This window comes from Leptodactylus fuscus, chromosome 11 (assembly GCF_031893055.1).
Source record: "Leptodactylus fuscus isolate aLepFus1 chromosome 11, aLepFus1.hap2, whole genome shotgun sequence".
NCBI classification, from domain to species: domain Eukaryota; kingdom Metazoa; phylum Chordata; class Amphibia; order Anura; family Leptodactylidae; genus Leptodactylus; species Leptodactylus fuscus.
The window spans coordinates 65,865,317-66,009,495 of record NC_134275.1 but is presented as its reverse complement, the minus strand read 5'-3'; the positions used below and the strand labels follow the sequence as shown (position 1 = coordinate 66,009,495).

At 45.7% G+C, this 144,179-nt stretch overlaps 1 protein-coding gene, 1 non-coding gene and 2 pseudogenes across 2 annotated transcripts; 3 read left to right on the top strand and 1 right to left on the bottom strand.

The window, feature by feature from the left end:
• The first annotated feature begins 50,111 nt into the window (after nt 1-50,111).
• DHX34 (DExH-box helicase 34) lies at nt 50,112-67,337 on the top strand. The gene is made up of 17 exons (XM_075258914.1): nt 50,112-50,122; nt 52,119-52,850; nt 52,932-53,243; nt 53,502-53,756; nt 55,228-55,330; nt 55,548-55,765; nt 55,845-56,019; nt 56,553-56,746; nt 59,222-59,323; nt 59,423-59,656; nt 60,238-60,411; nt 61,707-61,818; nt 62,240-62,349; nt 63,568-63,840; nt 64,592-64,768; nt 65,454-65,586; nt 66,884-67,337. Exons 2-17 carry the CDS (start codon nt 52,167-52,169, stop codon nt 67,018-67,020), a joined length of 3,393 nt encoding a protein of 1,130 aa, XP_075115015.1. The 5' UTR covers nt 50,112-50,122; nt 52,119-52,166; the 3' UTR covers nt 67,021-67,337.
• Nucleotides 67,216-67,614, top strand: LOC142185493 (syncollin pseudogene; annotated as a pseudogene).
• Nucleotides 67,615-70,943: 3,329 nt separating this feature from the next.
• On the top strand, nt 70,944-71,342 carry LOC142185492 (syncollin pseudogene; annotated as a pseudogene).
• Nucleotides 71,343-96,771: 25,429 nt separating this feature from the next.
• On the bottom strand, nt 96,772-96,876 carry LOC142185764 (U6 spliceosomal RNA). Its single transcript, XR_012711943.1, has one exon. It is a non-coding gene; the product is annotated as a U6 spliceosomal RNA (small nuclear RNA).
• Between the last annotated feature and the right edge of the window lie 47,303 nt (nt 96,877-144,179).

Sequence of the window (144,179 nt, the reverse complement as noted above, 5' to 3'; positions counted from 1 at the left end):
GCTCTGACCTCTCATACTGATTCTGGCTCTGACCTCTCAGACTGATTCTGGCTCTGACCTCTCAGACTGATTCTGGCTCTGACCTCTCAGTCTTATTCCGGCTCTGACCTCTTATACTGATTCCGGCTCTGACCTCTCAGTCTGATTCTGGCTCTGACCTCTCAGTATGATTCCGGCTCTTACCTCTCAGTCTGATTCCGGGCTCTGACCTCTCAGTCTGATTCCGGGCTCAGACCTCTCCTACTGATTCCGGCTCTGACCTCTCATACTGCTTCTGGCTCTGACCTCTCAGACTGATTCTGGCTCTGACCTCTCAGACTGATTCTCGCTCTGACCTCTCATACTGATTCTGGCTGTGACCTCTCAGACTGTTTCTGGCTCTGACCTCTCAGACTGATTCTCACTCTGACCTCTCATACTAAATCTGGCTCTGACCTCTCAGACTGATTCTGGCTCTGACATCTCATACCAATTCTGGCTCTGACCTTTCAGACTGATTCCGTCTCTGACTTCTCATACTGATTCTGGCTCTGATCTCTCATACTGATTCTGACTCTGATCTCTCATACTGCTTCTGGCTCTGACCTCTCATACTGCTTCTGGCTCTGACCTCTCATACCGATTCTGGCTCTGACCTCTCAGACTGATTCTGGCTCTGACCTCTCATACTAATTCTGGCTCTGACCTCTCAGTCTGATTCTGGCTCTTACCTCTCATACTGATTCTGGCTCTGACCACTCAGACTGATTCTGGCTCTGACCTCTCATACTAATTTTGGCTCTGACCTCTCATACTGATTCTGGCTCTGACCTCTCAGACTGATTCTGGCTCTGACCTCTCAGTCTGATTCTGGCTCTCACCTCGCATACTGATTCTGGCTCTGATCTCTCATACTGATTCTGGCTCTGACTTCTCATACTGATTCTGGCTCTGACCTCTCATACTGATTCTCAGACTGATTCTGGCTCTGACCTCTCAGTCTGATTCTGGCTCTCACCTCTCATACTGATTCTGGCTCTGACCTCTCAGTCTGATTCTGGCTCTTACCTCTCATACTGATTCTGGCTCTGACCACTCACACTGGTTCTGGCTCTGACCTCTCAGTCTGATTTTGGCTCTGACCTCTCAGACTGATTCAGGCTCTGACCTCTCATACTGATTCTGACTCTGACCTCTCATACTGATTCTGGCTCTGACCTCTCATACTGATTCTGGCTCTGACCTCTCAGACTGATTCTGGCTCTGACCTCTCAGAATGATTCTGGCTCTGACCTCTCAGTCTTATTCCAGCTCTGACCTCTCATACTGATTCCGGCTCTGAACTCTCAGTCTGATTCTGGCTCTGACCTCTCAGTCTGATTCCGGCTCTTACCTCTCAGTCTGATTCCGGGCTCTGACCTCTCAGTCTGATTCCGGGCTCAGACCTCTCCTACTGATTCCGGCTCTGACCTCTCATACTGCTTCTGGCTCTGACCTCTCAGACTGATTCTGGCTCTGACCTCTCAGACTGATTCTAGCTCTGACCTCTCAGACTGATTCTCGCTCTGACCTCTCATACTGATTCTGGCTCTGACCTCTCAGACTGATTCTGGCTCTGACCTCTCAGTCTGATTCTGGCTCTGACCTCTCATACTGATTCTGGCTCTGACCTCTCATACTGATTCTCAGACTGATTCTGGCTCTGACCTCTCAGTCTGATTCTGGCTCTCACCTCTCATACTGATTCTGGCTCTGACCTCTCAGTCTGATTCTGGCTCTTACCTCTCATACTGATTCTGGCTCTGACCACTCACACTGGTTCTGGCTCTGACCTCTCAGTCTGATTTTGGCTCTGACCTCTAAGACTGATTCAGGCTCTGACCTCTCATACTGATTCTGACTCTGACCTCTCATACTGATTCTGGCTCTGACCTCTCATACTGATTCTGGCTCTGACCTCTCAGACTGATTCTGGCTCTGACCTCTCAGAATGATTCTGGCTCTGACCTCTCAGTCTTATTCCGGCTCTGACCTCTCATACTGATTCCGGCTCTGAACTCTCAGTCTGATTCTGGCTCTGACCTCTCAGTCTGATTCCGGCTCTTACCTCTCAGTCTGATTCCGGGCTCTGACCTCTCAGTCTGATTCCGGGCTCAGACCTCTCCTACTGATTCCGGCTCTGACCTCTCATACTGCTTCTGGCTCTGACCTCTCAGACTGATTCTGGCTCTGACCTCTCAGACTGATTCTAGCTCTGACCTCTCAGACTGATTCTCGCTCTGACCTCTCATACTGATTCTGGCTCTGACCTCTCAGACTGATTCTGGCTCTGACCTCTCAGACTGATTCTCGCTCTGACCTCTCATACTAAATCTGGCTCTGACCTCTCAGACTGATTCTGGCTCTGACATATCATACCAATTCTGGCTCTGACCTTTCAGACTGATTCCGTCTCTGACTTCTCATACTAATTCTGGCTCTGATCTCTCATACTGATTCTGACTCTGATCTCTCATACTGCTTCTGGCTCTGACCTCTCATACTGCTTCTGGCTCTGACCTCTCATACTGATTCTGGCTCTGACCTCTTAGACTGATTCTGGCTCTGACCTCTCATACTAATTCTGGCTCTGACCTCTCAGTCTGATTCCGGGCTCAGACCTCTCCTACTGATTCCGGCTCTGACCTCTCATACTGCTTCTGGCTCTGACCTCTCAGACTAATTCTGGCTCTGACCTCTCAGTCTGATTCTGGCTCTGATATCTCATACTGATTCTGGCTCTGACCTCTCATACTGATTCTCAGACTGATTCTGGCTCTGACCTCTCAGTCTGATTCTGGCTCTCACCTCTCATACTGATTCTGGCTCTGACCTCTCAGTCTGATTCCGGCTCTTACCTCTCAGTCTGATTCCGGGCTCTGACCTCTCAGTCTGATTTCGGGCTCAGACCTCTCCTACTGATTCCGGCTCTGACCTCTCATACTGCTTCTGGCTCTGACCTCTCAGACTGATTCTGGCTCTAACCTCTCAGACTGATTCTAGCTCTGACCTCTCAGACTGATTCTCGCTCTGACCTCTCATACTGATTCTGGATCTGACCTCTCAGACTGATTCTGGCTCTGACCTCTCAGACTGATTCTCGCTCTGACCTCTCATACTAAATCTGGCTCTGACCTCTCAGACTGATTCTGGCTCTGACATCTCATACCAATTCTGGCGCTGACCTTTCAGACTGATTCCTTCTCTGACTTCTCATACTGATTCTGGCTCTGATCTCTCATACTGATTCTGACTCTGATCTCTCATACTGCTTCTGGCTCTGACCTCTCATACTGCTTCTGGCTCTGACCTCTCATACCGATTCTGGCTCTGACCTCTTAGACTGATTCTGGCTCTGACCTCTCATACTAATTTTGGCTCTGACCTCTCATACTGATTCTGGCTCTGACCTCTCAGACTGATTCTAGCTCTGACCTCTCAGTCTGATTCTGGCTCTAACCTCTCATACTGATTCTGGCTCTGATCTCTCATACTGATTCTGGCTCTGACTTCTCATACTGATTCTGGCTCTGATCTCTCATACTGATTCTGACTCTGATCTCTCATACTACTTCTGGCTCTGACCTCTCATACTGATTCTGGCTCTGACCTCTCAGACTGATTCTGGCTCTGACCTCTCAGACTGATTCTGGCTCTGACCTCTCAGTCTTATTCCGGCTCTGACCTCTCATACTGATTCCGGCTCTGACCTCTCAGTCTGATTCTGGCTCTGACCTCTCAGTCTGATTCCGGCTCTTACCTCTCAGTCTGATTCCGGGCTCTGACCTCTCGGTCTGATTCCGGGCTCTGACCTCTCCTACTGATTCCGGCTCTGACCTCTCGTACTGCTTCTGGCTCTGACCTCTCAGACTGATTCTGACTCTGACCTCTCAGACTGATTCTGTCTCTGACCTCTCAGACTGATTCTGGCTCTGACATCTCATACTAATTCTGGCTCTGACCTTTCAGACTGATTCCGGCTCTGACTTCTCATACTGATTCTGGCTCTGATCTCTCATACTGATTCTGACTCTGATCTCTCATACTGCTTCTGGCTCTGACCTCTCATACTGCTATTGGCTCTGACCTCTCATACCGATTCTGGCTCTGACCTCTCAGTCTGATTCTGGCTCTTACCTCTCATACTGATTCTGGCTCTGACCACTCAGACTGATTCTGGCTCTGACCTCTCATACTAATTTTGGCTCTGACCTCTCATACTGATTCTGGCTCTGACCTCTCAGTCTGATTCTGTCTCTCACCTCTCATACTGATTCTGGCTCTGATCTCTCATACTGATTCTGGCTCTGACCTCTCAGACTGATTCTGGCTCTGACCTCTCAGTCTGATTCTGGCTCTGACCTCTCATACTGATTCTGGCTCTGACCTCTCATACTGATTCTCAGACTGATTCTGGCTCTGACCTCTCATACTGATTTTGGCTCTGACCTCTCAGACTGATTATGGCTCTGACCTCTCATACTGATTCTGGCTCTGACCTCTCAGACTGATTCTGGCTCTGAATTCTCAGACTGATTCTGGCTCTGACCTCTCAGACTGATTCTGGCTCTGACCTCTCATACTGATTCTGGCACTGATCTCTCATACTGATTCCGGCTCTAACCTCTCATACTGATTCCGGCTCTGACCTTTCATACTGCTTCTGGTTCTGTCCTCTCATACTGATTCTGGCTCTGACCTTTCAGACTGATTCTGGCTCTGACCTCTCATAGTAATTCTGGCTCTGACCTCTCAGACTGATTCTGGCTCTGACATCTCATACTAATTCTGGCTCTGACCTCTCAGTCTGATTCCGGGCTCAGACCTCTCCTCCTGATTCCGGCTCTGACCTCTCATACTGCTTCTGGCTCTGACCTCTCAGACTGATTTTTGCTCTGACCTCTCAGTCTGATTCTGGCTCTGACCTCTCATACTGATTCTGGCTCTGACCTCTCATACTGATTCTCAGACTGATTCTGGCTCTGACCTCTCAGTCTGATTCTGGCTCTCACCTCTCATACTGATTCTGGCTCTGACCTCTCAGTCTGATTCCGGCTCTTACCTCTCAGTCTGATTCCGGGCTCTGACCTCTCAGTCTGATTCCGGGCTCAGACCTCTCCTACTGATTCCGGCTCTGACCTCTCATACTGCTTCTGGCTCTGACCTCTCAGACTGATTCTGGCTCTAACCTCTCAGACTGATTCTAGCTCTGACCTCTCAGACTGATTCTCGCTCTGACCTCTCATACTGATTCTGGATCTGACCTCTCAGACTGATTCTGGCTCTGACCTCTCAGACTGATTCTCGCTCTGACCTCTCATACTAAATCTGGCTCTGACCTCTCAGACTGATTCTGGCTCTGACCTCTTAGACTGATTCTGGCTCTGACCTCTCATACTAATTTTGGCTCTGACCTCTCATACTGATTCTGGCTCTGACCTCTCAGACTGATTCTAGCTCTGACCTCTCATACTGATTCTGGCTCTGATCTCTCATACTGATTCTGACTCTGATCTCTCATACTGCTTCTGGCTCTGACCTCTCATACTGCTTCTGGCTCTGACCTCTCATACCGATTCTGGCTCTGACCTCTTAGACTGATTCTGGCTCTGACCTCTCATACTAATTTTGGCTCTGACCTCTCATACTGATTCTGGCTCTGACCTCTCAGACTGATTCTGGCTCTGATCTCTCATGCTGATTCTGACTCTGATCTCTCATACTACTTCTGGCTCTGACCTCTCATACTGATTCTGGCTCTGACTTCTCATACTGATTCTGGCTCTGATCTCTCATGCTGATTCTGACTCTGATCTCTCATACTACTTCTGGCTCTGACCTCTCATACTGATTCTGGCTCTGACCTCTCAGTCTGATTCTGGCTCTCACCTCTCATACTGATTCTGGCTCTGACCTCTCAGACTGATTCTGGCTCTGACCTCTCAGACTGATTCTGGCTCTGACCTCTCAGTCTTATTCCGGCTCTGACCTCTCATACTGATTCCGGCTCTGACCTCTCAGTCTGATTCTGGCTCTGACCTCTCAGTCTGATTCCGGCTCTTACCTCTCAGTCTGATTCCGGGCTCTGACCTCTCGGTCTGGTTCTGGGCTCTGACCTCTCCTACTGATTCTGGCTCTGACCTCTCGTACTGCTTCTGGCTCTGACCTCTCAGACTGATTCTGACTCTGACCTCTCAGACTGATTCTGGCTCTGACCTCTCAGACTGATTCTGGCTCTGACATCTCATACTAATTCTGGCTCTGACCTTTCAGACTGATTCCGGCTCTGACTTCTCATACTGATTCTGGCTCTCATCTCTCATACTGATTCTGACTCTGATCTCTCATACTGCTTCTGGCTCTGACCTCTCATACTGCTATTGGCTCTGACCTCTCATACCGATTCTGGCTCTGACCTCTCAGACAGATTCTGGCTCTGACCTCTCATACTAATTCTGGCTCTGACCTCTCAGTCTGATTCTGGCTCTTACCTCTCATACTGATTCTGGCTCTGACCACTCAGACTGATTCTGGCTCTGACCTCTCATACTAATTTTGGCTCTGACCTCTCATACTGATTCTGGCTCTGACCTCTCAGACTGATTCTGCCTCTGACCTCTCAGTCTGATTCTGTCTCTCACCTCTCATACTGATTCTGGCTCTGATCTCTCATACTGATTCTGGCTCTGACTTCTCATACTGATTCTGGCTCTGACCTCTCAGACTGATTCTGGCTCTGACCTCTCAGTCTGATTCTGGCTCTGACCTCTCATACTGATTCTGGCTCTGACCTCTCATACTGATTCTCAGACTGATTCTGGCTCTGACCTCTCATACTGATTTTGGCTCTGACCTCTCAGACTGATTATGGCTCTGACCTCTCATACTGATTCTGGCTCTGACCTCTCAGACTGATTCTGGCTCTGAATTCTCAGACTGATTCTGGCTCTGACCTCTCAGACTGATTCTGGCTCTGACCTCTCAGACTGATTCTGGTTCTGACCTCTCATACTGATTCTGGCACTGATCTCTCATACTGATTCCGGCTGTAACCTCTCATACTGATTCCGGCTCTGACCTTTCATACTGCTTCTGGTTCTGTCCTCTCATACTGATTCTGGCTCTGACCTTTCAGACTGATTCTGGCTCTGACCTCTCATACTAATTCTGGCTCTGTCCTCTCAGACTGATTCTGGCTCTGACATCTCATACTAATTCTGGCTCTGACCTTTCAGACTGATTCCGGCTCTGACTTCTCATAATGATTCTGGCTCTGATCTCTCATACTGATTCTGACTCTGATCTCTCATACTGCTTCTGGCTCTGACCTCTCATACTGCTATTGGCTCTGACCTCTCATACCGATTCTGGCTCTGACCTCTCAGACAGATTCTGGCTCTGACCTCTCATACTAATTCTGGCTCTGACCTCTCAGTCTGATTCTGGCTCTTACCTCTCATACTGATTCTGGCTCTGACCACTCAGACTGATTCTGGCTCTGACCTCTCATACTAATTTTGGCTCTGACCTCTCATACTGATTCTGGCTCTGACCTCTCAGACTGATTCTGGCTCTGACCTCTCAGTCTGATTCTGGCTCTCACCTCTCATACTGATTCTGGCTCTGATCTCTCATACTGATTCTGGCTCTGACTTCTCATACTGATTCTGGCTCTGACCTCTCAGACTGATTCTGGCTCTGACCTCTCAGTCTGATTCTGGCTCTGACCTCTCATACTGATTCTGGCTCTGACCTCTCATACCGATTCTCAGACTGATTCTGGCTCTGACCTCTCATACTGATTTTGGCTCTGACCTCTCAGACTGATTATGGCTCTGACCTCTCATACTGATTCTGGCTCTGACCTCTCAGACTGATTCTGGCTCTGAATTCTCAGACTGATTCTGGCTCTGACCTCTCAGACTGATTCTGGCTCTGACCTCTCATACTGATTCTGGCTCTATCCTCTCATACTGATTCTGGCACTGATCTCTCATACTGATTCCGGCTCTAACCTCTCATACTGATTCCGGCTCTGACCTTTCATACTGCTTCTGGTTCTGTCCTCTCATACTGATTCTGGCTCTGACCTCTCAGACTGATTCTGGCTCTGACCTCTCATACTGATTCTGGCTCTGACCTCTCAGTCTATTTCTGGCTCTGACCTCTCAGTCTGATTCCGGCTCTGACCTCTCAGTCTGATTCCGGGCTCTGACCACTCAAACTGATTCTGGCTCTGACCTCTCATACTATTTCTGGCTCTGACCTCTCAGTCTGATTCTGGCTCTTACCTCTCATACTGATTCTGGCTCTGACCACTAACACTGGTTCTGGCTCTGACCTCTCAGTCTGATTCTGGCTCTGACCTCTCATACTGATTCTGGCTCTGACCTCTCATACTGATTCAGGCTCTGACCTCTCATACTGATTTTGGCTCTGACCTCTCAGATTGATTCTGGCTCTGACCTCTCAGACTGATTCTGGCTCTGACCTCTCAGTCTTATTCAGGCTCTGACCTCTCATACTGATTCCGGCTCTGACCTCTCAGTCTGATTCAGGCTCTGACCTCTCATACTATTTCTGGCTCTGACCTCTCAGTCTGATTCTGGCTCTTACCTCTCATACTGATTCTGGCTCTGACCACTAACACTGGTTCTGGCTCTGACCTCTCAGTCTGATTCTGGCTCTGACCTCTCATACTGATTCTGGCTCTGACCTCTCATACTGATTCAGGCTCTGACCTCTCATACTGATTTTGGCTCTGACCTCTCAGATTGATTCTGGCTCTGACCTCTAAGACTGATTCTGGCTCTGACCTCTCAGTCTTATTCAGGCTCTGACCTCTCATACTGATTCCGGCTCTGACCTCTCAGTCTGATTCTGGCTCTGACCTCTCAGTCTGATTCCGGCTCTTACCTCTCAGTCTGATTCCGGGCTCTGACCTCTCAGTCTGATTCCGGGCTCAGACCTCTCCTACTGATTCCGGCTCTGACCTCTCATACTGCTTCTGCCTCTGACCTCTCAGACTGATTCTGGCTCTGACCTCTCAGACTGATTCTCGCTCTGACCTCTCATACTGATTCTGGCTGTGACCTCTCAGACTGATTCTCGCTCTGACCTCTCAGACTGTTTCTGGCTCTGACCTCTCATACTAATTCTGTCTCTGACCTCTCATACTGATTCTGGCTCTGACCTCTCAGACTGATTCTGGCTCTGACCTCTCATACTGATTCTGGCTCTTTCCTCTCATACTGATTCTGGCTCTGACCTCTCAGTCTGATTCTGGCTCTGACCTCTCATACTAATTCTGGCTCTTACCTCTCATACTGATTCTGGCTCTGACCACTCAGACTGATTCTGGCTCTGACCTCTCAGTCTGATTCTGGCTCTGACCTCTCAGTCTGATTCTGGCTCTGACCTCTCATACTGATTCTGGCTCTGACCTCTCAGACTGATTCTGGCTCTGACCTCTCAGACTGATTCTGGCTCTGACCTCTCAGACTGATTCTGGCTCTGACCTTTCATACTGATTCCGGCTCTGACCTCTCTGTCTGATTCTGTCTCTGACCTCTCATACTGATTCTGGCTCTGACCTCTCAGACTGATTCTGGCTCTGACCTTTCATACTGATTCCGGCTCTGACCTCTCTATCTGATTCTGGCTCTGACCTCTCATACTGATTCTGGCTCTGACCTCTCAGACTGATTCTGGCTCTGACCTCTCAGTCTGATTCTGGCTCTGACCTCGCAGACTGATTCTCGCTCTGACCACTCAGACTGATTCCGGCTCTGACCTCTTAGTCTGATTCCGGGCTCTGACCTCTCATACTGATTCTGGCTCTGACCTCTCAGACTGATTCTGGCTCTGACCTCTCAGTCTGATTCTGGCTCTGACCTCTCATACTGATTCTGGCTCTGTCCTCTCATACTGATTCTGGCTCTGACCTCTCAGACTGATTCTGGCTCTGACCTCTCATACTAATTCTGGCTCTGACCTCTCAGTCTGATTCTGGCTCTGACCTCTCATACTGATTCTGGCTCTGACCACTCAGACTGATTCTGGCTCTGACCTCTCAGTCTGATTCTGGTTCTGACCTCTCATACTGATTCTGGCTCTGACCTCTCAGACTGATTCTCGCTCTGACCTCTCATACTGATTCCAGTTCTGACCTTTCATACTGCTTCTGGCTCTGATCTCTCATACCGATTCTGGCTGTGACCTCTCAGACTGATTCTGGCTCTGACCTCTCATACTAATTCTGGCTCTGACCTCTCAGTCTGATTCTGGCTCTGACCTCTCATACTGATTCTGGCTCTGACCTCTCATACTGATTCTGGCTCTGACCTCTCATACTGATTCTGGCTCTGACCTCTCCTACTGATTCTGGCTCTGACCTCTAATACTGATTCTGGCTCTGACCTCTCACACTGATTCTGGCTCTGACCTCTCACACTGATTCTGGCTCTGACCTCTCACACTGATTCTGGCTCTGACCTCTTACACTGATTCTTGCTCTGACCTCTCACACTGATTCTGGCTCTGACCTCTCAGTCTGATTCTGACTCTGACCTCTCATACTGATTCTGGCTCTGACCTCTTATACTGATTCTGCCTCTGACCTCTCACATTGATTCTGGCTCTCACCTCTCATACTGATTCTGGCTCTGACCTCTCATACTGATTCTGGCTCTGACCTCTCACACTGATTCTGGCTCTGGCTCTGACCTCTCATACTGATTCTGGCTCTGACCTCTCAGTCTGATTCTGGCTCTGACCTCTCATACTGATTCTGGCTCTGACCTCTCAGACTGATTCTGGCTCTGACCTCTCAGACTGATTCTGGCTCTGACCTCTCAGTCTGATTCCGGCTCTCCCCTCTCAGACTGATTCTGGCTCTGACCTCTCAGACTGATTCTGGCTCTCACCTCTCAGACTGATTCTGGCTCTGACCTCTCATACTAATTCTGGCTCTGACCTCTCAGTCTGATTCTGGCTCTGACCTCTCATACCAATTCTGTCTCTGACCTCTCATACTGATTCTGGCTCTGACCTCTCAGACTGATTCTGGCTCTGACCTCTCATACTGATTCTGGCTCTTTCCTCTCATACTGATTCTGGCTCTGACCTCTCAGTCTGATTCTGGCTCTGACCTCTCATACTAATTCTGGCTCTTACCTCTCATACTGATTCTGGCTCTGACCACTCAGACTGATTCTGGCTCTGACCTCTCAGTCTGATTCTGGCTCTGACCTCTCAGTCTGATTCTGGCTCTGACCTCTCATACTGATTCTGGCTCTGACCTCTCAGACTGATTCTGGCTCTGACCTCTCAGACTGATTCTGGCTCTGACCTCTCAGACTGATTCTGGCTCTGACCTTTCATACTGATTCCGGCTCTGACCTCTCTGTCTGATTCTTGCTCTGACCTCTCATACTGATTCTGGCTCTGACCTCTCAGACTGATTCTGGCTCTGACCTTTCATACTGATTCCGGCTCTGACCTCTCTGTCTGATTCTGGCTCTGACCTCTCATACTGATTCTGGCTCTGACCTCTCAGACTGATTCTGGCTCTGACCTCTCAGTCTGATTCTGGCTCTGACCTCGCAGACTGATTCTCGCTCTGACCACTCAGACTGATTCCGGCTCTGACCTCTCAGTCTGATTCCGGGCTCTGACCTCTCATACTGATTCTGGCTCTGACCTCTCAGACTGATTCTGGCTCTGACCTCTCAGTCTGATTCTGGCTCTGACCTCGCAGATTGATTCTCGCTCTGACCACTCAGACTGATTCTGGCTCTGACCTCTCAGACTGATTCCGGCTCTGACCTCTCAGTCTGATTCCGGCTCTGACCTCTCAGTCTGATTCCGGCTCTGACCTCTCAGACTGATTCTGGCTCTGACCTCTCATACTGATTCTGGCTCTGACCTCTCAGACTGATTCTGGCTCTGACCTCTCAGACTGATTCTGGCTCTGACCTCTCAGACTGATTCTCGCTCTGACCTCTCAGACTGATTCTGGCTCTGAGCTTTCAGACTGATTCTGGCTCTTACCTCTCATACTGATTCTGACTCTGACCACTCAGACTGATTCTGGCTCTGACCTCTCATACTAATTTTGGCTCTGACCTCTCATACTGATTCTGGCTCTGACCTCTCAGACTGATTCCGGCTCTGACCTCTCAGACTTATTCTGGCTCTTACCTCTCAGTCTGATTCTGGCTCTCACCTCTCATACTGATTCTGGCTCTGATCTCTCATACTGATTCTGGCTCTGACCTCTCATACTGATTCTGGCTCTGACCTCTCATACTGATTCCGGCTCTGACCTCTGAGTCTGATTCCGGACTCTGACCTCTCATACTGATTCCTGCTCTGACCTCTCATACTGATTCTGGCTCTGACCTCTCAGACTGATTCTGGCTCTGACCTCTCAGACTGATTCTGGCTCTGACCTCTCAGACTGATTCTCGCTCTGACCTCTCAGACTGATTCTGGCTCTGAGCTTTCAGACTGATTCTGGCTCTGACCTCTCATACTAATTCTGGCTCTGACCTCTCAGACTGATTCTGGCTCTGACGTCTCATACTAATTCTGGCTCTGACCTTTCAGACTGATTCCGGCTCTGACCTCTCATACTGATTCTGGCTCTGATCTCTCATACTGATTCTAACTCTGATCTCTCATACTGCTTCTGGCTCTGACCTCTCATACTGCATCTGGCTCTGACCTCTCATACTGATTCTGGCTCTCACCTCTCATACTGATTCTGGCTCTGACCTCTCAGACTGATTCTGGCTCTGACCTCTCATACTGATTCTGGCTCTGTCCTCTCATACTGATTCTGGCTCTGACCTCTCATACTGTTTCTGGCTCTGACCTCTCATACTAATTCTGTCTATGACCTCTCATACTGATTCTGGCTCTGACCTCTCAGACTGATTCTGGCTCTGACCTCTCATACTGATTCTGGCTCTGTCCTCTCATACTGATTCTGGCTCTGACCTCTCAGACTGATTCTGGCTCTGACCTCTCATACTAATTCTGGCTCTGACCTCTCAGTCTGATTCTGGCTCTGACCTCTCAGACTGATTCTGGCTCTGACTTCTCAGACTGATTCTGGCTCTGAACTCTCAGACCGATTCTGGCTCTGACCTCTCAGACTGATTCTGGCTCTGACCTCTCATAATGATTCTGGCTCTGACCTCTCATACTGTTTCTGGCTCTGTCCTCTCATACTGATACTGGCTCTGACCTCTCAGTCTGATTCTGGCTCTGACCTCTCATACTGATTCTGGCTCTGACCTCTCATACTGATTCTCAGACTGATTCTGGCTCTGACCTCTCAGTCTGATTCTGGCTCTGACCTCTCACACTGATTCTGGCTCTGACCTCTCAGACTGATTCTGGCTCTGACCTCTCATACTAATTCTGGCTCTGACCTCTCAGTCTGATTCTGGCTCTGACCTCTCAGACTGATTCTGGCTCTGACTTCTCAGACTGATTCTGGCTCTGAACTCTCAGACCGATTCTGGCTCTGACCTCTCAGACTGATTCTGGCTCTGACCTCTCATAATGATTCTGGCTCTGACCTCTCATACTGTTTCTGGCTCTGTCCTCTCATACTGATTCTGGCTCTGACCTCTCATACTGATTCTGGCTCTGACCTCTCAGACTGATTCTGGCTCTGACCTCTCAGTCTGATTCTGGCTCTGACCTCTCATACTGATTCTGGCTCTGACCTCTCATACTGATTCTCAGACTGATTCTGGCTCTGACCTCTCAGTCTGATTCTGGCTCTCACCTCTCATAATGATTCTGGTTCTGACCTCTCAGACTGATTCTGGCTCTGACCTCTCATAATAATTCTGGCTCTGACCTCTAAATCTGATTCTGGCTCTGACCTCTCATACTGATTCTGGCTCTGACTTCTCAGTCTGATTCTGGCTCTCACCTCTCATACTGATTCTGGCTCTGACCTTTCAGACTGATTCTGGCTCTGACCTCTCATACTGATTCTGGCTCTGTCCTCTCATACTGATTCTGGCTCTGACCTCGCAGACTGTTTCTGGCTCTGACCTCTCATACTAATTCTGTCTCTGACCTCTCATACTGATTCTGGCTCTGACCTCTCAGACTGATTCTGGCTCTGACCTCTCATACTAATTCTGGCTCTGACCTCTCAGTCTGATTCTGGCTCTTAACTCTCATACTGATTCTGGCTCTGACCACTCAGACTGATTCTGGCTCTGACCTCTCAGTCTGATTCTGGCTCTGACCTCTCAGACTGATTCTGGCTCTGACCTTTCATATTGATTCCGGCTCTGACCTCTCAGTCTGATTCTGGCTCTGACCTCTCATACTGATTCTGGCTCTGTCCTCTCATACTGATTCTGGCTCTGACCTCTCAGTCTGATTCTGGCTCTGACCTCTCATACTAATTCTGGCTCTGACTGCTCAGTCTGATTCTGGCTCTTACCTCTCATACTGATTCTGGCTCTGACCACTCAGACTGATTCTGGCTCTGACCTCTCATACTAATTTTGGCTCTGACCTCTCATACTGATTCTGGCTCTGACCTCTCAGACTGATTCCGGCTTTGACCTCTCAGACTGATTCTGGCTCTTACTTCTCAGTCTGATTCTGGCTCTCACCTCTCATACTGATTCTGGCTCTGATCTCTCATACTGATTCTGGCTCTGACCTCTCATACTGATTCTGGCTCTGACCTCTCATACTGATTCCGGCTCTGACCTCTCAGTCTGATTCTGGCTCTGACCTCTCAGTCTGATTCCGGCTCTTACCTCTCAGTCTGATTCCGGGCTCTGACCTCTCAGTCTGATTCCGGGCTCTGACCTCTTATACTGATTCCGGCTCTGACCTCTCATACTGCTTCTGGCTCTGACCTCTCAGACTGATTCTGGCTCTGACCTCTCAGACTGATTCTGGCTCTGATCTCTCATACTGATTCTGGCTCTGACCTCTCATACTGATTCTGGCTCTGACCTCTCATACTGATTCCGGCTCTGACCTCTCAGTCTCATTCTGGCTCTGACCTCTCAGTCTGATTCCGGCTCTTACCTCTCAGTCTGATTCCGGGCTCTGACCTCTCAGTCTGATTCCGGGCTCTGACCTCTTATACTGATTCTGGCTCTGACCTCTCATACTGCTTCTGGCTCTGACCTCTCAAACTGATTCTGGCTCTGAGCTCTCAGACTGATTCTGGCTCTGACCTCTCATTCTGATTCTCAGACTGATTCTGGCTCTGAGCTTTCAGACTGATTCTGGCTCTCACCTCTCATACTGATTCTGGCTCTGACCTCTCCGACTGATTCTGGCTCTGACCTCTCATACTAATTCTGGCGCTGACCTCTCATAATAATTCTGGCTCTGACCTCTCAATCTGATTCTGGCTCTGACCTCTCATACTGATTCTGGCTCTGACTTCTCAGTCTGATTCCGGCTCTCACCTCTCAGACTGATTCTGGCTCTGACCTCTCAGTCTGTTTCTGGCTCTCACCTCTCATACTGATTCAGGCTCTGACCTCTCAGACTGATTCTGGCTCTGACATCTCATACTGATTCTGGCTCTGTCCTCTCATACTGATTCTGGCTCTGACCTCTCAGACTGTTTCTGGCTCTGACCTCTCATACTAATTCTGTCTCTGACCTCTCACACTGATTCTGGCTCTGACCTCTCAGACTGATTCTGGCTCTGACCTCTCATACTGATTCTGGCTCTGACCTCTCAGTCTGATTCTGGCTCTTAACTCTCATACTGATTCTGGCTCTGACCACTCAGACTGATTCTGGCTCTGACCTCTCAGTCTGATTCTGGCTCTGACCTCTCATACTGATTCTGGCTCTGACCTCTCATACTGATTCTGGCTCTGACCTCTCAGACTGATTCTGGCTCTGACCTCTCAGACTGATTCTGGCTCTGACCTCTCAGACTGATTCCGGCTCTGACCTCTCATACTAATTCTGGCTCTGACCTCTCATACTGATGCTGGCTCTGTCCTCTCATACTGATTCTGGCTCTGACCTCTCAGTCTGATTCTGGCTCTGACCTCTCAGACTGATTCTGGCTCTGACCTTTCAAACTGATTCCGGCTCTGACCTCTCAGTCTGATTCTGGCTCTGACCTCTCATACTGACTCTGGCTCTGTCCTCTCATACTGATTCTGGCTCTGACCTCTCAGTCTGATTCTGGCTCTGACCTCTCATACTGATTCTGGCTCTGACCTCTCAGACTGATTCTGGCTCTGACCTCTCATACTGATTCTGGCTCTGACCTCTCAGACTGATTCTGGCTCTGACCTCTCATACTAATTCTGGCTCTGACCTCTCATACTGATTCTGGCTATGTCCTCTCATACTGATTCTGGCTCTGACCTCTCATACTGATTCTGGCTCTGACCTCTCAGACTGATTCTAGCTCTGACCTCTCAGTCTGATTCTGGCTCTGACCTCTCATACTGATTCCGGCTCTGACCTCTCATACTGATTCTCAGACTGATTCTGGCTCTGACCTCTCAGTCTGATTCTGGCTCTCACCTCTCATACTGATTCTGGCTCTGACCTCTCAGACTGATTCTGGCTCTGACCTCTCATAATAATTCTGGCTCTGACCTCTCAATCTGATTCCGGCTCTCACCTCTCAGACTGATTCTGGCTCTGACCTCTCAGTCTGATTCTGGCTCTCACCTCTCATACTGATTCTGGCTCTCACCTCTTATACTGATTCTGGCTCTGACCTCTCCGACTGATTCTGGCTCTGACCTCTCATACTGATTCTGGCTCTGTCCTCTCATACTGATTCTGGCTCTGACCTCTCAGACTGTTTCTGGCTCTGACCTCTCATACTAATTCTGTCTTTGACCTCTCATACTGATTCTGGCTCTGACCTCTCAGACTGATTCTGGCTCTGACCTCTCATACTGATTCTGGCTCTGTACTCTCATACTGATTCTGGCTCTGACCTCTCAGACTGATTCTGGCTCTGACCTCTCATACTAATTCTGGCTCTGACCTCTCAGTCTGATTCTGGCTCTTAACTCTCATACTGATTCTGGCTCTGACCTCTCAGTCTGATTCTGGCTCTGACCTCTCAGACTGATTCTGGCTCTGACCTTTCATACTGATTCCGGCTCTGACCTCTCAGTCTGAGTCTGGCTCTGACCTCTCATACTGATTCTGGCTCTGTCCTCTCATACTGATTCTGGCTCTGACCTCTCAGTCTGATTCTGGCTCTGACCTCTCATACTGATTCTGGCTCTGACCTCTCAGACTGATTCTGGCTCTGACCTCTCAGACTGATTCTGGCTCTGACCTCTCAGACTGATTCTCGCTCTGACCTCTCATACTGATTCCAGTTCTGACCTTTCATACTGCTTCTGGCTCTGATCTCTCATACCGATTCTGGCTGTGACCTCTCAGACTGATTCTGGCTCTGACCTCTCATACTGATTCTGGCTCTGACCTCTCATACTGATTCTGGCTCTGACCTCTCATACTGATTCTGGCTCTGACCTCTCCTACTGATTCTGGCTCTGACCTCTAATACTGATTCTGGCTCTTACCTCTCACACTGATTCTGGCTCTGACCTATCACACTGATTCTGGCTCTGACCTCTCACACTGATTCTGGCTCTGACCTCTCACACTGATTCTGGCTCTGACCTCTTACACTGATTCTTGCTCTGACCTCTCACACTGATTCTGGCTCTGACCTCTCAGTCTGATTCTGACTCTGACCTCTCATACTGATTCTGGCTCTGACCTCTCATACTGATTCTGGCTCTGACCTCTCACACTGATACTGGCTCTGGCTCTGACCTCTCATACTGATTCTGGCTCTGACCTCTCAGTCTGATTCTGGCTCTGACCTCTCATACTGATTCTGGCTCTGACCTCTCATACTGATTCTGGCTCTGACCTCTCATACTGATTCTGGCTCTGACCTCTCAGTCTGATTCCGGCTCTCTCCTCACAGACTGATTCTGGCTCTGACCTCTCAGACTGATTCTGGCTCTGATCTCTCAGTCTGATTATGGCTCTGACCTCTCATACTGATTCTGGCTCTGTCCTCTCATACTGATTCTGGCTCTGACCTCTCAGACTGATTCTGGCTCTGACCTCTCATACTAATTCTGGCTCTGACCTCTCAGTCTGATTCTGGCTGACCTCTCAGTCTGATTCTGGCTCTGACCTCTCATACTGATTCTGGCTCTGACCACTCAGACTGATTCTGGCTCTGACCTCTCAGTCTGATTCTGGTTCTGACCTCTCATACTGATTCTGGCTCTGACCTCTCAGACTGATTCTCGCTCTGACCTCTCATACTGATTCCAGTTCTGACCTTTCATACTGCTTCTGGCTCTGATCTCTCATACCGATTCTGGCTGTGACCTCTCAGACTGATTCTGGCTCTGACCTCTCATACTAATTCTGGCTCTGACCTCTCAGTCTGATTCTGGCTCTGACCTCTCATACTGATTCTGGCTCTGACCTCTCATACTGATTCTGGCTCTGACCTCTCATACTGATTCTGGCTCTGACCTCTTCTACTGATTCTGGCTCTGACCTCTAATACTGATTCTGGCTCTTACCTCTCACACTGATTCTGGCTCTGACCTCTCACACTGATTCTGGCTCTGACCTCTCACACTGATTCTGGCTCTGACCTCTCACACTGATTCTGGCTCTGACCTCTTACACTGATTCTTGCTCTGACCTCTCACACTGATTCTGGCTCTGACCTCTCAGTCTGATTCTGTCTCTGACCTCTCATACTGATTCTGGCTCTGACCTCTTATACTGATTCTGCCTCTGACCTCTCACACTGATTCTGGCTCTCACCTCTCATACTGATTCTGGCTCTGACCTCTCATACTGATTCTGGCTCTGACCTCTCACACTGATTCTGGCTCTGGCTCTGACCTCTCATACTGATTCTGGCTCTGACCTCTCAGTCTGATTCTGGCTCTGACCTCTCATACTGATTCTGGCTCTGACCTCTCAGACTGATTCTGGCTCTGACCTCTCAGAATGATTCTGGCTCTGACCTCTCAGTCTGATTCCGGCTCTCCCCTCTCAGAATGATTCTGGCTCTGACCTCTCAGACTGATTCTGGCTCTCACATCTCAGACTGATTCTGGCTCTGACCTCTCATACTAATTCTGGCTCTGACCTCTCAGTCTGATTCTGGCTCTTACCTCTCATACTGATTCTGGCTCTGACCTCTCAGACTGTTTCTGGCTCTGACCTCTCATACTAATTCTGTCTCTGACCTCTCATACTGATTCTGGCTCTGACCTCTCAGACTGATTCTGGCTCTGACCTCTCATACTGATTCTGGCTCTTTCCTCTCATACTGATTCTGGCTCTGACCTCTCAGTCTGATTCTGTCTCTGAACTCTCATACTAATTCTGGCTCTTACCTCTCATACTGATTCTGGCTCTGACCACTCAGACTGATTCTGGCTCTGACCTCTCAGTCTGATTCTGGCTCTGACCTCTCAGTCTGATTCTGGCTCTGACCTCTCATACTGATTCTGGCTCTGACCTCTCAGACTGATTCTGGCTCTGACCTCTCAGACTGATTCTGGCTCTGACCTCTCAGACTGATTCTGGCTCTGGCCTTTCATACTGATTCCGGCTCTGACCTCTCTGTCTGATTCTGTCTCTGACCTCTCATACTGATTCTGGCTCTGACCTCTCAGACTGATTCTGGCTCTGACCTTTCATACTGATTCCGGCTCTGACCTCTCTATCTGATTCTGGCTCTGACCTCTCATACTGATTCTGGCTCTGACCTCTCAGACTGATTCTGGCTCTGACCTCTCAGTCTGATTCTGGCTCTGACCTCGCAGACTGATTCTCGCTCTGACCTCTCATACTGATTCCAGTTCTGACCTTTCATACTGCTTCTGGCTCTGATCTCTCATACCGATTCTGGCTGTGACCTCTCAGACTGATTCTGGCTCTGACCTCTCATACTAATTCTGGCTCTGACCTCTCAGTCTGATTCTGGCTCTGACCTCTCATACTGATTCTGGCTCTGACCTCTCATACTGATTCTGGCTCTGACCTCTCATACTGATTCTGGCTCTGACCTCTCCTACTGATTCTGGCTCTGACCTCTAATACTGATTCTGGCTCTTACCTCTCACACTGATTCTGGCTCTGACCTCTCACACTGATTCTGGCTCTGACCTCTCACACTGATTCTGGCTCTGACCTCTCACACTGATTCTGGCTCTGACCTCTTACACTGATTCTTGCTCTGACCTCTCACACTGATTCTGGCTCTGACCTCTCAGTCTGATTCTGACTCTGACCTCTCATACTGATTCTGGCTCTGACCTCTTATACTGATTCTGCCTCTGACCTCTCACACTGATTCTGGCTCTCACCTCTCATACTGATTCTGGCTCTGACCTCTCATACTGATTCTGGCTCTGACCTCTCACACTGATTCTGGCTCTGGCTCTGACCTCTCATACTGATTCTGGCTCTGACCTCTCAGTCTGATTCTGGCTCTGACCTCTCATACTGATTCTGGCTCTGACCTCTCAGACTGATTCTGGCTCTGACCTCTCAGACTGATTCTGGCTCTGACCTCTCAGTCTGATTCCGGCTCTCCCCTCTCAGACTGATTCTGGCTCTGACCTCTCAGACTGATTCTGGCTCTCACCTCTCAGACTGATTCTGGCTCTGACCTCTCATACTAATTCTGGCTCTGACCTCTCAGTCTGATTCTGGCTCTGACCTCTCATACTAATTCTGTCTCTGACCTCTCATACTGATTCTGGCTCTGACCTCTCAGACTGATTCTGGCTCTGACCTCTCATACTGATTCTGGCTCTTTCCTCTCATACTGATTCTGGCTCTGACCTCTCAGTCTGATTCTGGCTCTGACCTCTCATACTAATTCTGGCTCTTACCTCTCATACTGATTCTGGCTCTGACCACTCAGACTGATTCTGGCTCTGACCTCTCAGTCTGATTCTGGCTCTGACCTCTCAGTCTGATTCTGGCTCTGACCTCTCATACTGATTCTGGCTCTGACCTCTCAGACTGATTCTGGCTCTGACCTCTCAGACTGATTCTGGCTCTGACCTCTCAGACTGATTCTGGCTCTGACCTTTCATACTGATTCCGGCTCTGACCTCTCTGTCTGATTCTGGCTCTGACCTCTCATACTGATTCTGGCTCTGACCTTTCATACTGATTCCGGCTCTGACCTCTCTGTCTGATTCTGGCTCTGACCTCTCATACTGATTCTGGCTCTGACCTCTCAGACTGATTCTGGCTCTGACCTCTCAGTCTGATTCTGGCTCTGACCTCGCAGACTGATTCTCGCTCTGACCACTCAGACTGATTCCGGCTCTGACCTCTCAGTCTGATTCCGGGCTCTGACCTCTCATACTGATTCTGGCTCTGACCTCTCAGACTGATTCTGGCTCTGACCTCTCAGTCTGATTCTGGCTCTGACCTCGCAGATTGATTCTCGCTCTGACCACTCAGACTGATTCTGGCTCTGACCTCTCAGACTGATTCCGGCTCTGACCTCTCAGTCTGATTCCGGCTCTGACCTCTCAGTCTGATTCCGGCTCTGACCTCTCAGACTGATTCTGGCTCTGACCTCTCATACTGATTCTGGCTCTGACCTCTCAGACTGATTCTGGCTCTGACCTCTCAGACTGATTCTGGCTCTGACCTCTCAGACTGATTCTCGCTCTGACCTCTCAGACTGATTCTGGCTCTGAGCTTTCAGACTGATTCTGGCTCTTACCTCTCATACTGATTCTGACTCTGACCACTCAGACTGATTCTGGCTCTGACCTCTCATACTAATTTTGGCTCTGACCTCTCATACTGATTCTGGCTCTGACCTCTCAGACTGATTCCGGCTCTGACCTCTCAGACTTATTCTGGCTCTTACCTCTCAGTCTGATTCTGGCTCTCACCTCTCATACTGATTCTGGCTCTGATCTCTCATACTGATTCTGGCTCTGACCTCTCATACTGATTCTGGCTCTGACCTCTCATACTGATTCCGGCTCTGACCTCTGAGTCTGATTCCGGACTCTGACCTCTCATACTGATTCCTGCTCTGACCTCTCATACTGATTCTGGCTCTGACCTCTCAGACTGATTCTGGCTCTGACCTCTCAGACTGATTCTGGCTCTGACCTCTCAGACTGATTCTCGCTCTGACCTCTCAGACTGATTCTGGCTCTGAGCTTTCAGACTGATTCTGGCTCTGACCTCTCATACTAATTCTGGCTCTGACCTCTCAGACTGATTCTGGCTCTGACGTCTCATACTAATTCTGGCTCTGACCTTTCAGACTGATTCCGGCTCTGACCTCTCATACTGATTCTGGCTCTGATCTCTCATACTGATTCTAACTCTGATCTCTCATACTGCTTCTGGCTCTGACCTCTCATACTGCATCTGGCTCTGACCTCTCATACTGATTCTGGCTCTCACCTCTCATACTGATTCTGGCTCTGACCTCTCAGACTGATTCTGGCTCTGACCTCTCATACTGATTCTGGCTATGTCCTCTCATACTGATTCTGGCTCTGACCTCTCAGACTGATTCTGGCTCTGACCTCTCATACTAATTCTGGCTCTGACCTCTCAGTCTGATTCTGGCTCTGACCTCTCAGACTGATTCTGGCTCTGACTTCTCAGACTGATTCTGGCTCTGAACTCTCAGACCGATTCTGGCTCTGACCTCTCAGACTGATTCTGGCTCTGACCTCTCATAATGATTCTGGCTCTGACCTCTCATACTGTTTCTGGCTCTGTCCTCTCATACTGATTCTGGCTCTGACCTCTCAGTCTGATTCTGGCTCTGACCTCTCATACTGATTCTGGCTCTGACCTCTCATACTGATTCTCAGACTGATTCTGGCTCTGACCTCTCAGTCTGATTCTGGCTCTGACCTCTCACACTGATTCTGGCTCTGACCTCTCAGACTGATTCTGGCTCTGACCTCTCATACTAATTCTGGCTCTGACCTCTCAGTCTGATTCTGGCTCTGACCTCTCAGACTGATTCTGGCTCTGACTTCTCAGACTGATTCTGGCTCTGAACTCTCAGACCGATTCTGGCTCTGACCTCTCAGACTGATTCTGGCTCTGACCTCTCATAATGATTCTGGCTCTGACCTCTCATACTGTTTCTGGCTCTGTCCTCTCATACTGATTCTGGCTCTGACCTCTCATACTGATTCTGGCTCTGACCTCTCAGACTGATTCTGGCTCTGACCTCTCAGTCTGATTCTGGCTCTGACCTCTCATACTGATTCTGGCTCTGACCTCTCATACTGATTCTCAGACTGATTCTTGCTCTGACCTCTCAGTCTGATTCTGGCTCTCACCTCTCATAATGATTCTGGCTCTGACCTCTCAGACTGATTCTGGCTCTGACCTCTCATAATAATTCTGGCTCTGACCTCTAAATCTGATTCTGGCTCTGACCTCTCATACTGATTCTGGCTCTGACTTCTCAGTCTGATTCTGGCTCTCACCTCTCATACTGATTCTGGCTCTGACCTTTCAGACTGATTCTGGCTCTGACCTCTCATACTGATTCTGGCTCTGTCCTCTCATACTGATTCTGGCTCTGACCTCTCAGACTGTTTCTGGCTCTGACCTCTCATACTTATTCTGTGTCTGACCTCTCATACTGATTCTGGCTCTGACCTCTCAGACTGATTCTGGCTCTGACCTCTCATACTAATTCTGGCTCTGACCTCTCAGTCTGATTCTGGCTCTTAACTCTCATACTGATTCTGGCTCTGACCACTCAGACTGATTCTGGCTCTGACCTCTCAGTCTGATTCTGGCTCTGATCTCTCATACTGATTCTGGCTCTGACCTCTCATACTGATTCTGGCTCTGTCCTCTCATACTGATTCTGGCTCTGACCTCTCAGTCTGATTCTGGCTCTGACCTCTCAGACTGATTCTGGCTCTGACCTTTCATACTGATTCCGGCTCTGACCTCTCAGTCTGATTCTGGCTCTGTCCTCTCATACTGATTCTGGCTCTGTCCTCTCATACTGATTCTGGCTCTGACCTCTCAGTCTGATTCTGGCTCTGACCTCTCATACTGATTCTGGCTCTGTCCTCTCATACTGATTCTGGCTCTGACCTCTCAGTCTGATTCTGGCTCTGACCTCTCATACTGATTCTGGCTCTGACCTCTCAGACTGATTCTGGCTCTGACCTCTCATACTGATTCTGGCTCTGACCTCTCATACTGATTCTGGCTCTGACCTCTCATACTGATTCTGGCTCTGACCTCTTCTACTGATTCTGGCTCTGACCTCTAATACTGATTCTGGCTCTTACCTCTCACACTGATTCTGGCTCTGACCTCTCACACTGATTCTGGCTCTGACCTCTCACACTGATTCTGGCTCTGACCTCTCACACTGATTCTGGCTCTGACCTCTTACACTGATTCTTGCTCTGACCTCTCACACTGATTCTGGCTCTGACCTCTCAGTCTGATTCTGACTCTGACCTCTCATACTGATTCTGGCTCTGACCTCTTATACTGATTCTGCCTCTGACCTCTCACACTGATTCTGGCTCTCACCTCTCATACTGATTCTGGCTCTGACCTCTCATACTGATTCTGGCTCTGACCTCTCACACTGATTCTGGCTCTGGCTCTGACCTCTCATACTGATTCTGGCTCTGACCTCTCAGTCTGATTCTGGCTCTGACCTCTCATACTGATTCTGGCTCTGACCTCTCAGACTGATTCTGGCTCTGACCTCTCAGAATGATTCTGGCTCTGACCTCTCAGTCTGATTCCGGCTCTCCCCTCTCAGAATGATTCTGGCTCTGACCTCTCAGACTGATTCTGGCTCTCACATCTCAGACTGATTCTGGCTCTGACCTCTCATACTAATTCTGGCTCTGACCTCTCACACTGATTCTGGCTCTGACCTCTCACACTGATTCTGGCTCTGACCTCTCACACTGATTCTGGCTCTGACCTCTTACACTGATTCTTGCTCTGACCTCTCACACTGATTCTGGCTCTGACCTCTCAGTCTGATTCTGACTCTGACCTCTCATACTGATTCTGGCTCTGACCTCTTATACTGATTCTGCCTCTGACCTCTCACACTGATTCTGGCTCTCACCTCTCATACTGATTCTGGCTCTGACCTCTCATACTGATTCTGGCTCTGACCTCTCACACTGATTCTGGCTCTGGCTCTGACCTCTCATACTGATTCTGGCTCTGACCTCTCAGTCTGATTCTGGCTCTGACCTCTCATACTGATTCTGGCTCTGACCTCTCAGACTGATTCTGGCTCTGACCTCTCAGAATGATTCTGGCTCTGACCTCTCAGTCTTATTCCGGCTCTCCCCTCTCAGAATGATTCTGGCTCTGACCTCTCAGACTGATTCTGGCTCTCACATCTCAGACTGATTCTGGCTCTGACCTCTCATACTAATTCTGGCTCTGACCTCTCAGTCTGATTCTGGCTCTTACCTCTCATACTGATTCTGGCTCTGACCTCTCAGACTGTTTCTGGCTCTGACCTCTCATACTAATTCTGTCTCTGACCTCTCATACTGATTCTGGCTCTGACCTCTCAGACTGATTCTGGCTCTGACCTCTCATACTGATTCTGGCTCTTTCCTCTCATACTGATTCTGGCTCTGACCTCTCAGTCTGATTCTGGCTCTAACCTCTCATACTAATTCTGGCTCTTACCTCTCATACTGATTCTGGCTCTGACCACTCAGACTGATTCTGGCTCTGACCTCTCAGTCTGATTCTGGCTCTGACCTCTCAGTCTGATTCTGGCTCTGACCTCTCATACTGATTCTGGCTCTGACCTCTCAGACTGATTCTGGCTCTGACCTCTCAGACTGATTCTGGCTCTGACCTCTCAGACTGATTCTGGCTCTGACCTTTCATACTGATTCCGGCTCTGACCTCTCTGTCTGATTCTGGCTCTGACCTCTCATACTGATTCTGGCTCTGACCTCTCAGACTGATTCTGGCTCTGACCTTTCATACTGATTCCGGCTCTGACCTCTCTATCTGATTCTGGCTCTGACCTCTCATACTGATTCTGGCTCTGACCTCTCAGACTGATTCTGGCTCTGACCTCTCAGTCTGATTCTGGCTCTGACCTCGCAGACTGATTCTCGCTCTGACCACTCAGACTGATTCCGGCTCTGACCTCTCAGTCTGATTCCGGGCTCTGACCTCTCATACTGATTCTGGCTCTGACCTCTCAGACTGATTCTGGCTCTGACCTCTCAGTCTGATTATGGCTCTGACCTCTCATACTGATTCTGGCTCTGTCCTCTCATACTGATTCTGGCTCTGACCTCTCAGACTGATTCTGGCTCTGACCTCTCATACTAATTCTGGCTCTGACCTCTCAGTCTGATTCTGGCTGACCTCTCAGTCTGATTCTGGCTCTGACCTCTCATACTGATTCTGGCTCTGACCACTCAGACTGATTCTGGCTCTGACCTCTCAGTCTGATTCTGGTTCTGACCTCTCATACTGGTTCTGGCTCTGACCTCTCAGACTGATTCTCGCTCTGACCTCTCATACTGATTCCAGTTCTGACCTTTCATACTGCTTCTGGCTCTGATCTCTCATACCGATTCTGGCTGTGACCTCTCAGACTGATTCTGGCTCTGACCTCTCATACTAATTCTGGCTCTGACCTCTCAGTCTGATTCTGGCTCTGACCTCTCATACTGATTCTGGCTCTGACCTCTCATACTGATTCTGGCTCTGACCTCTCATACTGATTCTGGCTCTGACCTCTCCTACTGATTCTGGCTCTGACCTCTAATACTGATTCTGGCTCTTACCTCTCACACTGATTCTGGCTCTGACCTCTCACACTGATTCTGGCTCTGACCTCTCAAACTGATTCTGGCTCTGACCTCTCACACTGATTCTGGCTCTGACCTCTTACACTGATTCTTACTCTGACCTCTCACACTGATTCTTGCTCTGACCTCTCAGTCTGATTCTGACTCTGACCTCTCATACTGATTCTGGCTCTGACCTCTTATACTGATTCTGCCTCTGACCTCTCACACTGATTCTGGCTCTCACCTCTCATACTGATTCTGGCTCTGACCTCTCATACTGATTCTGGCTCTGACCTCTCACACTGATTCTGGCTCTGGCTCTGACCTCTCATACTGATTCTGGCTCTGACCTCTCAGTCTGATTCTGGCTCTGACCTCTCATACTGATTCTGGCTCTGACCTCTCAGACTGATTCTGGCTCTGACCTCTCAGACTGATTCTGGCTCTGACCTCTCAGTCTGATTCCGGCTCTCCCCTCTCAGACTGATTCTGGCTCTGACCTCTCAGACTGATTCTGGCTCTCACCTCTCAGACTGATTCTGGCTCTGACCTCTCATACTGATTCTGGCTCTGACCTCTCAGACTGATTCTGGCTCTGACCTCTCAGTCTGATTCTGGCTCTGACCTCTCATACTAATTCTGTCTCTGACCTCTCATACTGATTCTGGCTCTGACCTCTCAGACTGATTCTGGCTCTGACCTCTCATACTGATTCTGGCTCTTTCCTCTCATACTGATTCTGGCTCTGACCTCTCAGTCTGATTCTGGCTCTGACCTCTCATACTAATTCTGGCTCTTACCTCTCATACTGATTCTGGCTCTGACCACTCAGACTGATTCTGGCTCTGACCTCTCAGTCTGATTCTGGCTCTGACCTCTCAGACTGATTCTGGCTCTGACCTCTCATACTGATTCTGGCTCTGACCTCTCAGACTGATTCTGGCTCTGACCTCTCAGACTGATTCTGGCTCTGACCTCTCAGACTGATTCTGGCTCTGACCTTTCATACTGATTCCGGCTCTGACCTCTCTGTCTGATTCTGGCTCTGACCTCTCATACTGATTCTGGCTCTGACCTCTCAGACTGATTCTGGCTCTGACCTTTCATACTGATTCCGGCTCTGACCTCTCTGTCTGATTCTGGCTCTGACCTCTCATACTGATTCTGGCTCTGACCTCTCAGACTGATTCTGGCTCTGACCTCTCAGTCTGATTCTGGCTCTGACCTCGCAGACTGATTCTCGCTCTGACCACTCAGACTGATTCCGGCTCTGACCTCTCAGTCCGATTCCGGGCTCTGACCTCTCATACTGATTCTGGCTCTGACCTCTCAGACTGATTCTGGCTCTGACCTCTCAGTCTGATTCTGGCTCTGACCTCGCAGATTGATTCTCGCTCTGACCACTCAGACTGATTCTGGCTCTGACCTCTGAGACTGATTCCGGCTCTGACCTCTCAGTCTGATTCCGGCTCTGACCTCTCAGTCTGATTCCGGCTCTGACCTCTCAGACTGATTCTGGCTCTGACCTCTCATACTGATTCTGGCTCTGACCTCTCAGACTGATTCTGGCTCTGACCTCTCAGACTGATTCTGGCTCTGACCTCTCAGACTGATTCTCGCTCTGACCTCTCAGACTGATTCTGGCTCTGAGCTTTCAGACTGATTCTGGCTCTTACCTCTCATACTGATTCTGACTCTGACCACTCAGACTGATTCTGGCTCTGACCTCTCATACTAATTTTGGCTCTGACCTCTCATACTGATTCTGGCTCTGACCTCTCAGACTGATTCCGGCTCTGACCTCTCAGACTTATTCTGGCTCTTACCTCTCAGTCTGATTCTGGCTCTCACCTCTCATACTGATTCTGGCTCTGATCTCTCATACTGATTCTGGCTCTGACCTCTCATACTGATTCTGGCTCTGACCTCTCATACTGATTCCGGCTCTGACCTCTGAGTCTGATTCCGGACTCTGACCTCTCATACTGATTCCTGCTCTGACCTCTCATACTGATTCTGGCTCTGACCTCTCAGACTGATTCTGGCTCTGACCTCTCAGACTGATTCTGGCTCTGACCTCTCAGACTGATTCTCGCTCTGACCTCTCAGACTGATTCTGGCTCTGAGCTTTCAGACTGATTCTGGCTCTGACCTCTCATACTAATTCTGGATCTGACCTCTCAGACTGATTCTGGCTCTGACGTCTCATACTAATTCTGGCTCTGACCTTTCAGACTGATTCCGGCTCTGACCTCTCATACTGATTCTGGCTCTAATCTCTCATACTGATTCTAACTCTGATCTCTCATACTGCTTCTGGCTCTGACCTCTCATACTGCATCTGGCTCTGACCTCTCATACTGATTCTGGCTCTCACCTCTCATACTGATTCTGGCTCTGACCTCTCAGACTGATTCTGGCTCTGACCTCTCATACTGATTCTGGCTCTGTCCTCTCATACTGATTCTGGCTCTGACCTCTCATACTGTTTCTGGCTCTGACCTCTCATACTAATTCTGTCTCTGACCTCTCATACTGATTCTGGCTCTGACCTCTCAGACTGATTCTGGCTCTGACCTCTCATACTGATTCTGGCTCTGTCCTCTCATACTGATTCTGGCTCTGACCTCTCAGTCTGATTCTGGCTCTGACCTCTCATACTGATTCTGGCTCTGACCTCTCATAATGATTCTGGCTCTGAACTCTCAGACCGATTCTGGCTCTGTCCTCTCATACTGATTCTGGCTCTGACCTCTCAGTCTGATTCTGGCTCTGACCTCTCATACTGATTCTGGCTCTGACCTCTCATACTGATTCTCAGACTGATTCTGGCTCTGACCTCTCAGTCTGATTCTGGCTCTGACCTCTCACACTGATTCTGGCTCTGACTTCTCAGACTGATTCTGGCTCTGAACTCTCAGACCGATTCTGGCTCTGACCTCTCATACTGATTCTGGCTCTGTCCTCTCATACTGATTCTGGCTCTGACCTCTCATACTGATTCTGGCTCTGACCTCTCAGACTGATTCTGGCTCTACCCTCTCAGTCTGATTCTGGCTCTGACCTCTCATACTGATTCTGGCTCTGACCTTTCATACTGATTCTCAGACTGATTCTGGCTCTGACCTCTCAGTCTGATTCTGGCTCTCACCTCTCATAATGATTCTGGCTCTGACCTCTCAGACTGATTCTGGCTCTGACCTCTCATAATAATTCTGGCTCTGACCTCTAAATCTGATTCTGGCTCTGACCTCTCATACTGATTCTGGCTCTGACTTCTCAGTCTGATTCTGGCTCTCACCTCTCATACTGATTCTGGCTCTGACCTTTCAGACTGATTCTGGCTCTGACCTCTCATACTGATTCTGGCTCTGTCCTCTCATACTGATTCTGGCTCTGACCTCTCAGACTGTTTCTGGCTCTGACCTCTCATACTAATTCTGTCTCTGACCTCTCATACTGATTCTGGCTCTGACCTCTCAGACTGATTCTGGCTCTGACCTCTCATACTAATTCTGGCTCTGACCTCTCAGTCTGATTCTGGCTCTGATCTCTCATACTGATTCTGGCTCTGACCTCTCATACTGATTCTGGCTCTGTCCTCTCATACTGATTCTGGCTCTGACCTCTCAGTCTGATTCTGGCTCTGACCTCTCAGACTGATTCTGGCTCTGACCTTTCATACTGATTCCGGCTTTGACCTCTCAGTCTGATTCTGGCTCTGTCCTCTCATACTGATTCTGGCTCTGTCCTCTCATACTGATTCTGGCTCTGACCTCTCAGTCTGATTCTGGCTCTGACCTCTCATACTGATTCTGGCTCTGTCCTCTCATACTGATTCTGGCTCTGACCTCTCAGTCTGATTCTGGCTCTGACCTCTCATACTGATTCTGGCTCTGACCTCTCAGACTGATTCTGGCTCTGACCTCTCATACTGATTCTGGCTCTGACCTCTCAGTCTGATTCTGGCTCTAAACTCTCATACTGATTCTGGCTCTGACCTCTCAGTCTGATTCTGGCTCTAACTTCTCATACTGATGCTCGCTCTGACCACTCAGACTGATTCTGGCTCTGACCTCTCAGTCTGATTCTGGCTCTGACCTCTCATACTGATTCTGGCTCTGACCTCTAAGTCTGATTCTGGCTCTAACCTCTCATACTGATTCTGGCTCTGACCTCTCAACCTGATTCTGGCTCTGACTTCTCAGACTGATTCTGGCTCTGAACTCTCAGACCGATTCTGGCTCTGACCTCTCAGTCTGATTCTGGCTCAAACCTCTCATACTGATTCTGGCTCTGACCTCTCAGACTGATTCTTGCTCTGTCCTCTCATACTGATTCTGGCTCTGACCTCAGTCTGATTCTGGCTCTGACCTCTCATACTGATTCTGGCTCTGACCTCTCAGTCTGATTCTGGCTCTGACCTCTCAGTCTGATTCTGGCTCTAAACTCTCATACTGATTCTGGCTCTGACGTCTCATACTGATTCTGGCTCTGACCACTCAGACTGATTCTGGCTCTGACCTCTCAGTCTGATTCTGGCTCTGACATCTCATACTGATTCTGGCTCTGACCTCTAAGTCTGATTCTGGCTCTAACCTCTCTTACTGATTCTGGCTCTGACCTCTCAACCTGATTCTGGCTCTGACTTCTCAGACTGATTCTGGCTCTGAACTCTCAGACCGATTCTGGCTCTGACCTCTCAGACTGTTTCTGGCACTGACCTCTCATACTAATTCTGGCTCTGACCTCTCAGTCTGATTCTGGCTCTTACCTCTCATACTGATTCTCGCTCTGACCTCTCATACTGATTCTGGCTCTGACCTCTCAGTCTGATTCTGGCTCTAACCTCTCATACTGATTCTGGCTCTGACCTCTCAGACTGATTCTTGCTCTGACTTCTCAGACTGATTCTGGCTCTGAACTCTCAGACCGATTCTGGCTCTGACCTCTCAGACTGTTTCTGGCACTGACCTCTCATACTAATTCTGGCTCTGACCTCTCAGTCTGATTATGGCTCTGACCTCTCATACTGATTCTGGCTCTGTCCTCTCATACTGATTCTGGCTCTGACCTCTCATACTAATTCTGGCTCTGACCTCTCAGTCTGATTCTGGCTGACCTCTCAGTCTGATTCTGGCTCTGACCTCTCATACTGATTCTGGCTCTGACCACTAAGACTGATTCTGGCTCTGACCTCTCATACTAATTCTGGCTCTGACCTCTCAGTCTGATTCTGGCTCTGACCTCTCATACTGATTCTGGCTCTGACCTCTCAGTCTGATTCTGGCTCTGACCTCTCATACTGATTCTGGCTCTGACCTCTCATACTGATTCTCAGACTGATTCTGGCTCTGACCTCTCAGTCTGATTCTGGCTCTCACCTCTCATACTAAATCTGGCTCTGACCTCTCAGACTGATTCTGGCTCTGACATCTCATACCAATTCTGGCTCTGACCTTTCAGACTGATTCCGTCTCTGACTTCTCATACTGATTCTGGCTCTGATCTCTCATACTGATTCTGACTCTGATCTCTCTCATACTGCTTCTGGCTCTGACCTCTCATACTGCTTTTGGCTCTGACCTGTCATACCGATTCTGGCTCTGACCTCTTAGGCTGCATTCACATGGAGTAAACGCTGGCGTTTTTTGTGTGTTTTTTGCACATAGCGCCGCGTTTACGCCGCGTAGCGTCGCGTTAACGCCGCGTATACGCCGCGTTAACGCCGCGCTATTTAGCGGTGGCGTTGCCCGGCGTTAACGCGGCGTATACGCGGCGTTAACGCGACGCTACGCGGCGTAAACGCGGCGCTATGTGCAAAAAACACACAAAAAACGCCAGCGTTTACTCCATGTGAATGCAGCCTAAGACTGATTCTGGCTCTGACCTCTCATACTAATTCTGGCTCTGACCTCTCTGTCTGATTCTGGTTCTTACCTCTCATACTGATTCTGGCTCTGACCACTCAGACTGATTCTGGCTCTGACCTCTCATACTAATTTTGGCTCTGACCTCTCATACTGATTCTGGATCTGACCTCTCAGACTAATTCTGGCTCTGACCTTTCAGACTGATTCTGGCTCTGACCTTTCAGACTGATTCCGGCTCTGACCTCTCATACTGATTCTGGCACTGATCTCGCATACTGATTCTGACTCTGATCTCTCATACTGCTTCTGGCTCTGACCTCTCATACTGCTTCTGGCTCTGACCTCTCATACTGATTCTGGCTCTGACCTCTCAGACTGATTCTGGCTCTGACCTCTCATAGTAATTCTGGCTCTGACTTCTCAGTCTGATTCTGGCTCTAACCTCTCATACTGATTCTGACTCTGACCACTCAGGCTGATTCTGGCTCTGACCTCTCATACTAATTTTGGCTCTGACCTCTCATACTGATTCTGGCTCTGACCTCTCAGACTGATTCCGGCTCTGACCTCTCAGACTGATTCTGGCTCTTACCTCTCAGTCTGATTCTGGCTCTCACCTCTCATACTGATTCTGGCTCTGATCTCTCATACTGATTCTGGCTCTGACCTCTCATACTGATTCTGGCTCTGACCTCTCATACTGATTCCGGCTCTGACCTCTCAGTCTGATTCTGGCTCTGACCTCTGAGTCTGATTCCGGGCTCTGACCTCTCATACTGATTCCGGCTCTGACCTCTCATACTGCTTCTGGCTCTGACCTCTCAGACTGATTCTGGCTCTGACCTCTCAGACTGATTCTGGCTCTGACCTCTCAGACTGATTCTCGCTCTGACCTCTCAGACTGATTCTGGCTCTGAGCTTTCAGACTGATTCTGGCTCTGACCTCTCATACTAATTCTGGCTCTGACCTCTCAGACTGATTCTGGCTCTGACGTTTCATACTAATTCTGGCTCTGACCTTTCAGACTGATTCCGGCTCTGACCTCTCATACTGATTCTGGCTCTGATCTCTCATACTGATTCTGACTCTGATCTCTCATACTGCTTCTGGCTCTGACCTCTCATACTGCTTCTGGCTCTGACCTCTCATACTGATTCTGGCTCTCACCTCTCATACTGATTCTGGCTCTGACCTCTCAGACTGATTCTGGCTCTGACCTCTCATACTGATTCTGGCTCTGTCCTCTCATACTGATTCTGGCTCTGACCTCTCAGACTGTTTCTGGCTCTGACCTCTCATACTAATTCTGTCTCTGACCTCTCATACTGATTCTGGCTCTGACCTCTCAGACTGATTCTGGCTCTGACCTCTCATACTGATTCTGGCTCTGTCCTCTCATACTGATTCTGGCTCTGACCTCTCAGACTGATTCTGGCTCTGACCTCTCATACTAATTCTGGCTCTGACCTCTCAGTCTGATTCTGGCTCTGACCTCTCAGACTGATTCTGGCTCTGACTTCTCAGACTGATTCTGGCTCTGAACTCTCATACTGATTCTGGCTCTGACCTCTCATACTGTTTCTGGCTCTGTCCTCTCATACTGATTCTGGCTCTGACCTCTCAGTCTGATTCTGGCTCTGACCTCTCATACTGATTCTGGCTCTGACCTCTCATACTGATTCTCAGACTGATTCTGGCTCTGACCTCTCAGTCTGATTCTGGCTCTGACCTCTCACACTGATTCTGGCTCTGACTTCTCAGACTGATTCTGGCTCTGTCCTCTCATACTGATTCTGGCTCTGACCTCTCATACTGATTCTGGCTCTGACCTCTCATACTGATTCTGGCTCTGACCTCTCATACTGATTCTGGCTCTGACCTCTCAGACTGATTCTGGCTCTGACCTCTCAGTCTGATTCTGGCTCTGACCTCTCATACTGATTCTGGCTCTGTCCTCTCATACTGATTCTGGCTCTGACCTCTCATACTGATTCTGGCTCTGACCTCTCAGACTGATTCTGGCTCTGACCTCTCAGTCTGATTCTGGCTCTGTCCTCTCATACTGATTCTGGCTCTGACCTCTCATACTGATTCTGGCTCTGACCTCTCAGACTGATTCTGGCTCTGACCTCTCAGACTGATTCTGGCTCTGAACTCTCAGTCTGATTCTGGCTCTGACCTCTCATACTGATTCTGGCTCTGACCTCTCATACTGATTCTCAGACTGATTCTGGCTCTGACCTCTCAGTCTGATTGTTGATTCTGGCTCTCACCTCTCATACTGATTCTGGCTCTGACCTCTCAGACTGATTCTGGCTCTGACCTCTCATATTAATTCTGGCTCTGACCTCTAAATCTGATTCTGGCTCTGACCTCTCATACTGATTCTGGCTCTGACTTCTCAGTCTGATTCTGGCTCTCACCTCTCATACTGATTCTGGCTCTGACCTTTCAGACTGATTCTGGCTCTGACCTCTCATACTGATTCTGGCTCTGTCCTCTCATACTGATTCTGGCTCTGACCTCTCAGACTGTTTCTGGCTCTGACCTCTCATACTAATTCTGTCTCTGACCTCTCATACTGATTCTGGCTCTGACCTCTCAGACTGATTCTGGCTCTGACCTCTCATACTGATTATGGCTCTGTCCTCTCATACTGATTCTGGCTCTGACCTCTCAGACTGATTCTGGCTCTGACCTCTCATACTAATTCTGGCTCTGACCTCTGAGTCTGATTCTGGCTCTTAACTCTCATACTGATTCTGGCTCTGACCACTCAGACTGATTCTGGATCTGACCTCTCAGTCTGATTCTGGCTCTGACCTCTCATACTGATTCTGGCTCTGACCTCTCATACTGATTCTGGCTCTGACCTCTCAGACTGATTCCGGCTCTGACCTCTCAGACTGATTCTGGCTCTGACATCTCAGACTGATTCTGGCTCTGACCTTTCATACTGATTCCGGCTCTGACCTCTCATACTAATTCTGGCTCTGACCTCTCATACTGATTCTGGCTCTGTCCTCTCATACTGATTCTGGCTCTGACCTCTCAGTCTGATTCTGGCTCTGACCTCTCAGACTGATTCTGGCTCTGACCTTTCATACTGATTCCGGCTCTGACCTCTCAGTCTGATTCTGGCTCTGTCCTCTCATACTGATTCTGGCTCTGTCCTCTCATACTGATTCTGGCTCTGACCTCTCAGTCTGATTCTGGCTCTGACCTCTCATACTGATTCTGGCTCTGTCCTCTCATACTGATTCTGGCTCTGACCTCTCAGTCTGATTCTGGCTCTGACCTCTCATACTGATTCTGGCTCTGACCTCTCAGACTGATTCTGGCTCTGACCTCTCATACTGATTCTGGCTCTGACCTCTCAGTCTGATTCTGGCTCTAAACTCTCATACTGATTCTGGCTCTGACCTCTCAGTCTGATTCTGGCTCTAACTTCTCATAATGATTCTCGCTCTGACCACTCAGACTGATTCTGGCTCTGACCTCTCAGTCTAATTCTGGCTCTGACCTCTCATACTGATTCTGGCTCTGACCTCTCAACCTGATTCTGGCTCTGACTTCTCAGACTGATTCTGGCTCTGAACTCTCAGACCGATTCTGGCTCTGACCTCTCAGACTGTTTCTGGCTCTGACCTCTCATACTAATTCTGGCTCTGACCTCTCAGTCTGATTCTGGCTCTTACCTCTCATACTGATTCTCGCTCTGACCTCTCATACTGATTCTGGCTCTGACCTCTCAGACTGATTCTTGCTCTGTCCTCTCATACTGATTCTGGCTCTGACCTCTCAGTCTGATTCTGGCTCTGACCTCTCATACTGATTCTGGCTCTGACCTCTCAGACTGATTCTGGCTCTAAACTCTCATACTGATTCTGGCTCTGACCTCTCAGTCTGATTCTGGCTCTAACTTCTCATACTGATTCTCGCTCTGACCACTCAGACTGATTCTGGCTCTGACCTCTCAGTCTGATTCTGGCTCTGACCTCTCATACTGATTCTGGCTCTGACCTCTAAGTCTGATTCTGGCTCTAACCTCTCATACTGATTCTGGCTCTGACCTCTCAACCTGATTCTGGCTCTGACTTCTCAGACTGATTCTAGCTCTGAACTCTCAGACCGATTCTGGCTCAGACCTCTCAGACTGTTTCTGGCTCTGACCTCTCATACTAATTCTGGCTCTGACCTCTCAGTCTGATTCTGGCTCTTACCTCTCATACTGAATCTCGCTCTGACCTCTCATACTGATTCTGGCTCTGACCTCTCAGTCTGATTCTGGCTCTAACCTCTCTTACTGATTCTGGCTCTGACCTCTCAGACTGATTCTTGCTCTGACTTCTCAGACTGATTCTGGCTCTGAACTCTCAGACCGATTCTGGCTCTGACCTCTCAGACTGATTCTTGCTCTGACCTCTCAGTCTGATTATGGCTCTGACCTCTCATACTGATTCTGGCTCTGTCCTCTCATACTGATTCTGGCTCTGACCACTCAGACTGATTCTGGCTCTGACCTCTCAGTCTGATTCTGGTTCTGACCTCTCATACTGATTCTGGCTCTGACCTCTCAGACTGATTCTCGCTCTGACCTCTCATACTGATTCCAGTTCTGAACTTTCATACTACTTCTGGCTCTGATCTCTTATACCGATTCTGGCTGTGACCTCTCAGACTGATTCTGGCTCTGACCTCTCATACTAATTCTGGCTCTGACCTCTCAGTCTGATTCTGGCTCTGACCTCTCATACTGATTCTGGCTCTGACCTCTCAGTCTGATTCTGGCTCTGACCTCTCATACTGATTCTGGCTCTGACCTCTCAGTCTGATTCTGGCTCTGACCTCTCATACTGATTCTGGATCTGACCTCTCATACTGATTCTCAGACTGATTCTGGCTCTGACCTCTCAGTCTGATTCTGGCTCTCAACTCTCATACTAAATCTGGCTCTGACCTCTCAGACTGATTCTGGCTCTGACATCTCATACCAATTCTGGCTCTGACCTTTCAGACTGATTCCGTCTCTGACTTCTCATACTGATTCTGGCTCTGATCTCTCATACTGATTCTGACTCTGATCTCTCTCATACTGCTTCTGGCTCTGACCTCTCATACTGCTTCTGGCTCTGACCTCTCATACCGATTCTGGCTCTGACCTCTTAGACTGATTCTGGCTCTGACCTCTCATACTAATTCTGGCTCTGACCTCTCTGTCTGATTCTGGTTCTTACCTCTCATACTGATTCTGGCTCTGACCACTCAGACTGATTCTGGCTCTGACCTCTCATACTAATTTTGGCTCTGACCTCTCATACTGATTCTGGCTCTGACCTCTCAGACTGATTCTGGCTCTGACCTCTCAGTCTGATTCTGGCTCTCACCTCTCATACTGATTCTGGCTCTGATCTCTCATACTGATTCTGGCTCTGACTTCTCAGACTGATTTTGGCTCTGACCTCTCAGACTGATTCTGGCTCTGACTTCTCATACTGATTCTGGCTCTGATCCCTCATACTGATTCTGACTCTGATCTCTCATACTGCTTCTGGCTCTGACCTCTCATACTGATTCTGGCTCTGACCTCTCATACTGATTCTGGCTCTGACCTCTCAGACTGATTCTGGCTCTGACCTCTCAGTCTTATTCCGGCTCTGACCTCTCATACTGATTCCGGCTCTGACCTCTCAGTCTGATTCTGGCTCTGACCTCTCAGTCTGATTCCGGCTCTTACCTCTCAGTCTGATTCCGGGCTCTGACCTCTCAGTCTGATTCCGGGCTCTGACCTCTCCTACTGATTCCGGCTCTGACCTCTCGTACTGCTTCTGGCTCTGACCTCTCAGACTGATTCTGGCTCTGACATCTCATACTAATTCTGGCTCTGACCTTTCAGACTGATTCCGGCTCTGACTTCTCATACTGATTCTGGCTCTGATCTCTCATACTGATTCTGACTCTGATCTCTCATACTGCTTCTGGCTCTGACCTCTCATACTGCTATTGGCTCTGACCTCTCATACCGATTCTGGCTCTGACCTCTCAGACAGATTCTGGCTCTGACCTCTCATACTAATTCTGGCTCTGACCTCTCAGTCTGATTCTGGCTCTTACCTCTCATACTGATTCTTGCTCTGACCACTCAGAATGATTCTGGCTCTGACCTCTCATACTAATTTTGGCTCTGACCTCTCATACTGATTCTAGCTCTGACCTCTCAGACTGATTCTGGCTCTGACCTCTCAGTCTGATTCTGGCTCTCACCTCTCATACTGATTCTGGCTGTGATATCTCATACTGATTCTGGCTCTGACTTCTCATACTGATTCTGGCTCTGACCTCTCAGACTGATTCTGGCTCTGACCTCTCAGTCTGATTCTGGCTCTGACCTCTCATACTGATTCTGGCTCTGACCTCTCATACTGATTCTCCGACTGATTCTGGCTCTGACCTCTCATACTGATTTTGGCTCTGACCTCTCAGACTGATTATGGCTCTGACCTCTCATACTGATTCTGGCTCTGACCTCTCAGACTGATTATGGCTCTGAATTCTCAGACTGACTCTGGCTCTGACCTCTCAGACTGATTCTGGCTCTGACCTCTCAGACTGATTCTGGCTCTGACCTCTCATACTGATTCTGGCACTGATCTCTCATACTGATTCCGGCTCTAACCTCTCATACTGATTCCGGCTCTGACCTTTCATACTGCTTCTGGTTCTGTCCTCTCATACTGATTCTGGCTCTGACCTCTCAGACTGATTCTGGCTCTGACCTCTCATACTGATTCTGGCTCTGACCTCTCATACTGATTCCGGCTCTGACCTCTCAGTCTATTTCTGGCTCTGACCTCTCAGTCTGATTCCGGGCTCTGACCACTCAAACTGATTCTGGCTCTGACCTCTCATACTATTTCTGGCTCTGACCTCTCAGTCTGATTCTGGCTCTTACCTCTCATACTGATTCTGGCTCTGACCACTAACACTGGTTCTGGCTCTGACCTCTCAGTCTGATTCTGGCTCTGACCTCTCATACTGATTCTGGCTCTGACCTCTCATACTGATTCTGGCTCTGACCTCTCATACTGATTCTGGCTCTGACCTCTCAGACTGATTCTGGCTCTGACCTCTCAGACTGATTCTGGCTCTGACCTCTCAGTCTTATTCCGGCTCTGACCTCTCATACTGATTCCGGCTCTGACCTCTCAGTCTGATTCTGGCTCTGACCTCTCAGTCTGATTCCGGCTCTTACCTCTCAGTCTGATTCCGGGCTCTGACCTCTCAGTCTGATTCCGGGCTCAGACCTCTCCTACTGATTCCGGCTCTGACCTCTCATACTGCTTCTGGCTCTGACATCTCAGACTGATTCTCGCTCTGACCTCTCATACTGATTCTGGCTGTGACCTCTCAGACTGATTCTGGCTCTGCCCTCTCAGACTGATTCTCGCTCTGACCTCTCATACTAAATCTGGCTCTGACCTCTCAGACTGATTCTGGCTCTGACATCTCATACCAATTCTGGCTCTGACCTTTCAGACTGATTCTGTCTCTGACTTCTCATACTAATTCTGGCTCTGATCTCTCATACTGATTCTGACTCTGATCTCTCATACTGCTTCTGGCTCTGACCTCTCATACTGCTTCTGGCTCTGACCTCTCATACTGATTCTGGCTCTGACCTCTCAGATTGATTCTGGCTCTGACCTCTCATACTAATTCTGGCTCTGACCTCTCAGTCTGATTCTGGCTCTTACCTCTCAGACTCATTCTGGCTCTGACCACTCAGACTGATTCTGGCTCTGACCTCTCATACTAATTTTGGCTCTGACCTCTCATACTGATTCTGGCTCTGACCTCTCAGACTGATTCTGGCTCTGACCTCTCAGTCTGATTCTGGCTCTCACCTCTCATACTGATTCTGGCTGTGATCTCTCATACTGATTCTGGCTCTGACTTCTCAGACTGATTTTGGTTCTGACCTCTCAGACTGATTCTGGCTCTGACCTCTCAGTCTGATTCTGGCTCTGACCTCTCATACTGATTCTGGCTCTGACCTCTCACACTGATTCTGGCTCTGACCTCTCAGACTGATTCTGGCTCTGACCTCTCAGACTGATTCTGGCTCTGACCTCTTAGACTGATTCTGGCTCTAACCTTTCATACTGATTCTGGCTCTGACCTCTCATACTGATTCTGGCTCTGTCCTCTCATACTGATTCTGGCTCTGACCTCTCAGTCTGATTCTGGCTCTGACCTCTCAGACTGATTCTGGCTCTGACCTTTCATACTGATTCCGGCTCTGACCTCTCAGTCTGATTCTGGCTCTGACCTCTCATACTGATTCTGGCTCTGTCCTCTCATACTGATTCTGGCTCTGACCTCTCAGTCTGATTCTGGCTCTAACCTCTCAGACTGATTCTGGCTCTGACCTCTCAGTCTTATTCTGGCTCTAACCTCTCATACTGATTCTCGCTCTGACCTCTCACACTGATTCTGGCTCTGACTTCTCAGACTGATTCTGGCTCTGAACTCTCAGACCGATTCTGGCTCTGACCTCTCAGACTGATTCTGGCTCTGACCTCTCATACTAATTCTGGCTCTGACCTCTCATACTGATTCTGGCTCTGACCTCTCACACTGATTCTGGCTCTGACCTCTCAGTCTGATTCTGGCTCTAACCTCTCATACTGATTCTGGCTCTGACCTCTCATACTGATTCTGGCTCTGACCTCTCAGTCTGATTCCGGCTCTCCCCTCTCAGACTGATTCTGGCTCTGATCTCTCAGACTGATTCTGGCTCTCACCTCTCAGACTGATTCTGGCTCTGACCTCTCATACTAATTCTGGCTCTGACCTCTCAGTCTGATTCTGGCTCTTTCCTCTCATACTGATTCTGGCTCTGACCTCTCAGACTGTTTCTGGCTCTGACCTCTCATACTAATTCTGTCTCTGACCTCTCATACTGATTCTGGCTCTGACCTCTCAGACTGATTCTGGCTCTGATCTCTCATACTGATTCTGGCTCTGACCTCTCAGTCTGATTCTGGCTCTGACCTCTCATACTAATTCTGGCTCTGACCTCTCAGTCTGATTCTGGCTCTTACCTCTCATACTGATTCTGGCTCTGACCACTCAGACTGATTCTGGCTCTGACCTCTCAGTCTGATTCTGGCTCTGACCTCTCATACTGATTCTGGCTCTGACCTCTCAGACTGATTCTGGCTCTGACCTTTCAGACTGATTCTGGCTCTGACCTCTCAGACTGTTTCTGGCTCTGACCTCTCATACTAATTCTGTCTCTGACCTCTCATACTGATTCTGGCTCTGACCTCTCAGACTGATTCTGGCTCTGACCTCTCATACTGATTCTGGCTCTGACCTCTCAGTCTGATTCTGGCTCTGACCTCTCATACTAATTCTGGCTCTGACCTCTCAGTCTGATTCTGGCTCTTACCTCTCATACTGATTCTGGCTCTGACCACTCAGACTGATTCTGGCTCTGACCTCTCAGTCTGATTCTGGCTCTGACCTCTCATACTGATTCTGGCTCTGACCTCTGATACTGATTCTGGCTCTGACCTCTCAGACTGATTCTGGCTCTGACCTCTCAGACTGATTCTGGCTCTGACCTCTTAGACTGATTCTGGCTCTGACCTTTCATACTGATTCCAGCTCTGACCTCTCTGTCTGATTCTGGCTCTGACCTCTCATACTGATTCTGGCTCTGTCCTCTCATACTGGTTCTGGCTCTGACCTCTCAGTCTGATTCTGGCTCTGACCTCTCAGACTGATTCTGGCTCTGACCTTTCATACTGATTCCGGCTCTGACCTCTCAGTCTGATTCTGGCTCTGACCTCTCATACTGATTCTGGCTCTATCCTCTCATACTGATTCTGGCTCTGACCTCTCAGTCTGATTCTGGCTCTGACCTCTCATACTGATTCTGGCTCTGACCTCTCAGACTGATTCTGGCTCTGACCTCTCAGTCTGATTCTGGCTCTAACCTCTCATACTGATTCTCGCTCTGACCACTCAGACTGATTCTGGCTCTGACCTCTCAGTCTGATTCTGGCTCTGACCACTCAGACTGATTCTGGCTCTGACCTCTCATACTGATTCTGGCTCTGACCTCTCATACTGATTCTGGCTCTGACCTCTCACACTGATTCTGGCTCTGAACTCTCACACTGATTCTGGCTCTGACCTCTCATACTGATTCTGGCTCTGACCTCTCACACTGATTCTGGCTCTGACCTCTCAGACTGATTCTGGCTCTGACTTCTCAGACTGATTCTGGCTCTGACCTCTCATACAGATTCTGGCTCTGACCTCTCATACAGATTCTGGCTCTGACCTCTCAGACTGATTCTGGCTCTGACCTCTCAGACTGATTCTGGCTCTGACTTCTCAGACTGATTCTGGCACTGATCTCTCATACTGCATCTGGCTCTGACCTCTCATACTGATTCTGGCTCTGACCTCTCAGACTGATTCTGGCTCTGACCTCTCATACCGATTCTGGCTCTGACCTCTCAGTCTGATTCTGGCTCTGACCTCTCAGTCTGATTCTGTCTCTGTCCTCTCATACTGATTCTGGCTCTGACCTCTCATACTGATTCTGGCTCTGACCTCTCATACAGATTCTGGCTCTGACCTCTCAGACTGATTCTGGCTCTGACCTCTCAGACTGATTCTGGCTCTGACCTCTCATACTGATTCTGGCACTGATCTCTCATACCAATTCTGGCTCTGACCTCTCATACCGATTCTGGCTCTGACCTCTCAGACTGATTCTGGCTCTGACCTCTCATACCAATTCTGGCTCTGACCTCTTAGTCTGATTCTGGCTCTGACCTCTCATACTGATTCTGGCTCTGACCTCTCATACTGATTCTGGCTCTGACCTCTCAGACTGATTCTGGCTCTGACCTCTCAGTCTGATTCTGGCTCTGACCTCTCATACTGATTCTGGCTCTGACCTCTCATACTGATTTTGGCTCTGACCTCTCATACTGATTCTGGCTCTGACCTCTCAGACTGATTCTGGCTCTGACCTCTCAGACTGATTCTCGCTCTGACCTCTCATACTGATTCCAGTTCTGACCTTTCATACTGCTTCTGGCTCTGATCTCTCATACCGATTCTGGCTCTGACCTCTCAGTCTGATTCTGGCTCTGACCTCTTACACTGATTCTGGCTCTGATCTCTCATACTGATTCTGGCTCTGACCTCTCAGACTGATTCTGGCTCTGACCTCTCAGACTGATTTTGGCTCTGACCTCTCATACAGATTCATTTGAATGGGTGAGAAAGCTGTCCGGCCGTGCGCGGCAGTGAGCGTTTTGCGCTCTCCGCCGCGAAACCGGGTTTTATAATCCGGACACAGAGTCGGACATGCAGTACTCTGTGTCCGGATTAAAAAATCCGGTTTCGCGGCGGAGAGCCTAAAACGCTCACCGCCGCTCACGGCCGGACCCGGTCTATGGTTTCCGTCTTCTGCCATGCAGAAGACGGAAACCATAGAACGGAGTCATGAACGCAGGTGTGAACCCAGCGTCAGACTGATTCTGGCTCTGACCTCTCATACTGATTCTGGCTCTGACCTCTCAGACTGATTCTGGCTCTGACCTCTCAGACTGATTCTCGCTCTGACCTCTCATACTGATTCCAGTTCTGACCTTTCATACTGCTTCTGGCTCTGATCTCTCATACCGATTCTGGCTCTGACCTCTCAGTCTGATTCTGGCTCTGACCTCTTACACTGATTCTGGCTCTGATCTCTCATACTGATTCTGGCTCTGACCTCTCAGACTGATTCTGGCTCTGACCTCTCAGACTGATTTTGGCTCTGACCTCTCATACAGATTCATTTGAATGGGTGAGAAAGCTGTCCGGCCGTGCGCGGCAGTGAGCGTTTTGCGCTCTCCGCCGCGAAACCGGGTTTTATAATCCGGACACAGAGTCGGACATGCAGTACTCTGTGTCCGGATTAAAAAATCCGGTTTCGCGGCGGAGAGCCTAAAACGCTCACCGCCGCTCACGGCCGGACCCGGTCTATGGTTTCCGTCTTCTGCCATGCAGAAGACGGAAACCATAGAACGGAGTCATGAACGCAGGTGTGAACCCAGCGTCAGACTGATTCTGGCTCTGACCTCTCAGACTGATTTTGGCTCTGACCTCTCAGACTGATTCTGGCTCTGACCTCTCAGACTGATTCTGGCTCTGACCTCTCAGACTGATTCTGGCTCTGACCTCTCATACTGATTCTGGCTCTGACCTCTCAGACTGATTCTGGCTCTGACCTCTCATACTGATTCTGGCTCTGACCTCTCAGACTGATTCTGGCTCTGACCTCTCATACTGATTCTGGCTCTGACCTCTCAGACTGATTCTGGCTCAGACCTCTCAGACTGATTCTTGCTCTGACCTCTCATCCTGATTCTGGCTCTGACATCGCATATATATGCGCTCATGCGGGTGTCCCATATATATATGTGCTCATGTATGTATGTATGTATATATATATATATATATATATATATATATACACAGGGTGCTCGCATATATATACTGGGTGTCCCAAAAAAATGCGCGCGCACATGTGCGCGGGTGTCGCATATATATGCGCTCGCATATATATACGCTCGCATATATATGCGTTCGCATATATATGCGAGCGCATATATATGCGAGCGCATATATATGGGACACCTGCACACATGTGCGCGCGCATTTTTTTGGGACACCCTCTATATATGTGCGTATATTTATATATATAAATATGCGCGGGTGTCCCATATATATGCGCCGGCATATATATGCGCCGGCATATATATGCGCCGGCGTATATATGCGCCGGCGTATATATGCGCCCGAGAGCATATATATGCGAGCGCATATATATGGGACACCCGCGCATATTTATATATATAAATATATGCATATATATATAGAGGGTGTATATGCGCTCGCATATATATGCGCTCGCACATGTGCGCGCGCATATATATGTGACACCCAGTATATATATGTGAGCACCCTGCATATATATATACACTCACCGGCCACTTTATTAGGTACACCTGTCCAACTGCTCGTTAACACTTAATTTCTAATCAGCCAATCACATGGCGGCAACTCAGTGCATTTAGGCATGTAGACATGGTCAAGACAATCTCCTGCAGTTCAAACCGAGCATCAGTATGGGGAAGAAAGGTGATGTGAGTGCCTTTGAACGTGGCATGGTTGTTGGTGCCAGAAGGGCTGGTCTGAGTATTTCAGAAACTGCTGATCTACTGGGATTTTCACGCACAACCATCTCTAGGGTTTACAGAGAATGGTCCGAAAAAGAAAAAACATCCAGTGAGCGGCAGTTCTGTGGGCGGAAATGCGTTGTTGATGCCAGAGGTCAGAGGAGAATGGCCAGACTGGTTCGAGCTGATAAAAAGGCAACAGTGACTCAAATAGCCACCCGTTACAACCAAGGTAGCCAGAAGAGCATCTCTGAACGCCGCACAGTACGTCGAACTTTGAGGCAGATGGGCTACAGCAGCAGAAGACCACACCGGGTGCCACTCCTTTCAGCTAAGAACAGGAAACTGAGGCTACAATTTGCACAAGCTCATCGAAATTGGACAATTGAAGATTGGAAAAACGTTGCCTGGTCTGATGAGTCTCGATTTCTGCTGCGACATTCGGATGGTAGGGTCAGAATTTGGCGTCAACAACATGAAAGCATGGATCCATCCTGCCTTGTATCAACGGTTCAGGCTGGTGGTGGTGGTGTCATGGTGTGGGGAATATTTTCTTGGCACTCTTTGGGCCCCTTGGTACCAATTGAGCATCGTTGCAACGCCAAAGCCTACCTGAGTATTGTTGCTGACCATGTCCATCCCTTTATGACCACAATGTACCCAACATCTGATGGCTACTTTCAGCAGGATAATGCGCCATGTCATAAAGCTGGAATCATCTCAGACTGGTTTCTTGAACATGACAATGAGTTCACTGTACTCCAATGGCCTCCACAGTCACCAGATCTCAATCCAATAGAGCATCTTTGGGATGTGGTGGAACGGGAGATTCGCATCATGGATGTGCAGCCGACAAATCTGCGACTGCAACTGTGTGATGCCATCATGTCAATATGGACCAAAATCTCTGAGGAATGCTTCCAGCACCTTGTTGAATCTATGCCACGAAGAATTGAGGCAGTTCTGAAGGCAAAAGGGGGTCCAACCCGTTACTAGCATGGTGTACCTAATAAAGTGGCCGGTGAGTGTATATATATATATATATATATATATATATATATATATATATATATATATATACATGCATACATACATATACACATATATACATTCATACATATACACGAGCACATATATATGGGACACCCGCGCGAGCGCATATATATGCGTTGTCAGAGCTCGGTGACCATCAAGCTTAACTGAACTTGAATTGTTTTGTAGAAAGAAATGGTCCAAAATACCTTCATCCAGGATCCAGGAACTGATTAAAAGCTACAGGACGCGACTAGAGGCTGTTATCTTTGCAAAAGGAGGATCTACTAAATATTAATGTCACTTTTCTGTTGAGGTGCCCATACTTTTGCACTGGTCAAATTTTGGTTTAATGCATATTGCACATTTTCTGTTAGTACAATAAACCTCATTTCAATCCTGAAATATTACTGTGTCCATCAGTTATTAGATATATCAAACTGAAATGGCTGCTGCAAACACCAAAATATTTAGAACTAAAAATGATTAAAATTAATAGGGGTGCCCAAACTTTTTCATAGGACTGTATGTGCGCGCATATATATGTGTGCACATATATATGTGCATAGATATGTGCGCGCACATCTATATATACACACACAAACACATATATATGCGCACACACACACACATATAGGCACGCACACATATATATGCACACACACACATATATATATATATATATATATATATATATATATATATATATATATATATATATATATATATATATACATACTAGCTGGTACCCGCGACTTCGTCTGCGGTGATTGTAGAACTGGGTAAATACAGGCGCGGGTAAGGTTTTAGTACTGTGTATAAGGTGTGGGATATAAAATGTAACTTTGTATCTTGTTTTTGCTGTAATTCTGAGAATACGTGAGACTTTTGTGTTGAATGTAATTTGTATTTCAGCTGCTATACGGTGTTCTGAGAAACTGTACATAGTGTGTTTGGGACAGAGGTATTTCAGGTTAATATACTTCGATATACGACATTGTATGATTTATTTTATTGTACTGTGTATTAGGTATGGGATATGGAATGTAACTTTGTATCTTGTTGTTGCTGTAATTCAGAGAATATGTGAGAGACTTTTGTGTTGAAGTTAATTTGTATTTGAGCTGCTATATATACGGTGTTGTGAGAAACTTTACATAGTGACTTTGGGACAGAAGTATTTGAAGTTAACCCTTTCCCGCCGATGGCATTTTTTGATTTTCGTTTTTGACTCCCCTCCTTCTAAACCCCATAACTTTTTCATTTCTCCGCTCCCAGAGCCATATGAGGTCTTAATTTTTTCTGGGACAAATTTTTCTTCATGATGCCACCATTATTTATTCTATATAATGTACTGGGAAGCAGGGAAAAAATTCTGAATGGGGTGGATTTGACGAAAAAATGCATTTCTGCGACTTTCTTACGGGCTTTGGTTTTACAGCGTTCACTGTGCAACCAAAATGACATGTCCCCTGTATTCTGTGTTTCGTTACGATTCCGGGGATACCAAATTTATATGGTTTTATTTACTTTTTGACCCTTTAAAAAAATCCAAAACTGTGTTAATGTTTTTTTTGAAAAGTCGCCATATTCCGACAGCCGTAACTTTTTTATACGTGCATGTACGGGGATGTATAGGGCGTCTTTTTTTGCGGGTCGGGTGTACTTTTTAGTTCTACCATTTTCAGGAAATGTTATTGCTTTGATCACTTTTTATTCAAATTTTTATCAGAATCAAAAGAGTGAAAAAATGGCGGTTTGGCACTTTTGACCATTTTTCCCGCTACGGCGTTTACCGAACAGGAAAAATATTTGTAAAGCTTTGTAGAGCGGGCGATTTCGGACGCGGGGATATCTAACATGTATGTGTTTCACAGTTTTTAACTACTTTTATATGTGTTCTAGGGAAAGGGGGGCGATTTGAATTTTTAATCCTTTTTATTTGTTTTTATATTTTTTTTTATATTTTTTTTGCATTTATTAGACCTCCTAGGGGTATTGACATGGGTGGGCGGTGTCGCGGATTGTCAGAGCGGTGGAGGTCGGCAAACATGGCTGCTCTGGAGCGTTAAAGAGAGCCTCCTGGAGTATCATTAAGGTGAGGGACAAAGTGGTAAAGTATATGTATATGAGATTGTGTGGGGTTAGGGGCGAGGCTGTAGAGGGCAATAGGAATTTTGTGGCTTGCTATGGTCCAAAGTGTGTGAGATTGCAGAGATGGTGGTGTGAGTTTGGGTTTTGTAAGGGTCCTGGCACAAACGTATGTGCGCTATTGTGACGAAAAGTAGCCTATTGCGCAATCGGGTGTATTAACTATGTTTGTGGAAACTTTCAGCCAAATCGGTCGAGCGGGTTTTGCGTGATTGAGGAACAAACATCCAAACACACAAACCCACAAACATCCAAACTCACAAACTTTCACAGGATGTATCTATGTCGAGGAATGTGTATTTCCTGTATTCTTATTGATAATCATATACATGTACAATGTCTCTCTTGGCCAGTTCTGGCTCCTTCCTATAGACACTCCACTCTACCGTAGCTGCTCCTGTAGTGAGGTGACTAGATTGGAGTTTCTGGCGGCAGCTCCTATTAGCAACTCCATTCTAGTCACTTCAGTACTGAACAGTCTGCATTGGAGTTGATTCTAGTAGTTCCTGCCTCCAGCGACTCCAATCTAGTCACCTCACTAGTGAATTGTCTAGATTGGAGTTGATTCTAGTAGGTCCTCCCTACAGTAACTCCATTCTAGCCCGTTCACTAGTGAGGTGACTAGATTGGAGTTGCTGAAGAGAGGTCCTTACCAGGAACAACTCCATTCTAGACGCAACCATTCTCAAACTGCTTTATTTAGGAAGGACTCTGATAACATCCTGCTCTGTACACTATCTACTACTACGAGGTTACGCCAGAAAGACGTGTCTAGGAAAGGAGCCGGAACTAGAGCTCACGTAACTGGTTCCCGGCCGGACTGTGATTGTGAACGCGGTCTCGTTAATGACGTCACTATTCAAGCCTCATTTTGGTAAAGTGAAGCTATGGAACGCAAACCCGGAAGTATGTAGGATTTTTGAGGATTGCATGTGCACAGGTAAATAATGTGATGCAGACAGTGGAGTTATTGCTTCTGCTCCTCTTAGTGGGGTGCTGGGCTGGAGGTGATGGTCTGGGGTGCAGTAATATTAGGAAGATCACTTTAGATGTAATTGTTGGAGCTCCACATGTATATGTTGTAGGAAAGACTGACCTACCGGTTCCATATATTTAATGCAAGTGATGAACACCGCCATTAGTGTCTGTTTGCAATGTTGCCGCTTATTTAGCACCGCATTGTGAGTTGGTTCTGCATGTGGTACTGAAATGCCTGTACAGGGGTTATATGGGTTTACAGCATCGTATACAGTATTATTCTGCAGTCTTTGCTGTGTGCATCCATGGTAGATGCTAGAATGGAGGGGATATAATCAGGTGTTGTGGATCATGCAGGTAGCGCTGTCTCCTGTGACCGCCCCCTGTTAAAAAGTTACATTAAAACATGCAGGTTGGTGTTGCATATAGGAGAGCCTCTACTTCGACATTGCAACACCCTAAAATGCTGAGGCTCCAGGTGTGTTACACGTGTGACACCGCTACTACTTCCAGAGCCAAGGCAGCGCCACCTACTAGATCCATGACACACCTCAAGTGTCTCCCTCTTGGCAGGGCAGTCCCTACTATGTCCTCCCTACTTCCTAAATGTCCTTAATTTTTATCTGGGGAATAGATGTACATGAATAAACTTACACTTGATTCACACTAGCATTTTTCTTTCTATTGGTCTGGTTCGCATGGGGACCCAAAAGACTGAGAGCCCGTCTGCTAAAAAACTGGTTACAGTGGTCCCTTGACTTTCGTGGGGGATGTGTTCCAAGGCCGCCTGCAATACTGTTCATATCCAAAATAGTCTACGTACAGTACAGTATATGAAATGATATGGGTACTCACCATTGAAGAAGATACACAAAACTTTTCTGATGATATTGATGAGCGGCCGTGGGAAAACCTGTGGGGTTCAAAAAAACAATGGAGTATCCTTCCATTACTATTAATATTAAAACCCGTAGTATAGCCCTTCCGCGAAGGTCGGACCCTCGAAAGTCAAGGGACCACTGTACCCAAGGACCCTATGGACTATAATAGGGTCCACTGAGTGTCCGTCAGGTTTCCTCCGGTTGAATACTGAAACCAGTATCAGAGAGAAAAGTCGTCCGTGCAGGCCTTTTCTCTTTGCTGATTTTAGACAGAATCTGCAGAGGTAAACCTAGCCTTACTACCTTAGTGTAAAAAATATCTGCCTGGTTCCTAAATGGTTTTTAGAGATCCAACCTGTATATTATTTCATCATTTGGTACATTCTGGATATTAACAGATTCTATAGTTAGATAATTTTTTGTGCTTATTTTTAAAGGGGTTGTCCTACAGAAAGTTTCTTGTATTCACCTTTGCTATTCATTTATGAAAAGTTGTATAGTCGGAGGTACGTTTCAGAACAGTAAGTTTTTCTGTATTAGTATGTGGCAATACACTTGAATGTTATGGTTTGTATCCTTATACCATTGTCATGTATCTTAGGGTGCATTCACACTACGTATACTGAAGCTTATTCTGAACGTAAAACACGTTCAGAATAAGCGGCGTATAAAGCAGCTCCATTCATTTCTATGGGAGCCGGCATACAAGCGCTCCCCATAGAAATGAATGGGCTGCTTCTTTCAGTACGAGCAGTCCCATTGAAGTGAATGGGAAGTGCCGGCGTGTACGGTAAGCTCTACTCATGCCGAGCCGTACACGCCGGCACTTCCCATTCACTTCAATGGGACTGCTCGCAGTGAAAGAAGCAGCCCATTCATTTCTGTGGGGAGCGCTCGTATGCCGGCTCCCATAGAAATGAATTGGAAGTGTCCGACAGCCCTGCTGTAACGCCGGCGTGTACGGCTGTGATACACGCTGGCGTTACGTAGTGTGAATTTTTTTTATATAGATATTTTCCTTTTTTTTTCCCTTTTTTTTACAGCTTGGCTTAATTCATCATTTCTTAACTTAGATGAGATGAATTGGTGACATGGAGCGTGACGGATCAAGTGATCACTGGGACTGGAATAGCCCACGTACTCGCACACTTCTTGAAGATCTATTCTTTGATTCTCATGGATACATCAAAGCCAATTCAGAAGAAAGCAAAGAGTTTTGGGCCTTTTTTGAACGTTTCCAAAGATTTCAAAGTCTTCAAAAACGAAACCCTAAAACAAATGAGAGTGATCGTGAAAAAGGACAAAGGCACGATCTTATGGACCTTCCCAAGGAATATGATCCAAGGTATCGTATCAACCAGTCCATTGTTCTGAGCAGAGACATTGAAAAAATTCTGCATGGACATCAGGACAAGGGGCGTAAATCCAGAGATGTCAGAGGTGTACCTAAGGAGAAGCTACATGAATTTAAGCAAGCTGTTCTCCATTATCTGGACTTCAGCCAGAGGCAGAGTTTTGGGAAGTTGGCCAAGCTAAGGAAGGAGAGGTCAAGCTTACCCATCTTCCAGTACAGAGAGAAAATAGTCCGAATGGTTAGAGATCACCAGGTTGTGGTGGTTGCTGGGGACACTGGATGTGGAAAGTCTACTCAGGTCCCTCAGTACTTGTTGGCAGCAGGATTTGGGCATATAGCTTGTACCCAGCCTCGTCGAATTGCTTGTATTTCATTAGCAAAGCGAGTGGGGTTTGAGAGCTTGAACCAATATGGATCAAAGGTAGGAGATGGTATTCAGATGTGGAAGCCAATAGCAAATTTATAACAGAACCCTGACATATACTTTTGTATTTTCCATCAGGTCGGGTACCAGATCCGCTTTGAGAGCAGCCGTTCACTAGCCACAAAAATTGTGTTTCTGACAGAAGGTCTGTTACTACGACAGATTCAGAGAGACCCCGAGGTTCCTCAGTATCAGGTTCTTATTGTAGATGAAGTCCATGAAAGACATCTTCACAGCGACTTCCTGCTAGGTGTTTTACGTCAGCTGCTTGCTTTGCGAAGTGACCTGAAGGTCATTCTTATGTCAGCCACCATAAACATCAAGCTCTTCTCTGAATACTTTGACCAGGCTCCGGTCCTCCAAGTTCCTGGGAGACTTTATCCTATACAGGTAGTACATACAGTACAGTCCTAATCATTGGGCTTCCTTAAGTGGGTTGTCCTGATAGTGGTTAAGTGTTAGTCTTGTGAATGGAACGCCACTATACTTACTATTGCCTTGATTTTATTCAGTGACATTAAATTCCTTGCACCAGGGCCTGCACTTTCTGATGTCAAAAGACCTTGTGTCAGTTGTTAAGGGGTTAACCAGATATATCTCCTGTTCAATGCAAGACACTCTTTGATTTTGCTAAATTGTATGTCCCAGGTGATCTACCAACCAATTCCCCAGGAGGAAACAGGATCCAAGTCAGAGAAGCTGGACCCCAGACCTTACCTGCGAGTACTGCAAGCCATTGACCATAAGTATCCTGTAGATGAGCGAGGGGATTTGCTTATATTTCTCAGTGGGGTGACTGAAATCAGCAGCGTGCAGGAAGCAGTGCAAGTGTACGCCACCCATACCCAGCGCTGGATTGTACTGCCATTACACAGTACGCTGTCCATTGCAGAACAAGACAAGGTATATTGGGAAAGGATTTCTTGTATTCTTCTGTGAGCTTTGTGGAGATTTCATTGTACGTATAAGTTCTACCAGTTACGTGGTTAGAACGATTGAGTAAATACATATATCCATCGGGTTCAACCAAGGGTTGGGAAAGAACATGACATTCTATACATTTCCATAAGCATCAATGACTGAAGCTGTAAGCTGTGGCTGCTGTAACCAGATCCTGGGATAGGCTATTCCAGATTCATAGTCCTTACAGTATAGACCCAGCTCCTGGGTTAGGCTTTTCCATAGATTCACAGTTTAGGCTACTCCACAGATTCACAATCCTTACAGTATAGACCCAGCTCCTGGGTTAGGCATTTCCATAGATTCACAGTCCTTACAGTATAGAACCGGCCCTTAGTTTAGGCTACTCCACAGAGTCACAGTCCTTAAAGTATAGATCCAACTCCTGGGGTAGGCTATTCCACAGATTCACAATCCTTACAGTATAGATCCAACTCCTGGGGTAGGCTATTCCACAGATTCACAATCCTTACAGTATAGACCCAGCTCCTGGGTTAGGCTTTTCCTTAGATTCACAATCCTTACAGTATAGACCCAGCTCCTGGGGTAGGCTACTCCACAGATTCACAATCCTTACAGTATAGATCCAGCTCCTGGGGTAGGCTTTTCCATAGATTCACAATCCTTACAGTATAGAACCAGCCCTTAGTTTAGGTTACTCCACAGATTCACAATCCTTACAGTATAGACCCAGCTCCTGGGTTAGGCTTTTCCTTAGATTCACAATCCTTACTGTATAGAACCGGCCCTTCGTTTAGGCTACTCCACAGATTCACAATCCTTACAGTATAGATCCAGCTCCTGGGTTAGGCTTTTCCTTAGATTCACAATCCTTACTGTATAGAACCGGCCCTTCGTTTAGGCTACTCCACAGATTCACAATCCTTACAGTATAGATCCAACTCCTGGGGTAGGCTATTCCACAAATTCATGCATTGTCTGCTCTTAAGATTAAACCTTTTTTTTCTCCAGAAGGAGAGAGCACCCCCTTTGTCTTTTGACGGGATATTACACAAACAACTTTTCCCTATATTTTTTGTATGGGCCATTTATATTTGTATATAGGTTTATCACATCTCCTCTTAAAGTTTCATTCAGATTTTATTTTTATTTTGATTTGCTATTGTGTAATCAAACTTCCTTTTAATAGAAAGCAGACTACAACGTTCCCATGAGTAATACTGTAACTAAGCATTGCCAGGGGGACGGTGTACTCATTGCAGTAGGTAGGGCTGTTTTATACTAGAAAATTGTTGAGATTCTCAGCTGTCAAGATTGAAGTGCTAGCTGTAAAATAATTAGAGATATCACTAATTAGAACACAGTCAGGAATGTGATATTATGTGTAGCATGAACTGACTCCATATTAAGTTCTAATTCCTAACCGTGCCTTCTTGTTACGGCCATAACACAGGTATTTGACTTGGCTCCACCCGGTGTCCGAAAATGTATCATTTCCACCAACATTGCTGAGACTTCCGTGACTATTGATGGTGTGAGATTTGTACTTGACTCAGGTAAGGGTTTTGCTCCAGAATTCATATTACCCTTTTCTGTCCCAGAGCCTCCATATGGGTCTGTACTAAATATTGGCCATAGAAATGAATGTGAAGTATCTGATATGAATCCATAATAAGAGATAGCACACAGATCATAAATACAGTCCTGTGCATGGGGCCTTATACCATCACTGCCAACCTCACCCATTCCGAATGTTTTGCCATATCGCTGCAGGGAAGGTCAAAGAGATGAGTTTTGACCCCAAAGCAAAGATGCAGCGACTTCAGGAGTTTTGGATTAGCCGCGCAAGTGCTGAGCAGAGGAAAGGCCGAGCTGGTCGGACGGGCCCAGGTGTTTGTTATCGCCTCTATGGAGAGTCAGATTATGATGCTTTTGCCCCGTACCCTGTTCCGGAAATTCAGCGTGTCGCCTTGGATGCCTTAGTCTTGCAAGTACGTATATTGTTACTGCAATTAGTAATTGTTCCTTACATTATAAGTTGACTAAACTGTATATTTTTGTTACTGTCAGATGAAGAGCATGGGTCTAGGAGATCCACGAACCTTTCCTTTCATTGAGCAGCCACCCATGTCAAGCATTGAGACGGCCATATTCTACTTGCGTGACCAGGGTGCATTAGATGGCAGCGAAGAGCTCACACCCATTGGGAATCTGCTGGCACAGCTACCAGTGGATGTTGTTATTGGTAAGGCCTAAAGTTGGAGGGGCTCAGGGTCAGAAAAGCAAGGGTCTTATTCCAGAAACTGCACCACTTTTGTCCATAGCTGCGGCTGAGCTGCAATACTAGACAAAGACAATGGGTAAAGGAGGCGCTATTACAGGAAAAGAGCAATGGGCAATGCCTTTAAAAGGGTTTCCAGGACTGAACTGGTCTTACACCCAGGACACCTACAGATCAGCCATGGAGCATGCAACCCCTTTCTTTTGATGATGCTTCATCGGTCACCTGGTACATCTGCAGCCCAGTTCCATTCAAGTAAATGGGGCTGAACTGCAATACCAAACACAAATCCTACCCAATGTATGGCGCTGCACTTGATATTCAGTGAATAGACTGCAATACTCACCCAAATGCTGCGGTCTCTTTAAATATCTGATCAGCAGGGGCCTCATTGATCAGTCCTGAAAAAAAAACCTTTTTTATCCTTTGGTAAACTGCTCTGATCTTGAAGTATTCCTGACAAACCTTTTATTTCTTTTTTCCGTGTTGCTTTTCAGGAAAGATGTTGATATTGGGTTCATTATTTAGCCTGGTTGAGCCAATCTTGACAATTGCTGCGGCCCTCAGTGTCCAGTCACCCTTTGTCCGGAGCGCTACTAACAACCCAGAGTGCTCCACTGCACGGAAGCCCCTAGAGAGTGACCACGGAGACCCCTTCACGTTGCTCAATGTTTTCAATGAATGGATACAGGTGAGCGGCAGATAGGACACTTTAGCCAGTCGTAGAAAAGAGGAGATTTCATGGTCTAAATTTACATATTGCAATGCATTGCCTACTTAATGGGTTAATAACAAGCTGTTTTGTTTCATGATGCAGTGGATTTATTTAGTTTTCTTATCTCTGCATTGCAAAAGCTGGAATCGTGCTAAGAGAAGGCGGTCTTGTCACCCATATCTCACTCAGATCCTCCAACATGCATGCTCTGGATACGGGAAGCTACTGCAGTGAACGAGGATCCGAAGCCGCGCATAGTGGTGGCATTACGGAATAGCAGCACTGCTCCTTATTACTTCAATAGGGACAGACTCCGCTCCCCATCCATTGCAGCAGCCTCCAGTGCCCGGTAGTCAAACCCCCAGACATCACATACTGGTGACTTATTCTCAAACATGCATTTGGGGCTGGAAAACCCCTTTAAAGAGGAAATTTCATGTCTTTGGAGATGGGCGGTATTATATACCGCTAGAAATCTGACGGTGTGCTGAATTCAGTGCCATGTCAGCTTTGCCAGTATACACTGGGGTCCTGCAGATATCCATACCGTTAGTTTCGGCAGTGATATCACCTTACATCCTCGCTGGGCAGTAAGGAACGTCACCCCCTAACTATTATCCATAGCCTGAGTCTGCGTTTCTGAAATATGTCATCTCAGGCTCAGCTTCAAGCAGTTTTACACGTGGAAAATGTATATTATGGCTGAATAGCGTCTTATAATTGTAGCTATGGTCCCGGCTATAGCAGACTAGGAGTTGGAAGTGGTCCAAGACGCTCCCTATACTGTGCCACTGGCAATGTGTAGATATCCACTCAGTGTATTAGTATGAAGCAGTCAACGCCATAAATGCCTGCGCTACCTTCTGACGACAAGTAATAGATGAGCATTTATTATAATTGTCCTTTTATAGCGCCAACATATTCCGCATCACTGTACAAATCCTTCATTTATGAATCTGTTTTTTCTTGCCCATTTCTTTTACCCATTTGCTGTATGTCACATGTCACAGTTGTGGTTTAGATACTGATAAGCTAATAGGATAAGATAAGGGTATTCTGACTCCGGAAGCAAGTAAAGGCGGTTATCGGTTTGAGTCAGGCCTTAAATAGATTCATATTCTATTTTATCAGATATTTGTTATTTGCCGTAATACTATCTATCTGAGAAACTCTGTGTAATGGAAGAACTGTTGGTTACTGTTGTATATGGAGATTTTAACCTCTGCGAAGATCTGGGAGATATGTGGCGACACGAGACTCTTCTCACAGGATCACATGACTATGACTTGATGCGAAATAGGGACAAATCGAACCAATATTATACTTAGTAATAGGGTCTAGATGTAGATTAGATATTTCACTATATATGGCTCATATGTACACTACTCAGACACGCTAACATGTTATTTCATTTGACTTTCCAGAATGATCTGCCATGTTCATGTGTGTATAAAAAGTAACCCTGTATCTTGGCCATTATATGACTCCAGCTTTGCATTATATAGCAGTTTACCTCTACATAAGCTCTGTCTGTAGTTTGCAGCTCAGCTCATAATAAGTAGAGGAAAATCCTCTGTATAACCATCTCTCTCTTTGTGATGTGTATGGTACAAAACAGTATATGTTATGAGTAGAGATGAGTACCTCGCCGCCATAGGTATGCGTGTAAGCGGCCGAACACCATAGGGTTAAGCGCATTGAATATTCGATGTGCTTAACCCCTTGGTGTTCGGCCGCTTACACGCATACCTATAGTGGCAAGGTATTCGATCGAATACTACTTGCTTATCTCTAGTTATGAGTTATGTGTTTAGTGCAAATAGCTCTAAGTTTGCCCCTATAGACTGTTGGACACCTTGCAAGGATTCAACAAGCCCTTAAGTGCAAGGATGAATTATAATATATTCCTTAATATAAAAATATATATCTCACTGCTGCCGAGAATCCGGTCTGATAGCAAATGATACTCTACTTGATGCCAACAAATTTTGTCAGGGATCCGTGCACCCTACTCCGCCACACGCACGTACGAAGCTGGATGCACCCTTAGGTCTTCGCTTATACTTATGTAACGTATGAGAAATTAATGTTTCGTTCTCAGCAGTTCATGTTGTTTCCCTTCTCTTCTGAACCGACTTTCACTTTTAAAATCTCTGCTCTTCATAGATTCTTATATATAATCTGAGTGATGTGTTTTGAAATCTGTCTCAGGATGGATGTCGCAGAGATTTAACGAGTGAAAGTCAGTTTAGCAGAGGGCGGGGAGCAGGGAAACTACATGAACAGAGGAGAATGAAGCATTTATTTCTCATAGGATACAGTACAGAGTTTGTTATAATTGTTGGTAATAAAGTTTGTTGAAAGCCCCTTATGTACACTTGGTTCTTTGCCTTATGTGCTGATTCTTTTGGAGTAACAGTTTTATGTCTTTTCTGCCATTTTGCAAATCAGATTAAATCAAGTCGCTCCAGTAACTCCAGGAAGTGGTGCCGTCGACGAGGACTGGAAGAACAAAGGTTGTACGAGATGACAAATCTCCGACGGCAATTCAAAGTGAGTTGTATGAAGATGTAACACTTTGTAAGGGGCGCAGTAGATCCTGACAGCAATTTGTTCCCCTGATTGTGTTTTTGGCTTGTCCCCTCTTTCCAGAGTCTGCTGAAGGATCATGGGATGCTAAATGACACAACGACTCAAGTACTGGACCGTTACAGCCGCCAACGACAGCACAAGGAACGCAAAGAGCTACATCAACTGAAGAGGGAACATGAAAGATCAGAAAAACGCAAGCGAAAAGTACTCAAACTCCATGACCATGATATGGGCTCTTCCAGTGATGAAGATGAAAGGTCTAATAAAGAAAAGAAGGACAATGTAGACATCCAGGTGTGTGATCAGTAGTATAACCTCACCTACCTTGGCTTGACTTGGCGGTCAGACCATAACAACACATATTGCAGCAGGTTCTCTGGGTCTGCGGCTGTAGATAATTCTTTAGTAATGTCAGTGGTTCCTTGTGGTCAAAGAATATGCAATTAAGTTCTTGGTGAAAAATGAAAACTTGCTCTAGCACCACCTTTTGGAAGGTAGGTCCCTATAGATCAATGCCTGGTTTTCTAGAAACCTGGTGACAAGATCTGAGATTAAAGTTAAACCAGGAGGAGATATTCTGGTTTTGCTTTAATCCCAGATCCATTTCACCAGGTTTCTAGAAAACTAGGCATTGATGTATAGGGAGCGACCTTCCAAAAGGTGGCGCTAGGGCAAGTGTTCGTTATTAATAGTAATACATACAGCACTTTACAAATCGTGGGGTTCAGTTACAGACAAAATTAGATTTTGCAGAGTTCCCAATATTAAAGCATACTTAGTCTGTAACTCTCTGCACCGCAAAAGCAGACTCCGAAAGGAGACTCCGCACACCTTACGATTCTTGTGGCCAGTAACATCTTAATACGTTTTTGCAGGATGTGAAGTTTAAACTCCGTCACAATGTGGATGAGCTACGAGAAGTGTCCGGTGCAGGCGAGGTGTTGTCTACAAAACAGCTATCCTTGCTGAAACTTATCGTGTGCCATGGCCTGTACCCACAGCTGGCACTTCCAGACAACTTCAACAGCTGCCGCAAAGATTCTGATCAGGTTGGTACTTTCTGACATGATGGGAGCTACAAAATGAAATTTTGTAATACTGGACTAATATAAAATTAATACAAATAATAATAATAATAAAACGAGTCCATTGTAATTTGCACGCGGACAGACTGACATGCGTGTATTAATACAAAGGTACACAACTATCATTCTGTGCGACTTGCACCCATTTGGTTACAGTCATTGTGCCTTGTGAGCTGCATGAATTATGTCACTTTTTCTGCAGTGTGAATATGGAACGGATGGGAACCTGATATATATGAGTTGTGGAAGTAATACCAGTACCTGTCAGACATTCATGGCTTTAGATACAGCATAAATGTCTCAGATGGTAATAAAAAGATGTCTCTTCTGTTTTATTATGCGTCTTGGGATAAGTAATATTAACCTGATCACTAGAAACTAGCACAGTGCCACCTTTTCTGTATGGCTATGTCTGGTACTGCAGCTAAACTATGTGTTTGCTTCAAGTGAAGGAGTAGAGCCATTCAGATATAGGCAGCTCTGTTGTAGTTAAAGGGTTGTGCCACTACTGAGACTTAGCAGTGATAAGTTACAGATTGCTGGAAATCTGAATGTCGGGGCCCTCACCGATCAGTAGAATGGGGATCAAATGATTCTGACAGTGAATGAAGCACCATTGCACTTGTGTGACCAGCGTTCCATTCACTTCTATGGAGTTTCTGGAGATTGCACACCTGCTCAAGTTCATGCAGGTGCAGTGGCGCTTCAGTCACTGAGGGGATTTAGGGGGCTTTTGGGCCCTTGTTCTCTTGATTTCTGGGAGTCTGAATGGTTGGACCCCTAGTGATCTGACACTTCTGACAGTGATCTAGTTGATATGGGATAAGTGTCTGTAATGCCACATCCTCTTTAAGGCAGTGAAGAATCTGTGGTTTGCTCTACCAAGCTTTGTAATCCTTTCATTCGGCTTTCTTTCTTGCAGTTAGATCTGAATATTGCAACTCAGTCATAGCAAATCCTAATGTGAGACTGAGCTGTAATACCGCTTACAGTCACATACACACGGGCGGCGCTGTGCTGGGTTCTTCAGTGAAGGGGCTGCATCTTCCTCATTCTTCTGGTCCTGTAAAGAACATTCAATCATTAAATGAATTTACTTGTGTAACATCAGTTTTTACATTTAGATCTAATAATATAGTTACAATGTAATGTATAATACAAAATACAATCCTGAAAATATATATAACATATGATGAAAATCGTACAAGACATTATTGTCATTTTGATGTGGATTCCGCTGGTTTCTTATCTTGTCGCAGGTTTTTCACACAAGGACTAAGCAGGGTATTGTCCTACACCCAACCTCAGTCTTCTCTAGTAACCCCGACCTTCTCCAAGTAGAAAGTGAAAGAGAACTGGCCGCTCCAAATGGTACGTTTTTTTTGTTTCTATACAATTTTATACATTTTATGAAGAATTTTATAGACTACACTAAAACGGAGAGAGCAAAAGAGAAAGAAAGAATTATAATAAGACGTCTTGTGTCCTGAGACAGAGATCAGGGAGACACATAAAGAAAACGCTATTGCCTGTTGCTTATTGTTAGTGAGGTCGTTGCAATGAGTGAGGGGTTAAAATTTTTGGAGGGCTGGTGAAGTGTTATAGACATGGTTGAAGAAATGAATGTATGGGGTGCCAGCTGTCAGATACTTAGAGGAGCTACAGAGTCCCTTTCTCAAGGAGTGGGGGACATGAACCTTGTTTTTTGTGATATATATCTCTTTGCAATCGTATCCATCTGAACGTCAGGGTACCCAGACATGTAATGTATGAATCTGTTTTCTTCCCTTAGACGCAAAGAACAAGGGGAGCAGCAGCAAGCACCAAATTGTGGGGTTTGTCTCACTCCTGGAGACAAACAAACCATATCTGGTGAACTGTGTAAGATTGCCAGCTCTGCAGGTGAGACTACTAAACAGGGGGCGCTCTTCTATTTATCTAGTCATTTTATTATTGCCCGATCTGCATTTGATTTTTGGGAAAAAACCTAGCCAACCAATGAGTGAAGCAGATGCACCCCTCATGGCTGTAAAGGGACCCGTACACATAGCCAAACACAAAGGTTTCAGTGGGACCAGCGAACTATATTGGGAGTATGGAGTTGTGCCGACTCTCCCACTCCCACCTTTTGTCGTGGATGCAGAGGGGAGCCTGGCAGCAGATCACTCCATTTTCCCTAAAGACAAAACATGTACATATGGCCAGATGGAGCATGCATGTGTTGTATATGTGAAGTTGGGGGAACATTGTTTGGCTGGGGTATTCCCTTAAAATAAGTGTATGGCATATCTAAAATGCTGTTTCTCTAACCCAGGGGTAGGGAACCTTTGGCTCTCCAGCTGCTGTGAAACTACAACTCCCAGCATGCTCCATTCACTTCCATGGGAGTTTCCAGAACAGCAGAGCCAGTATGCATGCTGGGAGTTGTAGTTTTGCAACAGCTGGAGAGCCGTATGTTCCCTACCCCTGGTCTAACCCATGTTGGTTAAGTATCAGGGCACGGAGGCTGGGGTAGCTCATTTTAGAGATAGGTGTGGGTCCCAGAGCTCAAACTTTCATTTATGACATACCCTATGGATACATGTCTTTTGTGGAAGAATCTCCTTATAGAGGACGTTTCACCACCTCCACCAATTCTAGTTCTTAGCATCTGTTGATCGCCACCTCTCCACTGATATCAGCAGAGTTGGAATTTTTTCTCTAGCCTCCAGCGTTCCTCAGTAACAAGTGCAGTTAGTTTTGGTGCTCAGTAATGTCAGAATGACAGTGTCAGGCAGGGGGCGTGATTCAGAGGCAGCCAGTGTCAGAGCACAAAATCCCACCCCTTGTCAGCTCCTGCCTGACACCGCCTTCCTGACAGTGCAGAGACTAAAAAGAAAATCAGGCACCAAAACTAACAGCACAAGTTACTCAGGAATGGTGGGGGCTAGAGAAAAAATTCCAACTGCGCCAGAATCAGTGGATTGACAGCTATTAAGTAAAGAACTGGAGGTGGTGAAAGATCCTCTTTAAGGGTCATAGAAATGAGTGTAAATAGCAGAAGTAGCAGGTGCTAAGATGGCTATATACAGGGGGACTAAGTAGTACAAATATTAACCTGTTTGTTAATATTGTCTTCAGGGTCTTCTACTGTTGGCCCGCTCCTTGGACACTAATGCTGACTGCGGTCGCATTGTGTGTGATGGCTGGATAGAGCTAAATGTGGAAGACACTGAAGGAGCCCTTCATCTCATCTCTGAGGCTGTGCGTGTGCGACTGGCTTGGGAGAAAGTCCTGCGCTCCCGACTGGAGAACACATCTAAAAGGAAAGGCCTCGATGAGGACGACAGTCGGCAGAGGAAACGAGAGATTGATGATTTAGGACGACGGCTCGTGGATTTTGTGCGCTCAGAGGTGAGCTGCGATCTGATAGATTCTACTTACAATGTTCAGCAGACATTTCCTATCTTAGAGTTATTAAAGGGGTTGTCCATGAATTTGACAAACCCCCATGGAGGCCACGAAAGGAGCCCATTCAACCCTCCTCACTGGAAATCCCACAGCCCGTTACTGTTTAGATCAATCAATGGCCGTGGAGCAGTGACATCATTCATATACTTTATGGTTAAATTGTACTTTACGGTGGTCCCCTGTGCCCCATTGTTACCCTGAGCCATATGAAAGTGGGAGCAGACGGCCGATACAGACTTTCTCAGCCACTCACGTGTTTGCACATAGATTCAGCAGTAGTTGTTTGGCGAGGGGAGGGGGGTCCAGGTGCTCAGACCACCCAAAACTATTAAAATAAAGGGGCAGAAGCAATGAGCTGAACTTAATTCCTTAGTTAATAAATGTTTCTGCCCACATCTTCTTGGGTGACATGCAACAGGTGCATGGACTCATAGACTTTGTGTGAATTCATACACCTCCTTCCAAGGATTGGATACAAAGGTGCACGGGGCACAGCTAAGTGCATCTGCCCCTTCATATCAGCACCTGGAACTTCAAAATATCAGATATGTCTTTAAGACATTCCAAAAGATAGGTACCCTTCAGTATAGTTGAGTGGAAAAGTCTGACTTTACTGCTTGCATTTTACTTACTTGTGGTGTAAGCTCTGCATTTTACTGTGACCCATTACAGTTTATGTCTTGTACCCCTGCAGGTAATGTACAGTATGAGGCGTCTTGCAGTTCTAGAAGCCCAGAACCTTTATGTGGGTCCTCAGACAGTCACCGACAGTCATAGCGTAATGGGTTTGTTCAGCACTGAAGAGATGAAGCCGGACCCTGTGAAAGGAGGATACAGCGTAACAACCTTCTTGACATATAATTGTTTGCGGGTAGGTTGGCTAAACCCTTCCAAGTGTGCATTACTTTTTTAGGGCGGGTTCACGCCTGCGCCCATGCCCGCTTTAGGCAATCCTGACTGTTTCCGTCTTCTGCCCCGAGATACTGGACATGAGACGGAAACCCGGCAGTCAGCTTTCAAACCCGTTCACTTGAATGGGTTTGCAAAGTGACCGCCCGTGAGCGTTTTAAGCCTGTCCGCGGCAAAACCGTTTTTTTACCCGGACACGAAGTCCTGCATGTCCGATATTGTGCATCCTCTCTGCATCCTTGTGATCTCCATTGCCCGCCCTATACTGAGAGCTACATGGCCTTTCAAATGTTTGCTATGGGGACCAGTATTCTTGTCATGTTCCCAGAGGTCACTATTTATTTGGGTAATGTATGTCCAGCTCAGTTCCCACCGCTAGTAAAGCCGGCTCCCCTAATGGTCCTCCACAGTCTTATCTAACTATATAAGCTGGTCAAGCATGCATGTGGCTCTCTAAGGGAGGTGCTGTAAATTGGCATGGGTCCCAGAACTGGGATGGGAACCACTGTCAAACTTGTTACCTAGAAATTTCCACTAATCTCCAGCTCTGCTCAGGAGCTTCAGAGTTAGTCTCTGTGCACATGTATACGCCGCATTACTGTGCACTTGTGTCATATAATGTGTAATAATGTGTTTCTTGTCCTCAGGGTGACACTGATTTCTACAGTGACTGTCTGCGCACATTCTGGACCTGTCCTCGCTGTGGTCTATACATGCCATTTACCCCTATGGAACGTATGGCTCACCAGAACAGCTGTGTGGAGGAGGGGACTTCTCAGGGTATGTTACATGTTACAGCCATCCATAGGATTATACCGCACATGAAATGTGTCACAGTTCTTTTTTTTTTTTAATGTAGATTGTGAGCCCCACTTAGGGCTCACAATGTACATTTTTTCCTATCAGTATATTTTTGGAGTATGGGATGGAAATCCATGCAAACACAGGGAGAACATACAAACTCCTTGCAGATGGTTTTTTGCCCTTGGCAGGATTTAAACTGAGGACTCCAGCACTGCAAGGCTGCAGTGCTAACCACTGAGCCACTGCGTGGCCCCCTGTGTCACAGTTCTAAGCACTGGCTTCTGGATACTGTTTGTAATGGTAAATTGTATGGTTTTACTAAAATATCATTGTGATCAGCCGTAATCTATCCCAGAGCTTAACCCTCTCCGGAAACTTCCAGTGAACTTAGAAGGAATCTGTCACCACTTTTATGCAGTCCTATATAAGGCCAACATAAAGCAGTAATGGACACCCTGATGGTCGCGCTGTGTCAGTATGGTGTCACAGATCTGCTGCTACTGAGGCATGCATTGGATAGGGAGTGCATGCAATTTGCTCTTGTCCAAGTCCTATTCCCCAGAACCCCCACTATACAGTGGACAGATCTGTAGCACCGCTCATCTTAATTTACTATGGGTGCTGCATGTCTTCCCCATTGCCTTCTGCAGCTTCCTGCACCTTAAATCTGCCAGAACAGCTGATCTATGCAGGGTCTGGGATTTTGGATCCCCATAGATCACATACTGATGTCCTGTCGTTATCAAAAATTCATTTGAGGACAGAAAATGCCTTTAACGGGGTTGTCAGGGATCATAAAAGTAAATGTGTACAGCAGAGGAAGGTTAAAAAAATACATTCATACTTACTTGCATCCTTGCTATGTTTTTGCACTGGGCTCTCTAATGTTCCGCTTTGCTTGTGTACAGATCAGCTGCTCTGGTGACGTAACGTTGATGGACTCGCTGCAGCCAGTATGGAACTAGGAGCGGTGACTGACTGCCAGGGTCAACATGGTGTCACCATTGCAGCTGCCCTGTACACAAACAGGATGGTGGAGGTGATGTCCAGCCTCAGTGCAGGAATGGAGGGGAGGATGCAGCTAAATATGGATGCATTTACATTTTTTAGCCCTCCCCAGTTGCATGCATATAATTTTATGATCCCGGACAACCCCTTTAATTGCCTTCCATAAAAGTATACATAAGCCCCTGTGAAATTATTCTTAACAGTTATTGACTGGTTTTGTCTTAATATCCTTTAAGGATGAATATTATTCTTTTATTTCCAACAGAGGGTGAGGACGAGGATACCAAGGTTTCTTCAGTCACGTCTCTGCACAAGACCTATCACTGTGATGTTTGTGACAAGGACTTGGTTCTGACCCCCACTGAGATCCTCAAACACAAGAGGCAGCACCTGAGCTCTTAGGAATAACACAGCGTGGGAATGGGTGCACCTGAATCCTCAGATAGATTCCATATGTTGTCTCCCAGATATTACGTGACGTGACCTTACTCAGCATATCTTCCATATCACCCGCAACCTTGGCGGCTTCTCAAACAAGAGTTGAGTATTTAAATGTATAGACGCCGGTGGTTTGTCAGGCTCAGGTCTGCTGCTACCATGAAGCTGCTCTGCTCTCTGCTCCTGCTGCCTTTCTTCTTTGAGGGGCTTCTGGCCGGGTGCCCCTCAGCATCCAATCTTGTCAATGACGCGGGGGAGAAGCTCTGCGCCCGTATGTTTGAACACAGCAATATTTACTTCGATCAGTCCTGTGGCGGTAACTTCTTGGATGCCAAGCCTGGAGACGACTTCCCTTACATGCCACTTGGATGGGGAAACAAGATTTCGTCCTTGGTGGTTGCAAACCGCTGCACCCTGAAAGTATGGAGTAAATCCGGCAAGTCGGGCAACAACCGTACCTTTAACGCTGGGGTGGTCTATCAGTTGAAGGACTACTCTAATGGACTTTTTGGAGACTGGAACGATGCCATCCAGTCTTATTACTGTACCTGCACATAACAAGGCGCCAGATGACTGTGTGCAATGGGACAATGCCAGAACATGAGAGTGGCTCAATAAAGGTCGTTGTACTTTTTCTTGTAGTTATCTGATTTACTGCCATGTTTACCAACAGAGACGGTGGGTGGGTGTGTACGGGGGAGGGGGAACGGCGGGTGTTGTTGGCTTATAGTTGGTATTACAGGTTTCTAAGCATTACATTAGACAAATATGGCACCACTCTTGTCTGTGGGTTGTTTCTGGTATTGCAGCCCCGTGAAGACTGGACACAACTGATGGACAAGACAAAATAAATTTAAGTATTGGATTTATATCATCCTTCAAAATGTAAAGAAAATAGTATGCAGGGGAATATTTTATTCCTGTATTGTGTATAGATATTTGAGTACCGTTACATTACTTATAGTACGTGACGTCTGAGCTGAATCACAATTATATTGGTTGCAATTGGAAACAGTTAACAAAGATTGCAAAAGGCACATCCTTTAAAAAACTTTTTTTTTTTTTTTTTTTTTTCATTTTTGCCATTGTGCAATAGATGGCAGGATAACAAACCTATGATCATTTATCAACCAGTCAAGATCAGTTGCAAACTGAGAGACTGAGCCGCAAAAACTGTCCAGCTCTGCAACATAATACAGGTTATAGCTTAGAGTTAGTAATGCAATATATATACAAAGCAGAGTAAATCTATGTGCAAACTGTACAGAACTCAGAGTTCCATGCATGCTTTAGGCTAAAGGCCCTATGTTACAGAAAAACTCCTTTTTTATTTTTGGCATATTTTGCTTTGTGTTTTTTGAGCCAATGTGTCTTCAAAAGGAATGGGAAATATAAAGAAAGCGGCTCAAAAAATGTAGCAAAATCTGCAACAAAAAAAAAAAAGCTTTCTAGGATTTGCATTCATCCACGTTATTAAAGGGATTCTACCATTAAAACGGTTTTTACCGGTATGCAAATAAGTTCTCCCACAGCGATGGGGGCGGGCCCCAGAGTTCAAACAGCGATGGGGGCATCCCCACCGCTGCCAGAGAAGTGTCTCCAAGTGCCGCCTTCTTCTTCATCCGCTGCGTCATCTTCAATGTGGCGTCAACGCATTTCCCTTTGCGGACTTTGAAATTGCAGCATGTCTGCTGCGTGTACTTTGCCACAAGGTGTGAATGGGATTCACTAGCATCCCATCCAATTTGCGGTGACTGTAAAACAGCACTTTTTTTTTGGGCCAAACTGTGACACTTATGCCAAGTGGGACCCTAGCTTTAAGGGGTTTTCTAAAAGGAAGTTTATTATTGATGATCTACGCTGAGGGTAGGTAATCAGTATTTTGTTGGTGGGGTCTGACACCTGGATCCCCCACAGTTCACCTATGAAGAGACCTGCATGCCATGGAGTGCCCCTTCCCCTTTGCAGGGCAGTGATGTCACATTCACCTGTCACATTTGCTGTTTGCAGCTTAGTCCTATTCATGGGTCCTATCGGTGAGATGTCACTGCTACAGCCACTCTGTCTACAAAGAGAATGGCAGTAGTGACAACCAGCCCAATGCAGGAACATAAAGGAGGATGCAGGGAAGTATTCATACATCTTTATCTTCTAGCCTTCCCCTGCTGCTTGCATTCAAAGGCATTGTCCGGGACTCTCACCCTAGCCATAGAATAAGTTGTTAATATCAGATCAGTCAGGGTTAGACACCCGCACCCCATGCCAATCTGCCGTTTTGGCTGCTGGAAGCATCTCTGTTCCTATTCAAGTGACTGTGAGTAAGGCTGCACGTCTGGTGCCATTGCTGCATTGTATGGAACGAAAGCTGTATACGGAGCTCCATCTACTGTAGTGGTAATGTCGGGAACTGCAGCCCAGTTTCCATTGACTTCAGGAGGAGCAGAGCTGCTTCCAGCGGACTGGTGTGGAGTCTGGGTGTTGGACCCCGACTCATCTGATACTGATGACCCATCGTAGATTATTTTCAGGTTCTGGACAACCCCTTTAAAAGGAGTCTATCATATGAAAAACTCATTTTCAACTAAAGGCACGTTGGAATAGCCTTTAAGAAGGCTATTCTACTCCTAACTTTACTTCTTAGATTCTTCACGCATCATTTCTTCAAAGTTTGGTTTCTTCTGGTATGCTAATGAGGATTGCGGAGATCCGGAAGTGTCCCCCCCAGCCCTCCAAGCACCCCCCTCGTCATACCTGTCCACTACCCCTTTCATGCTTGTGCTCCTTCCCCTCCTCATCTTCTCCGGAACTTGTGCCTTGCTCAGGCCCCTGCCACACTGTACCCATCTAAAATCTCGGGCATGCGCAGTCGGCTCTGCCATTGTGGGTTTGGGTATTTTGTGCTGAGCGGCCATTTTCTAATGGTCTGCTACTCGAACTTAGTGCTCTCGTATGCTCAGTATGCCCATTTAGCACCACTACAAAATGGCCGATCAGGCATGCGCAATCGTCTCTGCCCGAATCCACAGTGACAGAGCCGATTGTGCATGCCCGAGATTTTAGAAAGGTACAGCGGCGTCAGAGGCCTGAGCAAGCCACAAGTTCCGGAGAACCGGAGGAGGAGGGGACGGAGCACAAGCATGAAAGGGGCAGTGGAAAGGTATGACACGGGGGTGTGGGGGGCTAGGACCGCAGGGGAGACACTTCCGGTGCTCTGCGATCCTCATTAGCATACCAGAAGAAACCGAATTTCGAAGAAACGGCAGGGAGAATCAAAGAAGTAAAATTAGGAGTAGAATAGCCTTTTTATAGGCCATTCCAATGTGCCTTTAGTTGAAAATAAGTTTTTCAAATGATAGACTCCCTTTAAGGGCAGTGTATAGACTGTATATTGTAACCCCTATGGTGTCCCTAGAGATGGATATTTTATTTTATTTCACTATTTTTGGAATATTTTAAGAAATAAACCTAAATCGAATTTTGAACCGGTTTTGATCATAAAACCTTTAAGGAGAAAATATTCTATTTCTAGACAAAAATGTAAATTTTTCTTGTCCAAAAGAGGGTGAAGCCCGAGACACCAAGGTTTCGTCAGTCACCTCTCTACAGAAGACCTGTCACTGTGATCTTTGTGACAAGGATTTGGTTCTGACCTGCACTGAGATCCTCAAACACAAGAGGCAGCACCTGGGGATAAACACTGTGTGGGAATGAGCGCACCTGAATCCCCTCCCTATGTAGACTCCATGTGTTTGCTCTCCCAGATATATGACGTGGCATTATTCAGGATATCATCCATAACACCCCCAGTCTTGGCGACGTCTCAAACAAGAGGTGAGTATTTAAATGTCAGCCATGGGTGGTTTGTCAGGCTCAGGTCTGCTGCTACCATGAAGCTGTTCTGTTCTCTATTCCTGCTGCCTTTCTTCTTCGAGGGGCTTCTAGCCCAGTGCCCCCCAGCATCCAGTCTCGTAAATGACGCGGGGGAGAAGCTCTGTGCCCGTATGTTTGAGCACAGTAATATGTACTTCGATCAGTCCTGTGGTGGAGACTTCCTTGATGGCAAGCCCGGAGACGACTTCCCTTACATGCCACTTGGATGGGGAAAAAGGATTTCATCCTTGGTGGTTGCAAATCGCTGCACCCTGAAAGTATGGAGTAAATCCGGCAAGCTGGGCAACAACCGTACCTTTAATGCTGGGGTGGCCTACCAGTTGAAGGACTACGCTAATGGACTTTTTGGAAACTGGAACGATGCCATCCAGTCTTATTACTGTACCTGCACATAACAAGGCGCCAGATGACTGCAGGCAATGTGGCAATACCAGAACAATGGCGGTGACTCAATAAAGGTTCATTGACTCTGTCTTGTAGTTGTCTGTTTGATTGAGATGGTGGGGCAGGGGGTAGATTTTAACGGGGCATTTTTTTTTTCTCCAAGGAATAGCACCACTCTTGTCTAGTGGATGTTTCTGGTATTGCAGCCCCATCAGACATAATGCTTGAATACTAGCTCACAGACTAGACAATATAAACTATTGAGGGTATATCATCCTTCCAAGTGAACCTGCTTAGGATTCTTATATGGCATGCAATGGCTTGTGCAAGGGAACCAGTATTTTACTCCTTTTATATTTTTTAATTCTGTATTCTTAATCTCATATCATAGAGCATGTGATTCTGGACCAAAATGTAATGCACTTTCATTAAAAATGTTCCTGCTTTTTGCCGGAATAAATCCCTGTAAAGTTCCTGCCACCAGGTGTCTCTCTTCTAGCTATTTTGCAGTTCATTCCCTGTTTCTAGGAAAGTTTCATCTCCATACCTGCAAGACGTCTTCATAGTGAGTGGAGGGGGAGGTTCTTTTCTTTCTTCACACATTGAAAGCAGATGGGAGGGGGCTAGTTTTCTTTACAGCCTCTGAACATCTGCAAAATGCTTTCTCTGTGCAAAGGACTGAACATTCTGCAATGTAACTAAAGGCCTGTATTTACTTCTAGCTGTTTTTGTGATGTAGATGTGATATTATTCACAGACAGCAAGCAGCTTCTCTGACTATGCTCATAGATTGCTCTTTTCCTGTGTCAGGGATCTTTTTAGCCGCATCATGCAGGCATGTATTTACCCTATATTTGCAGTTCAGTCTTTGTAAGCTCTCCTATATGATAGCCACCTGGGTTTTCCTCAGCTTCTTGTTTGCTATTGTACAGTTACTCTTGGTAGAATTACATGTAAACATGCCAAAGTAGTTATAATGGATAGGAGATGGGGCAGACTGTTCCTTATTATACATTCTAAGATAGAAATGTAAAATGTGCTTCAACCATAATGTGATTACTAGTAGCATAAAGACTGGTAGAACACCATGTACGAAGGTTGATACAGTTAAAGAGGACCTTTCATGTCCTTGGGCACATGCGGTTTTATATACCACTAGAAAGCTGACAGTGCGCTGAATTTCCTGTTATGTGCCCCAGGCAAGATATATTGCTGCAGTTACCGGTATCTCTTCACTGTCAGAAGGGAGTTTCTGACAGTCTAGCTGGGCCGTGAGGAACGCCCCTCCTGATAGTACTCTTCATATCTCAGTACTGTATGAGGGGGCGTTCCTTACCGCACAGCCATGACACTGAGCTGTGAGAAACAACCTCCCCATTCCCACTGACTGTACTCATCCATAGATTAGTCCTGGGGGGCATTCCTCACAGCTTAGCATCATGGCTGGGCGGTAAGGGATGCCCCCTCTGACAGTATAGGGCTATGGACGAGTATTGTCAGGAGGGGCGTTCCTCACAGCCCAGCTAGACTGTCAGGAACACCCTTCTGGCGGTGAAGAGATACCGGTAACTGCACTGATATCTCCAGCTCCGGTGCACATAACGGGAAAGGCGACAATGAGCTGAAATCAGCTTTCTAGTGGTGTATAAAACTGTGCGTGCCCAAGGACATGAAAGTTCATGTGGTATTTGTTTGCTACTAGCAAGGGTATTATGTGTGCACACAGCGGCATTTGTTCAGCACTAGTATTTCTTTGATGGTGAGACCCCGGCATCACAACAGGTTGAATGCTGTGGCCCAAGTCAAAAAAGTTTCAGAAGCCCTGCTTTATAGATAGAGAATACACCAGGAAGGGATGTATTGCTGATTGGTGAGGATCTGTCCGCTGAGACCCCCCAATACTGTATGGTGGATGCAGAATGTGCACCCCCTTCCCCCATTGGAGTGCCAGGAGTGCCAGAGATATCCGAGCACTGTGCTTTGGCTATTTCCATCACTCCTTGAAGTGAATATAGCAGAGGTGGACCGCTCAGTCCCATCCAATTAAACTGCAATACCAAGCTCATGTTCCATGGTCTTTATAAGCAGCAGATCTGCACAAATCTCATGTTACCACTAGGTGGCAGTATTACATAAAAAAATCTTCATATTATGGCCTTTTAGTATAAAATGAACGGAAATTGAAAGAAAACAGTAAAATGTTAAGTGTGTTTTCACAAGCACTCACATAACAAATGCTGTGGATTTTATTAGTTTTCTCTTGCCTATTCCTCCTGGTGCTTTTAAAGCTGCATGATCCTGGTGCCAGAAGCGTTTTTTTTGCCTATTTTATTTAATTTTATTATCCATTATTTCCATCATATCTATGGCCTTGATGGGGAGAAGCTGCCATTTGCAGCAAAAAGCAAATGAAATAGATTTTAGTAATGTAAATTAACATCAGCTCTGATTTTATGGCAGAGAAAATGTGATAATGGGACACTGGCCATAAAGAAGACCTCCGGCAGCGAGACAAGATCTACTGCTGTCCCTTAACCATAAAAGGCCTGTGTTGGGCAGGAGCTGCCAAGGTCTCCTGTAAAATCCTGAGGCTAGAGGCGCTGCAATAGTGCAATGCACTGATGATATGGTGATGGCGCTGGTCATTCAGGTGTATGAAGATCCAGCATTGTCTGCTGCATTTTGGCCAGGATTCCCGCAGTCCCAAATTTCCATCTGACAAATAGTGCATGATAATAACACTGCTTTTGATATAGGTATGGCTTTGTCATGTGCACAGAGCCTATATAGTGGCACATGGAGCTCCCGTCATTAGGGTTGAGCCGTTCTTGAGATTTTAGGATCGATTTTAAAATACGATTTCCGATCATTTTCAAGTCGATCCTGATCGTGAAATTTGCTCGATCGCTGATCGGGATCCAATCTTTCCCGATCCCAATCGCTCAACCCTACCCGTCATACTAAGTGTACCACTATATGATGCTGCATCAATGTCATGATTCTGTGTGAGTCTAACAAAGGAAATTTCTATATACCTCCATAGAAAAATAGATCTGTAGGGCAGGACAGTAGTATGTGGCCCCTACAAACTGAGCTATAGGGCACCATATGGAATTTATTCAGACTGATACTCAGAGTCCCTCTCACTCCCAGATATGTGTTTCACCACATCATACTACATGCAGCACCTTGTTGAGTTGAAACCGGGACATACCGACCGTGACTGCAGGACAGGACACTGAATCCGTGAATGTCCCGCGGAATCTGGGACGGTTGGGAGGTATGCTATCCTGCATGGGGCCATATGTGACTCCCTGCCCAGAGACAGAAGTACTTGGCTCCATATCTTGTATAGTGGCCGGGGCCAGTACTGCAGTTCAGCTCCCATTGGCTTCCACTGTAGCTGATCCATGTGGCTATCCTTCGATTACTGGGAATCTATAAGGAAACCATTACTATTGGGGCAGATTATGTGCCAAATTATCTGCATACGCCAGATACAAGCTGGTGTAGATTTCAGTGCTGGTGGAGAACTCCTCATAATTCGGGTGCACCCTCCGCCAGCAGAGGAGATGCGATGACGGACGGTAAATACACCAGTTTTGATAAATCTCAGCCATTGTGTTCAGCAGGAATGGCTAGAGTGTGATGTTACACAATGGGATGGTTTTACCCTCCGTACGTGAATGGCAGAGGTCAGGTGATATAGTAGTATTGTAACAGTAATATTTTATTCCACTTTTGTGCACTTTGCGCCATTTTCCGGTATGGCGTGACACTATGATGTCCCCCCAGTATCACCACTAGTGACAGTTGGGATATTTCCTATATCCATCTGTTGGGCAGCTCATGCTATATTGCCATGGTCAGTACAGGCTTCAGTTGCGGCCTAGTAGAGGACAGCGGGGGATCTACAACATGCCGCCATTCTGGTAAGTGACATATAGGGGGCAGTAGCTGACTCCCTCCATGTCTATAGGCACCTGGACCTCAGGACTCATGACACCATGAGATCACAGTATAGCAGTTCTGTGACTCCGATTGTCACAGTGATTCCATGGGAACCAAGACCAGTAAGGCGGCCATTTTGATCCCAGAAGACCAAGCAGCAGCTCCATCCAGATCTCCAGGACAGAGACGTTCTTCATGTGGATTAGGAAGGGGGAGAAGTCTGTACAGCTGAGCCCTGACCAGAAGGACATCACACAGTTACTGATCAGGGGATTCAGGAGCACCGGGAAGTCACCATTTGTGGTCAGAGGATCCAAGTAAGACAGGTGAGAGCTGGGGTAGAGCTTCACCCAGGACTTAGATGGGCGGCCATTGATTATATTGGGTGCAGTCTAATGATAATTGCCCCATTGTGCGGGCAGAGAGCTCATTGTATATCACTGTATATGTGAGCTGTTACTATATATACCGGCCTATATACTGTATATACCGGCCTATATGTCACTGTATATGTGAACTATTACTGTATATACCGGCCTATATATCACTGTATACGTGAACTGTTACTGTATATATTGACCTATACATTACTGTATTTGTGAATTGATACTGTATATACTGATCTATATATCACTGTATACGTGAACTATTTGCGTATATATTGGCCTATATATCACTGTATATTGGGAGAAATGAATTGGGGCATGTATATATCACTGAATTGTTACTTTATATCTAGATCTGTATGTCACTGTATATTCAGGTTGTTGTATACAAGGATCTATGCAGTGTATCAATGCATAGGAGGGGACTGTCGCTGTATATATGATGATGGGCATGTCATTGTATAACTACATATATAGATGTATATATATCATTGTTTATATACATTATTCTTGTGTAGGATCACTTGTTTCTAGGATGTCATGCCGATGTGTATCTGGAGATATATATATATATAGTATGTGTGTGTGGTTATGTTGTAGTGTATATGATATAAAGGGCGTATTTTTACATCCGTTTAGCCGTTCTGTTTGATAGATGTCAAAACACCAAATGCAAACAGAAGGCCGAACATATAGAGAACAACGTAAGAAAAAAAAAAATCTTTTTGAATCTTTTGAAAGACACAATAACATTATATACCGTACTGTCATGTCCGTGGGGAAAAAATGGCTAGAAATGGATCCGTTTATTTTTTTTACATTGATCTCTATGTACACAGTATGGACGGCCATCCACTTACATCCATTTTTTGCATCCATTAAAGGTATCTGGTAAACAGATGTAAATAACATGACGTGAATGCGCCCCTAATGGAATATGTCACACTTGTCTACTCGCACTATTTGTCCAGGAATCTCCTAAACTTGCAATGATCTAGACAGTGTTGAACCTAGCCTCTCTGCTGCCTGAGGCGGACGATTAAAAGACGACACCCCCATTTCCCGACTAAATACCGGGAGGGGGAAGGGGGGTGATGTTAATCTTTTGATCGGCCGCCTCAGGCAGTGGGGGAAGGAGGAGGGGGGTGTTAGTGGTAACAGTGATTACAATGCACCAATATTTTGTGCAATAATACTCACAGGAGACGTCTTCCCACATTTCCCGTCTCTTCCCTTTGGACCGCCATGACCACTTCTTCCAGCTGTGACTTGACTCACAGACATCTTTGACTCTTCACTTCTCCACAAGCGGCCTCTGCAGCCTATATTATGCCCCACAGTGGCACAATAGACTGTGGGGCATAATAGAGGTTGGACCCTGTATTATGCCCCACAGTTACCCACCCAACTATTATGCCTCACAGTGGCCCACCCATGAACTATTATTATACTCAGCGGTCTTTTCAGACCCACCAGTATAATAATCAGAGACCCAGGGGAGGGGAGGGAACATAATAAACAGTTTTACTCACCTCTCCAAGATCCGATGTTAATCCTAGCAGGCTTTGGGCCTACGCTAGCAGTACCATACAAGCCCGAAGCCTGTGCTAGTTAGTAACAGGCTGTTACTACTAGTAAAGGCTTTGGCTCTGTATGGTACTGCTAGCGCAGGATTCAGGCCTATATGGTAATGTCCCAGACCACGTGACATCTGGGATATTACCATACAGGCCCGAAGCCTGCTAGGATTAACATTGAATCCCGGAGAGGTGAGTAATACTATTTATTATGTTTTCTCACCTCCTCTAGGGCTCCGATTACTATACTCGGGGGTCTGAAAAGAACCCCAATTCGCAATAAAATCCCTCTTGTAGAGTCTACAGGGAGCCAGACTATTACTGTGTGGGCTATGGCTAGATGGAGACCTGTAGTGGTGTGACCTGAGATCACAATGTTGTGTTACTACATCACACCTAATACTGAGGCGCCCATCCTGCCTCCCGTTACTTCCAGACGTCTCACATTTACACATTTCTTTTTAGAGAGAAGAAGCTTCCATGTTACCAGCCTTACTCCTACAGGTATGTGATGGGGCAACTGACAAAAGGTAGGTGACTGCTTACTATGAGTATATAGTCTGTGCTATTAGATATATACCATTTATAGTTTAGTGGTTCGCAACTGCTGGGGATATGCCCCGCTAAGCTCAGGGGATACGTGCCACAGTAAGAGCCCACCCCTTGGGGGGCATAATACTATACATAAGGACACTGAGTGGCCATTATACTATATATGGGGGCACTGAGGGGGCCATTATACTACATATGGGGCCACTGAGGGGCTATTATACTACATATAGGGCCACTGAGGGGCTATTATACTACATATGGGGCCACTGAGGGGCTATTATACTATATATAGGGACACTGAGGCCTCATTATACTACATATAGGGGCACTAGGGGGTCATTGCATAATTGTTATTTTGTCACAAGGGGTACTTCACTTGAAAAGGCTGAGAATCACTGGTTTAGCGTACATAACTATAAATGGTACATTACTGTCAACCAAAAATTATGGGGCTCAAAAGAGACCAAAAAATCTCATCCTAAAGCTAATAAATGGGCCATAGGAATGGGCACAATCAATGGTGTAACTAGGAATGGCGGGGACCCGTGGCGAACTTTTGGATATAGCCCCCCCCCTTCCTGACTGACACTACAGACCTCGACCGGCCGGCCTCTGCCGCATTCCTGCGCGCTCTATTATGCCCCATAGTGGCCCCTGCATACACCATTATGCCCCATAATGGACACCCATGAACAATTATTATACTCTACTACACACATACAGGACTCACACAGTATATAAGACACATCATGTAAACACATATACACATCTATACATATTTTATCCAAAAATATACTTACATGTGGCTGTGCGGCTCTGTTTAGCAGTGAAGAGAGCAGATACATCGCACAGGATGTCTCCCCTCACACTCCAATACTGAGGAGGGGGAGGGGCGGAACAGGAAGCTGCAGTGTGCGGAAGCTTTTACAAGAAGCATCTGCAGCCCTGCATCTACTTATGGTAGGGAAGGTATGGGGCCCTTGAGGGTGTGGGGATATTAAGGAGCCTATTAAGGAAATAAAAACCAGCAGGGGTAGCAGCTGTCGCCGGGCCCCTAATGACCAGGGCCCTGTGGCAGCTGCTACCACTGCTACCACGGTAGTTACGCCACTGGGCACAATGGTACCTGTGTGGTTACTGAGCACATGGAAGGGAATCTTTTGCCACCTCTATGCCACAAACTAACCGGACATGTCACTATTTTTGGCTGATCTTATACCAAACATTGCAACTTTTCAGCTTTTTATGCTTGTCCTGGAAATTGAATGTGTTAGGGTGAAGTGTAGTTGGAGGGGCGTCACCTCACATGGTTTGGCAGGTGTATTAAAATTGATGATAAAAATGAGAGTTTCTGGCACACAATCATGGTGCGCAGTGAGTGTAAAACAGGATAGCTTGGGTAGCTCGCTCTGCTACGCTGTTTCTGCAACAGAAGAGGAGGTAACATCCAGACCCCGACTGCAGGGGTTCACTTCTAAATAAGTGAAACATGGTTTCATGGTAACAGCAGAACCGCACATTCTGTAATGATATTCAGCTGAACGGAAGCCATGTCTCACTTATATAGAAGTAAAGCCTCGCGGCCGGGGACTGGAGGCAGCTTTAGCTGTATTGGGGTAGATAATGTGTCACCACCCATCTCATCTTCCGCTTCCAGTGTTGCCCCTTCCTCTCCGCTCCCTCCTTTCCAGATTAATTGATGGTTGTGGTGAAAGGAAAAGAGGATCGTTCCTCCTCCCTTCTCCTGTGTGGCTGACACCAGGCTATGATATAACTGGGGTGTCTCAGGGGTCTGCACAGAGGACATGGTGGTCGCGGGGTCGTGCACTTGTTCTGTTCTCTATGCTGTGGAGCAAACAGCACAATGCACTTTAGTGGTAAACTGCACTTAGCACATCCCACCACCCCATGGTCTACATTACACCGTCTATAGGCGGGGGGGGGGGGGGGGACCTGCAGCCAAACACAGCTTGGGATTAAAATATCTAAACCTGTGATATTGAACTGACTTTTCATCCACAGTATCGAAGTAGCATCAAAATTTTAATACACCATGCAATCCTAGTGAGGATTTGATGCTGCAGCAGAGTTGTAAGTAACAGACTTTAGGTGGTTCACAGAAACCTTGTCCAAATGAGGACCAACCTAAATGGTGCCCTACAGGGGCTAATAATGAATGATGCCCAAAAGAGGCCTAAAACAGATGATGTCCTACAAAGTGAGGACCCTGGAATTGGTGCCTGAGTGAGGACCATATAGAAATGGTACCCAAATGAGGACCACATAGAAATGGTGCCTGAGTGAGGACCATATAGAATTGGTGCCCGAGTGAGGACCATAGAAATGGTGCCTGAGTGAGGACCATATAGAATTGGTGCCCGAGTGAGGACCATAAAAATGGTGCCTGAATGAGGACCATATAGAAATGGTGCCCAAGTGAGGACCAAAGAAATTGTGCCCGAGTGAGGACCAAAGGAATGGTGCCCGAGTTAGGACCATATATAAATGGTGCCTTAATGAGGACCATATAGAAATGGTGCCCGAGTGAGGGCCATAAAAATGGTGCCCGAGTGAGGACCAAAGAAATGGTGCCCGAGTGAGGACCATATTTAAATGGTGCCTTAATGAGGACCATATAGAAATGGTGCCCGAGTTAGGACCATATAAAAATGGTGCCCGAGTGCGGACCATATAGAAATGGTGCCCGAGTGCGGACCATATAGAAATGGTGCCCGAGTGCAGACCATATAGAAATGGTGCCCGAGTGAGGACCATATAGAAATGGTGCCTGAGTGAGGACCATATAGAAATGGTGCCCGAGTGAGGACCATAAAAATGGTGCCCGAGTGAGGACCATATAGAAATGGTGCCCGAGTGAGGACCATATAGAAATGGTGCCTGGATGAGGACCATTTAGATATGGTACCCAAATGAGATCCATATAGAAATGGTGCCCAAGTGAGGACCATATAGAAATGGTGCCCGAGTGAGGACCATATAGAAATGGTGCCCGAGTGAGGACCATATAGAAATGGTGTCCGAGTGAGGACCATATAGAAATGGTGCCCGAGTGAGGACTATATAGAAATGGTGCCCGAGTGAGGACCATAAAAATGGTGCCCGAGTGAGGACCATATAGAAATGGTGCCCGAGTGAGGACCATATAGAAATGGTGCCCGAGCGAGGACCATTATTGTATTAGCTGACATAGTTCCGTAATGAGGACTATAGAACTGGTGACCCAGAGAGGCCAAAAATGTATAAGGCCCAAAACAGATGGTGTTCTGTATAAGTCAATCCCTAACAGGAACAAAAGAAATGGAACACTCAGAAACTGAAACAAATGAAGCTCTGAAAGAAAAGAAGAAATGGAGCCTTTCGCTGGTCCAAAGAATCGGTGCCCGAGTGAGGACCATTCATGTATTATCTGACACCATTACAAGAGTGAAACATTAATGCCAAAAAATGTAACTCAATATAAACTATTGATAGTCAAAGACAAAAAACTTCATTCCTGTTAAAAAATAGTCCCATAATGAACAAAAAGAGACCCACCCAGGGGTCAAATATCCAGAACTGCACCTAAATAAGTGAATCCTGCAAACCCCTGAAAATATATAAGATAAAGTGCTCTGTGCCAGACCGAATTGTATTACATCTAACCTCTGCTAGTGTAGGTGAGGCTTCATCTGTCTGCTCTGCTGGTCGGCGGCTACTCTGCAGACGCAACCTGGGGATTGTAGCAGCGAAGGCCAGATCCCTGTATAGGGGTTAAAGGGTGAAAACCTGCAATCCCTTAGATTCTGCTAACCAGAGTAGCTCAAGTCAAGTCCGACTGGCGGAAGCTCTATTTTAGACAGGTGACAATAGTGTTATAGTAGCCCTGTGGATCGTATTATTATGACTTATATGCGTAACAACTCCTCCAAAGCAATTATACCCAAGTGAGAACCACAAAAATAGTGACCACAAGAGGCCAAAATGAAGCCCAAGAGAGGCCTGTAACAGATGATTCCCCAGAAAAGCTAAAACAAGTCAAAGGCTAAAGGAAGAAAAACACAATCAAAGGCCTAAACACATGGAGCATTTAGCAGAGCAGACAGAAAATTGGTGTCTGAGAGAGTTCCACAAAAATGGTGCCCAACTGAGGATCAAAAGAAATGGTGCAGAAGCGAGGACCAGGAATATGGTACCCAAATGTGGACCAAAGAAATGGTACCCGAATGAAGACCAAAGAAATGGTGCCCAAATGAGGACCATAAAAATGGTGCCCAAGTGATGACCAAAGAAATGGTTCCTGAGTGAGGACCAAAGATACGGTGTCCGAATGAGGACCAAAGGAATGGTGCCCAAGTGAGGTCCAAAGAAATGGTGCCTGAGCAAGGACTAAAGGAATGGTGCCTGAGTGAGGACCAAAGAAATGGTGCCTGAGCAAGGACTAAAGGAATGGTGCCTGAGTGAAGACCACAAAAATGGTGCCCGAGTGAGGACCATAAAAATAGTGCCCGAGTGAGGACCATAAAAATGGTGCCCGAGTGAGAACCAAAGAAATGGTACCCGAGTGAGGACCAAAGAAACGGTGCCCGAGTGAGGACCATAAAATGGTGCCCAAGTGATGACCAAAGAAATGGTTCCTGAGTGAGGACCAAAGATACGGTGTCCGAATGAGGACCAAAGGAATGGTGCCCGAGTGAGGTCCAAAGAAATGGTGCCTGAGCAAGGACTAAAGGAATGGTGCCTGAGTGAGGACCAAAGAAATGGTGCCTGAGCAAGGACTAAAGGAATGGTGCCTGAGTGAAGACCACAAAAATGGTGCCCGAGTGAGGACCATAAAAATAGTGCCCGAGTGAGGACCATAAAAATGGTGCCCGAGTGAGAACCAAAGACATGGTGCCCGAGTGAGGACCAAAGAAACGGTGCCCGAGTGAGGACCATAAAATGGTGACTGATGGATGCCCAAGAGAGGCCTAAAATTCATGGCGTCCTAGAACAAAATAAGTCAAGCCCTAAAGGGATAAAAAGAAGAAGAGGCCTATAGTAGCCAAAACAAATCCCTTAAGAGTGAAAAAATTGAATACTTAAAAGGTCCAAAGAAAAGGTGCCCAAATGAGGAACATATAGAGGGTGCCCAAAGACCATAGAAATGACCTAGAGATGCCAAAAATAGGTGATGCCCAAGAGAGGCCTAAAACAAGTCCAACCCTAAAGGTGCAGAAAGAAATGGAGCCTTAAATTAGGCAAAGCACAAATAGTGCCCAAATGGAGGCAAAGGAAGACAATGGCCTAAAGAGGCCAGAACAATTGGACCCGCTACACCCTAAGTAGGATCTGGGCCTTAAGAATGCAGCAATTTTTTATTTTTATTTTGGTACCACTAAGAGCCAGAATTTTTCAGTTTTTACATTGACTCCTTCACGATCTCATCTTTTTCCGTTCGTGACTGGACACATTTTTCGTTTTTTTTGGCATAGAGTTTTACAGGCTCTTACCTTTTTTTTTATTTGGGTTTTTCAAATAATTTTATTTTTTTTTTTTTACAAACGGCTTTATTTTGTCTATTGTTTTTAAATTTTCTTTAAAATATTAGAGAAATAAATCTATATGTTTTTCCAATTTTTTTTTAATAGCACAAGGTTTTACTAAAATATTTTTTTAAAAATATTTTTCCCTTTACAGTATTTTTTATGTAGGTGACACAGGGGGCGGGGCTAGAACCTGCGATGTGGGCGTGGTAGTGATTTCTTTTTTATTTTACTTTGGTTTTTTTTACATTTTTTTCATATTTATTTTGCACATTGTGCCCCCACAAGGTTATAAGAGCTTTTTGGGGATTTTTTTTTTTTTGCCTGATTTTTCTTGTAACTGTGGCTGATACATACCTAAAAGATGAAACATGGATGGAGGAGTACAAGACGCTGTATCCCACATGGAAAGAGCATGGGTAAGTCTGCAATGCCATATACATCCTATATAAATTTGGAATTAGTAATATTCCCTATAGAAGTTCAGTTTTAAACTCTATAATACCACGGTAGCTATATGCACTATATTATATACTGTAGTATATGGCAGTATAGACAGTGCTGCACCAATTCTATATATAGGTCCAGGTATGAGGGTCAGTTTTTCATGATAATATTGTCCTGTGATCTTCCTATATGTGACTCCCTAGTGGCTGTGTTGTGAATTGCAGCCTTTCAAGGGTTTCGCAGTCATGTTGTGATATTGCATTGAATTGGTTTCAGGGGACATTGGAGTCCTTATCCAAATTAGAGCTAACTTATGGGTGGACACATCTGTACTATCCCCTATAATAGCAGCGGTCTGTGTATACGGTAGATTATGCCTAACTGCTATGTACAATATAGTGTGGGGACATTGCTGTGTATATACTACTGGTATTACATGTACACTATAGGGCATCTGCCGATAGAGGAGGGCACATGATAGGTTTTCTCTCTTTTACAGAACTGAAAGGAGGAGACCCAGTGTTACCAAATTGGGGGAAAGAAACATCCCAGAGCAAGGTCATGAAGCTGCTCCTGCACCAAGTGAAGAGCAAAAACATGAGATCCACTGCCCTCATAGGAGGACACATGGCTATACCCTCGGGTTCTCATGTCCTACCTATCTCCACACAACAATCAGAATCCGTAGAGCATGCAGATAAGATCCACCACTGGAGGACGCCGTGTGATACCCCAAAAATAAGACAGTGTCTTATATTAAATTCTCGTCCTAAATATAGGACGTCTTATTTTTTTGGGGGGTGTCTTATGGAGCGGGGGACAACCCACTCCATCAGACATGCAGGAGGTTAGGTGAGGGGAGGGGGAGGAGGTAGGCTACTTACCTTCCCCATCTTCATAGCAGCGCTGGTGCTGCTGTTGATCGCGACGGCGGATGTGGTGGGCGGGGCTTAGCGAGGCTGCCAGCAGTTGCCAGGGAGCCTCACTTTGTGGCCATTGCAGCCGGCTGAATGCTGTACACTGTGTTCTATGTGCACAGGAAAGCTGGCTGCTGCCTTTGCTGTGGTACTGGCTGCTGTGGAATGAGAGCCAACTCCCTGCAGCATATGCACAGCGGCATCTCCCAGCTCATCCTACAGCAGGGACAGTGGATACAACCTACGGTATCACAGCAGAGGCAACAGCCGGCTTTCCTGTGCACACACAACATCGCACACAGTGTTCAGCAGGCTGCAATGGTTTTTGGGGGATGCCCTATTTTTTTTTTTTTTTTTGGGGGGGGTGCTTTATATTAGACAATTAAACAGAAACCTCCACCATGCCTTATTTTCGGGGGAAGACCTATTTTCGGGGAAACACAGAATATGTGGCTATACCCACCAATTCTCATGTCCTCTTATACCTAAATCCATCAAATCAGAATCTGAAGAACAATCCATCCAAGGAGCAGACGGTCACCCAGAAGCCTTTGCACAGACTCTCTTCACTCGTAGTGCCTTCTTATATTGCAGTGTTTCTTCTACTGATAATAAATTATTGAGATCAATAGAATTTGTTTCCTTTGTGGAGAACAATTATTATTATTATACACAAGAACACAACCCTGGGGAGGGGACAGGCCTTCACGGCCCAAAAACTAACATACACTTATTTCCTCCAGAGATGGGACATCCCGATATGCCCCCAGATTACTAAGAGGCTCACATCTACCTCACATCTCACTTACAACTTATTCACACATCTGTGCGGGCTCAGTGCCATCCCCGGGGTGTGCCCGGCATGTATTGTGGGACAACCTATCTGACTCCGGCCTCTTAGTAATTCTTGTGCATATAGGTGCATCTCAAAATTTTTGCCATTCAGGAATGTGCCCCCTGGGTGTCACTCCTTGCACCTCAATACAGCTGATATTTCCCTTGAATCCCGTGGCCAGCCATTGTGAATGGCCATCCTGTAATACAAGGACACTGCAGTGTCTGCCTGAACAGAGGGGGACGCTACTCTATGATATTTATACAACCTAAAAGGGAATATGGACAAGGATCGAGATTGTGGCAGAAGCCCAATAATGTTAAATAGGACCTTTAATTTCCTCTGGTACCTGGTGTATTATATACCTCTAGAAAGCCAAATTCAGCGCACTGTCAGCTTTGCCGGTATGTGCCCAGAGATATCAGAGCCATTAGTTTTGGCACTAGTAGCCTTCCACTGTCAGAAAGGTGGGCCTTAATGCCAAGCGTCATCTCTGGTCTGTGATGAATGACCCCCTAACAGTACTCCTTCATAGCCTTCTGCTGTCAGGGGGACGTTCCTTACAGACCAGCAATGATGCTGAGGTGGCGCTTCTGACAATGGAGGGATATCGGTGCTGAAATATCTCCAGTACCTGGGAATTTAGCGCGCTGTCAGCTTTCTAGTGGTATGCCGGTGCCAGAGGACGTGACAGGTCCTCTTTAAAGGGATCCTATCATTGGATACCCTTTTTTTCTCCCTAACACATAGGAATAGCCTTAAGAAAGACTATTCTTCTCCTACCTTTAGATGTCTTCTCCACACCTCCGTTCAGTAGAAATCCGAGTTTTCTTCGGTATGCAAACGAGTTCTCTCGCAGCACTGGGGGCGGTCCTGAGCGCTCAAACAGCACTGGGGGCCTCTTCAATCCTGGGAGAGAACTCTCCAGTGATACCTCCATCTTCTTCTTGAATGGCCTCTCTTCGTGTTTTCTTCTGGTGCTGGGATCAAACGGCTCTGCCATCGAGCCTCTGCTCGAGGCCCGACGGCATAACCGACTGCGCATGCCTAGAAGTTTGAAGCTAGCGCGGGAAGAAGACACAGAGAGAGGCCGTTCCAGAAGAAGATGGAGGCAGCGCTACCGAACTACGGCGCAGAGAAGACATCTAACGGTAGGAGAAGATTAGTCTTTCTTAAGGCTATTCCTATGTGTTAGGGAGAAAAAAAAAAGAGTATCCAATGATAAGATCCCTTTAAGAAATAGTATATACACATACAGTATATTTCCAGAGATAGAACCAATATTTGGACTTCACTATAGGGTGTCAATGACTGGGTTATATTTATAGGGGCACAACATTCACCAATATTACACCCCCTGATTTTACAAGTATTCAATAAACTTCAATAAACCGACATGCTAGGAGAGCTGACATGTCCTATTTCTAGGGGTTTATTCAGGACTTAACTCCTGATCATGAGGGTCTGAAATGATGTCACGTTCAGTCACATGGTACAGCAGCAGCTCCGTCCCATTCAAATGAATGGGGCTGAGCTGCAAAACCAAGCACAACCCCTATGATCTATCCAGCGCTGTGCTTGGCCTCGAGTTCACCCAAACCTTGTGGCCTCTACTAGGATTCCCCATTCCTGGACCCCACTGATCACTCATTGACAGGTCATTGATATACAAGTCCCAGAAAGAACATTCGATACCTGATCTCCCACCAATACCAATGAACTGACTATTACAAAGCTTTATGTAAAAAGAGCAGAGATACAATGACACCGCTGTTACTTTATACTTACAGAATACCGTATGGGGAGAGCTTACAGAATTGACCAAACTCCGCTTTACCATACTGAATGACCGGTGATAGACAAGGACTCGGGGCAACAATTTATCTTACATTTTGCAGCACGAAATGAGAAACATTCATCACATAAGTGCACTTTCTAAAATAAACGTGTAAAAACAAAAAATAAAAAAATACTGTTCTATTATCTCTAATGATAGACCAGGAGAAGTCTATTGATGTCTAGTTACTAAGTGCCAATGCAATCAATAAAAGACACAAAAATCTGAATCTCTGCCCTGTAAGGGAAACAGAAGTCCGTAAACTAGAAACACAGCGGACAATAGTAATATCCATGGTGGGTAAAAAGCTGTCATAATGAGTGTATAAGCAGAGAGTGAAAAACACATAGCCATAGTGAAGTATATCTGGGATCACCGATGCAGGCAGACCCGTCCCCTACGCGCGTTTCGGTGAATGTGCCTTCTTCTCGGGGTGTTTTTTCAATAAAAGTTATTTTTTTATTTAAAGTTACATTGAGTATTCCTCCCTCCTTTTTTCAGCTTTGTATATCTAGTTTGGTATAGGAGTACACAACAGGTTTAGGACTCCCTATCCCCTGGGGCTCCGATTATTATACTTGGGGGTCTGAAAAGTAGGTTCGCAGCCTGGGCCTGGGCCTGCTCACAGCTGCCCTCCAGGGGAAGGCAGGGGGTGGCAATGAGCAGGCCCGGGGAGGTAGGTAAATAGGCCACTACCTGCTGGGGATACTCCAGCAGATAGCGGCCTATTATAATAATAATTTTTTAAAAAGTATTTATTTACAGACCTTGCCGCTGCTCCCACTGCCATTGCGTCCTCTTTTCACCCGGCAATAAGACGTCTGCGTCTCAGCGCAGGCAGTGTGATGATGCCACCTCCACTGAGACACAGAGGTCTGAACCAGCGCAGGGGAGAGCCGCTCGGGTTTTTTCCAGAGTGGCCCTTTTCTGGCCTAGTTTAGAAAAAAAAAGTAGAAAAAAAATCAAATTGCTGTGGCTGTCACCCCCTTCAGAGTGCCGCCTGAGGCTGCTGCCTCACCTCGCCTCATTAGAAGTGCGGCCCTTCCTGGCATTTTATAAAAGGTAACCAGATCCCTATCAGGACTATCCTGCACTACCTGCCTCCAGTTTCTACTGCTCGGAGAGGCACATGGTAGGAGTTGTAGTTGGAGTAAAGTCAGCCATAGAACTTTAACATTCCTGGGCACCCTCCTCAGACCAAGGCTGGGGAGTTGTACACTGAGAACTACAACCCCCATTCTGGAAGCTGCTTTTTGTTACCTGTTGCAGAGTAAAGTTTTATCCTGTTTCACTTCCCATCTGTCTGCTAAATCTTTCCCATCAGGGCCCTTCCGAACACCATCACAGCAGCTTACAGAGGAAAGGTCCCCTCTCCAACTGGAAACTCCCTGGGGGAATACAACTACCACCACCATCAAGTAGTGCTGCAGGACCCGCCTCAGTGGTGTCTGGCCTAGGAGTGGAGCTGGGGAGCGTGGGTGAGTGTGCTCGGCTTAGCTGATGACATGTTATCCGCCACTACTACTCCCATTCTCCAGTTCCCTCCATCTGGGCTGCAGCAATAGTAATAAATGGGTCAGTGAAAAATTCAGCCGTCACACCTACTGCGTCCAAAAAATTCATTAGTTTTGGATTTTTTTGCAACATTTGTGTCATAGTCACAATGACTACATTGAAATCCACTGGATGTGATGTCACTTATGTCATCTTGCTGTTTAGCCCTCACCATGTGCATTGTCAGTGTTTTTCATGGCTAGAAAACTGAGCCATTCGTTTCTATTATCACAGGTCAGTCTATGCAGCAGTGAGAGCAGTGGCACCATGAGTGGCATACAGATGTCATCCATATGCCATCTGTACTGTACAGTCATGACCTGGCTACACATATGGCTGAATCCACAAGACTGTGATTTTTGTTCAGATTTTCTTGATTTTTTTTTTTTTTGGGGGGGGGGGGGGGGCTTTGGAAGGAATGAAAAATATACAGGAAGCTCTTACACGTCTCCTTAAAGCCACTCCTGGTTTTGACCCAAAAGACCCCCAGGAAGTTCTGCAGCAAAAATGCAGCTTTTCTGAAATGTGTGACCTTATTAGTCTAATATATGCAAAATATGTCTATCCTATGTCTGTTACACTTCGGTCATTAGGGGGCGATAGAGTGACACAAGAGATGCCATATAGACTGGCTCATGTAGGCAGGACAGGAATGTTCGATATTGGCATAAAATCCCTGCTTGAGTCCATGTGGGTCAATACATGAGTCAGGCTTAGTGATTGCAACAATCTGGATGATACACAACTCCGGGGGTCTCACATTGATTTGAGGGGGGGATGGAAGGTTTCTGCTGTTTGTTTGTCTTGTAGCTGCTCCTGCCATTAACCCTGTAATATTACACTCGCTGTGCATTAGAACAATAGCAGTAATGTAGTAATATCTCAGATTGGGCGATATTCCGTTTGTGCCGGCGGAGCACATAAATCACTGGGGTGAGTCTCTGCCATTTTCAGAGGTAATTTCTTCCAAGAAAAATTATTTGTGCTATGATCTGCAAAATGCTGATGTTGGCTGCGGACGCATCAATGGAGTTGAGCGTGTCTGAGTATAATACCGTATCCCTGCAGACTTGTCTTTTTATTTTCAGCATATTAATTAATGACTCGTTATATTGCTACCTACCCAATGCTGCGAATGAGGGATGGCCTGTGGCATTTTGCTTTCTCTTGAATTATGTTTTTCTAGTAAAATAACATCCCTGTAATGGATGTCATAAAATATCATATTATAATTTAGGAGACTGTCAGCTAAAAATTAAAGAATGGGTCTAGGAGTAGAAAAACATGATGATTTTTTTTCCAGAAACAGTGCCGTGCCGATATGTAGTGGGCTGAGCTGCAGTACCAAATACAACCTGTAGATAGCGTTTTTTTCCCCCCCTTTAGAAAATACTGGAAGGTGGCTGAATGGTGGGTTGCAGCATGCTGGGGTTTCCTGCTAGGAGAGAGATGCAGAGGTCTAAACCAGCGCAGGAGAGGGGCCGCTCGGGTTGTTTTATGAGCGGCCTTCTCCTGCACTATTTAGGGGAAAAAAAGTTAAAAGAAAAATCACTGCGGCTGCCGCCCCCTCCGGAGCGCCGCCTGAGGCTGTTGCCTCACCTCGCCTCATTAGAGGTGCGGCGCTGAATGTGGCATGGAGGCGATCAGCCTGTGGCACTGCAGAGGTGTTATGGAAGCCCAAGTTGTATGATAGCAGCCTTCAGCTTGTCTGCATTGTTGGGTCTTGTGTCTCTTATCTTCCTCTTAACAATACCCCATAGAGTTTCCTGGCCAATCAAGCAGAGTGATACTGTCGTTATAAAACCAGGTCTTGGTACTTTTGGCAGTGTGGACAGGGGCCAAGTCCTATTGGAAAATGAAATTTCCATCTACAAAAAGCTTGTTGGCAGAGGGAATCATGAAGTGCTCGAGAATTTCCTGGTAGAGGGCAGTGTTGACTTTGGTCTTGATAAAACACAGTGGACCTGCACCAGCTGATGACATGGTTCCCCAAACCATCACTGATTGTGGAAACTTCACACTAGACCTCACACAGCTTGGATTATGTACAGCGCCCCCTCCACTCTTCCTCCAGACTCCAGGACCTTCCAAATGAAGTACAAAATTTAGTTTCATCTCAAAACATCTTTGACCACTGAGCAACAGTCTATAACTTTCGGATGATATTCTAGTTTATTGAGATGCATTAGTACCTCTGTGTCTCTTCAGTTAGGAACAGTACCACTTGCTGCCCAAATGTTATCATGTTGATATTGGTGAGATCCACCAACAAGGGTCAGGCATGTTAGATCCTTTGCTCACATCATCTTAGTTCCCTTTCCCTGAGCTGAGCCAAATGTGTATATTTATGGGAAGACTGTCAGACTGACCAACCAGAGTACCAGAAGATCCTTTGTTGGGAGCAAGCACTAACACAATAATGATTTAGTGTTAGGAAACAGATGCAGCATTGAGCAAAATAGTGAGTCCCAGTACTGGACACACTGATCAAATGGCATAAAATTGCGCTTAGTGTCTTGCACACTCCAAGCTGCAACAAACCCGACCCTGTTCACCAGAGCCCTTGATGGTGGAGATGGACTTGAAAGCTACTGTCATGCAGAGCGGTTACAGGTCAGAGAGCGCTGGACGTATAGTGCATGACTAGTCACTGCAGACCCAGAAACTGAAATCACTTACCAAAAGGCTTCCAGAGGCCTGCTGAAGATCTGAAGAACCACAAGGCAGAAGATGGCGGCAGCCAGTAGATGGCAGAAGCACACAAAAGAGTAGTCATCCAATCCTAATTGTCAAAGTGAGGGCAGTACAGCGTGGTAATCCAAGAGAGAGGTCAAACAAGCTAGGTCAGTAACAGGAGAGCAGCGCGGTACCAAGTTGTGTTCAAAGAGCAGGAGTCTGAAGGCAAGCCAAGATCTTAAACATGAGAGAGTGGAGTACAGATTCAGGAGGCAAACGCAGAGTCAAAAAACAGAACCAGGAGATCAAGGCAGGAAGCACATGGGACACAGCAGAGGAGAGCTAACTACTAGAATGGACCGAATAGTCAGCGGTGAGTGGGAGCGGAAGTCCAGGACATATCGGCTCCGGCAGGTCCAGTATCACATCCCTTGCATCGGAAGAAGATAGGACGTGGTCCGTGTTAGGAGAGAACCAGCAACCCCCGCATGCTGCTGTGGAGGTTCCGGCCCAACTCCTAACATTTAGAAGAAGAAACCGAATATTAAAAGGTGGAATGGTCTATTACATAAAGGGATGTTAGAGGGTGGTCTCCCAGAATCATTTAATCTGGTGGTCCCAAGGAATCCCAGTCTGCTATGGGAGGATAGCTACCGCCAGTATGGACATCTTGAAAATAGTGAGAAATTTAAAGCAAATTCAACCTTTACATCACACAATTTTTCTTACATAAGGCTAAGTCAAGTAACTCACAGCCGGGGTTAACACAACCAAGAATTTGCTGGTATTACTTCAGTTAATATTAATGCAAGAGAAATCGAAAGAAAAACCTTTTACAAAACCCGTTCCTTTGTAACCTGTGCTGAAAACAAAGTACAAAAAAGGAAAAAGTAGACAAATAGGAGCTTGGCAGAATGACAGCAGTTCACGCAAGGTCTGTCTTGTACACAGCGCTCAACAATACAATCAAAATGTCACATTACAAAATATGAAAGAAAGTCACTTTATTTGTAGCGACATTGACCATGACAAAATCTCCTTACATCATCCTGTCAGTAAGGAGAGCACCCATCTGAACACAGCGGCGGGTTACTTATGGGTGCTGCCACGCCAGACTTTTTGTATGGGGCTGCCGGAGATAACCGAGTACACTATTCGGCTATCTGTATATCTTCCAAAGAAAATGAATTGGCAGACAGCCTCTCTGTTTATTTGGGGGTGCAAAGGTTGCCTCTTCTCAGGATTGGGGGTTCAAATGTCGGGACCCCCACCAATATAGAGATAGGGAATAACTTGAAGTAAACAATATTGTCCTGTAACGGCTAAGCCCCAAATTATTTCAACTTTCATGTCGGTCAGAGCTTCCTTTTTGAGTTCCAAATACAGAGATTAAGGGTTGTCCCACAATCCCAGGGTAGGTAGGGTAGGCATAACGTAGCTGGTACTTCCATTGATAATGAGAATGAGGGTCCCATATCCCATGTTGGAATAGGCCACACCATTCAGACCCATTGAGCAACCTACCGGAAGGATACTTGGATAGGGGGTTGCTGACTATGGACTATGGTATGCAACACCAGAGACGGAAGATGTTTGTGACTGGCCTTCAGGGCTAGACCTTAACAGGATCAAAAACCTACCTTTTTAGCCACAAAGCACTGAAGCAATGCATCTTTTTTTATGGATATGCAATTCAGCCTGCAAGTGCACTTGGGGCGGAGCCTAATCAACCTACAGATAGCTATAAGTGCTCTGAATGTGTTCTAAAATTGGAGCACAACATCAACCCTTTAGCAGCGAATTACATTTGCAGCCTTTGCCTCTGTCACACATTTGTATGCAAATTTAGCAGACTGGGTCCGCCCCCAGTGCACTTGCAGGCTGATTTATATAGGCCTTGTTTCATCATACACGTCTCTGCTCGCTCCTATTACACGTCTTTATAAGACATTAATATTGGTTTGTAGACATTTTTGGACCTGGAAGAGTCCCTTTAATCCATTACTGCCATAGCCCATCAGAGATACTGGCATTAACCCTTTGATTGCAATATCCCACTAGGGATGCTGGTTTGAACCCTATCCGTACCCCAGTCAAGATCACTTCCCCTTTTTTGGTAGCCTGCAAAGTGACTTTAATTGCATTAATTAACTGGATGATCTGAGGGGGTTTCACTTTGCTGAAATGTTTGATGATAATGAAAATAATCGATAACTCTTACCAGTCATTTACAGCGCTGGCTAAATAGCTGAATAATGACAAAGTCTTATCCTAACTCCATTAACAGATTCATTTACTTTCTGATAATTAGACCTCATAGCGAGTCAACAATTTGTTCCAGCAGGTAAATATATCTACAGAAGGTGAGTGCAGGAACACGGCAGACATCGCTGACATTTACTTATCTCATTTAACATTCCAAGATAGGAACATTGTATATTGTAATGTGTTTTTTTTTGTTTAAGCTGCTAATATTGACAGATTCACTTATATCTAAGGGAACATTTTATTTTTGACCTATATTCGGTTAACATGATCTGTCAGGTCATTTCTGCTGCCCTATGTGAGGATAGGATATAATAAAGTGAAATAATCTCTGGGATATATAGTTATAGATAGATAGATATATAAGGTTATATGATAGAGGAGAGAAGCTGAGCTCTGTGATATATAGGGTTATATGATAGAGGAGAGAAGCTGAACTCTGTGATATATAGGGTTATATGATAGAGGAGAGAAGCTGAGCTCTGTGATATATAGGGTTATATGATAGAGGAGAGAAGCTGAGCTCTGTGATATATAAGGTATATGATAGAGGAGAGAAGCTGAGCTCTGTGATATATAGGGTTATATGATAGAGAAGAGAAGCTGAGCTCTGTGATATATAGGGTTATATGATAGAGGAGAGAAGCTGAGCTCTGTGATATATAGGGTTATATGATAGAGGAGAGAAGCTGAGCTCTGTGATATATAGGGTTATATGATAGAGGAGAGAAGCTGAGCTCTGATATGTAGGGTTATAGGATAGAGGAGAGAAGCTGAGCTCTGTGATATATAGGGTTATATGATAGAGGGAGAGAAGCTGAGCTCTCATATATATGGTTATATGATAGGGGAGAGAAGCTGAACTCTGTGATATATAGGGTTATATGATAGAGGAGAGAGGCTGAGCTCTGTGATATATAGGTTATATGATAGAGGAGAGAAGCTGAGCTCTGTGATATATAGGGTTATATGATAGAGGAGAGAAGCTGAGCTCTGTGATATATAGGGTTATATGATAGAGGAGAGAAGCTGAGCTCTGTGATATATAGGGTTATATGATAGAGGAGAGAAGCTGAGCTCTGTGATATATAAGGTATATGATAGAGGAGAGAAGCTGAGCTCTGTGATATATAGGGTTATATGATAGAGAAGAGAAGCTGAGCTCTGTGATATATAGGGTTATATGATAGAGGAGAGAAGCTGAGCTCTGTGATATATAGGGATATATGATAGAGGAGAGAAGCTGAGCTCTGTGATATATAGGGTTATATGATAGAGGAGAGAAGCTGAGCTCTGTGATATATAGGGTTATTGGATAGAGGAGAGAAGCTGAGCTCTGTGATATATAAGGTTATATGATAAAGGAGAGAAGCTGAGATCTGTGATATACAGGGTTATATGATAGAGGAGAGAAGCTGAGCTTTGTGATATATAGGGTTATATGATAGAGGAGAGAAGCTGAGCTCTGTGATATATAGGTTTATATGATAGAGGAGAGGAGCTGAGCTCTGTGATATATAGGGTTATATGATAGAGGAAAGAAGCTGAGCTCTGTGATATATAGGGTTATATGATAGAGGAGAGAAGCTGAGCTCTGTGATATATAGGGCTATATGATAGAGGAGAGAAGCTGAGCTCTGTGATATATAGGGTTATATGATAGAGAGAGAGGCTAAGCACTGTGATATATAGGGTTATATGATAGGGGAGAGAAGCTGAGCTCTGTGATATATAGGGTTATATGATAGAGGAGAGGAGCTGAGCTCTGTGATATATAGGGCTATATGATAGAGGAGAGAAGCTGAGATCTGTGATATATAGGGATATATGATAGAGGAGAGAAGCTGAGCTCTGTGATATATAGGTTTATATGATAGAGGAGAGGAGCTGAGCTCTGTGATATATAGGGTTATATGATAGAGGAAAGAAGCTGAGCTCTGTGATATATAGGGCTATATGATAGAGGAGAGAAGCTGAGATCTGTGATATATAGGGATATATGATAGAGGAGAGAAGCTGAGCTCTGTGATATATAGGGTTATATGATAGAGGAGAGAAGCTGAGCTCTGTGATATATAGGGTTATATGATAAAGGAGAGAAGCTGAGATCTGTGATATATAGGGTTATATCAGGGGTAGGGAACCTTCGGCTCTCCAGCTGCTGTGAAACTACAACTCCCAGCATGCTCCATTCACTTCCATGGGAGTTCCAAGAACAGCAGAGGAAGTGTGCATGCTGGGAGTTGTAGTTTTGCAACAGCTGGAGAGCCGTATGTTCCCTACCCCTGCGTTATATGATAGAGGAGAGAAGCTGAGCTCTGTGATATATATAGGGTTATATGATAGAGGAGAGAAGCTGAGCTTTGTGATATATAGGTTTATATGATAGAGGAGAGGAGCTGAGCTCTGTGATATATAAAGTTATATGATAGAGGAGAGGAGCTGAGCTCTGTGATATATAGCATTGTAAAGAATGGAAGCTGAGCTCTGCGAATCCTTATTAAGGTAAATGGGGCTCAGATGTAGTACCAGCCCATGGACAGAAAAAACTAAGTGTGGCTTACACTAGGTTCACACCTGCACCTGGGTTTCCGTTCTTCTGGTGTGCTCGGTGATCAGGACTTTTCTCTCCGCATTTTTCTTATCAGAGTGGGGGACAGAATTCCTGAACGGGATGCAAGTGCAGATATCAATCCAGCCTTAACTATATCCAAATACATCAAAATTTTGTCCCAAAACTGTAGAGAAAAATAAGCCATTAAATAGGTTTTATAAAGTTAGACAAAAATGTCTAAAGATGACCCAAATTTATTATCTAGCATCAGCAACTTTGATACATTCGGTACCTCTGTAGCCTGTCTAGGTTGATGACTAAGTATTGTACAATATTATTAAATCTTTTTTTTTTTTTTTTCTTTTAAAATGATATGGAATACTTTACAAATGTGTGCGGCATTCTTGTGCAGGGACAGGCGATTCTTTTCTGTATTGTTCCAGTTTTGATTAATATGCCCCAAAGCAAGCACCAATATTATACATCCTCTTCATCTTCCTAGTCATCACTTCTTCATAGGGTTCATCATTACCACCAATTACAGAGCTTTGTCCATCATAGATCCAATGACTGTAACATAAATGATGACTTCTGGGTGAGGTGATCCCATAACTCTTCAGAGGAGTACAAGGTTGCAGCAGTCATGTATATTATTACTATTATAAGATACTGGGGAATAGGTTGGGGATTCTTCTTCCTTCAACATGGCTTGTGTGTTGGGAATCAGATGCAGGACCAGACACACTGATCAAATGGCATAAAAACTGCGCTGAGCGTCCTGCGCATTCCAAGCTGCACTAAACCCAACCCTACAGAGATATTCACCAGAGCCCCTGATTTTGGCGATGGACTTGGAAGCTACCATAGGGCAGGGAGGATACATGTCAGAGAGCACTGCATGCACAGCGCATAAGTAGTCTCAGAAAACCCAGAAACTGAACTCACTCACTGGAAGACTTCCAGAGACAGGATGTTGGTCTGAAGAAGCAGAAAACAGCAGATGGTGGTGACCAGAAGCTCTTAGTGAGAACACCAATAGAGTAGTCTTGCAATCCTAGTCATCAGTGTAGTACAGAGAGGTAATCCAGGAGAGAGGTCAAGCAAGCCAGGTCAGTAACAGGAGAGCAGAGTGGTACCAAATCATAATCAAGGAGCAGAAGTCTGTAGGAAAGCTGAGGTCATAGCAGGAGAAGGCGGAATACAAAGTTAGGAGGTGAAAGCAGAGTCAGGGACGGAGCCAAGAAGTCAAGCAGGGACACACATGGAATACAGAAGAGGAAAACTAACATTCAGCACAGACCGAATAGCCATCAGGGGCTGAAGTGGTGAAGAAATAGTCTCCGACAGGGCCAACATTACCCCTGCACCAGAAGAAGACAGGTCCCGATCCGTGACAGTAGAAAGCCAGCAACCATTGCATGCTGTCCCAGCGGTTCCATCCCTACTTCTAACACTATGGCATGGTGAAAATCTTTATTTGTTTACTTGTTCTCCTTGTTTGGTGTCCTTATGGGAGTTCCTTCTACTGGTCTGGAAGGGATGTGGTCATCGGGTCCTTCACACACTGCAATTCTCTCGACTTTCGGTTCTGAGTTGTCGCTTACGCCATGGAACCTTATACAATCATGTACACCTGCAAAATGTCTCTCTGTAGCCTTAAGTTATGTGAAAGGAAGTCCATGATGTTTATAGGGACCCTTCAACTTTGAGAGAGAATGAAACATATCCTTGAGCACTTTTTTAGTTATATTTGGGTTAGAGAAAACACAGTCATCATCTGAATGATCATGGCAGCGGAAGATTTGTGTCCTGATCTTGGAGGAGGCAATGACCTTTTCCTTGATGTCATTATCTTAGTGGCTGTAAGACTGAATGTGCCCTAGGCATTGTATGGTGATGTGAGGGGGGGGGGGGGGGGGACATAGCGTCGTACAGAAAGTTATAGATAATAGTTTAGTTACAGCAAGAATCAGGCTCTGCAGCAACACAGGCGTCTATGGCACAGAGTCAGCAAAGTGTTGTCAGATGTTCTTTTTCTCCAATGTGTTCATTGTTCATGCAGTGCACAAAAGAGCAAAAAGTAGCAGAATTGTTCACATTATGGTGAATTTTATGAAAAAAGAAGAAAAAAAATTGAAGTTCGACAATGTGTCATGGCAACAAAGACCTTCACAAAATGTAATATTACAGACATATAACGGCTGTGAGATGAAGACTGGGGTTTACCAGGGCTTTCTATTAACTGGTAAAACACGCTGAAGAAATTATAGAAATTCTCACAAAAACTATGATCACACATGGAGTTTTTGTAGGCACTTTTGATTCACTGAAACTTCTACTCTCTTGTGTGTTCACTCCTGTGTTTGACTTAACAGAATGCATCAAAAACTCCATATGTGATCCCAGCCTAATTCTTACCTAGGGGTACTAAAAAGCAGAAGAGAGGACTTCAAAAACATTCAATGAAAAATTAAATAGAAAAGGTTTGTACTGGTTTACAGACATGGCTGCTTTCTTCCCGAAATAGCAACACACCTGTTCATAGGATGTGTCTGGTGCCGAAACCCAGCTAACTGAATGGACTGGGGATCAACTGAGGACAGGGTTATGGATGTTTTTATAAATGTTTTTATATTCCTATATGTCTATGTAAAAAAGCGTACCCTACCACCTCCCTCAACTTAATAAAAAAAAAAAATCTTACCTTGCAGGCCTTCTCTTTTCTTTTAAAAAGCAGATGTCCCAGGAGGCCTGATAGCTCCCATATACCTTACATTGTTGACAAGCCTATTGCCTTAAAGGGAGTCTATCATTGACCCCAGGTACCTTAAATTGCTCTAATAGTGCTGTTGATGCAGTTATCAGAATAAAAAACATACCTTTCTTATGTTTCAGAGCCCCAGGGATGCAGAAAAGAAAAACACTTTTCCCCCTACGCCCAAACAGCAGCACAAGATGGGGTATTCCTGCCCCTGTGTACTGTTAGGACAGGTGGAACTTTTAATAAACTAACAAGTTCCCTCCCATAAAAGGCCCAGGAGACCTCCCCCTCCCTGTGTTTTTTTCTGTCCTGTGGACCAGGACAGGTGGAGGGAGAGGTCTCCTTTCCTCTCCCACAATTTTATTTTTTTTTAAAGATTTTTCCTCTCCTTTTGGATTTTATGTTTCCCCCTCCCCCTCTGGGTTTTACCTGGGGCAGGGGGATTCCTTGCGGCTCCTCTTGCTTCTGCTCCCCCCCCGCCTGGGTAATGGTGCTCCGGCGGCCGGGGGGGGGGGGGAGTGAGTCTTGCGGCGCATCCTTCGGACTGCTGTCCTGTCCCGCCGCGCTTCCCCCGCCGCCTGGATGTGCAGGCTCTGGCGGCCGGGGGAGGAGGAACCTCGCGGCGCTCTACATGTTTCTGCCGCGGGCACTGTCTGGTGCGCCGCGGACTTCCGCTTCTCCGCGCATGCGCGGGGGAGTTTGCTTCGCGCATGCGCGGCTTTGCCGGTTCGCGCATGCGCAGTCCAGGGCGCTTCGTCTCTGCGCTCTGTGCCTTCTTAGAAGGCCGTTTCAGGGGGACAGGTTCCCCCCCCCTGCCTTAGTTTGCTATTAGGTTTGCTGGGGGAAGGTTTTGTAATCCCCAGCCATTCTAGGGGGCAAGAAGGTAGAGAGGGCGGAGTTAACTTAACTCCGCCCCCCCTTCTCCCTTATTTAGCTCTGGGTTGCCCAGTGTAGGTTGCCTGTCAGCTCTAGCTTGCAGGTTCCTACTGTTCCTGGACACCCAGAACCAGAAGGCTGAATTTCCCTACGTTGGAGATTTCTGAACCATAACCGAGGTGATGTATGCCCCCTGGTGGGGCCTGAGGGTAGAAGCTTTAAGGTAAGAGGAATAATGAGCAATATATTTCTCTTTAGATGTCATCTTCCTCCTCTATTGCGGAGAATCCTAGGAGGAAAGCTTCTAGCAAACGGCGTCACCTTGCTTGTGCTAAATGTGAGGTGCCTTTACCGGACGGCTACGCCTACCAGTGTTGTCGCGGATGCCGAGGTCCGCCTTCAGAAGACACTTCTGTCCGTGACGTGGTTGGTTGGGTGAGAGAATTCGTTGAGGAATCAATGAGAGAAATCAAGGTCTCAATCTCTCAGCTGTCTAAAAGACCGCGCATGGAGTCATCACCCCCTTCGCTTCCACCTATGGAGGCGCTGCAGATTTTGGACGAGGTTTCCTCAGAAGAGGACAACCTGGACCCAACTAAGCCGGTCTTCCCGGTGGATAGGATGCCTAAGTTGCTTAGGGTCTTACGGGCCAAGGACGCAGAGGAGGCCACGGAGGAGACTCCGTCCACCTCCCTCAAAACCTTTAAGGCCAACCCTGATATGGTCAAGAGGTTTGAAGCTGAATGGAGGTTCCCTGAGCGTCCATTCAATGCTTCTAGGCGCTTTAGGGCGCTCTTTCCCTTGGCCGAGGCCCAGTCCAGCTCCTGGGGCCCCCCGCCTAAGGTCGACATAGCGGTCTCCAAATTATCTAAACGCACGGTGGTGCCAGCGGAGGATGGCTCTAACCTCCAGGATGTGATGGATCGCAGGGTGGAGGGGTCCCTGAGGCGTATTTACGCCTCTTCCTCAGCTCAAGCTTCGGTGGGCATCGCGGCTAGTGAGGTAGTCGCTAAACTGCGATCGGAGGTCTCAAATCTGGAGAGGGACATCGACTCCGGTGTCCATCGGGACGATCTGTTAAAGGCTATGACAACCATTAGCCTCATGTCCGACTACCTCTCTGAGACCGCTTTCTATCAGACCAAGCTGGCAGCGAGAACCATGGCATTGTCTACCGCCGCGAGGCGCCCCCTCTGGCTCAAGCCCTGGAAGGCAGATAACGCCTCAAAATTCAATTTATGCGCCCTGCCCTTTGAGCCAGGCAGGCTATTCGGGAGTGAACTTGACCGGCTAATGGAGGGGTTGGCCGATTCGAAAGGTAAGAACCTACCTCAGTCTACAGGATCCAGGCAACGATCCTTTCGTGGCTACGCCCCCGCGAGAGGCATGTCAAGAGGCCAGTTTCGAGGGCGCCCCTCTGGCCCTAGAGGCGGTCGAGGTTCCTCCCGTGGTGGTGGAAAAAGATCCACCTTCTGACTATCACGATTCCCTCGCCTGCAGGGCCAAGGTGGGGGGTCGGCTTTCCTTACATCTAGCCGCCTGGCACCATCATATCCAGGATCCATGGGTTCTCCAGCTTTTGCGGGAAGGCTACAAAATAAGCTTCCTATCCCCCCCTCCAGACAGATACAGGAGGACCCGCCCTCTTCAGGGCACCAAACAACTTCATCTGCAAAGATCCGTGCAGGAGTATGTGGACAAGGCGGCGTTGGAACCCGTCCCTCCAGACGAACAGGGTCAAGGCGTTTATTCACCCGTGTTTCTAGTACCAAAGTCCACCGGAGGGTGGCGCATGATTATCGACCTGAGGTATGTAAATCAATTCATCCGCAAGGTCCGGTTCCGTATGGAGACCATAAGATCGGTTCTCCCCTTTCTGCAGCCAGGAGAACTATTCGTCACCTTGGATCTGAGGGACGCATACCTCCATATCCCCATTTATCCTCCACACAGGAAGTACTTAAGGATTGCCACGTATTTAAACGGAAGATTACATCACTTCCAGTTTACAGCTCTCCCGTTCGGTATATCCTCGGCCCCCCACACCTTCACAAAGGTAGTGGCTCCGGTCATAGCCGCCCTGCGCCTCCAGGGGATATTTATTGTCCCTTATTTAGACGACTGGCTGATAAAAGCTCAGTCAAGGGAGGTCTTGGCCACACAGTTGGATATCACAGTGGCCTTTGTGAGCGAGCTGGGCTGGCTGGTAAACTGGCAAAAGTCGGTAGTGGTTCCATCAACCCGGATTCAGTTCCTGGGGTTCATGTTGGATTCTCTCAGTATGATGATCTTCCTGCCCTCTCCTCGGAAGGAGAAGATTGGTCGAGCGGTTCACTACCTATCCCGAACCAGGAAGGTTACAATCAGGACAGCGATGAAGGTCCTGGGTCTCATGTCCGCAACCATCGAGGCAGTTCCTTGGGCACTATGGCATATGCGCCCCTTACAACTCGAGATCCTGAGAGTATGGAACCACAGTCCTTCGGGACTTCAGAAGCCTATCCAGCTTTCCATCAGTACCCGTCGATCACTGGAATGGTGGTCTCAACTCAAGGACGGGAGGTCCACGGTCCAGACTTCCTGGACCCTGTTGACCACAGATGCCTCCCTTACAGGCTGGGGAGCGCATCTGGGGGAGACCCTAATACGAGGAGCCTGGAACCATCAAGAGAGAACTCGCTCCTCCAACTGGCGAGAGCTTATGGCAATTTATCTGGCACTACGGACTCTGACTCTCCATCTTCAGGGAAAGGCTGTCAGAATAAGGACAGACAATTTAACGGCCGTCCAATATATCAACAAACAGGGAGGCACCAGGTCTCCCTCCCTGATGAGGGTGACCAACCTGATATTCTCCTGGGCGGAGGAGAACTTGTCCCGGCTGTCAGCGGTGCATATCAAGGGCCACCTCAACGTCCTGGCAGACCAGTTAAGCAGGGGACTAATAACAACAGCCGAATGGTCTCTGTCCCCGGAAGTGTTCAAACAACTCACCAGGATGTGGGGTCTCCCCGAGGTGGATCTGATGGCCACCCAACACAACGCCAAGGTGGGACAATTCTGCTCCCTGTATCGGGACGGCAATCCCTTGGCGATCGATGCCCTGTCAATACCCTGGAGCTTCAAACTAGCATACGTTTTCCCTCCGATTCCAATGATTCCCAGGGTGTTGGCGAAACTCAGGCAGGACCAGACTTCGGCCATTGTCATTATGCCGTTCTGGCCGAAAAGGGCATGGTTTACCCACCTCATGGTAATGAGTCGAGGGACCTACTGGAGGCTTCCGTGTGTCCAAAACCTGGTAACTCTAAACAGTCAGCTCTGCCAGGATCTGGACAGGTTCAACCTCACTGCCTGGAGGTTGACCGCACCGTACGTGGAGACAGAGGATTGTCCCAGGCCGTCTTAAGAACATTGGCCCACTCTAGAGCGGATTCGACCAATCGCAGTTACCAGAGGATTGCTCGAGTATTTAAGGACTGGGGGGCCAGAAGACAGTGTGATACATCGTCCATTGAATCAGTCCTGGAGTTTTTACAAGAGGGATTGGACAAGGGATTGTCCCCGGCCACCTTGAGAGTGCATGTTTCGGCGCTATCCGCTCTATTGGGGACTAGATTGTCTCAGAATCCTCTCATAAGGCAATTCCAGAAAGGGGCCTCTAGGCTCCGACCCCCGGTACGGCCCCCGGCCCCCCAATGGGACCTAGGTGCGGTCCTACAAGGACTATGCGGCCCTCCATTTGAACCCTTAACAGAGGTGGAGCTCAAATACCTCTCATGGAAAGTAACCTTTCTTCTGGCAATCACATCTGCCAAGCGAGTGGGAGAACTCCAGGCTTTGGCGGCATCAGAGCCATACACGACCTTTTTTCCGGACCGAGTCCAGCTTAGGTTTATTCAAGGTTTTCTGCCTAAAGTTCCCTCAGTGGAAAACATAAACCAGGTTATAACCTTACCTACCTTCTTCCCCTCTCCTTCCTCGGAGTGGGAACAGAAAATGCATAGTTTGGATCTGGTGCGAACTCTGCGAATATATCTGGACCGGACAGGTCCATTCCGCAGGTCAGAAAACCTACTTGTCAATTTTTTTGGTCACAACAGGGGTAATAAGGCGTCCAAGACTACTCTGTCAAGGTGGATCAAAGAGGCCATCTCAGTGGCCCTTCAGACACAGGGGCTGCCGGTCCCAGAAATTTTGCGAGCCCATGCTACCAGGGCGGTAGCGGCGTCTTGGGCAGAGAGGCAGTCCCTCTCAGTAGACCAGATCTGTGCGGCTGCATCTTGGTCTTCCCACTTGACTTTCGCCAGGCACTATAGATTGGACTGGCATACCTCCAAGGCGAAGTCCTTTGGTTACTCAATCCTGACCTCGGCCTGTCAGGATCGCCCTCCCTAGAAGGGGCATTACTTGTTAAGTCCCCATCTTGTGCTGCTGTTTGGGCGTAGGGGGAATGGAAGATTATATAGATAATCTGTTTTCCCTTAGCCCAAACAGCAGCACAAAGCTCCCTCCCTTGGCTTGTTAAGATTATATGTGGTCTTATGCTATATGGTACTTGGAGACTAACACAGGGAGGGGGAGGTCTCCTGGGCCTTTTATGGGAGGGAACTTGTTAGTTTATTAAAAGTTCCACCTGTCCTAACAGTACACAGGGGCAGGAATACCCCATCTTGTGCTGCTGTTTGGGCTAAGGGAAAACAGATTATCTATATAATCTTCCATTATTCTTTATTCCAGTGAGGATCTTGGAGCACAGGGGGTGTTTTCATATATTAGTGAACACAGATGCATCATCACTAAACACGCCCATTCTGAATTCAGCTCCCCCCCCCCCCGGGGCAGTGTGATTTGATCCAGTGTCAGTTGATCCTCACAATGCTCAGGGGGAGAAGCTGAATGTAGGATGGACATGTTTAGTGATGATGCAGCTGTGCTCAGTAAAAGAAGAAAGCGCCCCCTGTGCTCCAACATCCTCAATGGAATAGAGAATAAATGTGCTTTTTCTATAGATCCCTGGAGCTCTGAAACATAAGAAAGGTATAGTTTATATTTTGCTAACAGCAACTACAGCACTATGGGAGCTGTATAAAGTATCTAGAGGCAGTAATAGACTCCATTTAAGAGGGTTTTCCATGGCTTATAGTAAGCCTAGATTTACACAACCATGGTATAAAACTGAGGAGATCCCTCATACATTTGAATGTATAAGAAAATGACAAAAATAGGACACGAACGCCAAACATACCGTCAGTAAAAACACAGCGTCACACTGCCAATTTTCACTATCCTGTGAATGTAGGCGTAAGGTAGGTCTACAATATCAGATTGGGATTGGTCTGACACCTGGTACCTCCCCCGCTCAGCTGTTTGCTGTCTGTACACTGTGTATTAGCTGTGCCATATTATCACAACTCTACTCCCATTTACTTGAATGCTCAGCTACAGTAGCCGTCCAGCTCATAGTTATTGATGACTTACCTATCCTTAGGGCTCCTCACTGAGCAGCTATCTGAAGGGGCCACAACACTCATGCAAGTTCTGTGACCTCTTGACTGTTTACATCTCAAGCTGTTTGCTTCATAGCTGCCATGCAATGTGGTTGTAGCCTTGTCCCTTCCACTTCTTATTAATAACCTGAGTTTTATTTGTATTTTTTTTTTCATATATAAATTTAGATTTTTACATAAATGCAACAACAGTTTTTTCTTTTTTTTCACTCAATAGTCACCTTAAAAATATCTAAGATTTATAGGGCGTTTGGTTTCAGGGGCATTAACACAAAAATAATGACATCTGTAAAAAACTATAAGATTCCTCAGGTGCCTAGTGTGTAAAGTTTCTGAACATTTAGCAAGCTGGGAACCAAGGTCAGGACACTGCAACAGGTGAACAAACCTTCCAGACGTCCAGACATGCTTTGTTGACACAGTCAATGGAGGTCACCAACACAAAACAGAGTACTGACATAGTATTACTGGATATAGTCATAGGCTGGAAATGATCATGGATGTAACCTTTATACGGCACATCCAGTATTATACACAGTGCCAGATTTACATCTTAGGGGCTTATAGGCTTTGGCCATGAAGTAGGCCAAATCTACAATCACGTATGGCTGCTCTTATAAAATACAGCCGCAGGGTCGGATCCAGGGCCGGGCGGAGGAGAACGGCATGACACTGGGACAGAGACGGGGGGACATGACACTGGGGCAGATGAAGAGGGGGAGAATGGCATGAAACTGGGGGACATGAAACTGGGGACAGAGATGGAGGGGGAGACATGAAACTACGGGCAGATGAAGGGTGTATATGAAACTGGGGGAGAGATGGAGGGGGGAATATAATTTACGGGTGACTGTAGGAGGATTATACTGTGTGGGAGCACATGTAAAATGAATGGGTCAACATAAAAGTAGGCGGAGCCAAGTTTGCCGCAAGTGTGCGAAGCACGTTTTGTCTCTCTTTCTAATCTTCAAAGTTGGGAGGTATGGGTTAGAAGTGCGGGGCCCTTAAAGGGGTATTCCCATGTCCCTTACTCACCAGTCTTCGCTGCTGTAAACTCTTCTTTCTTCCTGTTTTCTCGCGTCAATTGGTGGGCGGGGTTTCATATGCAAAGCCAGCAGCGAGATGACGTCGCTTCTATGCCACTGGCCTTGCGTGCGCGCTCCCAATGCAGCTAATAGTACACAAATAAGGTCAGTTTTATAAGTTGGCCAAACACAGATAACTAGTTAAAAAAAACGCCTCAAAGATGCATTTTTAGGGCTAATTTTTTTAAAAAAAATCCCAGGGGGACGACCCCCAGACCCCCCGGATTAACATATAAATGCATATCATTTATGTATTAATATTTACTAATTTGTATATTGATGAGTAATGGTATCCTTCAGAACGGCCTTACCCTCATGGCCACCCATAGGCACAGGCCAGTTTTGTCTATATGTAAATCCAGCTGGCTAGGAGAATAAGAACAACTGCTAGAGACAGGTTAGCAAAGAGTCACATGTTTCTGCTGCTTTGATCTAGAAAGATTTTCAAGAACATAAGATATCTGCATTTAGGGGAAGCAGAGAAGTGTCCCTGCGCTCGTCCCTGGAGAATGGAAGATGAGAGGCTGCATCTTGTAAATAATATAGAGATTCATTGCTCTTTTTATGCCGGGCCAGAGTGCAAAAATTTAATTTACTAGTGTGACAACGTAAACCGTGGGAGCCGAGAATGACTTATGTCTTGTGTGGAGCTGATCTCTATAATAATGATGCTTTAGGAGAGAGGGGACGTGAGATGGAGAGAGTGTGAGAGAGAGATTGATGGAGGAATGGGGAGAGAACCAAGGGGGAGAGAGCAGTGCTGAGGGTGTGATGGAAGAGTGAGGGTACAACGCTCATGCCAAGCTCCGTGGAGCCCATCAATATCCATGTGTCATTGGTTACTTAGATGCAGAAAAGTTGCGCAGATGTTTGCAGAGATGCATAAATTTGAGCTTTATGTTGTCAGTATGGAGAGGAATTATGGGCCGATGCATTCTACACTCTTAATGGACTGTAAGAGAACAGTAAACCTAGAAATGGAAGATAAAAGTAAACAGTAGAAGAAAGATTTGGCCATAATGTTGTTCTTTGTAGAGGTGTCTTCACACTCCTGGTTTCTTATAGCTGGCAGAGCAGTAGGAGGGAGGGCTCCTGCCGCCTCCGGGAGCCTTACAGTAGGATAGTTTGTAGGAAAAGGTGGATGCTGGAATGAAGAGGGTTAAATCAGATGCTGGCTGGTATTCTGTGGATCCAGTAGGTGGCGCTGCCTCCTGTGACTGTCAGTATGAGCCACCACCTGCTGGATCCATGTCAAACCAGAAGGGTTAGGTTTCGTGGTGCATCTAGGAGAGACATAGTTAGGCCTCGTTCACATCTGGGTCGGTAATCTCTTTGCTGGAGTCCGCATTGGGACCCCCCCCCAGCGGACTACTGAACGCATTTGCAAGAGGTGTACAGTGAAAGCACATGGATCCCCATAGATTATAATGGGGTCCGTGTGCTTACCGCAAGATCTCTGCACGGAACATGCGGACAGGAAAGCAATTCACAATCTACTTTCCTGGCCGCATATTCCCTGCAGAGATCTCACAGCAAGCGCACGGACCCTATTATAGTATATGGGGTCCGTGTGCTTTCAATGCACACTTGCCAATGCGTTCGGCAGTCCATTCGGGCGGGGGGGGGGGGGGGGGTCCCCATATGGACTCTCCAAACGGATTACTAAACGCAGATGTGAACCAAGGGTAAATCTCTACTTCACCTATGCAACTCCTTAAAATGCTGTGGCTCCAGGCGTGTTGTCTTTGATGGGTTGGCAGGTGGTGCCAGACCATACAGCTAAGGCCGGGTTCACACAGAGTATTTTGGTTCGTAATGTGGAACGTAGACGCCGCGGGAGGTGTTGCGGGCTGTATACGCTCCCATTGTTTTCAATGGGAGCCGGTACCGTATACGCGGCACTATTTTGCGGCCGCCACAAAATCACGGCCGCAAAATAGCGCTGCGTATACGGTACCGGCTCCCATTGAACACAATAAGAGCGTATACGGCCCGCAAAACCTCCCGCAGCGTCTACGTTCCACATTACGAACCAAAATACTCCATGTGAACCCGGCCTAACACTTCCGATATCGAATCATTGCCACCTAATGGAACTACGACACGCCTGATTTAAACCACTAGGGATATTTACAACTCTCTTTCCCATATGTAAACCAAAGCTCTCTACAAGTTACAGTATTGCCCTAGTTTTACAGTAAATCCAGGTGACCTTAAAAGGGTTGGCCAGGATTTTTTTAAATATTGGTGAGGTCCAACAGACAGACCCCCGTTATTATACCATGTGACCAATGTACATTGTCATAAGCACATGGAAGAGACAGTGGCGCATCAGTCAGCTGATCTGTGTCCCAAGTGTCAGACGCCCATCAAACAAACATTAAGGATCGATCCTAAAGATTGGCCATTGGTATGTAAGTTTGAAGAGCCCTTTAAGGAGGGGTTTAGATTATTCGGTTTTGTTAGGAGGGTGGCGGTAGTGCTTTACTGTTTCGCTGTGTTTGATAGTAAAAATAAGTGTGATCTAAATGGCGTCACTCGCTATGATAGTGTGATTTAGGAACCTTTTAAAAAATTGGGCACAATTTTTGAGCAAAATTATTTCATCCAGTGACTTAATATTATCATATAAAAAGAGAGGGTCTTGAAATAACTTAGAACTGGTCTTACTTGGACTCCAAAGGAGCATCTTATCCTGTCACATGTAAAGAGACGTACAGATGGTGTAGTACTGCACTATAGTGTAGAGAGGCGCTACTAGTCAGCCAGCCAATGCATGCAGTTCATTAACACAATGTGGTTTAACCAGTGAACTGAATATGATAACTTGTCGGATTCTCCAGACTAGAAATGTTTGTTCAGTCTGCTTTCAAAGTAAAATGGTCCAGAAAAGATCACTGGAAATATTGTTGTGCCCCCTATACGATGAAAGGTGCCCTATGCCGTATCAAGTGCCTAGAAGAAACTGTGTGTCGGCTCATGGCTGGCGTACATTTCCTGCATCATTTATGAAAGCCATCGCTAAAAATTGTTATCTTTTGCTCAAACAATTGTGACTTTTTATGCCTTGTATGCCATAAAACTGCCATACAAGTTATGGTAAGTGTGATGGACCACTGTACTCCAAGGCTCCCTAGGATAGTGTACAGAGGAGGTAGTTGGGTGACAAATTCAGCTCCACGGCATACTGAGTGTTCCCGCGCTGGGCTCAGCATTGCAATGGTTAATTTATAATGTAACTTTGCCTTTAAAAAAAATGTGATTTTCTATCCAATGATTTTTACAACGACACCTACAGCTCTGTGCCGAGATAATAAAGCGCAGATGTTTCCGTCATGCTGCACGGTGTACGGTGTAAATCACCCAGTGCACCTCCCTGCCACATTGCAGTGCACTGCGCAGCTAATCCAGTGCACCAACCCATTCCTTTACACTACATTGTATCTCGGTATTAACCCATCGCTCCTGTCTGTCACACTGCATTGTGTCTGAATATAATCTACACATCCGCTGTGTCACATTGCATTGTAGCAAGCCTTTAATCCAGTGATTCAGACTCTTACTGCATTGTATTAAGATTAATTCTGGTCGCTCTGGGTCTGTTCCCCATCCATAGTAGTAATTAAAGCAATAAACAATATAATCTTACTATGTATATAATATACATCCCTAGAAGGCAGGAGATTAAGGAATGTAGCAGGCAGCCAATGGCTGGCATCTATCAGCGCCCCCTAGTGTATTAACAGGTCATAATCAGAAGAGTTTTTTGCTATTTACTGCGGTTTAATATGTTGAGTATTATTAGCTGCGCCCCCGGCCGGACCTCGAATATACAGAATTATCCGGATGCATATAATGACACTGACATATGGAGTTTACGCTGAGCTAAAGGCCCGTCTTTGCAGTGTAAGGTTATCTATTGTGCGACACATCCCAGAATGTCATTTCTTTCATACTGTTCTTTAATGTCACTGCACATAATCCAGGGAAGACAAATTGTGACCTGTCACACACCTCTCCCAGGCCTGTTTTTATCCCAGTGTTTTGACAAAGAACTCACAGACCAAAAAAACTGCCTATCCATCTGTAAGCGAAGACTGGAGCGGACAGAAGTGGCGACTATTTACTTCCATGTCTGACAGCAGACGGTGTGGCGGTGACGCATTAACACTCAAATCTCCCTCCTGAAATAAATAAATCGCCTCGGAATAATAGGAAATATTTCCGCAGTCGCTGGAATGATCCATGCAGCCGCAATTCGCTATTGTTATTGGAAAAATCGCCGCAGTCAGCCATGTTGGATTGCAATCTATATGAAACATCCTCACTAAAACCCTTTTTAAAACTCATAATTGTGTTGGTCTTGACCGGTATATGTAATATATGGCGTGACTAAATATATATTAGAGATGAACAAACCGCTTTGTCCTGAGCCGGGTACCCAAATTATTATTATTTTTTTTTTAATGAATTTAGGGCTTGTTCACATAGATTTTTTGATGCACATTTTTGGATGCTTTGATGCAGAATCCACCTTAAAATCTGCTGTCAAAAAGGGCTCCCATTGAATTCAATGGGAGCCACTCGCTTGTTTATTCCGCTACATGCCCCTTCTTCCCGTGGATTCCGGGACTCAGCCACGGCATCTGCACCCTCCCGATTAGGCACATTCATTCGGGTCTAATCCGAAGTGGAATGCTGCGACAGGATGCCGGTGCACGGCTAGCCGTGTGGAATGTTCACACGTAGAATGCAAATTCCAACATCTGAATATACCCTAATATGGCCACCGCAACATGCATTGCAGTAAATTATTATACTCAGGGGTCTCTTCAGATCCCCAAAGTATTATAGGTGGGGTAAGGCCCAGTTCTTTATCTGTGTTTGGGCCATTCCAATCCCCTCTCCGCATGAAAAATGCGAAGAGAAAAGTCCTGCAGGCACCACATGGACCCCATTATAGTCTATGGGGTCTGTGAGTTTCCTTAGCTAACCACTCTTTATGTGGATTGGGTTTCCATTTGGGGGGGGGGGGGGGTCCCAAGGCAGCCGCAGATCAAAGGGTTGATCTGCCTGTCTCATCTCTGTCATTGTGCCAATGTCTGAAGCACCTATAAACTCCAGTATATACCACCCACAGCTCCATTTTTGCTTTGTCATACTATGTGTTACCTTTACATTTACTTTTTCCTTTACGTTTGTGTGTACTTCTTTTTTTTTTTTTTTTTTTTTTTTTAGTGTAGATTGTGAGCCCATAATAGAGCTCACAATGTACATGTTCCCCTATCAGTATGTCTTTGGAATATGGGATGGAAATCCATGCAAACACGGGGAGAACATACAAACTCCTTGCAGATGGTTTTATGCCCTTGGCAGGAGTTGAACAGCAGGACTCCAGCACTGCAAGGCTGCAGTGCTAACCACTGAGCCACCGTGGGGCCCCCTTTTGTGTGTACTTCTGAGGCCGGGTTCACACGGAGTTACGTGCCGCGAGATTTGGCACGTAGACGCCGCGTGACCCTTTGCGTGCCGTACACGCTCCCATTCATTTCAATGGGAGCGGGGAGTGTATGCGCCGCGCTAGTTTGCGGCCGTGAATAAATGCACGGCCGCAAACTAGCGCGGCGCATACGCTCCCCGCTCCCATTGAAATGAATGGGAGCGTGTACGGCACGCAAAGGGTCACGCGGCGTCTACGTGCCAAATCTCGCGGCACGTAACTCCGTGTGAACCCGGCCTCACAAGGAATGTTTTCCTAGCCTGATGTGTACAAGATGTTCCTAAGTTCTGGACATCAAGTCCCTCCCCTGCGCAATTTACTTTGCCTCTCAGCCTATCATCTTAGAGGGGGTGTCTGATTCTGGTCACAGATTGAACTTTCAACAGAAAACAAAAAAAAAATTAATTAAACAGCCCCCATTAGACTCCAGGTCTTCCACTGGTGACCATTAGGTCTGTCACAGCATTACATTACAATCAGCTTCCATGTGTGAATATGACCTGATTATAGAGGGCTGAAGACTACGTTCTACGTTATGCTCTGATTCCTCCTCCTGCAATCACATCCAATTGTCGCCTTATCACTTCCCGAGGAAAAGAAAGAAATGACATCTCCTTCCAAAATTAATGATGAGAAATGAAAGACTTATCTGAAAAATGTTACCTCCTGCAGCCAGAGCTCTCAAAAACATCTTTAGCATAATAAAATAATAACCAGAAATATCCACAGAAAATGTCAATATAATCACTGGTTTAATGTCATAAAACTGCACCCCCAATACCCCTAACCGAGCCAGATGAGAATACTGAAGGACAGGACAGAAGGGTGAGACACTTCCATCATTCCATAATGTGTGAGAAGTGGAGGTTCCTCCTCTAAGACCACATGGTGTTGGGAGAACAAGGCTCGGAAAAAAGCTCCTATTCTTATATCTAAGGTGACAGCTTGCTCAGCAGTTTCCTATAAGCCACATGACCACCTCTCTGGTTTCCTTTCAGAGGAAGCCACCATCAGCCACTTTTGCTTGGAGGATACAGATTTCCCAGTGGGTAGATATGACCCTCCATTAATCAATATGATGTCACCATGAAAATACAAGAACTATGTTATAAAGCAGAACCTGGGGTAACCATATCTCTAGCCATTGGTTGGAGTCTGTTGCTTCCAGTTCATGTAGCAGGTCTGCGGCTCCTGACAGCTTCTCTTCTGTTCCATTGATATCTTCTGCCTTTGTACCCAAACCTCTAGGTTGCCAAGACTAGCGGCGCTCAAAGGTGAAGTCAGCCCAAGACAACCTATTTTAAGAAGCCTTCAGCTGGTTGATTGAGGTACAACACACATCTTTCCTGGTCCCTGATCTTTTGCATTGCTATTTAAAGCTATATTCGTATCCTGACTTTGGCCTTGTTCCTGACTATGCCCTGCCTTATCCTTTGATGTCTGGTTTTTGACTTCTGGCTTCATTCCTAAGTTCCTGGTTCAATGAATGCTCTGTCACATCCTGACCACTCTCTTGGTGACCTCAGATCCATCCCTGACTACGCTCCTGCCTTTTGAGTGCTACTTCTGCCAGTTTATGACTATTCTGGGGGTCTCTATGTAAAACTCTTAGAAGGGTTAAGGGCAAAGTTTAGGGTATCCATTCAACATCTCAGCTTAACTGATTGTCACTTAAAGTGGAACTCTAGTAACAAGAAATAACCTTCTATCCAAAGGATAGGGGAAAGCTTGCCGATTGGTGGGGGGTCTGACCACTGAGAACCCATCAATCACTAGAATTTGGCAGGATGGGTGGTGTACACACCCCTTGCGTGTTTTGCACCCTAGTTGAAATGGGGTGGCAGGCCGGGCAGTGCACACATCCCTCCATTCATTTCAATTAGACAGTGATCTGCGATCTCTGAGAATTCCCATTGAAATGAATGGATATGGGTAATATCTTGTCACTGGAATACCCCTTTAAAAAGTTCACATTCTGGTATGGCTCCTCTAGAACAATACAGTACAAGGCATTATTCACAGCCTCGCCAATGTTGCATTTATCAGAGACCTATAATGGATGGAAGATCTGTAACCTATGATCGGAGGGTAACCCAATAAACATGGCACCACCATTAGATCCCTTCTACTCTTAGAAAAGTTGACCCTGTAAGCCGTTCTCCAGGTCCCTGTCATGAGATCTCTGCCATGCTTTATAATAATTATTTGGCTATTGTTAGGATTAAGTCCTGCTCGCAGCCACCTCTCCATGGCTAATTCATGCATTATTATCTCTGGTATATTCCGCACCTCTTGTCTCTCAATTCCACTTTCCAAGGTGTGACCTTCAGCTTGCCGTGTGAATTTTAAGAGCCAACCATTAATTTAGCCTGTCAGGCTGACTAGTTTTAGCCGGCGCGGCTCGTTTTTCATCCTGGAGAGCTGGCTGTCACGGGCTGGACATGTTGCATATGGATACACCCGAGATCAGAATATTGTTCCCAATCATCACCCGGCACAAACACATTCATTCCCTGCAGTGAAGGTCACACTCTACTCCGTGTCAGTAAATGCTGCTTCAATGTGACAGTGATAAACTTGATCAGCAGAGGTAACGGATAAAATGCTCCAAACTATAGCTACGTCTCATTTGTCTAGGTGGATATATAGAAATGGGGGTGAGGTCAGAGGTCAGGAACTATTTTTATACACCTTCAAAGTGGGCAGCTTTCAAGATGGTGAAGGGGCAAGTCAACACCCAGCGGTGATCAAAAAGACCAAACACTATAGTAGTTATATAGGATTAAAAAAACATGGTTGCTTTCTTTCTGAAACAGTGCCCCACCTGTTCATAGGTTGTTTGTGGTATTACATCTCAGCAACATTGACTTCCACAAAGCTGGGCTCTAATATCAGGTTCAACCTGTGGGCACGTGTAGTGTTGTTGTCGGATTAAAGCAGCCATATTTTCTAATCCTGTACAACTTCTCCATAAAATAGAACTCGCCTGTAAGGGAATTGCTAGCTGTGAATTCCATAGTGCTGCTTCTGGAAATATGGAATACGGGGAAGACAAAGACAGTGAGTCCTAATGTCGACCCAGCCCCTGTCCCTGCCTAATTTCTACAAATATCCTAATGACAGGAGCAACTGGGTAACGATCCCTTCTCTGAATAAGTGCACACATAAGACAAGAGAAACAACATAGAAGAGGAGTCAGCAAGCCAAGAGTCAAAGCCAGAGAGAGAAAGCAGTACAAAATTGTAATCCAAAAGAGTAGTCACAAGGAAAGTCAAAGGGCAGAAGTCAGTAATACAATAGAAAGAGCAAGTACTAAACTAGCGAGGACAAAGTCACAGGACAGAGTCAAAATAGCCAGCAAACCTGTGTGGGCTGATGACCTGTATATAGGAAGTCCGGGACATGATTGGTAGACAGGCTGTCAGTCATACAGGTAAGGCTAAGATTAACTATTTGATGAACAGAGGGAAACAGGGTGCAGGAGATGGTGTGGTGGAAATTCAGTTACAAAGGAGAGGTAAAAGAGCAGTGTTCACACAGAGCAACAAAAAAACGCTAAACAGGAAATTAATCTGAACATGTCACCTGCGCCGCAGCATACGAGCAGAGGATGGCGCAAAGACCCGAACAGGTAGAGACTACTATTCGACTTTAATATCTTCTGTTCTATTTTTTAGCTGTTAATTTGTGATTTATACAGAGTTGGTATCTAGGCAAGGAGGTGTGAATTGATTCGCTTGAGCACCAGTGCAAATTCCATAACAGCTCCTGAACCGCCACCAACACCGCCACTCCCTAAAACACACACCGCACCTGCTATGTGACATAGTGGCCATTGGGGCCCCTCAGACCACAGAGCTGGATGCAAATACAACCTCTCCTGCTATGAACCTGGCAGAATATTAGGATAAGTTCACACAAAGGAGCTGATTTTGAGGCAGATTCTGTTCATCTAAGGCTAATCATTGGGTAAAGCCAAGGCAGAAAACTGGAGGAGCAGAAAGTGGCAAAGAATTTTTTGTATGTGTGAACATACCCTAAGTGTAATACATCAAACATTATATGTGAAAGACATGCTGTACAATTCATTTCAGTGCTAATGTATGGCTAACAGAACAGTATTAGGGTTGAGCCGATCTTGAAATTTCAGGATCGTTTTTAAAATTCGATTTTTGATCATTTTCCAGGCGATCTCGATTGGAAAATTGCTCGATCGCCGATTGGGATCGGATCTTTCCCAATCCCGATCGCTCAACCCTATTTATGATATATACATGAATAGGGTTGAGCCGATCTTGAGATAACCTCCGACCTTGATCCCGCCAGAAAAGATTAGGATTGGAATTCCGATCGCGATCGTGAAATTTACTCGATCGCCGATCAGAAACTGATCTTTTCCGATCCTGATCGCTCAACCCTATACAGTATAGATACAGAATACATATGTTAATGTGTCAAGGTTACATGAAAAAACTATAGGTATTGCATATGCCTCTCCTTCGCCTCAAGTATGAGTTAAGCTAACCATCTCATGTTTCTTTGGATCCCATTCCATTATTGTCGGGAAGGAAGCTTCATTGTAACCTTTGCTATATGTATATGTAAATGACTAGAGATGTGACAATGGAGATGAGAATGGATAGGCTGGGCTTACTACTACTCTGCTCCTACATTAAATATACATAAAACATGATCTGCTTCTCTAAGACAGATGCTATAATATTAGAGAAGGGGACTTAACACGAGGAGCAATAAATTACACATTACAACAGGAATCCTAAGGGGACAGATATGTTAATGCTGGTCTTATCCACTAAGTCCTTTATCCACTAATTTGGAGTTCCCATCATATGTCACTGATTCCTGGAGGCCTACGCTTGTCTACTGTCTCTGTTCAAGTCATTTTATAGACTAATAAAGTCGTGGACCTGAAGACTCTGCTGGCATAGGCTTGGGGAGTTTAGGTTGTGCGGCAAACCAGTGGTGTAGCTATACAGGGAACACAGGTAGCGGTCATGCCAAGGAGGCCTGAGGGTCCCCATACTATGTAAGAGGTTCCCAGTATTATAAATAGACACAGAGTAGATGACAGGTTTTGCATTGGGGCCAAGCTTCAAAAGTGGTATAAGTGTAGTAGTAAATGAGTAAAAGTCATAGTGCCGGTGATGCTTCATACTATCACATCTCAACAGCTCGGTATGGAAAAGCCCAGAGATTGTTTCCCTCTTATCCCATTCCCATTTCTTGTAACAAAAGTGGGGGAGAATTTCCCGCTGGCATTGTCCTCCTGACCTGGATCTTATCTATACTAATCCATACAGCCCACAAAAATTGTTGGTCAAAACCACACCACTATGGACATGACCATGACTCTTTGAGACATGGCCACGCAACCTTGGTATTTCACCACCCTCCATTTCAATACTAAATTTGCTGCTCATGCCCACTTTTTAGACATGACCCACACAAATAAAGTGATTGCCACCCTGGCCCAGGAGATTACACCTTTTTATAGGAACATCATGGAGATTCCTGGGAAGTTACCAAGTGTGGTCTTATGTCCTCCCAAGTTGCATGGACTACCTCTATAAGTATTCTTTCCAAGCCCATGTTGTACCATGCGTGAACCTACTGATCCTATTGTTCTTAGATGAACTAAGTGGGTAACTAATGGTCCAGTTCATCAAACTAAATTCTAATTTGCTGTCAGCCAATATAGAAGCCATTATGCCACATCTACTTCATAGATATCAATTGAGTCTATAAATATAGACTCCCTTTATGGATTTGCCTTTCCAACACAAACGTCAATAGAGTTCAAATCCATATTAAGACTCCATTAAATATGAGTAGATATTTTCTCCAGAGACATCCATCAAGTCTAAAATATAGATCCCTATTTTTATATTCCATTGGCATCTGTCAGTCTTCTATAGGGAGAATATGGATCAGCATTGCTGATCACATCGAAGCCGAGGGATTTGTGCAACAGATTTCGACATCTATGAAAAAATACAGATCTAAAGATGTAGCAGTCTTTAACTTGAATCGGATAACTTATTGCAGCGTAATATATCATGTTACAAAAGCCATTGAAATCCAATTCTATCCATTGTTCATTTAGTGTGAATTGAATCCGAGCCTCGATTTGATCGATGTCTGGAAATTTTTCATTATTTCCCTCATTTCTAATTAGTACCAGAGATGCTTCTATGGACTTATATAATGGCCTTGGCTATGGTAAATGACTGTGAAGGCTTAGCCCCAGGACAGTGACCAAAGCTTTCTGAAAATCGTTTTAGTCATTTTCTTTTGTTTTATTATAAAGATACACAATCCACATAATATATCATATAATTAAAGGGGTATTCCCACCTCCAGGACCATATTCAGACTTGTATCTTAAGCTAACGGAAGTCTTTTACCTAATACATTAGTTTATCTGTCTTATTCTGTTTGTCAGATACAGTTGACTACATCTCCTCAGTGTTTACAGCTTGTTGCCTAGGTTTCAGACCACCGCTGCGTTCTAGCTGTAGGGGTTCGGCTGATAATCAGTCCCTGTGCCTTCACACAGAAGAATTTGGAGCTGATTTTGAAGCAGATTTCACCTCCAAATTGGCTCCAAATTCCAACCAGGAAGGGTATGTTAATTTTTCGCCACCAGCATTTTCAGCACAGTCTATTGGTGACGGGATGCCGATACCGTGCATCAGCATTCCGTCGTGGGATCCCGCTCCTGATTAGGCTCAGATGAACGGGCCTAGTCACGAGGGAGTCTTGAGTAACGGACCCTGCAGCCTATTAAGCCGTAGAATCTGTGGCAAGATTGAGCAGGACGCTTCCTTTTTCTGCATCCTGCTGAGATCTCTCGGATTCTGGGAGGAATATGCTCCAGATTTGAGGAGAAATCTGCACCCAAATCCATGGCAATTCCTCCATGTGAACACAGCCGAAGTGGGAAGTGAGGAGGCAAGAGAGCAGGTAATTCACACAGCAAAATTTGGAGCTGATTTTGAGCTGGATTCTACGTCAAAATCTGCTCCAAACTCCAATCAGGAAGCGCAAGGAGAGGAGACAGAGCAGGTGAAATCTCAAGGGTCAGTTCACATAGCTAAATTTGGAGTTAATTTTGAGTTGATTCCACCTCAAATTCAGCTCCAAATTTTGCCGTGGTTCTGCCTCCCATTGTTTTGAATAAGAGGCGAAGACCGATACAGGATGTAGAAAAATAAGCATCCTGCCCAATCTTGTAGGCAGATTTCGCTGCTGATTATCTCCATTCATCTATGTCTAATCACTGAGCGAACGCTGCGGTGAAAACACAAGACCGGAAAATGTAGAGGAATCTGAGGTGGAAGAAAAACAAAGTTCTTCATCACAACACAGGGGATAGTTTGGTTCAGACTCATCTAAAAGAATAAACCATAGATTCCACATTTCTTGAAATTGACCAATAGCATTTATTTCCATTTCATCTTTTTTATGTGGGAGGGGCTTGTACACTTGACCTTTGCATTTAGACAAGTGGGGAATTCTAGATGACCTCCGCTTCTTAAGAACCTGCATCTGGAATAAGCAGTAGCACTTGAAGAATCAGTTGGGTCACCCACTGGATCAATTGGACTATCTGTTGGATCAGTTGGATTATTTGCTGGATCAATTGTATCTTCCACTGTATCAGTTGGGTTATCTGTTGGATCATTTTTTGAATCAGTTGGATCACCCATTGGATTATCTATTGGATCAGTTGGATTATATATTGGATCAGTTGGATTATCTTTTGGATCAATTGGATCAGTTGGGTTATCTATTGGATCAGTTGGATTATCTTTTTGATCAGTTGGATTGTCTATTGGATCAGTTGGGTTATCTATTGGATCAGTTGGATTATCTTTTGGATCAGTTGGGTTATCTATTGGATCAGTTGGATTATCTTTTTGATCAGTTGGATTGTCTATTGGATCAGTTGGGTTATCTATTGGATCAGTTGGATTATCTTTTGGATCAGTTGGATTCTCTATTGGATCAGTTGGATTATCTTTTGGATCAGTTGGATTCTCTATTGGATCAGTTGGATTATCTTTTGGATCAGTTGGATTATCTTTTGGATCAGTTGGGTCATTCATTGGATCAGTTAAATTGGATCAGATAAATTTTTATCTAATCCCATGAGTTACTATGATGTTTTATAATATTTCATATCACTTTTAGCATTGCTATTATTTTATGTTTCAGGCATAGATTTCCTCCTGCATACAATTGCAATATTTTCAGCCCCCATGACTATGCCACCACTTCAATTGCGAATCTAATTTGGGAAAATACAAGCGTGACCTCCCCAGCCCCCTGTCAAATACTAAAAGCGACTACCTAGTGATGAACCATGAGTACGTGATGGTATTCACACAAGGCTGATACACTTTGGCAGGCCCCCGTATTTCATGCTCCTACTAGACATCCAGGAGAATTTCTAGAGCAAATTCAGCAGCTTTGACCTTTAAGTTACAGGATTGTCACAAGTGTGTAAGAAAATCTAGTGAGTGCGCAAGGAAATGATGAAATGTGGGTAAATGTTACATTAAATGCCAGGTTTGCATTTGAGACAAACGTACACATACATTTCTACGCTCCATAGGTTCACCAGGAGGTTATAGCTAAGGGGAAGCGACAAGGAAAACAACACTTACAATATAAAAAAGCAAATTTCTCAGCAATTACATTAATCGGGTTTTCTTTTTACAGCCTTAAAGCCTGTCTGCCTGGTTTCAGTCGAGTCATCCATGCATGTAGTCGCAATGCTTGCCAGAAAAAGAGCTAAACGTGTACAGTGCTTGGGATGATATGGGAGCATCCTGCTGAGAATGTTGGTCTAGTGACAAGAATTAATGGGTGCCAACAGTTTGTTGATTTGGACTATCAGCAGTTCTTTCAGGGTATAGTCACAACATCTGTCTCCCTCCACAAAGAGATCTATAACAGCGGAGAACTGTGCAAAGAAAAACTTGGTTATAAAAGCACAGTTCATTTTCTTCTTAAAGTAATATAGCGCAAACACTACGCTGCCTCTCTTCCATATATAACACATATTATTATGTACCAGCTACTTCAGCCTTTTGACCTACAAGGCATGAACTATTGCTATTTTATTTCAAAATACCAAGATTAACAGGGTTTTCCCATAAATATAACCATATTTAATTGCACAAAATTTTCTATAGCTTGAAATCTAGCCATGATGTCCTTATTATGGTCAGGTTATCTTCTCATACATGTAGTGCCCCCTCCTGATAACCAGCCATGATGTCCTTATTGTGGTCAGGTTATCTTCTCATACATGTAGTGCCCCCTCCTGATAACCAGCCATAATGTCCTTACTGTGGTCAGGTTATCTTCTCATACATTGTAGTGTCCTCCTGATAACCAGCCATGATGTCCTTATTGTGGTCAGGTTATCTTCTCATACATGTAGTGTCAGTCTTGATAACCAGCCATGATGTCCTTATTGTGGTCAGGTTATCTTCTCATACATGTAGTGTCCTCCTGATAACCAGCCATGATGTCCTTATTGTGGTCAGGTTATCTTCTCATACATGTAGTGTCCCCTCCTGATAACCAGCCATGATGTCCTTATTGTGATAAGGTTATCTTCTCATACACATAGCGTCCTCCTGATAACTAGTCATGATGTCCTTATTGTTGGTCAGGTTATCTTCTCATACATGTAGTGTCCTACTGATAACCAGCAATGATGTCCTTATTGTGGTCAGGTTATCTTTTCATACATGTAGTGTCCTCTGATAACCAGCCATGATGTCCTTATTGTGGTCAGGTTATCTTCTCATACATGTAGTGTCCTCCTGATAACCAACCATGATATCCTTATTGTGGTCAGGTTATCTTCTCATACATGTAGTGTCCTCCTGATAACCAGCCATGATGTCCTTATTGTGGTCAGGTTATCTTCTCATACATGTAGTGTCCCCTCCTGATAGCCAGCCATGATGTCCTTATTGTGGTCGGGTTATCTTCTCATACATGTAGTGTCCCCTCCTGATAACCAGCCATGATGTCCTTATTGTGGTCAGGTTATCTTCTCATACATGTAGTGTCCCCTCCTGATAGCCAGCCATGATGTCCTTATCGTGGTCAGGTTATCTTCTCATACATGTAGTGTCCCCTCCTGATAGCCAGCCATGATGTCCTTATTGTGGTCGGGTTATCTTCTCATACATGTAGTGTCCTCCTGATAACCAGCCATAATGTCCTTACTGTGGTCAGGTTATCTTCTCATACATGTAGTGTCCTCCTGATAACCAGCCATGATGTCCTTATTGTGGTCAGGTTATCTTCTCATACATGTAGTGTCAGTCTTGATAACCAGCCATGATGTCCTTATTGTGGTCAGGTTATCTTCTCATACATGTAGTGTCCTCCTGATAACCAGCCATGATGTCCTTGTTGTGGTCAGGTTATCTTCTCATACATGTAGTGTCCCCTCCTGATAACCAGCCATGATGTCCTTATTGTGATAAGGTTATCTTCTCATACACATAGCGTCCTCCTGATAACTAGCCATGATGTCCTTATTGTTGGTCAGGTTATCTTCTCATACATGTAGTGTCCTACTGATAATCAGCAATGATGTCCTTATTGTGGTCAGGTTATCTTTTTATACATGTAGTGTCCTCCTGATAACCAACCATGATATCCTTATTGTGGTCAGGTTATCTTCTCATACATGTAGTGTCCTCCTGATAACCAGCCATGATGTCCTTATTGTGGTCAGGTTATCTTTTCATACATGTAGTGTCCTCTTGATAACCAGCCATGATGTCCTTATTGTGGTCAGGTTATCTTTTCATACATGTAGTGTCCCCTCCTGATAACCAGCCATGATGTCCTTATTGTGGTTGGGTTATCTTCTCATATGTGTAGTGTTCCTACCTGATGCCCTGCTCACAATAAGGATATCATGTCTGGGTGTCTAAGTCCCAGACCATAGAAAGTTCCATTGACGACTAATTAAGACAAAAGACTGTCACCACTAAAATGTTTAGAGAAAATCTTTGACACTCGACAAAATTGTTAATTATATATGTTTGAAAAATGCTTATATTTTAATTGTCTACAACTTTAAAAAGATCCTCTCAGGCTAGTTTGGGACACTAAACCACCCATAGGTCCTTATACACTGGGCGGTTACTGTCCCAAATTGCCCTGTTCCAAAGAGGACCTTTCATGTCCTCATCGATGTGTGGTATTTTATACTGCTAGAAACCTGACAGTGCACTGGATTCACAGAGAGTACAACAGCAATGGGAAGTATGAAGCTGTTTTATTTTTATTGCGATGGCTTTATAACAGGGTGATTTGGGGCACTAAACCCCTGGTCCATAAAGACCTTTGGGTGCTTTAGTGTCCCAAGTTGCCCTGCCTTGCGGTGGTTTTGTCATGGGAAAATCCCCTTAAAGAGGACCTTTCACCCCTTCCTCCAACACTTTGTATCCTTCAATAGGTGCTCGTCCACAGCAGAAATTTTTTCTTTAGTCCCTACCATTCCCGAGCAATCATTTCTATTAGTTGGCACCTACTATTCCAATTATGCTCTCTACTTTCATGATAGTCTCGGACTATCTTCCATTGTTAAGGACCACCTACTTGACAATGATAAGCCTAACTAGCCTTTTGGGTGCTGAAAATTACATAATGTTTGCTCAAGAATGGTGGGAGATATTTCCAACTGCTTCAGAATTATTGGAGCATCTTCTACGGTAACATGCAAAGAGTTGGCGTTGAGGGAGGTGGTGTAATCCTTCTTTAAAGGATTTGTCCACTTTCTGGATCATGTTCAGAATTTACATACATTGCCAATTAGTTATATTGATCTAGAGCTCACCTTATCTCACATAGAGACGTTTCCTGGTCTTTGGAACCAATTGGTGGGTTTCCATAGAGTTATGGTTTTAACTTCTGATGGTTTTAGTTGTTTCCGGAACCAATTAATATTGCAACGTGAGGGAACACGCTATTCTATATGGGAAGAATATACAAAAGATCTAAACATAGATATAGAATGACGACAAACCCGTCTCCTGTCTGAAGTCAGTCAAGGTCGGCATAATCCGCTTGCAGTAAAAACAATGAAAACTCAGATCGTAATGCAGAGGTAGAGTCCTATTAATATAGACAGGGCACTGAAATCAATACAACCTACAAATGACCACCATGCTAATGATTGGAAGAATTAGTATGATATTATTATATTAAAGGTCACATTCTGTCCCTTACCGGCACAATCTTCTTTACTTGGTGGATATTAAGCGAATGTAATGCAGGAATACCGACGTTCGCAGCACTCCCACATCCAAGCTCAATGATGACTTATCAGACCGGCCATGGAAATGTAATAACCTCTGCTGAGAATGAATTACATCAACATATTAGCACACAAATCACTTCATCTTCACACAGTCGAACTTGTGCAGTCAGTCGGAGAATGTGCTTTTGTGTCTGTACCTGTATTTGATCAGAGGAGACACGGCAACTATTGACTTGGAGGGCTGAGCAGCAAGAGATCATTGTACTATTATATTATATTTACCATAATAGGCTATTACAGTAAGGAAACTGGAGTTAATTACCTAGAATGGATTACAGTTCATCTTCATAGCATGGCATGATCATTTCTTGACCTTGAAACCCGGAGAAGATTATGCAGCGCTTTACTATGAACTCTTAAAATGTCAGCGGTAAGACGGGAGCAGGGGGAAGCCATTTTCCTCTTCTTCTCACGGTGGTATAGCTCCATATATTGTGCTGTAGAGCATTTAAAGGCAGAGGTCATAGCAAGGTTGTGCTGATAGAATGGGAGCCTTATAGTGTGTGTGTGTGTGTGTGTGTGTGTGTGGGGGGGTAAGTAAAGGCGCTGGCGTAAAAGCTCAGCTTGGGCCCCCGGTGCAAATTTTCATCTCAACTGTCAGCTGCATCCCTTTCGTACATTTTAGCAGCATTGCCATTTCCATTTCCATACCCCCATGAAGACTTATCCACAGCATATCCCTTTTGGATTCCCCCCAACAGAATCCATTCTTGGTTTGTGAGGGACACAAGTATGTTTTACTACCTCGCAACCCCCCCTTCCCCACCCAAAGTACGTTTGTTGCTACATTGATCAGTGGGGGTACAACATCTGACACCCCCATCGATCATCCATTAACCACACAGTGGGCAGAGTCGAGAGTAGACTGCTCTGTACACTGTGTATTTGCTGTGATGTGCTATAGCAGTTTAGCCCCCATTCAAGTGAATAAGGCCTGAGCTGCAATAGCATGGCCTGTGCTCTCCCAAGATCTCTTATTGATGCTCTATGCTATGATTAGGCATCAATAAAAAGTCTTGAACAATCCCTTTAAGCAGGAAATACTACAACTGCCAACTACTGGTACCACAAATATTGCATTCATTCCATGTATAGACAGCATGGTCACCAACATTGGACACCATTGACACCTTCATGGTAAAATAATTCTAGTGTTATGAACCAAATGCAGTACAAGACAGATAGTTAGTCCTGGGAAATCGGACTCCCCTGCACACCAAGGTAAAATAGCACTGAGTGTCCAACACCCTCCGGACCAAAGCGGAACTGGGCTCCAGAGGTCTTCACCAAAGCTCCTGATGGTGGAGATGGACTTACTTGACTCTGAGGCCCAGAACCGCAGCCGCACAGAGAGCGCCAAATGCACAGCTAACCACTAGTCACAGCAGGACCCAGAAACCCGAAAACCACTCATCTCAGCAGGTGTGGAAACAGATGGAATTGGCATCAGAGATAAATGCAGTTGCACAAGTACTCCAGAAGATGGCAAAAGCACTGTAGAAGTGTCGTACTAGCTGGGTCGGGACCAGGTGGTCACGCAGTACCAAAGAATGAGGCGTAAGCGTAGTCAGACAAGCCGGGTTGATCACTGGAGGTCACGTAGTACAGAAGGATGAGACGTATTGGTAGTCAGGCAAGCCAGGTCAAACACTGGAGGTCACGCAGTACAGAAACGCAGGTCAAGAAGAAGTGGTCTAGAAGGCAAGCAGGGTCACAACAGGAGGCAAAAGCAGAGGCACAAAATCTGCAGGCAAGAATCTTAGTCAGGAGAGTAAGCAAGTAGTTCAGACAGCAGGACACCAGAAGAGCACAGGGAGGAGCTGACAAACAGAACAAACTGAATAGCCGGCGGCGAGCCAGAGTCTAACTTAAATAGGTTCATGACCCCCTGCCCTGGAAGCTCTCTGTCTATAAAAAAGGAGGAGGCTGGCAACCCCCGCAAGCTATTTAGGAGGTTCTGGTCCTCCGCCCGAAGAACCTGGAAATAGCAGGCTGAGAACCGCAAGAGGAGAGGGCCGGCAACCTCCATGCATGGCTGCGGAGGTTCCAACCTGGCTCCTGACATCAAGCCTAACGCGCTATTATCAATTGTTCTTACATAATGGGTGTTATAATCTCATTCCCACCGTTGGAAGATGCGAGATTTATGGCAGATTATAGGAATGAAAGGAAAACAGTGTGTGTTGCCCATTGCAACCAATCACAGGACAGTGTTCTGTGAATTCTGTGCTGTGATTGGTTGCAACCAACACAATTTTCGGTTATAAATCTGCCCTTTTGTCTATAGATTTAGGATAGGCTGCTCTTTATCTTCAGACGATGCCGTTACACGAACTGCATATAATGTATTTCCCTCTCTTGTCTCTATGTACCTATCATCCAAATGAATTACTTTGACATGAGTTATATAGTATGTAATGAGATAAACAAGTCAGACAAGATTACAATGTTTAACCACAAGTATCTCTATAAATGGAGGGAATTACTGACTGACTTCCCCATGAATTGTTATTTTATCTGAGACACAACTGAATTCTCACAGTTCCTCTCAGATGTAATCTCTTCAATTTACTCCATTCTCCCAATTCATGAATATTTCACACGAGCCCGCATAACTCTAGAACTGTACCCAGGATATCAGACTATAACACGTCTGATTTATCTCACTCTCCGAACACTCGCTGCTTACATTCGCCGTCCAGCGCGTTAACTACGAAACATTTTTTTAACTGATGTTCAGTCCAGGGTGCTAGAAAAACATAACTATATCTAGAACATAATTCTCACTTAGCCTGAAACATGGCGGAGAGGGAAAAAGTGAGAAATAGTAACGGAGAGAACATTAGTGACAGCAGGATATTGGAATTTAAAGAGTAACTAAGCCGAAAATATGTGGCGATTCGCACAATAACTTTTATGACAATGTACGGGAACTTTCTCAGATTTTGACAGTACTTGAGTTGTTGACTTAAGAAGAAGCGAACGTTCTCTGTTGTGACAGTGGTATTTACTTTTCTATTTTGGTTCAGGATGATGTTCACACATGGGAAAATATAGGAAAGGACCGCCATACTGCTGCACCGCCATCAAGGGGCCAAACGGTATTATTCATGTTTTATACTACAGTACATTCAGTAGGACCTTATTGTCATATGACCTCATGCATAGTATGTAGCTGGATGTACAGTGCAGTTGTCGGAACTAGAGATTAGTTTGGGTTGGTTTCTGCATGGGGAACACCTCATGACCTGTTAGGGGTGAGGGTAGAGTGCTGTATGCCATAGCCAACAAGGGCTGCGGGTCAAGGGAAAGTAACTGGAGAATGGTGGCAGCTGTAAAGAATTGCCCATTCCTTGGCTGGGAACATGACAATGCTTTGGAGAAGACCTCCCAAAAACCAACACAGAAGAAGAGTAAGTCTCCCTCCTGCCTGATTTCCATTATGATAGGCATTGGGTCCGGACAGAGATACAGCAGAGTTTACTGACCAAGCCACAGTTGACCAGATAGGCCGCCACCCAAGCCCGAGCTGCTCAATGGGTCTGTATGCTGCCAGGTAAGCTGTGGGTCCTAATAAGAGAAGATGTCGGTGAAGGAGAGGAAATTTGGTTTGAAAGCCGGAGAGCATATTAGAACTAAATGGCAAGGAACGAGTTTCAAGCCTGTAAGCCCCAAGAGAAAAGTGTGACTGCTAGCCCCTGTAAAATGCCCTTATACGGAGAGACTGTAACCACATACCGTGCACCATGTGAACGTGTTTTATAAAACCGCCTTGCTTTGTAGACCTGAGAACTGAGTGAAGATTAAAGCTCTGCTGCATCTTATAATGGTCATATAAAGTTTGTGTACAGGAGTGTATAAAGAAATCTGTCCCATCTAATATCCTCCATATTTATTAAACTTAGTCCATCATTCTTTGTTCGGGACCAACATTTGGGAGCTAAATACCTATGAACTACTGAGCTCCCACTGTATAACTGTATGTAATGTGCTGCCCCTTGTGGTGTGTGCAGGTAACTACTTTTGTCACAACTAGGATGGCAGGAGAAGATAAGATAAGATAATCCTTTAATAGTCCTACCATAGGGAAATTCAGGGTGTTACAGCAGCATACATAGTACAGTATTAGTTCAAGAGAAACACATACAAAGCTCAGAATAGACTATAAAAAATATACTAGGAGTTATAAGAACTAAAAAGAAAGACTTCAGGATCATTTAGTTCTCTGTGCAGAGTGATTTCCACTTAGCCTGATGTAGATTATACAGCCTGGCCATGGCTGGATGGAAGGACCTCTGATAGCTCTCCTTCTCACACTTGGGGTGAAGCAGTTGGTCACTGACAATACTGCCAAGTGCTGTCACAGTCTCATACATGGGATGTGAGTTGTTCTCCAGCATGGAGCTCACCATGCACAGCATCCTTCTGTCACCCACCACCTGAACTGGGTCCAGGGGGCTCCCCAGGACAGAGCTGACCCTTCTAAACAACCTTTCAAGTCTATTTCTGTCCCTGGCTAGTATACTACTCCCCCAGCAGGCCACTCTGAAGAAGATGGCTGATGCTACTATAGAGTGGAAAAAAGCCCTAAAAAGTGTCCCCTGGACTCCAAAGACCCTCAGCCTCCTGAGCAGGTAGAGCCTGCTGTGACCCTTTCTGTGCATCCAGGTGATCGGCCCAGTCCAGTTTATTATTGAGGAGCACACCCAAGTACTAATAGGTCTTGATGATCTCAATGCCTGTCCCCTGGATTCAAATCACTTCTCTGCTTACTAAAGTCCACCACCATCTCCTTGGTCTTCCCAGCAGTAATCCTGAGATGGTTTCTCTGGCACCATTCCACGAAATCCTGGTTTAAATCTATACTTCCTATCAGCAGAGTACAGTGTGAAGAGGAACGGGGCAAGAACTGTACCTTGTGATGCCCCTGTACTACAAATCATGGTGTCTGACACACAGCCCTGGGCTCTCACATACTGAGGTCGGTTTGTGAGATAGTCTAGGATCCAGTTGGACAGGTGGTGGTCCACTCAAATTGAGCTTGTCTCTCAGTAGCCCTGGCTGAATGGTGTTAAAAGTACTGGAGAAGTCAAAGATCATTATTCTCACAGTGTTCCCTGGTTTCTCCAGGTGAGAAAGAGCTCTGTGAAGAAGGTGGATGATGGCACCATCCACCCCAATGCTCGGCAAACTGGAGGGGGTACAGTGCGGAGCTCACTAGGGGGCGTAGGTGTTTCAGTACTAGTCTATCTAGAACCTTCATCAAGTGGGAGGTCGGATACAGGTCTGTAGCCGTTGAGGTCCATTGGATGAGATGTCTTTGGAACTGTTACCACACAAGATGATTTCCACAGCTGTGGTACCACACCCATCCTCAGGCTCATATTGTACATATGTGTAATAACACCACACAGCTGGTCTCCGCACATATTAAGAACACTCGTTCTTATCTCATCAGGTCCTCCAGCCTTGTCTATTTTAATCTTTCTGATTTCCCTACATACTTAAGACGATGTGAAGATCAGATTGTAGCCAGATGGTAGTTGAGTGCTAGATAAACTGGTTTGGTTTGAGCTAGCCGCAGCTCGGGATAGAAACATGGGTTGGGGGGTGGGGGTTGAATGCTGGGGTTGGAGGAGCTGGTGTATGATCAAATCTGTTGAAGATTAGACTTAGTTCATTAATCCACTTCAGTCATAGCTCCCCATTGACCACGGACTTTAGGACCTTACAGCGGTAGCACGCCCACCCTCTATGGTAGGTACACTCTTGTAATCTCTCTGTATATATACAGTACCTTTAGCACACTAGGATATTAGTTAATGAAAAGAAACACAAAGTCTTTGTCCTTGGTAACCAGATGTCTGTGTTCATGTTCTTATCATCAGCACAAAAATAACAATTACATTATGATATAGGTAGGAACACAGAGAACACGAACACAGCTTTAGAAAGGTCCCCTAATGTCAAGGACTGGTGCGTTACACCGTGTGACAACATGCAGCATAATTTGCTAATATGAGGTATAATTTGAAGCCCCAATAATAAATATTTAAAGGGGCCCTACTATTGTGTGCTATGTAACAAACTGGAATCTTTTATATTGTGGAGAAGTTTTTGGGCCAGGGCCCTGTAGCAATGCCCACCTTTGTTCCCCCTATATCTGTGCCATATAATTTCTTAGCTTTTTTGAATATTTAGAGATGCAAAGGGCAAATGGTGTACCCACTCACTACAGAGCCAGGTCATTGCTGTTATTATACCCATGAGGTTGGAGGACCATCATGTCTCCAAGAGAGGTTTTAGGGGAACCAACAAAAGGATGGGCAGAGAATATACACAATTTCATCACCTTATGCTTATCTTGGATCGCCAGTGTCAACCCACCAAGCCCCTAGAAGAGATAACATTAGGTAGTAGATATCTTTTGTTGTCAGGAGCATACACAGTAGAGATGAGCGAGTAGTATTAGATCGAGTAGGTATTCGATCGAATACTACGGTATCCGAAATACTCGTACTCGTTCGAATACCACTCGCTACTCGAATGTAAAAGTTCGATGCAGAACCAGCATTGATTGGCCGAATGCTATACAGTCGGCCAATCAACGCTGGTTCTTCTCCTACCTTTAGAAGTCTTCTCCATGCAGCTTCCCCACGGTGTCTTCCGGCTCTTCATTCACTCTGCCAGGCATCTGCGCATGCCCACTTGTAGTGCGGGCATGCGCAGTCGGCACTGCCCAGGTCCGATGCCTGGCAGAGTGAATTCAGAGCCGGAAGACGCCGCGGGGAAGCTGCACGGAGAAGACTTTTCGGAGGATCCAGCCCAACCCTCACTCGTGGACTTGGTAAGTATAATTTGATCGAATGTTGCCTACCCCTGAAACGAGCATTTTCCCCCCATAGACTATAATAGGGTTAGATATTCGATTCGAGTAGTCGAATATTAAGGGGCTATTTGAAACGAATATCGAATATCAAACATTTTACTGTTCGCTCATCTCTAATACACAGGTTTTTGTAAAGGGAATGGTTCAGGCTGAAACAAACTTGTTCATATTCACCACACTGCCAATGTACCCATTTCCACTTTGGTAGTTCCCAGTCCCTTTGTGTCTCCACACAGCAATTGTGTCCTTATATACCACAAAGTATAAAGCCCTCTTAGTGCCCTCCATGGTGTAATCCTCATGTAGTGCCCCCACAATATTATACTCCTTAGTCTCCCATACAACATGATGTTACAAAGTATAATGCCCTTTAGTCTCCCTTACAGTATAATACCCCATATTGTCTTCCCTCCGCAGTGTAATGTTCAGTGGTTAGTAATGTTGCCTTGCAGTGTTGGGGTCCTGGGTTCAAATCTGACCCAGGGAAATATCTCCATGGTTTTTTCGCTATGTCTGCATGGGTTTTCTCCAGGTATACTGATAGGTAATTGACTTCCTGAAAAACAACTGACCCTGGTGGGTGTTGTGAACGAGTGCCGGCCCCTAACTGCCCTACTCCACAACGCACCCTGTGTTTTGAGTACCCTGTGTGAGAAAATCGTATTACAAATGGTTTGCACCTTTACAAACATTGTCCTATTGTCCTTTAGTAGTTCCTACAGTATAATGCTCCCCTAGTAGCCCCTCCATAGTAAAATGTCCCCTACACCTAGCACCCCCACCTGGTTCCCTGGAGGAGATCCCTCCAGTCTGTGCTGTCTCTATATTAGATTAGCAGGTACAATGGCGACATTGCATAAGGCCTAGTGTGCCGGTGCCAAGCCAAAGGCAATGCGATTTAAGGTGAAAGCTCTCTGCTCGATAATTTTATTCAGCTCTCGGTGGGACAGCAGTAAACACTGATCCCAAAATTTTGGACTGTGCAAACTATAGCAAAAATGGCAAGTGGTGATTTTAACTGTGAAACCACCCCCTGCATGTAATAAGGCTTGCATTATCCGGATATAGCTGGCAGGGCCCCGCTGGCTCATAATGGGCATATATAGACGACCTCACTCGGAAGTGACTTTGCAGACAATCCCTTGCCGCTAGAGTTTATTTTTTATGGAATGATTCTCAAAGAACCTATTAGACCTTATTGATGATACGTTGTGTGTGTGCAAAGACAAGCAGATGAGTAAATACACTACAGCCCCGAGCCAAGCCCATGACTAATAATCGCTATCTGCAGCTAGATGTTGGAGGGGGAGAACATTAAACTGCAAAAATGCTTTCAAGTTCATTTAATTTTGCCAAATATGCAGATTTTAAAGATCTCCTCATTATTTTTAGTGCCTAGGAGAAGAGCCATGAAACTAATATAAAACTATCTATTCAGTTTAATACGTTTCTAAAAATGCCCAAACGTAACAAATTACAGGTACAGAGAGAGGAGAAAAAGAGAAAAAAGCATCCGGATTATCACGGAAGACATATTATAAGGCATGAATACAGAGGTGGAACTAGAGATGGGTTAGCTGGCTTGTAACAAAGCAGAATCTACCCAAATTTCTCAAGAGTTTCATTGAAATCGAAATTTTGGGATTTGTTTCATCTGGACTGACTATACAGAGCACCAGAGTGCTGGAGGCCTCCTACTCCTCCCTGAACCCCGAATGAAAGTTTTTTAAAACAGCTGGTATAACCATCTTAAGGAACATTTCTTATGGCTCTATAGAGGCTTCCTTGGCACAAGGATTGGGGTGGGTGGTTGTGCACTGGACCTGAACGTAAACCAAAGTGGATGGATTCACCCAACACTAGTTGTAATGTATGGCCCCTGTGTCCTGTAAAATCTGGAAAAGAAACCATCAGGTCCCATTTTAAACATTTATGTCCTCATATATGGCTGAGGGGTCATTAGGTATTATAAGACATCTGGGCCTAGGTGTGACTGTAACATTGACTCCAGCAGGTAACAGGCCCAATTTACTTACCGATCCTATCTCCTGCTTACGGCTGCCTGCACTTCCCCCTTTGCGGAGTAAGCAGGATATGTGATCGGTAAGTAAGGCTACATGTCCATGAACCCCACAGACACCATTATCATTATATTCTGGGGTCTTTTCAGACCCCTGAGTATTATGATCGGAGAGCTAGGAGAGGTAAGGGAACATAAAAGACACTGTTACTTACCTCTCCTGGGTTCCGCCAGGCTTCAGGCATACTTGTTGACGTCACGTGGGCCGGGCTTGCGTCCTTATGCATCCGACTCAAGTGACGTCTCTTCCATCATTGAAGATGGCCAACATCAGAGGGGACCGACATCTTACAGGGACCGACATCAACTTCTAGGATAACTTTGATGTACCATAATTTATTAACTAGGATTGTACAGACAAAGTCCTTGTAAGTATTTGATGTCTGATACCGCTGAACCATAACCTCCACTGAATGCAAAACATTGCCAGGTGTCCGTCATTATCTGCCTCTGGTTAGAACACCCTGTTAGGTACCATACAGTATATTGCCCCCAGGTCCTACACAGTATAGTCCCCCCCAGATCCCTTACAATACAGTGCCCCCGTACGGGAGTGGGTTATGGTGGCGTGGACTCTCGTTATTTAACTGGTGTACCTCTGTGTAGTAAACCCTGTAGTGGTTTTTACTCCGCTATCCCCCCTACCCCGAGTTAACCCCAACCTTATCATACCTCCCCCCCCTCCTTCCCCCTTTCTATTCACGTTTGTATTTTGTAATAGTGTTAACAAAAACAAAGAAAAAAATTTTGATGGGCAGAAGCAGTTACCCCTCTCTTCTCTTGTAGCAGGGGTCCTCAAACTGCGGCCCGACGAGCACTTCTGTCTGGCCCAGTCGACAACGCCGGCAGGCGTGCATTTATAATGAAGCTCCTGGGGAGCTCGGGCCAGGCCATGGAGCGCACTTCACTTTACTTATTGGAGGGCACCGCTCCTGATGTCTGTGCGACCTGCTCTGCCTCCGGCCCACTGTTTAAAAAGTTTGAGGACCCCTGTCTTATAGTATAAATGATTTTTTACTGATTGTTTAACTCATATGCACCTTGTCTTAGTGTTATAAATAAAGAATTGTAAAAAAAATAAAGTGCCTCCCTGGTCTCACACAATATAGTGCCCCCCAAATGCCACACAACATAGTGCCCCCCAGATCCCACACAATATAGTGCCCCCCAGGTCTCACATAATATAGTGCCGCCCTAATATCACACAATATAGTGCTCCCCAGGTCCCACAGAATATACTGCCCCCCATGATCCCACACAATAGAGTGCCTCCCAGGTCTCACAGTATGTAATGCCCATAGTGCCCCCCTGATCCCACACAATATAGTGCCCCCCGATCCCACACAATATAGTGCCTCCAAGGTCTCACAGTATGTAATGCCCATAGTGCCCCCTGATCCCACACAATATAGTGCCCCCCCGATCCCACACAATATAGTGCCTCCAAGGTCTCACAGTATGTAATGCCCATAGTGCCCCCCTGATTCCAAACAATATAGTGCCCCCCCCAGTTCCCACACTATATAGTGTCTCCCAGGTCTCATAGTATGTAATGCCCATAGTGCCCCCCTGATTCCAAACAATATAGTGCCCCCCCCCAGTTCCCACACTATATAGTGTCTCCCAGGTCTCATAGTATGTAATGCCCATAGTGCCCCCCTGATCCCACACAATATAGTGCCCCCCCTATATTGCCATCAGATCCCATGTCCTATTCAATATAGCGTCTCTTACGTCCTTTGCAATATAGTGTCCCACAGCATTCGCGTAACTAAAGTCTTGTGGGCCTGGGTGCAACATTATGTCCGGGGCCCCCTTCCTTCTTATCTTCCATCAGTCTCTATTCCTGTGTTACACCACACTGTCCTGTACAATCCACACAAGAGTCTGAGCACATGGTCATGACGTCATCAAAAGTCCTTTAGCCCACTAAGATTTAGCATCTACCGCAGGTAGGGCGCTGGAGCGGATGCCTAGCCCAGGACAGGTGAGTATAATTATTTTTTCTTTTTATATGCCTCCCCTGGGCTGGCATTGTATAGCGGTCGGGGAATAAGGTTTTTCCCGACCACTATCATGGTGGTTCAGGGCCTCTGCCATCTCCAGCTGGCCGCGGGCCCCATACCCCTCCTGGCCTGCGACCATGATCATTACACCACTGCCCCACAGGTCCGACATAGTATAGTGTCCCCAGGTCCCTTGCAACATAATGACCCCCTGCTCGATCTGTCTGTTTATGTATCTTAAAAAAAATCATTTTCACCAGGAAACATGAATAGTTTGTATTATTTATTCAGTCTGGTATGTTCCCAGTCTGGATACTTCTGGCTTATTCACAGACCATGATAGAAATGTCTGATAGATGAGATCCCCACCTCTGGCAGAGAATGAGTGACGTGGTGACGGCATGTGCCCAACCTCTCTCCATTCACTTCTATGGGATTCATAGAAACAGCCTCCCAAATGGAACAGAGCACAACTAAAAAGCAGCCAACACTGAAGAATATAAATATCAGGTAAGAATCCCCACCGGGTAGTGGCTTAAATATCACTTTTTAGATCTCATCCTGAATTCCACTTTAATGACAGCAATACGTCTTCCACAAAGACTTGTCACTATCCCACACATCTCCTTCCTCATGACTTTTTTACTTTCTTGATTGCACCTTGGAGAGATCGGCTTGTAGACGGCTGTCTGTAACTATAGTGAGAAGAAACCTAGGATATAGCACAATGCATTATTAAAATGTTAACTCTTAAGACGGCCATAACACACCAGATTTATGTGGCTGTGCAAAAATTCTAGGCAGGCAAATGCTGCAGAGTATGAATGTTTAAATACAAGATAGAAAGGTTAATAGTTTATTTTTGCCAATTAAAATTAAATGAATGAAGAGAAGAGAAGTAGAAATCACATGGTGAGACCTTTGCCCTTTGTCTTCCATCAATTCTTCTCTGCACACTTGAAGGCAGTTTTTGAAGGAACTCGGCAGGGAGGTTGTTCCCGCTATCATGGAGAACTAAGCACAGATCTTCTGTGGATGTAGGCTCCCTCCAATCCTTCTGTTCTGAATTCAGAAAGTCAGCTTTCCTGGTATGTGCCCTGGTGGTGGAGTCATCGGGGGCATTCGTTTCGACACTGATCTCTCCCCAATTAAATGAACACGCTAATACTCACCTTGCCTCAGCTTTCCTGGGCATCCTGGGGCTCCGGCTGTCTTCAGCATCTTTAGCCATCTACCCGACGTCTCTGCTGAAACCTGTGATTGGTCCTCAGTGGTCATGTAGGGGTACGCTGACATCATTACCTCACTGCGGCCCATGTGTCCGCTGGGGTCTGATCTCATCCCTCAGTCACATGACGGAAGATGTCAGAGAGGACGCTGAGAAGTGAGTAATTCTATTTATTATTTTAAATCAACTCTCTATCTATTAAAAAGGGGCCCGGCGACATGCTGGGGCCCCTTTTAATTTATATTATGTATATCAATTGGGGAACCAGGCTTTCACTGACTGCTGTCATAGTGGTATCGGGCCCTGGTTATCTCCAGCTGGCCATGGGCCCTGTACCTTGCCAGGCCCGGTCACAGTCGCACTCCCTGAGACCATGATCGTTACTCACTCTATCTATCTATCTATCTATCTATCTATCTATCTCCTATCTATCTATCTATCTATCTATCTATCTATCTATCTCCTATCTATCTATCTATCTATCTATCTATCTATCTATCTATCTCCTATCTATCTATCTATCTATCTATCTCCTATCTATCTATCTATCTATCTATCTATCTATCTATCTATCTCCTATCTATCTATCTATCTATCTATCTATCTCCTATCTATCTATCTATCTATCTATCTATCTATCTATCTCCTATCTATCTATCTATCTATCTATCTCCTATCTATCTATCTATCTATCTATCTATCTATCTATCTCCTATCTATCTATCTATCTATCTATCTATCTATCTATCTATCTATCTCCTATCTATCTATCTATCTATCTATCTATCTATCTATCTCCTATCTATCTATCTATCTATCTCCTATCTATCTATCTATCTATCTATCTATCTATCTATCTATCTATTTAATTCTCTTATACTATATGATGCATAGCCTGAAGACATATATATATAGAATTATTAGATGACTACATACTGTAGATATATATTTTCTAACCTTTCCTGTACAACTTCATTCACTTGGTTTAGCTACTGATTGTACTTAAATGACTTCTCTTCTCCTTTCATGCAGAACAGTAAAGACCCGTTCACATGGTGGAATCTGACACTGATGCTGAGGCGCCAACATTAGCATCAGATTCTGCCCCCCAGTATATTCAAAGAGAAGCCCAGATTGGAGCTGGACACTAGGGTTTATCAATCGGGATTGGAAAAGATCGGATTCCAATCGGCGATCGAGTAAATTTCACAATCGCGATCGGAATTCCGATCCCGATCTTTTTCGGCGTGATCGAAGTCTCACGTTAGTTCCTACAATACTTGGCTACTGGCCATTGGTTTGGTTGAGCGATCGGGATCGGGAAAGATCGGATCCCGATCAGGCAAATTTTATGATCGGATCGGCTGGAAAATAATTGAAAATCGGATTTTAAAAACGATCCTGAAATCTCAAGCTCGGCTCAACCTTACTGGACACTGAAAAAATAAGCATTCTGCTCGAGTGGGGAGTGGAAAATGAGGAGGATTCTGAGGCGGACGCCTGCCGCTAGTTCTTCTTCATGATGTCCCATATTGTGCATTACATTTATCATCTTTCCAGATACTAGTTTTTTAATCTAGGATATAAAGGGGCAGGTCCTGCTCTCTGGCCTGTATCTACAGTATGTGCTGTACGTACAAGTCATTGCCGTAACATACTGTATCATCATCAACCCCGACAAATCATATGAACTCATACACAATGCTTCTGCAGAAAGAACACACGATCATTTATATCAATGACTTTGCACTCGCTATACTGCAGATACTTGGCACAACCAGCAGTACATGACTTCATGAAGGAAATCACTCCCAGTGCACGGGAGATACATAGAATAATGCTGTTTACAAGCAATAACCAGCAAACAGAATTATTCAATTTGCATAAGAAAAGCTCATATCATTTGTGAATATTTTGTGTTTCTTGCTCTGAAGCGTTGAGTCAATGGCAATTATTTCCACCGTCTTTTCCCAAGTACATTCTTATAATTGCCTGTTACATTCTGACAAAAAGCCTTTTACCACATAGACCAGAATAATCCTTTAATAATACCAAATGCAGATGGAAGGAAGTATGAATGCAGTGAACGGATTGACGACGAACACTTTGTAGTCTGTTACCATTGAGACTCACAGGTCTGTAGAGGGACTGTGTACACTGCAGTGGCATCACAAAAAAGAAATCGGACAAAGACCAAATCTGACCTTCACACGGCGTAAGCGCTCGGCTCATTCCGAGCCGTACACACGAGTGCTTCTAAACACTTCCCATTCACTTCAATGGGAGCGCTCGTAAAGCCGGCGCTTACGCCGTGTGAAGGGGCCCAAGGACTAAATCTTTGAGTGTTAGTTGCAAAACTAGTCACAACTGGATGTCCTCGTATGTAAAAATAAACCTATCATGAGGATATATCCAAAAAATGGGGAAATAAAAAATTCTCCATTAAATTTCTTGTTGCTCCATCAATGTTGCTCCACTGGTGTTTACATCTCTGCAGCAAAGACCATTGTACATGTACTGTAATATAGTAACATCATAGTCACAACTTCAACCAAAATCCTTCAAAATCCCCCTAAGGCTGACACCAATTGCCCTAAATAAATGTGACCCCTGCATCCAAATACTAGCCTCAGATGTGATGCCTACATGTACAGGTTAAGATCAATGGGCTGAAGTGGGCATATGTATGTTTATGTACATTATATCATCAAAGAAGACGACCAGCAGGCAGCACAGGAATGGTGGTCTTAAAGACGCCATGGATGGACACATGAGTTCTGCTTATTCGATATGGCGGTATGCAGAGGTGAAACATGAAACTCTTGTTCCCCAATTCCAGGAGCGCATATATAAAGGGTGCAGAGGTAGCAGTCACTAATGAGGTGGCCCCAAAATTTCAAAAGGTCACAACGATAATATATTGTATATACTAAAGATCTCCTCATATTGGAAATAACCATTTTATGGACCCTTATGGGTATAGTCACATGGCAGAATTGTTCCTAGCTAAAAAATTCAGCTTTAGGTTGTTTTCTTTCCATACTGAAAAATTCAGAAATTTGAAGCTGAATTTTTCTGTTTGACCAAATTCTGCATCCAATTCCAAACCTTCCAGATGGAATTTTTCACCTCCCATTCACTTCAATGGGAATTATCGGACAGAATCCTCCTGTGAGTTGAGCATGGAGCTTATTTTTTCCGCAAGCTATAGGAAAAAAAAAAAATCGATGTCTGCGTCCCATTGGAATTAATGGATGTTGGTTTCAGGTGGAATTTGGAGCTGATATTGAGATAGAATCTTAAATTCAGTGCTAAATTCCGTGTGAACATACCCTTGGCTCCTGGACCCGGGTGCAACCTACTCTTTGTACTCCCTCTATTTATACCCCCCTGTTTTTTCATGGGTTTCCTCCATGTACAATGGTCTTCAGAAACATACTAATTGGGTAACTTGAAATTTAGGTCAAGAGTCCCAGTAGGCACAGGCGCCTTTGTGAGCTATTAGAATTTCTGTTCAACACAGCAGTATATTTTTGTGCTATATAAATGAAATAATTGTTATTATTTTAGCAAATTTCCATTCTTTTTACACTCTCTGACAACCCTTTAGTAGACCTTCTAGAAATCCGTAGCTGCTCAGAAGCCGCCCTGCGAATGTTGGTGGTTTCCAACTAGCAACTGGATTTTTTCTCCAATACGCTGCATTGTAAATGAAATTCTAATACAAAATATATTAGAAAGTTGTTAATCAAAGGTAGAACTTTGTATCCACCCCGATCACTGCAGAACAATGACCTAATAAAAGCAAATGCAAGATGATAAGAGTAATTTAATGTAATGTAATTAAGGCTAACAAGAGCAATTATTACACAACATTAAAAACTACAGTACAAAGGACCAAGGAATAATAACTCAAGACAGCTTAAGCTATGGGAGCTAAGAGTGGGAGGTTTATCGCTCCGAATACTACGAGTGTGTGCCAGATCTTCAGTGTGGTAGCCAAGGGCTTTAAATCAAAATGAAACTTCTCTCCTCAAATGTTAAGCGACATAAGCCAGGTATTCCATATGGTGCATCAATTTTGGATTTGTCCTCTCTTCTTTTCTCATCGTAAATGTATCTGAAAAAGTGAACATCTGTCAAATTTACATTTTTGGGCAAATATTGGCAAATAATGGGCTACAAAAGATTATTTTATTTCCCAAGTCACAAAAGATTGTTGTTGGAACTGTTGGCACGAGAAATTGTAGACACAATTGTGGTAAGTATATCAAAGTGAATTAGTTAAAGGGACACTCTACGAAGTGTGAGCTGTGTTAGGCATGAAGAGGGGTCTAAGGGGGTGGAGAAAGACACAGGGATTCTCACAATGAGGCCATATTGTAGGTATGTCCATGCAATGGGAATTGGAGCTAACTTTTAGGTGTAGGCCCCATGTATTGGGCTGCAGTGAAAAAGTTGCTGCAGAAAAAACCACGGCGGAAGCAAATCCAGAGTTTTTCTCTGCGGACTTTGTACTTCAATTATATCTATAGGGAAACCAGTGGTGTTTCTTTTGGTATAATTGACATGTTGTGCTTTCCAAAAACTCAACAGTTTTGGAAATCGCAACAATGTGCGGAAGGGATTTTAGTGAATCCCATCCATGTAAAATGCCTTGGTTTTACAATCTCTAGACTCCAAAATATAATAGATGGAGACCAGGGAAGATGTAAAAGAATAAAGAAAATCATCCATATTCACCTCCTACCTCTTTTGGGCCTCTTTGTAGTATCCGGTGCTCTCTCTCTTACTCTTCGTTCACATCTACGTTTGGTAATCCATTCGAGGAGTCCACATGGAGATCCCCCGAACGGAATACTAAACACATTTGCAAGTGCTGTGCAGTAAAAGCACACGGACCCCATAGACTAAAATGGGGTCCATGTGCTTGCCACAAGAATCATGCCGACAGGAAAGTAGATTGTGAACTACTTTCCTCTATGCATGTTCTGTGCAGAGATCTGGCGGAAAGCACACGGACCCCATTATAGTCCATGGGATCCATGTGCTTTTACTGCAATTGCGTTTGGTATTCCGTTTGGGGGGTCCCCATGCGGACTCCTCGAACGGAACACCAACGCAGATGTGAACAAACCCTTAATCCGCTTGGAGTCACTACTGAGGCCTGTGATTGGCCACATCGAGCTCATGACATCATCAGGAGAGTTCTGGCGCCACAAGGAGGCTCAAAAGAGGTGCAGGAAGGTGAATATATATGTTATGTTTTCTTTTACCACCTATTCTTCTCTAGGGTCACTGATGAAATGATGGGTCCCAGAACCCACAAATATCACCCATGTGCTGTCCGTGCCGTTTTCTCATGGACCCCTACATGCACATGCAGGCTTATTGTATAATTTGCACACGGACCCTGAACAGATTTTCTTCAGATCTCTAGATAGAAGCTCGAAGACAGTATTCGCTTCCTCCAGATTAAATCCTATCTGTGTGGAAGATTCTGGAGCAAAAAAGTGTTAATTTTCTGCTAAATTAGTTAATTTTCTGCTTTTGTGTCTGGGACAGAGGAAATTGCAAAAAGCTTTTCCTATCTAAGATCAAGATCCAGAACAAAATGAGGACCTTCGTTGTGTATTTACCAGCTGTGGCCCCGGTTCACGGCTCAGCGGATTAAACACTCGTTGTAGATGGGCGCCAGAAGCCAGTCACTTCCTAATGCATTCCAAGCTCCACTACCATTTATCCAGTGACCCGTCACGGCAGGTTACATTTCACCCTGGTGTTTTGTGACGGGCCGCTCCTAACCCTGGAGTCCGATGAGTAATGTTTCCGTCCTGCAGCTTTATCCATCAGAATAAAATCACATTATGTCTACAGATCTGAGCAGATTTCACCAGTGATAGCAAAATGCACTGGGCTTTAGCGTTTTATATATATAGCGGGACAAGGAAATTACTTGTGTGAGCGAGAGAACAGAGATAGAAATCGTGTCAGAATGATAAATAAACTCCCGAGTCGACTAATGGATTTCGCAGTTAATCCAAGAAAAATACCGGCTTCGTCTGTACATATCTATAAAGCAAATGTAAAACTAATAGCCCTCATGTTACCGGCTGATGTAATGACAGTGACACATTCAGGGTCAATGCCCCAAAAGAACAAAGTGATGTATTAACTGGAACACATCTAATGGGTCAAAGCGTCGGCCTCGCCGAGCAAGAAGGTGACCTCATGGCATTGTCACTTTCAATGGGCTAATAGGTCAATGTTGCCTATGGGAGCAAAGTGACACATTAATGGTTACAAGGTCAGTATCATATACAATGGGATGTAATTTATTAGGTAGGGGGGCTAATAGGTCAATATCATGTAGGAGTAAAGTGACATGTGGAAAGTATGGAAGGGCAACTTACTGGAGTGGGAAGAAATGACCTAAATATACAAAATAATGAAAGGGGTCATGCCATGAAACCTACTAATACTCTATCCATAGCACAGAAGATCGATACATATTTGATAGTGGCGGTCTGTCGGCTAAGACCACGACCAATCCTGAGAATTGGGAGAGGCAGTGCAACAGGGCTGAATTTAGGTGTGCCCCTGCTGGAAGGATGCATCCCCACTTTAATGTGACTTTTGGAGATCGTTGGACAGAGGATATAGCACTCCATTATTTCTAGAAATGGGACTGGACTGCCCCTTCCACCAGGGGCATGCTTACTCTTCAGAATATGGGAAAAACACCCACTTTGTTCTCAAGATTGGTAGGGGTCTCAGCAATCAGACCCTCACAATAACATATCATCTATCCTATGGTTCATGTCTTAACCCCTTTAAAGTGGTTGGAATTGGACTTTGGGACACAGCAAAGCTCATTCTTATACAGTCCTATGAAAAAGTTTGGGCACCCCTATTAATCTTAATCATTTTTAGTTCTAAATATTTTGGTGTTTGCAGTAGCCATTTCCGTTTGATAGATCTAATAACTGATGGACACAGTAATATTTCAGGGTTGAAATGAGGTTTATTGTACTAACAGAAAATGTGCAATATGCAGTAAACCAAAATTTGACTGGTGCAAAAGTCTGGGCACCTCAACAGAAGAGTGACATTAATATTTAGTAGATCCTCCTTTTGCAAAGATAACAGCCTCTAGTCGCTTCCTGTAGCTTTTAATCAGTTCCTGGATCCTGGATGCCACTTTTCTGTTGAGGTGCCCATACTTTTGCACCGGTCAAATTTTGGTTTAATGCATATTGCACATTTTCTGTTAGTACAATACAACTCATTTCAATCCTGAAATATTACTGTGTCCATCAGTTATTAGATATATCAAACTGAAATGACTGCTGCAAACACCAAAATATTTAGAACTAAAAATGATTAAGATCAATAGGGGTGCCCAAACTTTTTCATAGGACTGTATTACCATGTGTTGCTTAACGTAGATCTGTAGGT

Coding starts and splice junctions, on each gene's coding strand:
- DHX34 (XM_075258914.1), top strand. CDS start 52,167: ATGGAGCGTGACGGATCAAGTGATCACTGGGACTGGAATAGCCCACGT. Junction 60,412..61,706: donor GCCGCAAAGATTCTGATCAG/GTTGGTACTTTC, acceptor ATCTTGTCGCAG/GTTTTTCACACAAGGACTAA. Junction 61,819..62,239: donor AGAACTGGCCGCTCCAAATG/GTACGTTTTTTT, acceptor TTCTTCCCTTAG/ACGCAAAGAACAAGGGGAGC.